Genomic DNA, 144,179 nt, shown 5'->3' with positions numbered 1-144,179 from the left:
TTTGTCGAGAAGAAAATTTTCAATGGATCACACTCAATAAAATCAATGATCAGTATCATCTCTAAGGTTATTAGTAGGTGGGTCACACATGATCACAAGTTTTGATCGACCCTTAGATTATTTAGATTGAGAGATCCAATAAGCCTCATGATAGTTGTGGCCAATATAGATAAGTTTAGGGTGGGATGTTTGAACTGCAGTCCCTATTCACAGTTATTAAGATAGATATAGAAAACGTAAGGTGTGGAGACTTTAGAAAGGATAAATGTGATGAGTAAGCTTCTCCACCCCTCCTTTTCATAAGTACATGTCTTGATCCATTCACCAACACAATCAAATTAAAATAATAAAAAAAAAAATCCTAATTTCATTTTGAGCAAAATCAATGATCATAATCATCCTCTTAGCACCATTATCTATCTTAATAAGGTGCAAAACAAAATTTCCAATAAATCACACTCAACAATTTCATTTTAAGGTGTTCTTAAAGGTGTAAGGTGCAGAACAAAATTTCCAATAAATCACACTCAACAAAATCAATGATCATAATCATCCTCTTAGCACCATTATTGAGCCATGATTAATTAAAAATGGCACCAAGAGGATGGAAATTTCTTATCATCTGACCATTGCAGCATGTGGGCCCCATCGAGAACCTAAAACCATAGGTTGTGCTTAGCGAGGATTTCCCCCAGCCCAGTTCGAACCTAAACTGGGCCAATTTTTGTAGGCCTTCTCCACCCATTAATTTTTATTTATTATTAATTTTTTTTTTTTTGGGGACACAGGAGCATTGTCCAATGTGTAACTTCTGTGGATGATGTATAGTAATGATATGCAATCCCATGTTTTATCAGAACTTCCCTGGGTTGGCCCAACTTGACCTGACGAGTTTGGCCTATGATCCATCCTCAATGTGGCGTCCAACTGATGGTCAGGATCCAATCAGTCTCATCTACAAGCTACAAAATATACATTAATTCCATCATTTATCAATGCTATTTGACAGATGGAGGAGTAGAAAAGGATAATGCCTTGTACATGTTGCTATCAATGGGTTGGTCCAGGTCTTGAATTTAATCATACTTTCTGTCGAGAGCCAGATCATGGACCGTTTACGTCTACCATTAGCCAGGCATTGGCCTTACTTGAGGCCAGTGGGTCAGGGTCGACACTAAAGTGGAGGCCCAAAACATAAAAAAGGCTGGGCTAGAGCCGACCCTAACCATGCAAGTTGTGGGCCCCTCTTATCATCTATACAGGCTTGAACACATCTATTGAACTGCATACACAGATTTCCTACTTTATGGGTGTAACTGGGTTTTATTTCAATACCCAAATTGCAAAAATGATTGGGGTAGTGGATGAAAATAGTGGGTCCCAGAAAATAAAAGGGATGATGGTGCTTGTAGTTGTGATGTAATGAAATACGGATCTTGCTTGGGAGGAGGTTAGGCTACTATAGTGAGAGAGAGAAGTTGCAAAATAAAGGAAAAGAGAACTGACCCTGAAATGGGATATTGGATGGTTGAGTAGACCAGAAGAAGTAAATTCAAACACAAATGCTAATGCAGGAGAGAGAGAGAGAGAGAGCACTTTGGAGTTGTGTTGGAGGGGAAAGTCAATACTTTTTCATGATAGCTTCCAACAGCTAAAAAGCACTATCACCTTTTTCCATCATTCCCCATGCTCCATACATGCATTTTAATCAATGACCACTAATCACATACGGCTTTGAATATTTTCCACCGACACTTCTATCTGTAAAAAAAAAAAAAATTGATAGTATATGCATGTGGATATTTAGATTGACTCATATGTGACTAATATTCATCAATTAAAATCTTAGTCTATTTCTTTCTTAGTGAGATGCACATATATATTAGATATACCTCTGCCTTAATTTATATGTTGATTAATAAGAAATTTAAAATAGATGACCCGATCGACTCTGTACGCAATTAGAACATGTAAGCTTATATGTTACAGTGGAGATGAATTATTGGATGGTTGGATGAATTTATATATTATAGCCGGGATGGATCATTCCAATGAATCCCACTCATCCAAAGTGGTTTAATGGCTAAAGGAGATGGCCTGGGTCCCACCATGTTGAATGTATTTTATTCATGCCGTACATCCATTTTGCCATCTCTAAAATTTTTGGAAAATGAGCTAAAAAATGAGGCAGGTTCACACCATAGGAAAATTAAAAACTTCTTAGGAGCCCACCGCAATGTTTATTTGCCATCCAACCTATTCATAAAGTCAGATAACTCTGGATGAAGGGAAAACACAAATATCATATTGATCCAAAACTTCCGTGTCCCCCAAATTTCAACGGTAGGTATTCAATCCCCACTGTTTCCTGTGGCGTGGTCCACTTGAGCTTTTGATCTGCCTCATTTTTGAGCTAATGTCCTAAAATGATCCTGGGAAAAACGGATGGACAGTGTGGATAAAACAAATACATTATGATGTGGATAAAGCACATACAACATGATGGGGTCCACAGCTTTTCCATCTGCGACAGAAAGGATGAGGTGGCCTGATATTTGGACCTGCACCCATTTGTTTTGGGCCTCAAAAATAAATATCATACAATGGCTGCAAATGCATATGGGCCATATATGGAGTTGAGGCCAAGCGGGGTCCACTTTGTGTAGGGCTAGCATCTGATGGAACGTAGAGACGGTGGAGCCCATCACGTAACTTCAACTCATTGGACAGAAGTGGGAGTCACGGTGAGAATAGAGGTGTTGGTGAATTTTGTCTATAGTCCGGTCGAGATGTGTACACGGCATGCATGCAGTGACGTCTTCTCACTCACTTCTTGTGTGTGGTCTTTTACGGCAGATGTGTCCTATGACAACAATACAAAGTGGACCCCACTTCGCCGTCAACGTTCTAGATGGACCCACTAAATGGATATTCCATTCCACTGGGAGGTAGATAAGATTTCCTTCCAGCTAAAGGCTTTCGCATGAAGTTCCTGCAATGGAAACCCAGGTGGGGCCCACTTTGATGTTTGTGAGAAATCCACCCCGTCCATGGTTTTGTGAGATTATTTTAGGACTTGAGATCAAAATATTGATTAGGATCCAAGATTCAAGTGGGCCGCACTAAAGGAAAACGTGGATAAGGAAATTCCTACCATTGAAACCTCCCTCGGGACTTGGGGTCGACATTGATGTTTACATGCCATCTATACCGTTCATAACGTCATTCCTACTGGGATGAATTGAAAACAGATATTAGCCTGATTCAAAACTTCTGTGGCCCCACTGATATTTCAACTGTGGACATTTGATCCTCATGTTTTCGGCCCACTTGAGTACTGAATATGGCTAATTTATTGACCCATGTCCTAAAATGAGCTCACAAACTGATGGACGGAGTGAATTTCTCACACATATCATAGTGGGTCCCACCTAGGTTAAGGCTTCCGCAAGAAATCCGCGTGCATTCCACCATGTCAAGCGGATTGGCTGGTGTACCACGCAGCAGATATTGGCTGGTGTACCATATTGCAGCTATATAGCTGCTGTAGGCACGTGTCGTGCAAAGACGATCACGGAGGCTCCTCGAGCTCCAAGTTGTACGAACAGTTCAAAGGAGATCAAAGTTACATGGGCTCCACAGTGATGTATTTATTATATTTACGCTGTTCATTGATTTTTACGGTTCATTTTAGATTATCCAAAAAATGAACCCTATTCAAAGATCATTTGGACCACACCGCAAAGTGGAGATAATATTTTCACCGTTAAAAAATTTGTAGGGCCCATCATAAAGTTTATTTTACATCTACCTCTCAAACCTTAAGACAAGCTAGCCAAATAAAAATTTCATACTGATCCAAAACTTTCATGACCCCAAAAAGAATTTCAATGGTAGACGTTCAATCCCCCACTGGCTTTTGCAGTGTGGTCCACTTGATAGTTAGATCTGTCTTATTTTTCCTAACAAATCTTAAGACAAGTTCGCCAAATGAATGGACGGTTTGGATATAACACATACCTCATGATCAGACTCACAAAATTTGCTGACGTCAATACAGCTAGCTGATGTGCGGTACACTAGCCAATCCGCTTCCGTCCGTGGTCACGACAACGATATCACGGGCAATTTCAACGGGAGCCGACTAGGTGTTATCCGGGTAACACCTAGGTGGGTGTTTCTCTGACCAGTGGGTCCCACCTTGATATATGTATTGTATATCCACGCCGTCCATCATTTTTTCAGATCATTTCTCTGGCAGGTGTGACCATTTGGCCCACCTATGCACATGTGCACCTTTGCACATGTGTCATGGGCGCCTGATCCGAACGGTCCAAGTGATGCGGAATCCCACAAATTTTCACCTGAAATAAAATTCTGGTGGTCTATAGCAAAGAGAAATGCAAATCAAGGGAGGAAATTGTTTTTATTTCCAATGGCTTAAAAAAGTTTTGGATCAAAGTAAATATTGGGTCAGGGGTTTCATGAGGTGTTGCTTCACGTGGACCGTTCAGATTTTTGATTCACATCACTTATGATGAGTTCTCAAATAAGTTCAGTGCAAACAGGTGCGAGGTGAAGCATTCGTGCATGTGTGTGGAAAAGGTTCAATGCATGGGTCCCACAACATATATGTGTGTGTGGAAAAAGTTATATGCATGAACCCCACCATGATGCATGCGGAATATATATATATATATATATATAAGAGGTTCTATGTGGTCAAAGTTAATGGGAACTTTCCATGAGGTCGAGCTGTGTGGGCCCCACCAAGATGCGTGTCGAACATCTACCCTATCAGTCAGATGCCTCATTCCATGGTTGGCCTAGGTTTTAAAAATCAAGTCAATCCATAATTTTTGTGGGCCACACCACATACAAAAGTTGAGAGGGGTTACCCTCCATTAAAATATTCGTAATCATTTGTTAGGTCCTCCGAGATATGGTTCACAAATCCATCCCATCCATTATGTGTGTCCCACTTGGATGAGGGGTCAAACTAAGTTTTAGATGCATCCAAATTTGAGGTGGGCCCCACCAAGTACTTTTATATGTTTTAGGCATGTCTTCATATGATTTTAGATGGTACGACCCACTTGAGTTCCATATACCGCTGCCTCTCTCTCTCTCTCTCTCTCTCTCTCTCTCTCTCTATATATATATATATATATATATAGGGAAAAGGTACTATGCGCTCGACCTCACGATAAGCTCCCGTGAGGTTGAGCTGTGTGGGCCCCACTATGATGCCTGTCGATCATCAACACCGTGCATTTGATGGGTCCCCTCTAAATTATGGGATATCCTAAAAATCAGCCGTATACAGAACTCAGGTGGGCCATACCATCTAAAATCATGTGAAGACATGCCAAAAACATATACAAGCACTTGGTGAGGCCCACTTGAGTTTTGAATGCTACTAAAACTTGGTCTGAACCCTCATCCAAGTGGGACACACATAATGGATGGGCTGGATTTGCAAACTACATCTCGGTGGGCCCAAAAAATGATTATGAATGTTTTAATGGTAAATGGCCCCTCCCTACTTCTGTATGTGGTGTGGCCCACACAAGTCACGGATTGACTTGATTTTTGAGACCTATGCCCGCGATGGAATGCTGCATCTGACTGATAGGGTAGATGTTCGAAACACATCACGGTGGGGCCCACACAACTCGACCTCATGGGATGATCTTGTGAGGTCGAGCGCATAGTACCTTCCCCCCCACCCACACACACACACACACACACACACACACACATATATATGGAAGTTCATGGGAACTTCCCATGAGGTCAAGCTGCGTGGGCCCCACCATAATGCGTGTCGAACATCTACCCCATCAGTCAGATGCACCATTCCATGGTTGGCCTAGGTTTTAAAAATCAAGTCAATCCGTATTTTTCGTGGGCCACACCACATACAAAAGTTGAGAGGGGTTACCCTCCATTAAAACATTCGTAATCATTTGTTAGGCCCTCCGAGATATGGTTCACAAATCCATCCCATCCATTATATGTGTCCCACTTGGATGAGGGGTCAGACCAAGTTTCAGATGCATCCAAATTTGAGGTGGGCCCCACCAAGTGCTTTTATATGTTTTAGGCATGTCTTCATATGATTTTAGATGGTATGGCCCACCTGAGTTCCATATACGGCTGATTTTTGGGATATCCCATAATTTAAATGGGCCCATCAAATGCACGATGTAGATGTTCGACACACATTATGGTGGGGCCCACACAACTCGACCTGATGGCAAGTTCCCATGTGGGGGGGGGGGGGGGTTGCTCATGGGAACTCCCCATGAGGTCGAGCTGTGTGGGCCTCACCATGATGTATGTTGAACATCAACACCGTGCATTTGATGGGTCCCTTTTAAATTATGGGATATCCCAAAAATCAGTCATATACGGAACTCAAGTGGGCCATACCATCTAAAATCATGTGAAGACATGCCTAAAACATATAAAAGCACTTGGTGGGGCCCACCTGAAATTTGGATGCGTTTGAAACTTAGTCCGACCCCTCACTCAAATGGGACACACATAATGGATGGGCTGGATTTGTGAACCACATCTCGGTGAGTCAAAAAAATAATTATGAATGTTTCAATGGAGGGTAACCCCTCTTAACTTTTGTATGTGGTGTGGCACACAAAAGTCCTGGATTAACTTGATTTTTAAGCCCTAGGTCCACTGTGGAATGGTGCATCTGACTAATGGGGTAGATGTTCGACATACATCATGGTGGGGCCCACATAGCTCGACCTCATGGGGAGTTCCCATGAGCTCGACCGTATAGAACCTTTTCCACACACACACACACACACACATGTATAAGTTCGCGCATCATTATGTGCGAATCTTTATATCAACCGTCGGATAAGGCAGACGGTCTGGATGAAGGCGCTCTTAGCCTTTTCACATGAAATTGGATGCTAGGTGGGTCCCACTAAGATGTTAGTAATAAATCCATGCCATCCATACATTTTTAAAAATAATTTTATGGTATGAACCCAAAACTGAGGTAGATCAAAATCTCAAGTGGGCCACATGTATGGGAGTGGATCAGGTGTTACTAGGGTAAGATGGCAGTGGGTGTTTATGAAATTGTGGTAATGACCGCTCTCGTAGAAGTAGGAATAGGTCAACGTGTCCTAGAGAGGGGGTGAATAGGACTTTATAAAATTTTATGACAGTTTAAAATCTTATCATCATTATCTTGATCTAATATAACAATTTATCAAGATATCTTTAACTTAACTCTAATGGCTTCCAAGCCAAATAGATGATCCAATCAAAAGACCATTCATAACAATATATAAATTTAGTCTATGATGAATTGAATGAGTGACTGTGTGTGAAATATGATACTTATCAGTTCTGAATAGTCATGTCATCATACATCACGTGAACATTCAAAGTAAACACAGAAAAGTAAAGTGTAAATAACAATCCCAAACATAGTTGTGTATAGTAGTTCAGCTACTTCCCTACTCCACTCCCGGTGGACGCACTCAACCCTTGAGTATACCGAATTTCACTAAGGAGGTTTCAAATCAGGTTTACCTCAAACCAGTACAACCTACACAAGGTACCTAATATGTCTTCACGAGACACAAGTTTATGCCCCACACAGGAACAAAGGTTAATACACAGCACCCAGGTTTTATGCCCTACACAAGAGTAAAGGATCCGCACATGGAACCTAGGTTTTAGGCCCACAAATGTAATAAACTTCAAAATTCACCAAAAATCCTGCAGTATTTATTACTCGGACCAGATGATATGATACCTGAATTAATCCAATCTTTCGTGTTGTTTTGATGGAATATGCATGGGACCAAATGCAATTCCAAACCACTTAATCTGAAGTTCCAAATAGGCATGTGTTGGCAAATTGATGCTTCATGTCTTGATTTCAATATAGCAGCCCATGGGCTTCAACAGAGTTACTGAAATATATACGAGACCACCAAAATGTTGGATTAAAGCTTCTTTTGTTTTAATATTAATATTTTAACCCGTTTAACCATATAGCGAATTAATTGATACTCTGGCAGGGCATGATGCTTGATACGCAGGTGCTGGCCAGACATTAACTAAAACTGCTAAATTGTGAGGACGACTGTCACTAAGTCGCAATCTCAAAATTAGCTTGATTGAACGATCTGAACACTGATTCATGGACGCTTCTTTAAATAAGACCATTGAATGGTAAATGGGGGAGCCGTTGCTTAATACTCCGCAATTCGATACGTGGCATTCTCCATATCCATCCCATCCATTGTCTTTCTAATTGGTGAGGCATATAGATGATTCAGATGGGATTCTCCAAATGATTTTTTTTAAACAAACGAATTGTGCATGGGATAAAAGGCCATTATATAAGTGTGACATCTAAAACTACTCATATGTTTATTGTGATTTTAGGTTATAAAAGTATGATATGCTATGGAATTACACTCAATAGTAAATGATGCGATATGGAGATGGATAAAATTCTTCAAAGGTAATAATTTTTATTTTACAGAAATATAGTATTAATTTTCTGCTAATTATTATTTTTTGACGTAACTATTTATTTGTCTGATTGATCAGTGCAAATTTACTTAATCGAGTTGGTATGTTGGAGAAAACCGAATATACAAGGTCACACACATGAGTCCAACTTACTGTACACATGCAACTGTGTAAAATAATCAGCATAACGCTCTAAACAATTGAGCTACTAGCTAATTACATATGTTAAAGAATTTTGTCTGGATATTCTTTGCCAAGGTACGAAAATGGGGCCGGCCACGCTCCACCGCCAAGGTACTGACCTTGGTAAATCCGACTCCACTGGGGGTGACTACACGTGCCGCTGCGAAGGCCCTGGCCATGGTAAATCCGACCCATGCGAATCGGGTGCTGCCGGAAGCTCCTCCACGAAATGTGCGGCGAAATTTGGACAATGGTCATGGTAAGCCTCACGAAGTGACTTCTTCTCTGGTTCTAATTCAGGGGCTAGAAAGAAGACACTTACGAAAAATGCTAATGATGATGGATTTCAATTCACGAGAAAGCTTCCCCTCACAATTTTAATTGAGAAAACAGATGATTAGGATGAGCTAAAGATCTTGGTTCTTTAGGATCTCTGTCTCTGATATGATTTCTGCCTTTCTTTTTCTTTTCTTTTTTCTTCTTTCTTCAGGCTGGTTGTATTTTTTATAATTTATAATTTTTTCTTTTTTCTTCAGACTTTACATAATGGAGACAGTTTTGGATTTCTTGGGCCTGTTTGGATGCTTGTGAGATACACACAAAAATACTCGCACACAAGTTGTGATGGCCCAGGTTAATTGGCACCCAGTTGGGTTTGACACATCAAAATTTTTAATTTTGTCAAGTTTTGGGCTGCCTAATTTCAGCTTTGTGTTGGTCTTGGGCTGATGCAGATCCCTCATAGGCCCAGCCCGTTTACATACTAAAGGTTCAAAGGCCATATGAGGCCCAATTCAAATCTAGAAGTTCTTTACTCTTGGGCCTCCAGGGTCAGTTTAGCCCAGCCCAAGAAAAAGCATTGCTCGTACTACGCCTAGACAAGGCCAAGCTCTGAAAGGGGAAGTGGGATTGCGTACTGAGTAACTGAGTAAACTCTTTTGGGCCCACTGTAATTTTTGTATTTTATCAACTCCGTGCATCCATTTTAACAGATAATTTTAGGGCTTGAAACCAACAACGAAGCATATAAAAAGCTCAACTGGACCACACCACAGGAAACAGTGTGAGTTGAATGTCTGCCGTTGAAAAATTCTTGGGGCAACAGAAGTTTTGGATCAAGATGATATTTGTGTTTTCCTTCATTCATATATGTGTGATCTTATAAACAGAGGGGATGACAAATAAACATCAATGTGAGCCGTAGGGTGGTTTCAATGGTAGAAATCATTATTCCCAGTGTTTCCTGTGGTGTGGTCCACTTGTAGTTTGGATACGATTCAATTTTGGGCTCAAACCCTATATTGATTTTAAAAAACGGATGGACGGCATGGATAAATCACATACATTCATGGTGGGCTCAACATAATTTACTCAGCAGCATAAAGGCATGCTGAACTACTCTGTGAGGTTAATACAAATAAACGACTTCTTGTTCGGCGTGTGCCGATGAAAATGGGAGCGGATTAGGTGTTATCGAGGCAACACCTTAGTGGATGTTAACCTTCCCATGGGGCCCACCTTGATGACGTTTTTATATCCATACCGTCCATCAGTTTATCCAGCTCATTTTATAACTTGGTTCCAAAATTTAAACAAATGAAATTCTCAGGTGGACCACACAACTGGAAACAGTGGTGATTGAGTGCCTCACCATTAAAAATTCCAAAGACACGTGGTAATGTTTTCATAATGTTTATTTACCATCCAACCTGTTAATGATGTCAATAGTACCTCGATGACGGGAACATACAATGATCATCTTGATTCAAAACTTTTGTGGCCCACAAAAAGTGTTTAGTGGTCATTCATGACTATTTCTAATGGTATAGTCCACTTGAGAATTGGCTCTTCTTAAGATTTGGGATCACATATTAAAAGGAAAAAAAAAACAGATGAACGGCGTGGATATACAATAAAATAAATCGGGTAACACCCGTGTAACAGCTAATCCGCCCCCTAAGAAAATACCCAAGTGGGCCTTTCTTAAGAAGGCCTCTAAATTAGGTGGACCAATCAACGCCTCCCGTCTCATCATTCAGTTACTGAACACAAAAATACTCACACACAATTTTATTCACTCGGTGCATCCATTTTTTCTGGTTGTATTTTCTTACCGTTGAACGCAGACAGACAGAAAGTTCTTGGGGGCAACAGAAGTTTTGGATCAAGATGATATTTGTGTTTTCCTTCGTTTATATATGTGTGATCTTATAAAGAGATGGGATGACAAATAAACATCAATGTGAGCCGTAGGATGGTTTCAATGGTAGAAATCATTATTCCCAGTGTTTCCTGTGGTGTGGTCCACTTGTAGTTTGGATACGATTCAATTTTATCCACTCCGTGCATCCATTTTTTCTGGTTGTATTTCTTTTTACCGTTGAATGCAGCCAGACATTTTTGGATTTCTTAGGGCATGTTTGGATGCTTGTAAGTTACACACAAAAATACTCGCACACAATTTATCTCACTTGAGAGAAATTAATGTTGTAAATGTACTCGAATGGGAAATTGCAACAGCATTAATGTGAAATCCACCCAACCATCAAGTTAGTCAACCCCCAGGGCCCGAAAATTAGCCTCATCAGTTGTTTAAGTGGACCACAAGATTGAAAATAGTGTTTATGGAAAGGTCACCCTCCAAACTGTTTCCCTTGGTGTGGCCTATTTAAATCACGTGTGGTCCTGATTTTTGGATTTCAGAACAATATTTTGGTCTGACACGTAATGGTTGGATTGGATTCACATAATCATCACAGTTGGCCCTATAAAAATAAAGGGTGGGCGTCTCTCCCAACTATTTTCATGAGTATGGCCTACTTGAATCACATATCAGCCTAAAGTTTTGGCTCCTGATCCAACAGGTGATTACACATCTATTAGACAGACTGGATCTCACGTATACATCATGATGGTCACTTTCAAAGAATAAAGATAGCGTCCATCCCACCGCGGGTAGTAGTTTCGAGAAAAGTGGGACGTTCCTGAGAATCGTAGAACCGTGGTGGTGGATAAGTGTCCTACATGGCTTAACCACTTTACTCTCCTAATTTTTTAAAACACTTTTCATGTTGGACACAATTCTTAAAGCTCAAAGGATGAATAGTAATAATCAAACTAAAACTTACTATAAATAGTAAAAACAGAAATAAAATGGATTTTTAACCATTCGGTGGAATCTCTCACATTCGACATGGGCAACCCTGCATAGCTGGGTTGGTAGTCTAAAGTAGCTTCTCCTACCCAAAAATCATATATGGTACATTGAGTAACTCATTGTGGTTTGCCAAATACACCTACTGTAGGGATCTGATGGTCTGGATCACCTCCGCCTCCAATTGGGATTTCTTTGGTCCATCTTGGAAATGAAAGTGTCCGCGACCCGTCTACAACACTTTCAAACGTGCTTTATCAAATCTCATCATGTTAGAGCCTCAACAAACAGCCTTTCCCCAGCCTCACTAAATCCGGTTCCATGGTTTGTCGAGAAGAAAATTTTCAATGGATCACACTCAATAAAATCAATGATCAATAAAATCAATGATCAGTATCATCTCTAAGGTTATTAGTAGGTGGGTCACACATGATCACAAGTTTTGATCAACCGTTAGATTATTTAGATTGAGCGATCCAATAGGCCTCATGATAGTTGTGGCCAATATAGATAAGTTTAGGGTGCGATGCTTGAGCTGCAGTCCCTATTCACAGTTATTAAGATTGATATAGAAAATGTAGGATGTGGAGACTTTAGAAAGGATAAATGTGATGAGTAAGCTTCTCCACCCCTCCTTTTCATAAGTACATGTCTTGATCGATTCACCAACACAATAAAAATAAAATAAAATTTTAAAATTAAAAAAAAAAATCTAATTTCATTTTAAGGTTTTCTTAAATGTGTAAGGTGCAAAACAAAATTTCCAATAAATCACAATCAACAAAATCAATGATCATAATCATCCTCTTAGCACCATTATTGAGCCATGATTAATTAAAAATGGCACCAAGAGGATGGAAATTTCTTATCATCTGACCATTGCAGCATGTGGGCCCCATCGAGAACCTAAAACCATAGGTTGTGCTTAGCGAGGATTTCCCCCAGCCCAGTTCGAACCTAAACTGGGCCAATTTTTGTAGGCCTTCTCCACCCATTAATTTTTATTTATTTATTTTTTATTTTTTGGGGACATATGAGCATTGTCCAATGTGTAACTTCTGTGGATGATATATAGTAATGATATGCAATCCCATGTTTTATCAGAACTTCCCTGGATTGGCCCAACTTGACCTAACGAGATGGGCCTATGATCCATCCTCAATGTGGCGCCCAACTGATGGTCAGGATCCAATCAGTCTCATCTACAAGCTACAAAATATACATTAATTCCATCATTTATCAATGCTATTTGACAGATGGAGGAGTAGAAAAGGATATGCCTTGTACATATTGCTATCAATGGGTTGGTCCAGGTCTTGAATTTAATCATACCTTCTGTCGAGAGCCAGATCATGGACCATTTATGTCTACCATTAGCCAGGCATCGGCCTTACCTGAGGCCAGTGGGTCAGGGCCAGGACTAAAGTGGAAGCCCAAGACATAAAAAAGGCTGGGCTAGAGCCGACCCTAACCATGCAAGTTGTGGGCCCCTCTTATCATCTATACAGGCTTGAACACACATTTATTGAACTGCATACACAGATTTCCTACTTTATGGGTGTAACTGGGTTTTATTTCAATACCCAAGATGCAAAAATGATTGGGGTAGTGGATGAAAATAGTGGGTCCCAGAAAATAAAAGGGATGATGGTGCTTGTAGTTGTGATGTAATGAAATACGGATCTTGCTTGGGAGGAGGCTAGGCTATTATAGTGAGAGAAGAAGTTGCAAAATAAAGGAAAAGAGAACTGACCCTGAAATGGGATATTGGATGGTTGAGTAGACAAGAAGAAGTAAATTCAAACACAAATGCGAATGCAGGAGAGAGAGAGAGAAAGAGAGAGAGAGAGAGAGAGAGAGAGAGAGAGCACTTTGGAGCTGTGTTGAAGGAGAAAGTCAATACTTTTTCATGATAGCTTCCAACAGCTAAAAGGCACTATCACCTTTTTCCATCATTCCCCATGCTCCATACATGCATTTTAATCAATGACCACTAATCACATACGGCTTTGAATATTTTCCACCGACACTTTTATCTGTAAAAGAAAATATAAATTGATAGTATATGCATATAGATATTTAGATTGACTCATATGTGACTAATATTCGTCAATTAAAATCTTAGTCTATTTCTTCCATATTGAGATGCACGTATACATTAGATATACCTCTGCCTTAATTTATATGTTGATCAATAGGAAATTTCAAATAGATGACACGATTGACTCTGTACGCAATTAGATCATGTAAGCTTATATGTTATAGTGGAGATGAATTATTGGATGTTTGGATGAATTTATATATTGTAGTCGGGATGGATCATTCCAATGAATCCCACTCATCCAAAGTGGGTTAATGGCTAAAGGAGATGGCCTGGGCCTCACCATGTTGAATGTATTTTATTCATGCTGTACATCCATTTTGTCATCTCTAAAATTTTTGGGAAATGAGCTATAAAATGAGGCAGGTTTACACCATAGGAAAATTAAAAACTTCTTAGGAGCCCACCGTAACAGCGTTTATTTGCCATCCAACCTATTCATAAAGTCAGATAACTCTGGATGAAGGGAAAACACAAATAAAATATCAGATTGATCCAAAACTTCTGTGTCCCCCAAATTTCAACGGTAGGTATTCAATCCCCACTGTTTCCTGTGGCGTGGTTCACTTGAGCTCTTGATCTGCCTCATTTTCGGGCTAATGTCCTAAAAGGAGCTGGGAAAAACGGATGGACAGTGTGGATAAAACAAATACATTATGATGTGGATAAAGCACATACAACATGATGGGGTCCACAGCTTTTCCATCAGCGACCGAAAGGAAGATGTGGCCTGATATTTGGACCTGCACCCATTTGTTTTGGGCCTCAAAAATAAATATCGCAAAATGGCTGCAAATGCATATGGGCCCATATATGGAGTCGAGGCCAAGTGGGGTCCACTTTGTGTAGGGCTAGCATCTGATGGAACGTAGAGATGGTGGAGCCCATCACGTAACTTCAATTCATTGGACAGAAGTGGGAGTCACGGTGAGAATAGAGGTGTTGGTGAATTTTGTCTATAGTCCGGTTGAGATGTGTACACGGCATGCATGCAGTGACGTCTTCTCACTCGCTTCTTGTGTGTGGTCTTTTACGGCAGATGTGTCCCATGACAACATTACAAAGTGGACCCCACTTGCCCAGTCAACGGTCTAGAGGGACCCAATAAATGGATATTCCATTCCACTGGGAGGTAGATAAGATTTCCTTCCAGCTAAAGGCTTTCGCAGGAAGTTCCTGCTGTGAAAACCTAGGTGGGCCCCATGATGTTTGTGAGAAATCCACCCCGTCCATCATTTTGTGAGATCATTTTAGGACTTGAGATCAAAAAATTGATTAGGATCCAAGATTCAAGTGGGCCGCACTAAAGGAAAAGGTGGATAGGGAAATTCCCACCGTTGAAACCTCCTTAGGGACATGGGGTCTACATTGATGTTTACATGCCATCCATACCGTTTATAACGTCATTCCTACTGGGATGAATTGAAAACAGATATTAGCCTGATTCAAAACTTCTATTGCCCCACTAATATTTCAACTATGGACATTTGATCCTCACGTTTTCGGCCCACTTGAGTATTGGATATGGTTAATTTATTGACCCATGTCCTAAAATGAGCTCACAAAACTGATGGACGGAGTGGATTTCTCACACATATCACAGTGGGTCCCACCTAGGTTAAGGCTTCAGTAGGAAATCTGCGTGCATTCCACCATGTCCGTGGGGGAAGCGGATTGGCTGGTGTACCTCACAGCAGCTATATAGCTGCTGTAGGTACGTGTCGTGCGAAGACGAGCACTGACGCTCCTCGAGCTCCAAGTTGTACGAACTGTTCAATGGAGATCAAAGTTATATGGGCTCCACAATGATGTATTTATTATATTTACACTGTTAATCTTCAAAGTTATATGGGCTCCACAATGATGTATTTATTATATTTACACTGTTAATCTATTTTTAGAGATCATTTTAAGGCATTATCCAAAAAATAAATCATATCCAAAGATCACCTCAACCACACCGCAAATAGCAGCGGAGATAACATTTTCACCGTTAAACAATTCATAAGGCCCACCATAACATTTATTTTCCATCCAATCTGTTCATAAGGTCACAAAGGGCTGAATTATAGGGAAAACAAATTTCATACTGATCCAAAACTTTCACGACCCCAAAAAGGATTTCAATGGTAGACGTTCAATCCCCCACTGCCTTTTGCAGTGTGATCCACTTGATAGTTAGATCTGTCTTATTTTTCGTATCAAACCTTAAGACAAGCTCGCTAAATGAATGGACTGTTTGGATATAACACATATCTCATGATCAGACCCACAAAATTTGCTGACGTCAATACAGCAGCCATATAGCCGGTGTGAGGTACACTAGCCATTCCGCTTCCGTCCGTGGGCACGACGACGACATCACGGGCAATTTCAACGGGAGCGGATTAGGTGTTATCCGGGTAACACCGTAGCGGGTGTTTCTCTGACCGGTGGGTCCCACCTTGATATATGTATTGTATATCCACGCCGTCCATCAATTTTTCAAATCATTTAGGTCATTTTTTCAAAAAATGAACCGGATCCAAATTTCAAGTGGACCACGTAGTATGGATTGAAGGTCCACCATTAAAAGCTTCTTGTGGCCACAAAAGATTTGTATCAAGCCAATATTTGTGTTTATCATTCATCCATAGGTTGGATGGTACATAAACATTACGGTGGGCTGAGGAAGATTTTAATGGTGGGCGTTCATTGACCACTGTTTCCTGTGATGTGGTCCACTTGAGATTCGGATCTTGCTTTATTTTTGGGCCGTGCCCTAAAATGTGCTGGAAAAATGAAGGACAGCATGGATATACAACACACGTCAAGGTGGGCCCATGGTCAGGGAAACACCCACTACCTCCCAGTTTGACTCGTACAAGTGGCCATACGGTGGCATGCACTGATTGATCCATCTCGTGACCGTTGTGGGGCTCACCGTGAACACCATGAGAGGTCACCAAACAGTACCGCGTGTGCATGTGTGCGTGGATCCTAATCTTAATAATCATAGAAATTATGTCATGATGATATCTTTTAGTGTCCATCTTGTTAGACTATGATCAACCAACATGCAATATCAACCATTGAATGAGATTGTTGATTGTTGTGCGGATGTCTTGGATTTTGTAAAATTTGAGTATCGAAACAGGGTTATGTAGGTCGGACCAAACCAAACTCGGTGTCGGTCTGACCTACAGAGTGCAAATTTTCTCATTAGCAAAATAGATTCTATTGGTTCCTGTCAATCCGACACATAATTATGCGGTTTTGCAAAAATTGGATTATTTAAGGCCTAATATAATTGGGACTTGGTAATATAAGTGTTTTCTCTCAAAATGTAAGGGTTTTGCAGAGTAAGAGGATTTTGGACACTTGTAAAGGCTCGGGAATAAATTTTTCTCAAGGGGCTAGGGTTTTTCCTAAGTTTTGCATTGCAAGGGGAGATCAGATTACTTTTGTAATTGGAGAAGGTGAGTGATGTAAGTCTAAAGTTTCGATTATAGTAGAGAATTTTGTCACTTTGTGTCTCAGTTTTTTCTCGCAAGGGTTTTTCCATGTAAGAATCGCGTGTTTGTGTTTGCTTCATTAGTTGGTTTTATTTGATTGTTATATCTTCATTGAAGATGCTTCCGCAAAGCGCATTGATTGATAATGGTATTAGATCCGAATTTCTAATACCTAGGGTTGATTCGGGTTTGTTGTTGGCTCGAAATTACAACAAAGTGGTATCAGAGTGTAAGGTTATGGATGTTCGGGGATTCAGCGAAGATGTCAGGGTCGAAAATCGATATATAAAAATTCGACGGGAAGAATAATTTCAGTTTGTGGCAGCGGAAAGTTAAAGATATTCTAGTGTCACAAGGATTGAGTAAGGCGTTGTTAGAGAATGAACCGAAAAAGATATCAGAAGACGATTGGTGCGAACTTGGGAAAAATGTCATGAGTGTTATTTATCTCTATCTATCGAATGAAGTCATGTACAACGTTCTGGACAAGGAATCTCCCCTGGATATGTGGAGGAAACCAAAAGATCTATACATGGCAAAGTTTCTCACCAATAAGTTGTTTATGAAGAAACAACTTTATAGGCTATGGATGAAGGAAGGATCAGATTTTGTGGAGCATATGAACTCATTTACGAAGATGTGTAGCGAGTTGTTAAGGTTCGGAGAGACAATCAATGATGAAGATAAAGTGTTAATACTTCTAGTATTGCTTACCACATTATACAACCATCTTCTTACTTCTCCACTATATGAGAAGAGTACTTTGAAGACAGAGTAAGTCATCATAGCTCTTGTGTCTAACAAGATGAGGGAGAAATCAGGGAATGAGGATTCTTAGGCGGAAGAATTAGTTACAAAAGGGAGTCGGGGACTTGGTTCTATACTTACAAGTCCCATGATGGCGAGAGTATTTTGATGGGGAACAATGCTATATATAAGGCCATCGAAATAGTGACCATCAAGGTAATGTTATTCGATGGAGTTGTACGAACTCTAGGTGATGTCAGGCATGTCACGAATTTGAAGAAGAACTTGATATCCTTGGGCGTTCTTCATACGAATGGGTGTATATTCACCGCATTTGGTAGTGTAATCAAGGTCACCAGAGGTGCAATGGTGTTAAGAAAGGGACATAAGACAATGAATTTGTACAAGTTGGTTGGGAGCACGATTATAGGTAGGGCAGCTATCACCTCACATGTAAAATCCGATACAAATGACACTAATCTGTGGCATATGTGGCTAAGGCATATGAGCGAGAGGGGCTTGTTGGAACTACATAAAAAAAAACTATTAAAGGGAGTTAAGGTGTGAAAGATGAATTTTTACAAGCGTTACATCTATGGGAAGTAATGCAAGGTAAGGTTTAAGTCTACTACATATACTAACAATAGGGTGTTCGATTATATACATTCCGATGTCTGAGGGCCAGTGACGGTACCATCTAAGGGAGGAGCACGATACTTCATGAGCTTTATAGATGATTACTCGATAAAAGTTTGAATCTACTTCTTAAAGTACTAGTCTGAGGTGTTCATTATGGCGTGCATGGGTGTGTGTGTCGGGTGGGTGTGTAATAAAAAAAAAAGTCTGAGGTGTTCACTGAGTTCAAGGAATGGAAAATAGAAGTAGATAAGCAAACTGGGAGACATGTTAAGTGTCTCAGGTCAGATAATGGTACGGAGTAAAGAGAAGTAAAATTCATAAAATTCTGAAAGGAACATGACATCACAAGGCACTTCTCAACTTCATGCACCCTACAACAGAATGTAGTGATAGAGATGATGAATATAACTCTATTTTATTCCACATGTAATTATTATACTTTTCATCGCGAGATGTGAGGTAAATATTGTCTTATAAAAATGAGATTTTCACTAATGATCCAATTAGAATTCATAAAACTAAAATCCATAATTCAATAGGCCATGAAATCCCTTGGAATTTATCGTTAGACAATCATTAACCTTTTCTTTTCTCTTCTCTTTTATTTTTCTTCGTATTTCCTGAATTAAAAAAATCTTGTGATTAGACATGCATATTAACCATGTAAATATGTTTCCCTTAGCAACTTCACATCATTTCGTCTCGTCAGCTATAAGGTGGAAAATGCTTGCATAACTTGCTAGGTATCCAGCAGGTTTAGGATTACTTCTCTAACATGGGAGAAACCATTCAAGGCACATGAAATCTACAAATGTAGATTCAATGAGGCGCATCTATCCATTTTGCCAACTCATTTTAAGGCATGGGCCAAAAAATGAAGTAGAACCAAATCTCATGTGGACCATCATAGGAAATAGTTGTGATTGAATGCCCACTGTTAAAAACTTCCAAAGGCCCACCATAATATTTATTTTCCATCCAACATGTTGATAAGGTCACATAAACCTAGATGATAGGAAAACACAATTATCAATTTGCCCCAAAACTTTTATGGCCCACAAGAAGTTTTTAATGATGGGCATTCAATCACCATTGTTTCTTATGGTGTGGCCCACTTGATATTCGTATCTGCTTCATTTTTTGAGTCCATGCCCTAAAATGAGTTGGCAAAATAGATGGATGGTGTGGATATACAACACATATCAAGGTGGGCCTCACAGTCATGACCTCATCTAAGTTGGTGTTTCCCTGGCCTCATCGAATCCGAGATCGAAATCCACCCTGCCCATCAGCTATGTGACCCTTATTTGGCCTTGATTCCAAAATTCAAGCCGATTCAACATTCAAGTGGGCTACTCCATAAAAATGCACCTAAAACCTCTAATTTACATTGTATGGAGTCCACTTAGTTCTGGAATACTATAATTTTTATGTAACTCTTTCATCGCAAATATGCATGTTAAGGACCCACTTGTTCCGCGGACTTCTTAAGTAAACCAACGTAAATAGGACATCATTACTATTTCTCATTGTTTATTCCACCTATTTTTATAGTAAAAATCATTAATATTTCACCTCCTATATTTAAACATACATCAAAGTACATATTTTGAAGAGAGACATGTAAAAAAGTTTGTAATATTTACAAACTAACACAGTATTGCACTTAAAAACTAACACGGTATTGCACTTGAAACCCTAGTCCAAGCGACTACATCAATTTTTAATTAATTAATTAATTAATTAATTAATTATTATTTCTATTAGCTTGTTAGTACACCCACTGTCAGTTCACACTTCACTGTTAGCCACCCTTACTAGGGAATTGATACCAAGGGCTCAGTGTTGAAACGAGGTATCTTTCACTCAGTCTACCACTTGAGCTATGGTTCAGGGTGTTACTACATCAAATTATTTTGACATTGATTTGATAATGAAGTAATATAAAATCACCATCATTACAATTTTACCACGATAAACTAAATAATGCAATATAATGTAGCGGTGTCACCGTACAAGTAATTTATAATCATTGTCTAGATCTTTTACTTTAATACTATAATTAATAAAACAACCAAGGCTCAAATAAATGCATATTATGCAATAAAACATTATTAATGTGGACCACCATAGTATGCATGCATATGTCATAAGTTTGTGGAGCACCATAATATTTTGAGTTGAATTTCCACAATAGCGCATGCCAATCCAAAGAAATAAAAGGAAAATGAAAAAAAAAAAAAAAAAAAACATTTCACAACAAATTTACACGAACCAGACAGGTAGAAAGAAACAAAAATCTAATAGTTTTAACTGAGTGATCCATGATCTTAGCTTTACATTCCCTTTCCATTTCAACATTGTGTTTTGTTTGAGAAAACAAAAACAAAAATTCCACTACTTAATGCATGTGAGAGAGATGAGTGTTGTGCACTTGTCAATTCTTAGTTATTTTTGGCCACATACTGTTACAAAATGCACAAATATACCTCGTGGCATCACCCTAGTCAAACCCATTTAAGAAGGGGCCATGAATCGATCATGGGGTCGATGATCCACACATGTGAAAGGTAGAACACATGTCAGAGATTATGGCCATTCATCACGTAGGACACATGATGAAATATGCCATTTTGTCAAGTGAACCACACAAGCAACATCATGAATTTGGACTAATATATATATAATATTTTTTTCTTTTCTAACAGCCCATTTTTCACATACAAGTTTGATTTACCTTATCAGCGGACAAATACTATTCTCGTCCATGACATGTTATAAACACTGCACCCTTCTTGATGGATAGCCAGGATCTCTCACGTGTGCCATCCACCCGAATCTCTGACACGTACCATCCACCCTTCACTCGATGTGTCCTCTTTGAATCACGACCCTTCAAAAAAAGAAAAGAAAATCTTCTGTAAGAAAATAAGCATTGAGTACTCACCCTCCAACTTGCACCACCATCTCAAATTTACATCTCTCTCTCTCTCAACAGAGAAAAGGAAAACATAAAACAAACTCTCTCTCTCTCTCTCTCTCTCTCTCTCTCTCTCTCTGTGTATGTTTTTACCTGCTGTTGGAATTGATAGGTCTCCATGCAGAAGCAGTGAGCAAGCACAGATCTTTCCACCCAAGTTTCAAAGTTCCCTTCTCTTCCACAAGTGTATAGCCATCACAAGGGAACATCCCAAGCAGCAGTGTTGCCTGTGTAGCAGCATTCCCAGCCAATGATATCCCTCTAAAACCTGACTGCTCCATCTTCTCCCTCCAATTCTCAAACTTCACCTCACCACTCCTAGCAGGACCTCCCACAGCAAGAACATTCCTAATCTCCCTCGACAACAGCTGCTGCTCCACCACATGCCTCTCATGACTATCCTCTCCATAGCTCGCCCCCAATGAATCGAACAGCGCTGAGTAGTAGTGTATTGCTTCAACAAACCTAGCCAAGAACGACCCAGCATGGCTCAAGTCCTGCTCCACCATTGTCACTACCTTAGGCGCCAACCTGACCATTTCCATCATTTCATTCCATCTCATCAACATAACATTTTCCATGCATCATCTTCTACTAATAACAAGCTATAGCTGGTTTTATTTTCATTTTCACCACCATTTCCTAAGTTGGGGCAAATGGGGCCCACTATCTATGGACCATAGACCAAGTTTCAATCTCATCCAACCATATCGTCCATCTGGTTTCACTCAGATCAATTTAGACGCTTGGATGTTTTTATCTTAGTCTATACTCCAATGCAATGGGCCCCATGATAAATGCCACATGTACGGTGGATGAAACTTCACATTCAGCTTATAATAACTTCTAAATGGTGGTGGACATCCATGGAAGTATATATCTTGGTCAGTTCACATTATTCAATTAATAGCAAAATGAAAACCTTCCCATGCACATGGTTGCATTTATATCTGTGGGTATTCACATGACCCATATCGACCGTCCACAAGGTCTGGTCCACCCCTTTTTTTTTCCACCACCATGCAGCAAATCTCAGATGACAGTCCCATCTTGTACGGACGATCTAATGGGCCTATGAAATAATGTGCATGGAAAGATTTCCGTACACTAAAAAAAATGATGATTTATTAGTGGGCTAAGATTCAAGTATCATATATACAGTTTTCAAAATAGTTAATAACAAGATTGCATGCAAATGCCATGCTCCCCTCCTCGTCTATCATCATCGACCATTAATCTAGTGGGCCACCACAATAAGCAATGGCCAGAAAATCACATTCAAAATCGTACATTTCCATCACTAACCCACAAAATGGTCAGTTTGGAAAGGAAGAACAAAAGCAAAAGAGAGTTCAGAAAAAAAAAAAGGTGGAACAGCAGTCTGAGATGAACCATCATCCAACCTTTTAAAAGTCCATCAAAGGAATGGCCCACGAGATCAAGACCGTAGACATTACTGAGACAAACATAAGGTGGAGATGGTACGTAAAGCTAGAATAATTTGAGTTATGGTGGAATGACATTGAAAGAGAAAGAAGGTGGTGTTGCATACATACTTCTGCAAGAGCCATAGAGTATTTGCATCAGAACCAGTAACATCATAGAGAGAATGGTGCAACCAATGCACTGCAACAGCTTCCCTTTTACTAATATTCAGTCTCTCTGGATCCAAATTCCCCACCTTCTCAGCGACTGGGAAGAATTCGAACGGCAGCCCAAGCGTCTCAGCAAAGTCCGACAGTCGTTTCCCTGTCGCTTCCAGCGATTCCATCGACGTCCCTAGTCCTGTGAGCCGAACATAAGGAGGCCCACCTGGCCTCGATGCTAGTATGTGGAATAATCCTGGCCATTGGAGTCCCTGCATTATATCGAGATCGATGATATGGACTCTCTCTTCTCGCTCGAACGCTTCTTGGATGGCTTGGTTCGCTGTGAAGTGAGAGAATTTCACGAAAGGGCTGATGCCGTTGAAGTACTGGAATGCCGACACCATTTTCTGGCTGTGTGGAGGTCCGCCAGGGAGCGGCGCGTAGATGCCGAGACACGAACTCACCAGACGGGCTGACATGGCTTCTGAGAAGTAGGCCGCGACGCGCTGAGCTGATGTCCCGAAGGGTGTTGATAGTTCTGAGATTTCTAACAGTATCTTGTTTGCTTCTTCTAAGTTATCGGCGGAGACTGCTTCAGCGCATTGGAGGAGGAGAGTGAGGAGGTGAAGACCTTCTTCATCTCTTTTCTGTTGCCGCATCTCGTCCTTTTTATCTCTGGGTGTAGTTGTAGTTGCTGCTGTGGGCGCATTCGCCACTACTTGTTGGGGTGGAGAGTTCTGTTGTTGTTGTTGTTGTTGCTGGTGCTGCTGTTGTTGGGTCTTGTTTTGCTGTTGCTGCTGTTGTGGCTGCTGAGATTGGTTTAGAGAATGAAGTGATGAAGCAGTGGCGGCAACCGGAGTGGTTGATGTAGCAGCGGAGTTATTGGGGCGATAGAGATGGTGTTGGCGATTTTCTTCTTGATTGGTTTCTCCCCAATTCAAGAATCGGTTCATGGAATTCATGGAATAGGAATTTTCAAGAGTCGAGTCGAGATAGAGCTTCAAACCAGAAGTAGTAGTCTGTACTACCTGCTGCTGTTGCCGGTGTAGATCTGCCATTTCTTTCCTTCTTTCATCTGAAGAAGGTTCGATGGGTGGTTCTGCTGTCAATGATCTGAGCCTGTATTCGAGGAGAGTGGCGAGGTTGGGGTTGCAGGGATGGATGATTTCCCTCACGTTTTGGACTAGCTGAGGAATCGAAACGTTGGTGCTGCTGCTGATAAGATCTCTGATGATGCCGTCGATCCATGCCGTAGCTGTGCTATCGTCGGAGACGGAGATGACGGGCTCTGCAGCTCTTTCGGAAGGGAAGAGCGGCATGCCAGAGAACCCACATACAGCTGGGGGTAGCGGTAGTGGTGGGGGTAATTGAAGATGAGTTGGGGTGGAATCGATGTAAGGGAAATCGGCAGCAGTAGCTGCAGTAGTAGCAGCAGCATTAGAAAAGGAAGAACCCCCAGAAGTGAGACTTGAATTAGGAGAAGGAAGGAAAGAGGAGTGTTGGTTGTGGTTGTCTTGAGAGAAAAGCAGAGAAGGATGATGGTGATGATGATGATGATGATGATGTCCAATTTCATGAAATGGGTGTTGATTATTTTCTGCAGCAGTAGTTCGGCGTGGAAATCTTTGATGGGTATTGGGTTGGAGATCGATTTCAGAAGCAGTTCTTTTCCTCACCATCCTACCACTTCCTTCAGAAGATAATAAATGATGCTGCTGCTGTTGTTGTAGTTGTTGGTGAACTCTGCTACTGCTGCTGTTGTTGTTGCTGCTGCTGTTGCTGTTAGTATTACTATTGCTGGCATTGTCGAGAAGAAGACAAGCAGCCATGAAAGAGAAGAAGAGAGGAGAGACAAGAAAAAGAAAGGAAGAGATGGAGAGAGTTGGAGAGGGAAGAGGTGTTATGTATGGATGAGATTGGCATCGGAAATGAAGGGGCTTCCAAGCAGATAACGGTGGGGGGATTTGGACATGGACGGTCGGATTCCCTTTTCCTCTCTGGCACCAAACACGATCTCCCACACCCCCTCAGATTTCGATACGGATTTTATTTTTTGGGTTTTCCAATTTCCCGGATTTTCAAATCAAAAAAAAAAAAAAAAAAAACGAGAAGGGGCAGTAGAACGGTAGGATTTCAAACATATAGTAGAGAGAGAGAGAGATGGGTGGGTTTTTAATGTGTTTGGTTGTGGTCCGTCGCAGCGTGTTTGACGTGTTTTAAGAGATAGAGAGGGGTTGGAAGGCTCGAGGGGTTGTCGGGGATGCTGTTGTCTTCTCTCTCTCACCTTCCGCCTCCGTTTTATTATCATATCTCCCGACTCGGACTCACCTCCGAGTTTTTATTCTCGACTCGTTTTGTGACTCAGTCTCTTTCTCGGCTCTCTGTCCCAAGCCCTGAAAAGTTAGAAGACTTGCTTTGTTGGTATACCTGGCAGAGATAGGGGTTTCATCTGTACGGTTACCAAATTAAAGAAAAAAAAGATGAAGTTATACGATGATACTCTGGCTATGTATGACACTTGATACTCATGCGCTTGGAACTTGTACACGTCGCATATATTAACTGAAAGAAAACTGACTAGATTGTGAAGCTCACTTTCGCAAACTCACCTTCCAAAGATCAGATCTGTGGAAATAGGAGTATTGGAATTTTTTTTCACTTTTGGCCGTCCAATAAATATCTACCAATCCAATATTCAGATAAACAAAAAAGTTTTATTTTTCGTGTGATTATAAGTCTACCCCGCGTTACACAATTTGAACGGTTTAATTTGACTATGTATGGAATTTCTAAGTGCCTGCATATCAACCATCACTTTCTGGCAGAGTATCAAAGTTTTTACTAAAAAAACAAAAAAAACTACATTTTCTAGCCAAGGTACTGTGATTGAGACTATTCGTCGCTACTGTAGACTCCACCATGTTTGATGATGAAACGCGAGCTTTATCCAATGGGCCACTCCCAATGGACGGTCGATATGAGAGAAGCGGAAGTTTGAAATTATGAATGGGCCATCCATGAATAGAGCGACTGATGAATATTTACCCACCATTAATGTGGGCCATATATGGTGGATATCTACTTTTGGCACTTTTTAGAACCCAGATTTAATGAGAAGTTTCTCATAAAAGTAGTAATTATTAGCTGCCAGGTCTTGTAATGCTCAGCTCCAGAATATATACGGTACTATGCACAGGTTTCAGCGATCCATATCTTTCAGTGATGGGCCCCACTTAGGAAGACCCACACACACCATTCAAATTAAAGGGCAAAAAAAATCTTTTTGGAAAATCCAGGACGAACAAGAAAGACGAATAAGACTGTTCAGTCATGGTGGATGCAGATTCGGTTGATGATAGAAACCATTGAGGTAGGTGGATTCATGAAACTGGGGCCTACAGTGATGGGTATGTTTTACATCCATGCTGTCAATCTATTTTCTCCACTAATTTCAAGTCATGATACAAAAAATGAAGCAGACCCAAATATCAGGTGCACCACACTATAGGAAACAATTAGTATACTCAAATATAAGGTGGACCACACCATAGGAAATAATTGTGATTGATGTCCATCATTAAAAACTTTCTAAGGTCCTCCTTTAATGTTTATTTTTCCATCCAACCCCTTGCTAAAGTCACAAAGACCTAGATGCAAGGAAAACACAAATATTAGCTTGACCCAAAACTTTTGTGGCCCCAAGTAGTTTTTAATGATGGACGATCAATCACCATTATTTCCTGTGTTGTGATCCATTCAAGCTTTTGATCTGGATCACTTTTTGACTCATGACCTAAAATAAGCTGAAAAACCAGATGGCCCACTTAAGAGTATGCATATCTTTCAATGATCCATATCTTTCAGTGATGGGCCCCACTTAGGAAGACCCACACACCCCATTCAAATTAAAAGGATTAAAAAAAAAAAAAAATCATTTTGGAAAATCCTACCGTGACGGACAAGATAGAAGAATAAGACTGTTCAGTCATGGTGGATGCAGATTCGGTTGATGATAGAAACCATTGAGGTAGGTGGATTCATGAATGTGGGACCTACCGTGATGGGTATGTTTTGTGTTTTCACTTCATCCACGTCTACATGACCTGATGAATAGGTTGGACGGTAAAAAAACATCACATTGGCCCTTAGAAAGGTTTCAACGGTGGTTGTCATTATCACTGCAGCTTCCTTTGGTGTGGTCCACTGGAGCTGTGGATCTGCCTCATTTTTTAAAATAATATCTTAAAATGAATCGAGAAAAACGATGAACGGCGTGGATAAAACACTTACATTACGGTGGGTCCCACAGAGCCCTGCCCGGACGGATTTACGCCCCGGCGGGGACAGGACGCAATCCTCGTCCCTCCAACACCATCTAGATGGACACGGATTAGCTACTGACAGGTTGAGTAGCTAGATTAGCTACTGAAGTGACGTCAACAAGTTTGTGGGCCCACGATGATGTATGTGTTATATCCATACCGTCCATCATTTTGGGGAGATTATTTTAGGGTATGATTTAAAAAATGAAGAAGATCCAAAGCTCGAGTAGGCCCCACCATAGAAAACAGTGGGAACAGTGACGAACACCGTTGAAACAATCCTAGGGCCATCATAATGTTTATTTGAAACCCAACCTGTTAATCACAGACATGGACGAAGGGAAAAACAAATATCAGCTTATGGAAAACTTCTATAACCCCTATTAAGTTTTTAATGGCAGCCGTTCTATCCCCACTTTTCTATAGTGGGGTCCATTTGAGCTTTGGAACTACCTCATTCTTTTAATCATACCCTAAAATGATCTTTCCAAAATGATGGACGGTGTAGATACAACACATACATCATTGAGGGGCTCACCGAACTTGGTGACGTCACTTCAGTAGCCAATCTCGCTACTCAGGCTGTCAGTAGCTAATCCGGGTCCCAGTGGAGTTGGGGTCACCACCCAATCCGCCAACTGAAAACCGTGTCGGTTGTTTAGGTGGGAGTTATCGATACTACTGCAGTGGTGTGATAGTTCATACACAGGCAACTACTGATTGTACACGTGTCATCTGTTGACTCAAAGTAAACCGTATAAATTGTGGGACCCGTTGTCGATATCGGACAACTTCAACCTCAGATTGGTTAACCTAGATTTTGTGGACACTTGATTGCTGATTAGATCATTAGCTGTTTTCATTTTCAACCGTCCATTAAACATCAATCAATCAGCTAATTAGAAAACCAAATAAGTGTGTTTTTGGAATATAAATTCATCTAATCTCGGAATCACAATTTGAACGGTTCATTTGAGTTTATTTTACTCCAAATCTATAATTTCTTAGTGCCTAAGCATCAACAATCGCACTCAGCAAGAGTATCAATGTTTTTCTCATCTATCGAGTTCTGGTTACAGCATCTGGTTAACTCGGGCGATTCTTCGAGTCAACCAGGCCATGTCTCGTAGCGCATGAGAATGCCAAGCATGGAACTTGTGTCGTGACACACATGTAGCGTGTCACAGCATGTGAGATCCCAGCCATTCATCAGCTAGGTGGGCTTTCATTTTCTCTTCCAAAATCAAGCCGGTCCATTCATTGCACACGTGGACTTCTGGTCATGTTTTGACCGTCAACATTCCTCATACACCTGTAACCCTCATAATCAGCGAACCAATCTAATTTTTGGGCCAGTATGTTATTACAGCTGACCCAATCTGATGAATGGCCCCGATCTTGCACGCCGGTGCCATGTAAGCACGTGTGTGGCTGAGGACTCCTCTCATCCAACACAAGCGATTAAATAAGCATGATTTGAACAAAGCACATGGATCAGAACTTTTAAGCGTCTAGAGACCTACAAATAGGCGATTATTTGGCTTTTATTTCTTCGGTGGAGATTAGCTGGTCACAGTCCCTCGTACGCATCACCTCCTCGGCCAAAACACCCCTAAACATACGGTGATGAAACACGTGAAAACCGTCCCACATAAAAAAACAAGGACCCTTTTTATTTACCCTTTTAAAATTTCCAAACATTCATGTGGCCCATCTATGTTAGTTCACATGTGGGCCCATTATTGGATTATCCAAACCATTGATCTAATGGCCCCCATCATGGATGAACCATGGTGAAAATTTCTCCCACATTGGAAGATCCTAGCCGTCAATCTTGAGCCTTTCTTTTTCAATTGAATGTAGACCTTGGGTGTATTTCTTCTATCCCATCTTTTGGGGTGGTCCATCTAACTTGGGACTATAGGCTAAATGGTTTGGAGTACCAAACCATGGACCCCACATCTAGAACCTCCTTGTACATAGTTAATTTTATCTATACAGAGTTATTTTATACTCTAGCTGTGTATGATACACATGCACTTAGAAATGGTATGCGTTTAAGCCGGTTAAATTGTTGAAACTACGGGTGTTGAGTTACGGCCCAAAACTAAGATTGCTTAAACATTTTTAACTCTTTTTCGAGGACACTTAATGGTAGAAATAAGACCATTGGATTTTTTTTTTCATTTTTAGCCGTCCAATAAATGTCTACCAATCTGATAGATAAACAATTAAATAAGTCCTAATATTTGGGCCATGATGCATCTATTCTGGTGGATATAATTTGCACGGTTGAATTTGAATTACTTATAGGACACGTTTACAATTTTTAAGTGCCTGCATATCATTCATCATAGTCCGCAAGAGTATCCAAAATTTTCTCTTTATATTTTGAGAGATGCTCCTCTTATAGCACTACAGGTCAAGGTGATCCAATTGCACTGTGAAACTCTAGACAATCCACACCATCCATTGGATCTAACATAATTTTCATGTTCTACCATGCAAACATTACGGCATTTTCTCCTTCAATATGGACGGCCAAGATCATTTACACAAAAACAGGTCCAATCAATAATTTGATCCATCTATTTCTTGGGGCCCATCATAGATTGCTTATGATTCTAAATAATGACTTTTATTCACCCATCATATCCAATCCATCCATGGCTAATAAAAAAGATGGTAACGAAATTAAGAACAAACAAGGGACAGTTTTTTTTTTTTTTGCATGGTAACCAATAAAATGTACTGCAGACCCAATAGACGGTTCAGATTGAATGATCAGACTGTCCAAGTAACCAAATGCAACTAAGGAGCATCTCTATTGTGTAAGTAGTCATCCAAATCCTAATTCAAATGTGCATCTTGTTCTCTCATTGACTAATGTACTCCTACAAGTCTCCTACTAGATGTAGGAATGTTTTTCAATACCATTTCTCTTCCATCTTACTCTAAAATCGAGACAAGACCATGTTCATGTTGGAGACATGGCCCTCTCCCTTTCTATCATTTACAACTTTTAAAATTAAGAAAAATACTATAATATAAATAAATACTTGGTTGGGGTCAAACCTGAGGTGCCCAACAAGGACCCAATGTTGGGCAAAAGAACTTAAAACATGGGTCCATGCATTGATTCCATCACTCCTCCAATTTACTATAATGCCCCTCTCATTTGTGCATTCATGGTACAGCTTGCATGTATGAGAGGGCTGTGACCATGCTTTTATATCCCTACACGTGTCCTGCACATCTTAGATCTGGAACGTTGATCTATTGGACCCTACCATGGATGGGGGCATGCACCAAAAATCACCCTGGATGGATGAATCTGGCCATTTATATATTGGAGAGATTCTTGCACGTGAGCGTTGATCATCCCATTCGGGTCATCTAACTGGTTTGATTGTTGGTGTGGCCCATTCATTGTAGGATACAATAGATAAACATCTGGGATATCATACAGTTCGGCCAAATGTTGGTGTGGCCCATTCATTGAGATTTCTACTCTCAATAGGAATCATTTTAAGGTCAGGAAATAATTTGTGATACTGTAGGGTGTGTTTGGTTGCACCACTTTAGATTGGGTACTCATGAAATTTTGTGATACTTGGTGCAACCAAACGTACCCTAAATCTCTACCCATAATAAAATTTTCAAAATTCATGAAATGGGGTTCTTTAGGGCACTTTGGGCCAAAAATAATGATGGCAGATGCTTGATTTTTGTGGTAATTAACCCGTCATCACCTGGCATTTCCATCATGATCGTGTGAACACATGTGAATGAATCCGAATACTTTAAGAGATTTGAAGATATTAGTTACAATAATTGAAAATGACCCCAAAATCTTAGTGTTTACACTTGATTTGGTGGTATTAGATCCAACGATTCAGATAATACAATGTGACAGTGACATCTTATGTTAAGATAATTAGAAGATCTCCTTGGCTGCTTTTGTGACCTACTTCGATCAAAGTTTTGAGAATCATAATTAGCTAGAGAAAGGTAAGTCTAGCTGGCTATTGTCATAAAACATGTGTCACACAAGCAAGATTGACGGTGGAATCCTAAAAGACCACATCAAGCATATGGTTGATAGCTGATAATGGCTACAATGATGTCCATGGCAAAACGTAAAAATCGTTGTATTCTTGAAAGTTCCTTAAGCATTCTGGGCATAAGCCATTTGTACTGTTATTAATTTGATAAATATCCTACCTTCCTCTGTATTGTTTGGACATCCCTCTTCATTCGTAAAATTGTTCTCTCAAACTCCTGTTTATTCTATTTTTCGTGTGTTTAGGTGCACAATTGTTTGTCGAGACAAACTGTTTACTGAAACAGTAAAGAGTTGTTGTTTGGGTTATCCGATCAATCGAAAAAGGTAATAATGCTACGATCCAATAACCAAAATACTTTATATTTCATGACATGTTGACTTTTTTGAATATCACCCTTTCATTCACACAATGAAACCAGCTCTTCCACAAATCTCTCGTTTCTTGTTTCTTTTGAAGATTCCTCTTCTACTTACGATATCTTGTGCAGTTCCTTCAGATATCCATCAATAAAAGCTTCAACTATTGTCCCTGTCCTGGTTACGTTATCTTGTGCAGGTCCTTCAGATATTCATCAATAAAAGCTTCAACTATTGTCCTTGTCCTGCATACAGCTTCTAAACCTGTTGATTATGCATCTTCTGTTGGGGGATAATTGTGAAAACACATAGAGATGAACCAAGGATGGCAACCAAAAGCACCAAGCAAAAGAGAGAAGTACACAGCGATTTAATGCGGAATCAGTAACAACTCTTACTGCATGTAAAATGTCCAGTCTAGTACAGACCATGACATACATCAACCTGCAACCACACTTGAATAAGGCACACAAGACATATCTTGCTTTTCTTCATCAAACATCTTGATGTGCATCGATCCAACACCCATCACACTACATGCATTGTCATTGCCCATAATACCTAGCCAATATCGCACTCTCTATAACTAGCGAACCAACTCCGATGAGGAGTCTTGCAATATAATGCCCTAATATCCAAACTTCATTTATCCTTACAATCATCGTATAAGTGTCCGATCATGGACACTGACAACACATCATAAGTACTCATACCTTCATCAGACTCAGCCGTGTTGGCCTCCTTCAAAGAAGCCTCTGAATTCTCTTTTTTTGCCCTAGGATTTTGACAATCCTTCTTCATATTCCCAGATATCTCATAGTTTCCAGCACTTTAACTTTCCTTTGCCCTTATCCTTGAATTTGGACATCGATTGAGAAGATCTATTGTTCCGCTCAAAATTCTGCCCTCTCATAACTAGTGCATCAGTAGAAGCGCCTACGTCACCATTTTTCTTTCTTATCATCTTTCCATGAAAGGTAAAGATAATGGTATCGACGCAAATGGTCAATCTACCGGTGCATAACGAGTCCTTGAATAACTCATATGAAGCTGTGCATACTTGAACCTCATATTTTATCGTTTCCTCCACATCCAGCAATTTGTAAATTATCTGGTTGAAGTTACTAATGTGAGCCTCAACATCAATCACCTCTGCTGTCTTTAGATTTAACAACTGAAGCTTCAAGTACAGACGATTCTCAAAAGATTTTTTTGCGTAGATGTCTTTTAATTTCACTATGTACTTGTTACAATTTTCTCTCTCATGATATCATAGAGGACCTAATCTATTATGCATAATTGGATATAAGTTCTTACTTCTTGTTTTCTTATCCATCTTGTTCTATTCTCCATAAGTTATAGTTTCCGATCACTTCTCAAGGAGTGCATTATCCAATCCCTGTCGAACTAGGAGATCGGTTATCTTAACCTTCTAGAGTTCAAAATTATTTTTTCCAAAATATTTTTCAATATCGAACTTAGGATTAGAAGCCATTAATACTATACTTTCAGATTCAATATGCATTCCAACGTTATTCTTAGATACCACTTGTTGGGGAACCGTGGAAGTGCACAAAGATGAATCAAGCATAGTATTCTAATCGTACAATTAAGTTCAATCACAAACACTCCAAATTTAATGTAAAAAAAATCTTACAGAAAAAAATCACGGCATAAAGTGACAATACTGTACTATGAAAGTAAAAAATTACAAGATATAGAGATTACCAGATTCGAATAAGCCTCGAATCTCCCCAAGCTATGCCCTTAAAACCCTAAAACGAATTAGAAAGCTCTCTTTATATACTCAAATCCCGATTACACCCATATATATAGCCTATACGAGAATCACAATTGAAATCGGAAACAGATCCCGCACTTACGCAGTTCTGCATATACGCTCAATGACACTTTCGATGGCACTTTGATGGTATCAACAGAGTCTTGATAGCATTAAATGGCTTCGATGGAATAAAGAATATTTCAAAATTGTCCAATAATAGAACATGAATTTCTTGAATTTTTTCGATGGCATCTTCAATGGGAGTTTGATGTCATTGAAGATCTATTGATAGCATCGAACCCATTCAATGACATCGAGTAGGACACCACAAAGTTTCCAACAACCAATATGAGATTTTTAAATTTTCTCGATGGTATTGAGCAGTTGTCAATGGCATTGAACAACTGTTGATGGAATCGAATGGTTCGTCGATGGCATTGACAGACCCTCACGGTGAAAGATTTGACACATCAACAACATTTCTCTAATCTTTTAAATCTTCTATTTTTATTGTATTGCTGCTGAAAGGCCATTGCTAAGACGTTTGTAATGAACCCTCCCTTTTGCAGATCCCCAGCTGAATAGATGACTAACTCCTTAAGGTTCTTGGTCTTATGGTCATTATTAACACTTGGGGTTAAAGGCATTTGGTTTGAATTGAGCCGCACCCGGCTCTAGCACACCTGGCAAAACACACACATGTATAACTGAATGAGTCAAACACTTGGATTTTAAAAGATAAAAGTCTCCCTGGGAATTGAAGAAGGGTGACAATGCTGTATTTTGAATCACACTTTAAATGAAATATAGGATTTTCAAGGGTGCTTAACGACCTTACCTCTACAAATTCTAAATTTCAATTCCCAACCGCCCAAAATTTTCAGGATTTTGATGTTGTATTGTATTGGGAATAAAGAGCTCTTTAGTGTCTATGTTAATAAAATCTCATGATTTTGAAAATTCTAATAGGAATAATAGGAGTAGAAATCTCGAAAACTAGTAAATTATCACATCACAACCTTAGATATATTCACCCAACTTCCTAACCTCACTTGTAAGTTATGATATCATCTCATTAGAAGAGGGAAAAAGATGGGAGACAAGAATCCTGATGTTGGCCCCACTGTTTAGGTTGGTAGCTGTTCATTAATCAATCTTAAAACAAAATTTTCATAATATCTCTATTTCTTCTTTTATCAATTGAGTAGATACTTGTACTTTACTCTCTTCTAATAAAAGAAAACTCAGTGAAGATTAGCATCTAGACAAGACTTTATTTTGCTTTTTGGCCACCTTGTTAGGTAAGCAATAGTCTTTAGAAATCTCAAAGTGATCTAAATAACCTTTTGTGGAAAAACATTAAAAGTGAGAAGAATAATTGTAGGAGAAAAGCCTTGATACTTTGGCATAATGTGATGGATGATATGCAGGCACTCACAACTTGTACATGTGTTGTATAGGTAAAAATAAAACTAAACCAACCATATGGTGGGACCCACTTTAGATGTTCTAAAAACGAATTAGGATTATACTAAAATGATGCACTACTTGGTCAATTAGTTGATATTTAATAGATGGGCCATATGGAAAATAATCAATGGTTCTAATTTAACAAACCAATTTTATAGACCTGGCTTAAAATCATAGGTATGGTATTAGCTTAGGTTTATAATCTATCTACGGTGGGTCTATGATTATGTACAAATGCAAGTGTTTGTCAACTTTGGCTATGTTGCTTATCTGCCAGTTCAGATTTTTTGCTTGCCACAAGCAGGGATTTCCTTCTTGTTGCAATGTGATTAGGCCACATCATCACCAACCGCATTTAATGCAGCAGTGCTGACAACATCAATAATGAAGTTAACTAATCACATTGTAACAAGGAGAAAATCTCTGCTTGTAGCAAACAGAGTATCCGAATTCCTGCCCAAGAAGTGAAACTTACTATAATACTATGTTTGGATGTACACAAAATAATAAGATTTTCATCTTCTTCTACTAGGAATTTGGCCTATACTAAAATGACTACTTTGAGCAAGGGAATAACCTCTGTCAATGAAACTTTTTTTTTTTTTTTTTTTAAATAAAAAATAAATTTTTTTTACACATACCCACCCCACACGGGCACTCGATCCCATGATCTCAAAGTTGAAATAAAGTTTGTCTACCACTAAGCCATGTAGGCAGACCCACCAATAAAACTTCATATTAAGAAAATTATTGTCAAAGGGGATGTCATATCAATGATTGAATCTTTGAACAATGTGTATGCTTTTAGGCTAGAAAGTAGTGCATTTAAGTATTTTTGTATGATATTTTATTGGAAGACTCTTCTTGTTTTTCCTCCTATTAATGGAGTTTAATGAACTCTTGTTTTGGTGAAAATGGATGGATGGGCCATTAGTCTCAAATGGCATTGGCGACCATCTCTCTCTCTCTCTCTCTCTCTCTCTCTCTCTCTCTCTCTCTCGTACACGCACCCTACATGGGCACTCAAACCCATGTTTTGAAATGCACTTGTTTATCCATGTGATTACCCACTAAAATAACTGGCCAACTACCAAATGTACGCAGTAAGCATTCCTTTTAAGACCCTAAATGATTTTTTTTTTTAGGGCATGCATGAGCAATTTGCGATCAAGAACTCCATAAAATTATTTACTAAAGATTGCTTGTGTGAAAAGAAGCATGTTTGGTAGATATATGTGAAGGATCCACGGTTACCAAATAATTTCAGTTCACAACTAAAGTTTATTATTACCAATCTAGAACTTTAATTTTCAAGGCAACAGTTTTGTGGAGCATTATATAAAGGGTATGAATAATTGACTATGACCTTTATCCAACCGCTCTAGTCTCTACATTTTAGAGATGTCTGCATACGACACATATCCTTGATCCACACCATTCATTAGGCGGTGTTTCCTTGACCATTGGATCCACCTTGATGTATTCATTGTATATCCATGCTGACCATCTGTTCTGCAACTCATTTTAGAGCATGAGCCAAAAAATGAGGTTGATCCAAATCTTAGTGGATCACACCACATGAAATAGTGGTTATTGAATGCCCACCATTAAAAACTTCCTAGGGCCCACATTAATGTTTATTTTCCATTCATCATGTTGAAAAGGTCACATAGACTTGGATGAATGGGAAAAAACAAATATAAACTCGATTTTTATATCTCACAATGAATTTTTAATCATCAATCACCAGTGTTTCATGTGGTGTGATCGACGTGCGACTTAGATCTGCTTTATTTTCAGGCTCATGCACTAACACAAGCTAACAAAACGGTAACATGGTTATACAATATATACATCAAGGTGGGCCCCATGTTCAGGGCCTCATCATGTTAGGTGAGGCCGAGGTTGCACCTAATCCACTTCCAGGAAGAGTTACAACATGGAAGCAGTAGAAAGTATTTTTAAAAAATCATTAAATGGAGAAGGCAAGAAGAGGGGTGGGTGAACCTCATGGTGAAATCAAACTGGAAGGAAATAATAGACTACTTGAAGTATCCCTAATTAATCTTGCATTAGAAGATTTAGTACATGGTCAAAGAGAATATCACCCACATTTGTAGAACATGTAACATAGTGGTGGATGAGTTAACCCTGATAGGAAGCAATGGTGAAGCTAAAAAGGGTGCAATGTAGCCAATTCAATCCTCTTAAGGAAATGAGGAGATGTATATACATGTACAAGGCGAGCATATGATCTATCCTATCGAAGTAGCATGCAATGCAACTCAATCCTCCCTTTTTTTTTCGAGTGTTGTGAATCTTTGAATGTCATTTCATGGATAGCACTTTGATAAGCGTTGGACCCCTTGTGAGCGTACGGCTTTATTTTTCATATGATAAAATTACAAGGGGTGTGCTCTCAACTTTCTAAGAAAAAAAAAAAAAAAAACAAAGGCTAGTTTGCACACTTACTTTCTCTAGGCATGACTTGTGATTACAAGGAAAGGTAGCCTGGAATCAAAGGCTACACCACTTTGGGTTGGTTGGACCGGACCTTAATTGTACCGCATCGGATTGGTTCAGGTTTGAGTTGCGTTGGGACCATCCTCAGCACATTACTCAAAAGCCAACTTAACTGATGGTTAGATTAGGCATGGCTCACCCAGGGTGTGACCCTAGACCCACTTTTTATGGCCCCAATGCATGTCTCCGCTCAAAAGCAAGAGGGGTCGATTTAATCTATAGTACTACCAGCATATGGATGCAGGACCCGAGTAGAATCGTAACATTTAAGTTGAATTAGTCAAAAGGACAAGTCCTCTGTCTGTCATTGGCTTTAAGGAGTGGGGTCCACTTTCTTTTACTGCATTCATTTGCTAGTTGTAAAGATTGCATAGTCCAAAGCTGTTAGGATATTTCCAAGCGTTAAACTCGATGAGGGAACCATCCAAATCGTCCGTCCATAAATCAAACTCATCAGACAATCTTAACCGTTTATTTTTTTAACGGCCCCTTTGATGATACAAACAAACTTCAGGACGACCAACTGTTAAATCTGATTTTTCCCTCGTCAGGACATGGTTTGGAGTCTGGACATCCAAGGCTGCCACCACGTGTACGGTCTATGAGTTTCCCTCGTAGTTTCTCCATTAAATCGTACGGTTAGATAGGGAAGGGACGTGGATTGCGTACTGTCCCCTGCCCATCCCGAGATCGGCACGGACAGAAGCTTTGAGTGGTTACTGTAATGTATGGGTTTTATCCACACCGTCCATCAATTTTTCCATATAATTTTAGTATGTCAGCTCAAAAATGAGACATATCCAATGTTCAAGTGGACCACAAAGTGGGATTAAATTTCGATCAATGAAAAAATCTTGAGAGCCACAGAAGTTTTGGATCAAGCTGATATTTGTGTTTCCCCGTCATCCATCTCCGTGTAACGTTATGAACGGTTCGGATGACCAAAAAACATCACCATGGGCCCTAGAAATGTTTCAACGTCGGGTACCATTATCCCCACTGGAAAATCAGATGGACGGTGTGGATAAGACACATACATCATGATTGTCCCAAGGAGTTTCATCATTATGAAATAGGGGTAATTTAGTAATTAGGGCAAGAGCTCCGTATGGGCGTGTATGGGAAAATCACGTCCATGCATTTCTCCGCATCGATCCCATCATCATACCTGCTCCCCTTCAGTACTCCTGACCGACCCTTCTCTCTCTCTCTCTCTCTCTTCTCTTCCCTTCTCTTCTCTCTCTCTTTCTCTCTGCGTCTCCGGTCCTGTCAATCCCACTTCCCCATACATGATAACGTAGCGTTTGACATTTTGCTTTCAACTGCATTACCTTTTCTCCTTTTTATTTTTCCTCTCCTTTTTGTCTCCGCCCCTACTTCCCTTCCCCTCTCTACTCTCCTCTCCCCTCTCCCTTCAACCACTACCGTCCAACCCACCTGCTACACGTGCCCCACATCCATACCATTCACCAAAAACCAATCATGTTGTTTTAATTCCCCAAGTGGTCCATACTTTCATAACACTCATATATATGCATCATTTCTTCTGAATGGATCCTTCTTATGCATTTTTATGATGGGACCAAACCTATGAATGGACTCGATCTCTTACAAGTACGTCCAATTATCGTACATTCCGCGATCCCTTTCGTGAATCTCACGCGCGCGATGCTGATTTGGAATGCGGTTGTATTTATTAAAAATTATAGCTCGGAACCGCAACGGGACCCGAGAAGAAATATTAAGAAAAGCGGTGGGTAGGTTACTTATCGGAGGAAATCTTTGATACTCTGGCGGAGTACGATGGATGATACACAGTCAGCCATAAAACTGGCTAATTTTAAGTCCCAGCTTCGATGTATCATAAAGAAAATTACTCTTATTTGATTATTATGGTATTGGATTAATGGACATTCTTGTAACGATTAATAACTCAAAAATCTAATGATGTTATTTCAACGGATGAGGTTTGAGGAACCGTATGTTAGGTTTTCTCAAATGATACGATTTTGGGAGTGTGAGATGGAGAAAGCAGATTCGACGAGTTACTAGATTTGAGTTAATAAATGACAGATATAGAGTTTCTGAGAGCCTGAGTATCAAGTGTCATAGTCTGGCAGAGTATAAAAAGACTCTCCCACTTTTAGTTGGCGTGTAAAGTGGAATGTCTTTTGCATCGCCTCTCATCTGCACGTGACGCTCCGTGGGGACACATGGTCCCCCCACCTTGAGAGCTCAGATCTTAAAATACGCCTTTCCCCATTGGAAATGGAGTTTGTGAAATTACTATAATAACCTTTGCTTTTTTATTTTTCTTTTTTTTTAAATTTTTATTTTTACAATGTCAGCAGACAACTCATCTTGTAATCATGTGATGAAAAAGGTTGTTATGATGAGAGTCAGGGGGCCCACCTTGTAAGTAGGGCCAAACATGAAAATCCTAAGATTGGAAGATCCTGGCCATCATGTAATTGGGACTTTTGTTATTGAGTGGTAATGTCTGTGTTAGTTTTGCACCACTTTAAAGATTGCTGCCACTCAATCCAGACTGTCCGAATCACTACCAAACTAGAGGTGGATTGGGTGGTGACCACAGCACCGGTCAGCGGACGTGGATTGAACCCCACCCCCGCTCGTCTCTAGCCACGAGCGGACAGATCTGTGTGGGGGTTACTGTGATGTATCACTTCATCTACGCCGCCTATCCCTTTTCTCGTATCATTTTAAGGAATGGTCCAAAATATTAGGCAGATCCACCACTCAAGTGAACCACACCAAATAACTGCAAGAGTCATCTTGGAGATGGTCCACTTGAGCGTCGGAACTGCCTATGTTTTAAGTCATCCCTTAAAATGATACGAGAAAAAGGATAGACGGCATGGATAAACAAATTCATTATGGTGAGCCGTCACACAGATCCGACCGTTCATGGCTAGAGACAACGTGGGAAGATGCAAGCCCGTCCCCGCCCAACTAGATGGTGTTGGACAGATAAACTGTGATGCGTGTATTCTGTCCCCATTCACCTGTTTTGTCAGCTCATTACGGTATAAAAATGAAGCAGAACAAAAGCTGAAGTGGAACACACCGTGAGAAATGGTGGTAATTGAACACCCATGACTAACAACTTTACAAGGCTACAAAAGTTTTGTATCAAGTTGTTATTTGTATTTTCCCATTATCTAGGTCGGCCTGCTTCATTAATAGATTGGATGGTAAATAAATACTGTGGTAGGCCTACTGGAAAGTTTCATAGATGAGTTTGCATGGATGTTGCTTAACAGAATAACGAGATGCTTACAACATCTTTCCTATACACGTGGTATGCTACAATTAGCTATTCTTGTGTGGAGAATTAAAGAGATTTAAAATTTCTTATGATACAAAAATTACAGCACGACCAGTGCCTCTTCAATATATATATATATATAAACAACACCTTAGGAAGAACTCAACGGGCTAATCAAACCATCAAACACAACCTCTCACAACACAATTGTCTTATCTTAGTTATACTTTTAAATCTTTTCACTTTTGTCTAAGCATCACTACAGAAAGTCTAGAGTTTAGCATAATTTTAATTATTATTGTTCAAGGAGCTTCTCTGGACTCCTCACAGAGACTTCTCGAATCCACGAGGAAAGAAAGCAGAAAATAGAAATAAATTCTAATAAATTCGAAATTGATTAATTGATGAATAAAAACGAGTTCACAGCCCTTTAAATAGGGTACCAAGCAATGGGAAAGAAATTAGAATCAAACTACAACTCAAACTCTTAGAATCTGCGACTTACTATAAATAGTAAACTTACTATTTATAGACGGTCGTGTGTCTACTAGTGCGCAAGGTTTTCGGCCAAAAATAGTAAGTGTCATATTTGGCTTCACCAAACCATTCTCCTAATTATTCTAAGCTCTTTTCACGTTGGGCGCAACTCCTAAAACCCGACGGATGAAGAGTTATTATCAAACTAAAACTTACTATTTATAATAAAAACGAAATTAAAACGGGGAAACAACCATCGATCCAGGGGTTTTTCGCAATTCCGGGCTGCGCAACCCGGCATAGCAGGTTGGTGCCTCTTCAAAGATATATATATATAAACAACACCCTAGGAAGAACTCAATCAAACCATCAAACACAACCTCTCACAACACAATTGTCTTATCTTAGTTATACTTTTAAATCTTTACACTTTTGTCTAAGCATCACTACAAAAAGTTTAGAGTTTAGCATAATTTTAATTATTATTGTTCAATACTATTGTTACAGTACATTTAAGAGTAGTGTAAATATCTATAACCTTTTTGTCGTTGAATCTCAATTAACTGAGTTTATATTTGGAAGATTACACTAATAAATTTTTTTGCGGGCCATCCACCTCGATTGTTTGTCCAAACATGCGATCACAAATATATATATATATATATATATGCTTATTTTATATATATATATATATGTGCTTATTTTATATATATATATATATATGTTCACTTCAGTCTTTCGCTTGTGCATTTCATCTGTCCCTGGATTGCGATTACTGTTGAAAAATAAAAAAGTCTTTAGTTCAAGGCAAACATATCACATTCAGAAAGATTAACCCTCCCCACCCTCTCCTTCTAAATCACTTGATTATTGTACATTATTGGTTGGACAATCATGTCAACCTTCACAGGTCTGATTCTATAGTTGATTTAACACCCAAGCTCTTGTAAGTGTTCAATCAAACTCGAGTAGAATACGACTTCGACACACTCAACACTATCTTAATTGCACATGCTTGACTGAATAATACACAGGCTGTTCGTTAACACGGTCTCATGTTTGATTGAACTGCAATAGCTTGTTAGTGTGAATTTAGAGACATGTTCAATCAACAATATGACCCATAATTTGGATTGTTTGGATTTGTATGTGTCACTAGAGTTGGACATTGAACCAAACCGAGTCGAGCTTGGCACAATTGGGCTCAGTTCGGCCAACAGCCTACCTCAACTCGAATTCGGCTTGACTTGGTCCTCAGCCGTATTGGCTAGTTTGACTCGGTTCGGTCAACAGCTTGGACCTGCTTGAACTGTGTTCGAATTGTCGAATCAAGTTCGAGTTTGTACATAAAATACAATCCATCATATATGTAGAAATGAAAATTAAAGATGACTTACAAACGAAAGAGTGAAAGTATTACAAACTTCTAATATTCACAACATCAAGTTAATATGTTTCATAAGATGAGTGCCTTCTTAACAAATAACCATAGTCATGTCCATGATAGTTAGCTCCTGCATCTGAGCCATATCCATCACTTTCGTAGTTTGATCCATCCATAAATGTGCTTTTGTCTTCTTTTTTTACTTTTTTTTTAAAATTTTATTTTTTAGAAGAGTTCATTTGCCGTGCTCAAATTGTTAACTAAATCTTCATATAGGTACTCTCGTTCATCTCTCCTGAGTCAAAAGGTGAAAAGAGTTATTTATTATGTTTTTATATAGTTAGATCTAGATTTTTTTAACTTTTTTAGTAAATAGGTTTATATGAAGTATCAAACTCATGTTAAAATGAATCAAGATTGGAGAGAAAGTTGAATAGTTTATTACTCTTTTTCTTTTTGCTCATCTTTGATCCCACTTCACCTCATATAATTTTAAAAATATCATTAATGTCTAAAAAACTCTTCTATGTTTTAAGGTGAGTTATAATTAATTTTCTTTCAATACCAATAACCTGATTTCCTTATCCTCTTTTCTAATATTTCTCTATGTACTCTTCAAATATCAGATCTTTGACCTGATAGGATCTAATTTCAAGCCTTAGTCGAGTCGGGCATGCTAACCAATCTGGTTGGGTTCGTGTCCAGGTGCAGCGTTACTAGCAAACGCGAAGAGGACGGGTCACCACCGCATGGAAGATAATCATCTATTTGCTGGATACCAACTAAAGGGTTAAGATTTTTCCATCTGGCACGTGGGGATATCCACGGTGGATGATGCGCTAGTTAGGTCATGGTTACGGATGATCTGAACAGTTTGTCCAGGAGTAGGTGCAGCCATGATCAGGTCGTACAAAAGTTTGAGCTAAACGATCCTGACCATCCAATGTACGCAGAAATAAAATCATAGAACATTCAACGGTGGATTCAAACATTTAGGTGACAATAGGGTGGAGCCCGAGGAACCGGAACATGGTAGGCCTGTCTCTTGGCAGCACACGTGGCAGGGAAGTATATCAATCAGATCCGTCCATCTAGTTCTCTCTGCTATGGATTGAAAGTTCTTGAAAATATACATGCATCAGATGATCCATCCATCTGATCAATGGCACTCAAAGAGACGGTAGAAAATAGAAAAGACTAATAGTCATATAATCGGAGCTGGAAATTAAAGGAAAGTGATGGATAGGATAATCCAACAGGTGAATTTTTTAAAAGGTCCCAGCATATGGATGGATCAGATTGATTGATAGTACTGCCAGGTATGCGCCGGAGCGATGACACTTACCATGTCCCAGAGACCACTACATCATCTCGCGATTGAAAGGACGTCTGGAGTTCGTTCTAACCTCTAGACTCTTGTAAGCATTTTCCACCATTCAAAAAATTAGTGGTGAGTAATCCCCCACCCATGCATATATTTCTGAAAAAAATCTAGAACATCCAAATCGTCAAAACCATGCCGGGAGCATAATCCCAAAACCAAAAGCGCGCACTCTTAGAATATAAACCCTAAACCCTTGGAAAATCCATAGCCACGCTGGTCGGATGTATATATGTAGGACCGGTCGGTTGAAAGTGGATTGCCTTGTGATGGGTTCACTGCAAATATATATCCTGGTCACCTGACTTGGTGAGGTTTGATTAAGCCACATGCACTGTCAGAAATAGGCTCAGTGTACTTTGAATTTGGACCACTCGTTAACTTTTAAACATACAATCCATAACCATATGGATGGATAGGACTGCTGGGTCCTAAGTGGATTGCTTGTTTATGGGGTGAACTTAAATATCCTTATGACCCATATGATGGAATTTGACTGGGCCATATACCAATGTCAGAAATGTGCTAATTATTATTGAATTTGGACAACTCAATTTTTAAACATATATTCCATAGGTGCCATCCCAATCTGATAGCTCGGGTTACTCAGTGGAAAATGGATTGTCTCACTATAAATATCCCCATGACCCGACCCCACCTAGTGGGAGGGATTTGATTAGGTCACGTGCTGCCGTTGAAAATGGGCTACTATACTTTGAATTTGGACAACTCATTATACTTTTAAACATACAATCCATAGACACTCGAGTAAGATGGATATGATTGCTCGGTCTAGAGTGGATTGCGTCACAATAGGGTCGGTGCAAATATCCTCACTACTCGACTCAGTGGGATTTGATTAAGCCACATGCCACTGTTAAGTTGGGTTTGGTCTGGTACCTACTCAACAACTTTTAATTAAGTGTGAATTGTTTAGTGGAAAAGGTGAAGAAGAGAGAGGTGGTGAAGGACAGGACAGGTGGTGAAGAAGATGGGTTTAGTCTGATAACGACTCAACAACTATGATATACGTCTTTCATCCTGTGGTAGACATACCTAGGGGTCTCTATGGATGGCTCAAGGGTAGACCACTTGCATTTCAACAATGTTTTATATCTATTTATCCATCCATTTTGCCTCTTCATTTTAGGGCATCAACCCAAAAACGACCATTAAAAATTTCTTGGGGACCATAGACCAGACTTGTATTCATGTTTGCCCTTTGTATATCCACGTCCAAGTGACCTTACTAATAAGTTGGATGACAGATGACAGATAAATATTATAACTAGAAAGGTAATTTCTAGGGTGGGTGTCATTGTACCCACTGTTTCCTGTAGTGTGGTTCACTTGAGCTTGGAACCAGCTTCATTTTGGGTTTATGCTCTAAAATGAGCTGCAAATATAGACGGACTGCGTGGATATAAAACAAAGACATCACATTGGTAGCTCAATCAAATCCTGCCAGGTTGGTCACTAAGGACCAACAATCCGATGTCCAAAGGACAGCTAACATGATATTTGAGTTATGCTGGATCCTATGGTTGGAAGATAGGTAGGCCCACAGCGATGTTGATAACAAATTTACCTGTCCATCTGTTTTAATAGCTTATATTTATAATATGATCCCAAAAATGAGGCAGATACAAACTCAAGTGGGCCACGAGGGCAATGGCTAAGTTTGAATTAATCCTTTCTAGGTCCACGATAATGTTTATATGCCATCCAAAATCATTTATAAGGTCATTTTCAATAAGATGAACTGAAACTATAAAAATATTATTAGACCCATGCGAAACTTCTTTACTCCACGAGTGTTTTAACGGTGGACATTTAATCCTCACTTTTTCCTCTCGTATGACCCACTTGAGTTTTTAATCTAATCATTTTTGAGTCATGTTGGCAAAATGAATGGATGGGATAGATTTCTCACAAACATCAACATGGACCCCATCTAGCTTCCGACTGGAGGAAGTTCCTGCGGCCGGGGTGGCAGGCAATCCCCATTCATGCTGCATCGATCTCAAATGTCCCAACAACTTAGATGGTCTGGATCACCAGAAACATATGACACTTGCAATGAGGATGAGTCACCACAAGTTAAGTAACTCACATTTAGTACCTACTGTTTTGACTGAGTTGTTATCTACAATTGAATCAACGGTGTGATGGTAATCCACCCCATGAAATCCTTAGCATCACATCCGTTTGTTACTCTACTACCACGCCATCCAAATAGTGGGCCACCCCTCCTGTCGGTTAAGCAAAGTACACCTTCACATTGATTGAATAATGAAAACAGATGGTTGAGATCCTCCTCTCAATGTGACCCCTTTGGGACACATGGACGACCCACCATGATGTATGTGTTTTATCCCTGCTGTATATCTATTTTTCCATGAGCCCAAAAATAAAGCAGATCTAAAGCTCAAGTGGACCACACCATAGGAAAAGTAAGCAGGGATTGAAGGCTTATTGTTGAAATTTTCTCGATGGATGATAAATAAACATCAGTGGGCCATAAAAAGGTTTCAATGGTGGATGTCATTCTCCCTATTACTTTCTATAGTATGTCTACTTGAGCTTTGGATATGCTTTGAATTTCGGCTCATATCCAAAATAAGCCGGCAAAATGGAGTGACAGTATGGATAAAACACATACATCATGGCGGGGCCACAGAGCTTTGACACCAGCTAGCTGTCTGGTGTTGGGGTCACCAACCAAACCGTCTCCCATCCACAATGGCACCACAGTTCGACCTGGCCAAAGTCCCTGAGCTGACTTAAGTGACCACCCGTTAACTAACCCATGTCGAACTCATAGCTTAGCTTAGACAGGCAAAGGGGTCCATGTAGGTCCACGACATGACTAGTTTCCCAATCCATTAATAAATCAATGCAAGGTACGCGCCGTATGCGTCCACAATCTTAAACAGTTCACTAGGTGGACCCCACCACCATGAATGGACCATACCCCCCCTAAGGAATTGCATCTAAGTAGATAAATCTAAGTGATTTTTTTGAGGCCGACGAATGTGGACCATTGGTCTTTTTGTTTTTATGTGTTTCATTTGCCAATCTTTGGGCCCACCATCTCTAATTCCAAGAGCTACAAAACAACCATAACTCAACTCTTTCAAAAAAACCACTTGTTCCAATATTGTGTAGACTCATCTACACCCATAACATGCAACCAGCTCATTGTAGGTTTGAGCTTACATTGAAGAGGCCGGTTCTTCTATCACTCTTACATTTGGAGCCACTCAAGTGTTTGCATAGAATCCAATCCGTCCATCAGGGTTGCCCCATTATAAAAATGGGATGCCCAAAAAATCAGGTCAAAACCATTATGTGGACCACCATTTGAGTTTGGAGGTTTTTGGGCCGTTGTGCATTTTTTTTCTATGCTGTGGTCTGCCTGATGATTAGAATAGCTTAATTTGAATTGTCTGATTTTCATGGGGGGAGGACTCTTCTCGATGGGTTAGATGCATTACACACACACCTCTTGATGTGCCCCCACACACAAAAGTTACATTTATTTCTCCTTTTACCATGAAATAGACAGAGGGAAATTTTTTTTTACACGGAACACCCACTTGGGCCACATGTAACTGGAAAAATATTGGCTGAGAGTACGAAGTACTAAAAACCAAAGTATCAGAAAAAAGCCAAAAACATAAAAACAAAAAGAAAAACATACATATCAACATACAACTACATGATAAAGAGAACTTTAGAGACAAACAAATCTTTTTTTTTTTTTAATTTAAAAAAATGAAGAATACCATACAATGAAATTAAAAATACACTAGGTCCTATTTAGATTGAGGATGCTACGATGTAATAAAAATGTGAAATGATTATAAATTTCTTTATATGTTTCTGAAAACATTTGAATTTGACCGATGATTACTGTATTTAGTTTCACGGTGGTCAAATAATAATATTAGCATTTTTCCATTACACTATTGTAGTAATTTTCAATTAAAACACACACCCTTAGTATATTTCTAAATAAGAGGAACATTGAAAAAAAGGATAATTATTATTTTCATCAACTCTTTCGAAGAAATGAAATTCATTTTAGGGGTGTTTAGATACCAAGTTAAAATCTTATAATCATCAGATAGGAGTAGTTTTAGATCCTAATCTAAAAAATCTTGATCTTAGATAAGCTTAATAATTATTTTGTGGAATCCAACGTTTTCTTTATAATTTAAATAATGCAAAATATCAAATTGAGAGAAGATATTTTCATTTTCCATAAATTCCACATATCTAAACATGACCAAGGAAAATTCCTTATCGCTTATTCTCTACTTGGATATCATAATAAAAAGTTTGTCAAAAGGTTGTGGAGAGAGGGAATCTCTAAACCACATATTCTCTTTCACCTTTTATTTTGTATCCTTGGAAACATGAAACATGAAATTGTTGGAGGCCAAATGACCATTTTACCCTAAGAAAATAGACCTTACCTTGAACAAATGTAATAAGACAAAATGTTCAATTATCCAACCCCATTAGCTCATGATCCAAATTTGTGGTTCTAACCACTCTATGATAGGGGAAAAGTTACATGATAAGGATTCCTAGCCAAATGAACAGTTGTTTGAAACATTTTCTCCTTTCGATGGATATTGGATTTACTACAATGAATTACAATATATATGTATGTATGTATGTATATGTGTGTGGGAAGAAGTAAAAATGGTGGGTCCAATACAAATTATGGAAAAAAAAAAAAAAGGTTTGGTGATCCACATTTAATGGGCAAATTACTCTTATCTAGGTGGCTAAGCTGATGGATTCACCATGATATTTAGGCTATGACTAGTCCACATGGTAAACCTCCTAATCGGCATGTGCCACAAATGGAAGATGTACTGTTCATCCAGTTAGCTCTTTCTTATAGGAGAATTTTGTAATTTCACATAAAATTTTATGTAAATCTTAATTCGCTTGGTATAATATATATTCTAATGTGAGAGAGAAATCCATTAGATTATTTGAGATGTATTATTCATCTAGTCAACTCTTTCTTAAAGGGTAATTTTATAATTTCATACGAAGTTTTTTTTATAAACCCTAGTTCGCTTAGAATAATATTTATATTTTGTCATGAGAGAGAGTTATCAGTGTATTGAAAGCTGCTTGTTCGTTTTTTTTTTTGTCTTTGAGCATAATAGATCAATGTAAATTCGTAGAGTATTGAAAAGGAACTACATAGATTTCTGTGTTATGGTTTGCATTTTTTTCTTTTTTCCTTTTTTCCTTTTAATTTCAATATTGTTGTGTGCATGATCAAGAAGGGATCCTTGTCCTAATATTGGTAGAGATGGCGAATATATGCAACCCTCTTTCCAAGCACTGATTTATAAACTCTAGCATAGCATGCATGATTCCCTTTGCTACACAATCTCGTGCCTGTGAAGAAGATTGAAGAGTGAGATTTACCAACTTTCGTTTAGTGGTGTTCGATTTTTTAGTTACTCAATAAATACCAGTAAATGCCGGTAAATAGCTAATTGTTGTTATTTACTTCCACTTAAAAGCCATGGGTATTTCCACCTTGGAACTTTGCCCATAAAAGATTGATTTAAATCTATGGGGTCCACCTTGATGTATGTGACATATCCATGCCATCCATCCATTTTACATGAACATTTTAGGGCATGAGCCCAAAGATGAGGCATATCCAAAGCTCAAGTGGCCCACACCATAGAAAACCATGGTCATAAAAGGTTTTTAATGGTAAGTATTGTTCAATCCCTTGTTTTGTGTGGCGTAGCCCACCTGAACTTCAGATCTACCTCAATTTTGGGTTGATGCCCTAAAATAGGCCCTCAAAATGGATGGACGGCATGGATAAGCCACATATATCATAGTGGACCCCACATGAAATTTGCACCCTCATCAATTTTAGTGTAAAATGTATATAATCTCCTTCTCAAATCCTATTGAGTTAGCTTTCACTTGTTAAGTAAGAAATATTATTGAGTTTCAGTAATGTCTGAATGAATTAAGGCCGAGTTTCAGAAGATATGTAGAGTAATATTAAGTAATATTTCCATAGTTTTGAATGACAACATTGGTCATGAAATTTCGGCTAGCTTAAACCTCATAGATAGTCTGGAGTGACTGTCGAGCTGCCCAGGTTTGTGAATACAGCTTCTCAAAACTAAAAGACAAACTGCAATTTGATGAGCTTGTTTGAAAGGCAATATAATAAAAAGTTTGAAAGCCTATATAGTGGTGCCATCATGTAGCATTGCCAATGTTGCAGTAAACTCAAACCATCCTTAAACAATCAAAGGTGATCAATCGGTCCTATTTATATTTCTATTAAATGGGCGTGTTATTCATTGATTCTGTCGAGCCAGACTCGGAAATTCAAAGACCCGTCTGTTTCCAAGGTAATTTGGATTTTTGTCTCTATTATATATAATGCAGGTAACTTTGAGGCAATTGGTCTTAACAGCATTGGTTGAAAGAGTATAAATTCAATATAAAAATGCTGATGCTTGGCAAGGAATGGTTTAGATTACAACTGCTTTCCCTTCTTTTAGTACATGTAGCTATGGCATAATCTTTTACGTGTAATCCACACCGGTGCGTATGAAACATCTAAATCCGTGGGATCATATGACAAAAGTCATGTGGGGTTATTCCGATGACTTTGTGACATTTACTCCGTACAACTGTTAAGTCGGCTGATGTTAAGATATGTGCTCAAAAATTCGATGTATATTAGAGAGTTCAAAAACAGTGAGATGGGTTGCCCAGCAATCCCTTCACTCCATGTAGTGTGGTACACATATGAGTGTGGCTCCCACCTTTCTTTCTACTTTTCTCTCCTTTTCTTTCAATCTTTACTCATTTTCTCTCTCCCTAACTTTAATAGCATGGCAATGTGATGCCCATTAAATATAAGCTCTTCAAATTTTGAGAGGGAACCACATAATCTATTACAGTTTTATCTCTTAATTTTGATATTGATGCGGATGTGTGGTCAAGAAAAGATCCTTCTAACAAGATCTAGCTGATTTTAAGTCATAAGGGCTAAAATTCTAATAAATGAACTAGATTTTAAATATACAATATGATGGGCCCCACACACTTGGGTGTTGTAGTCACTTAGTAAAACAAGTGTTGCTGAGGATATTCTAGCGGCTGTGCAGTCGTATGGTACATGTGCACACCAACTCGTACCATCTACGTTGAAAACTTAACCTGCACGCCATGGACAGATCTTACCCTGCCCATCATCATAGCAACTGCACGTTCTTAACCATCTGTCCTGCTGAAAGTGGATGCTGACATTTCCATTTTCAACACTGACTGCCAGGATCATCTCATCAATCTGATCCTGAAGCAGCTCATCCTTCAAGTTGGGGCCTAACATGTGATAAGAAACAGTGGGATGTAAATCTAACCATTGAAACTTTCTTGGGGCCCACTTATATGTCATCTAATCCGTTCATAATCCAAGAATACACAGGAAAATATCATCATAATCCATATTTCAGTAGCCTCACTTGACTTTTAAACCTGGGTTTTTTTTTTTTCCTAATATCTTAATTATGAACATGGAAAATTGATGGATGGAGTAGACATCACACAAACATGGTAGTGGACCCTACGTAACATTGGGTTAGATGGGCTCAAGGAATCATTCTATTGGGCCATTACATTGATATTTATGAGGTGGTGTCATTTGGAGCTTGAGAGCGACAGTCACAATACCCCTGACTAGGGAACACGTGCTATCTTCTCCATAACCGCTGAGAAAAAGAGAGAGAAAAAAAGAAAAGAAAAAAAAGACAGGCTTTCTAACATCAATGGTGCGTACTTTCATTAGAAAATGGGAGATTATTGGGTGGGCCCGAAATACGCTCTAGAGTCATCTCTCCAAAGTTGTAAGTGGTCCACCTAGTAATATCTCCGGACCGCCCATTTAGTGGGACCTATCATTGGATGGCTCATGTTGTAAAAATCAGACTCATTAGACAATCCTAGTCATAATTTTCCTTCACCTTTCCCCTGAACAGTAGCATTATCCATTTTTTGTTCTTTGAATAAGCTTTTAAGGCCACTAATTAGTGGACCATTGATATATAGACTAGAATTGTGGAATATAATTCATGTAGAGGACCTCAATGGTGATGATGATTAGTGGACCGTGATTGTCAGTAGGGTCCCAAGATGATGTAGAATATGTCACAGAGATATATTCTAGCATAATTGGACCAAAAGAATGTGGACCATAAATTGATCATGACTTTTGATTTGGGTATCATTACGGGGTGCACCTAATCAAGAGGCGCACCTAACCAAGTATCATGAATAGAATCAGCACAAAAATTCGAGGACGAGTTCTTTTGAAGTAGAGAGGACTGATGTAGAACAGGTCGCGAACACTTTCATGTCCAAGATAGACTAGAGAAGGCCTGATTAGAGGTAGAAGTCATTAAGACTGTCAGATCCTTAATATAGACATAACTAACAATTTCAAATGAGTTACTGGATGTACCATATATGATTTTGAGGTAGTATGAGCTACTTTAGCCAACTCCATATGGCTGGTTTGCCCACACTAAATTTGCGAGATTCCATCATATCCACGATCGAAAATCAATTTCATTTTCATTTTTATTATTTATAGTGAGTTTTAGCTTGATTATAACTTATTTTATGTATTGAGTTATGAGAGTTGTGTCCAACATGAAAAATGTTTAGAAAAATTAGGAGAATTGTGCCGTTGAGTCATGCAGGACAATTATTATAAATAGTAAATTTATTAATTATAGTAAGTTACAAATATGAGGATTCAAGAAGTGTCTTTGAGGAGTTCACGGAAGCTACGTGGATTCGAGGTAGTTATCCTTGTAGAATGTGGGGATCGACCTCATCACGTTACGGTCATCTCTGCGTCACAAGATGGGTGGTCCTGAATTGTAATTTATTCTGCCCAACATGCACAGTGACGGAGATGGCTCTACCTGTCGGATTAATTAATATATCTTAAGCCCTGAGCAAGACCCAAACACCTTTTAAAAGTTAAAATACAGAAGTTGTTTTCCCCCTGTCGCGGCACATAATCCAGCGTGTATTGCGGCCCAATAGGGCCAACATGTGAGTGATCCTTCCATTGGAACCGTTGATATTGTTGACCCTTAATATATACGGCCCACCCTAAGAAATGAATACGTACTGGATATGATTGTGACTATTACTAGAAAGAAAATTTCCAACGGCTGGCATTCAACTTTAAAATCAGAGGTTCGTAACCTCACTGAATTGTGATAATGGACCAATGGCTTCTATATAGTAGAAAGTAGAATATTTACGTTCCACAATCAGTGGACCATCTTATCATGGGGGCGCCACTGCATGGCGAGACACGCTGGATCTTGAACCACAACAGAGGCTAAAAACGAACTCTAAACAGGAGAAGGTGGATGTGGGTGCAATCAAGAAAGAAAAAAATAAAAATAAAAATTAGAGATTGGACAACTCCACACATGTGCTCCATGCATCAGATCTAAGCCGATTATTTGTGGGCCCCACTTTGTAGATTTCCTGTCCCCAATAATCAGGCCAGTCAGCCATAGATCTATATTCAATCTGGACGCTTGGTTCACTTGCTTTCCTAAACATCCAGTCCACCCAATGAGCTGTCTCATGCGAATTTTGTACCAGATAAACCACATGATGGGGCCCGCCTGATGAACGGCATGGATCTGGCACATTTTGGAATTTACTTAAACTGGGATGGAGTGTGCATGAATAGCATTCATGCATCTGGTTCTCAAGGAATGGAATGAGAACGTTACAAAGTCCAACTGCTCAGCTCTATTTGGATTGAAATTCCAAGCTTACACATGCATATGTCGCCATAGCTTACATATATGTATTGAAACTTGAAATTCCAGCTTTTAAAATCTAGTGAGCTTTTTATTTTTTTAGTGTGTCTTTGGAAGGTAATCTGGTGTCCTTTTCTTACCCACAATCTCCACTATTACATTCCTTATCTCATTTAAATAAGGAGTTATTTGATACTCTGTCATACTATAATGGATGGCTCCAACTCACTTTCATTTCGACACGTACCACACGTGTAACTTAATATAAACTGTCCAAATCGTGGAGCCCACTGTAGATACGTTGTGAACTGAAAATAATATTAATTGAATGATTGGAACGTTTGATTTATGAATTTTTCTTTGTTGAAATCAAACCGTTCATTATTTCTCATGTTAAAATCAAAACTGGCTGAAATTGTCTTATCCATCCAACTGTTTTTTAATATTTTAGCCTACCTGAAGAATGAAAACATTCCTTTTCAGAGGAGAATAATAGGTAAGAATATGCATTTGTGTATATATTACTATACCAGGGACAAAGACTTGGGGGCATTTTTGTCTTTCTTGGTAGGTGAGATATATCTTGCACATGTATCTGATATATATATATATATATATATATATATATATATATATATATATATATATATATATATATATATATATATATATATATATATAGATATATATAGTTGTAACCCTAATGGGAATAAAGTAGATTTTTCTCAATTAATATGTCAGAGCCAGTGTATTTTTTCAGCATCGGCTCAATCTACCATCTACTCAGATATAAGATGATGTGTGTTGCCTTGTACATACACATGAGCTTTAGCAGAGCTAAGAGGACATAGCAGTCAATAATAATATCTTGGGTGTGTTTGGATGTAAAAATGAAATGACTTGTAAACATTCGGTTTAAATCACGAGATAATAGACTATATTTCCTAGCACTCAAAATAAGAAAGTAGCACTCAAATTGTAGTTACACTTCTTTCACATCCAACTTAGAAACTTGAAAGTAACATGATTTTCAGTTTGAAGTCTAGTCCTTCCATGTGGATTACTCAGTAAGGCAATTATACAATTCCGATGTATCCACCTTTTGAACTAATTTATTGCAATTCAATCTTAGTAGTGGATCCAAACGAAGCCTTGAACAATGGTTTTGTCATAAAACGCCAGAAAGAGAGCTGAAAGGTTTTGTTAGGTAATCGTAAGTAGGAAACAGGGCCACATGAGAGCGAAAAATTACAAAAACAAGGCCACAACAGAAATGACCATCTTTGCTATGATCGAACAGAACATGAATGTTACGCTCTTTGTTCGGCTCATTTGTCACTGCCTCCATGATTGAAAATGTATTGCCTAATTGAAGAACATCGACAAACGACTCAGCATCTCATTGTGTTTGTCATATCTTATCTTCTTGGCCAATTACATCCACAAAACATAACACATTCACATCACATGATGGGCATGTATGTGAACCATCTTGCATTCTTCATGAGTCATTGACACATGATCATGACAGTAAGCAAGCATTTTTAAGTGTTCTCGCATTTTTCGTTAAGTCAACTGATACATGACAATACATGTTAAACGACATACCGGTTTTTCAGATTTTTTTTTTTTAATAATAATAATTTTTATAGTCTATATAGCCGGTTCGGGTTTGACCCGGTTGAGTTGCCGATCCGGCCCGGGTTAATGAATGCATGATTGAATACATTAGGGATGTGATTAGAGAAGACGTGTGTTATTTTGGATTATGTCTTCAACTGTACCCACTTTCTTGTTTGTTATTTATCAGGAAGCTAATGTCTCATCTCCTCCTCTACGTCTGTTGATATGAGTTCTTCTGTCCTTTTCTTTCCAATGCTTATTATCATTCCAGCGTGAAATTTCAATGCATCTCTTCTATCTCTTACCTGCCCCATGTGACTTGTCCATGACAGCCCACACCATATTCCAAACTTCTCAATATTCCTACTAAATGGCAGCCTCCCATTTGTCAATTCCACGTTGGATGGGCCCATTCGATGAGGAGGGCCATGACCCAACAAATTAAGCTTTTGGTCTGGATCAGACATGAGTCGGCTTTCGAATCCGTGAATCAGACCCCTATTCAAATAAGTGAAATATTGATCACCCAAACCCTAATCCAACCCTAGCAACTACTCTATTGGGTTGATCTTTAGGTGATCTAGACGGTTGAATTTGTGCACCCCATGCCGCGGCCGTTTGAAAGTGAATGGCCAAAAGTAAAAAAGGATTCAAGATCCACATTTATCAAAGATTACCCACCATTTCTACTATTAGGGACATTTGCTTTGGTTTTGTAATGTCTGACCATCCATGATGAAGGTAGAACATTTTAGGCCATTCAGGTAATCACGTTGGTATGTGCGCTTAGATATGTACACAAGCTGAGCTGAACCAATTGTTTGACCCAAGTTTAGTTTAGCTTGTTTATGTGACGCCCCTGTCCGAGATTTACACCAGTCGAGCTTCGAGCTTATCCCTACTATTTGAGCTCGGTTTGGTCCAAATATTTGAGCCGAGCCAAACCGATACATGTCAGGAACTTTCGTCTCCTATGTGTTGTAGTCTATCAGGGGTTTGGATCTTCCTTATTTTTTGTCAAGCTAAAATTTTGATAGGCAGCTGAATAAAATACATATACCATGATGGGGCCTATAGAGCTTTGACAACAGCTATGTGGCGGGGGTGTTGATGTCACCAGCTCATGCCAATCCCACTTTAGTGTACTGAGTAAACTTTGTGGGCCCACCATCATGTATATGTTTTATCGATGCCGTCTATCCTTTTTTACATATCATTTTAGGTCATGATTCAAAATCAAATCATATCCAAAGCTCAATTGGACTAAACCACAGGAAATAGTGTGCATTCATGTATATATATTATATATTATCAACATTATCATGTATATGTATTATCCATGCCATCCATCCATTTTTACATATCATTTTAGGATGTGATCCTAAAATTGAATCATATCAAAAACTCAAATGGATCACACCACAGGAAACAGTGTGCATACAATCTACGAGCTGAATCAGGCCAAACCAAACTGAACTGAATCAAGCCGAGCCGAGCTGGTACTGCCTCGTTTGAGCTTAGTTCATTTTTTAAAACGAGCTTGATGCCAAGGCTTAGTTTGGTTTGAACTCCTACTCAAACCAATCCAAGCTGACCTTTTTCAAACCAATCCGAGGGGAGCTTTCAAGCTAGCTTGGTTTGTGCCCAGCTATGCTTTTATTTAGTACTTAAGTTCTCAAGTGCTATTCTTTATTTATTAACCACACATTGTTTAACCAAATTAAATTATTTCTCAATATGTTCTTTTTAAAAAATGACAGAAAAGAGAAATCCAATTTATGCTAATTCTTCTCTCATCTGGCAAAGGACCTCAGCTGGCTTCACACGAAATTATATGATTTTGGGTGCATGGGAGAGATTAGGGTTTCCCTCTCTTCTCTTTTATTTATATGAATAAAATATAAAGAAAATATATGGTAGTCTATGAGACTACCCAAGATATATATCACCTCTTCCATTTTTCTTGAATTCCATAGTTTCCCCCGTATATATCCAAACAAGGTCTTAGGGAGCATCCCAATGTGAATGGTTAATAAAACATCCATGATGCCCCCAAGGCCTTGTTTGGCTAAGGGAAATGAGAATATTAATTTAGTAAATTCATGAACACGTCGAATTCATGAATTTGCATTGGATGTGGATTTGGCAAATTCCAAAGTTCATTGTTTGGAAATCAAGCTACAAATCCACGGATCAAGAGAATTTATAGCAATAGAATAACCTTTAGTGCTTTTAAGAAATCTCTCAATATATGTATTTGCAACTGTTTTGGGAAATTGAATTTTATAAATCAATAGATTTACGAGGCTGTGGATTTGAGAAATCCAAGGATTTAGCAAAGACCCTACAAAAAATAAACAAGAGAAATTAGAAATCCATGGATTTCACAAATCCTTACCCAAATACCTTACCCCAAACAACCCATAAGTGCTCTATATATTCTTTTCATAGGAATTTTCATAAGAACATGATACCTACAACCACCCTTATTAATTTGCATACACCTGTTTTACATTATGGAAATTAAAATAAAACAATATGACGATGAAGAAAATTCCGTCCTCCCGATATTGATTTTGAGTTCTTCATGTTTAGTGATCCAAACTGTCCAAATGACGGGCCTTGCGATTGATGGCCCATGTGCTGAAAATTTCCCAAGATTTGCAGTATTCACCTTCTTTTAGCTGAATGCCAACCATTTTGGTTGTCCACATAGTGAAACTTAATGTTCATCCAATCTTGGGAATTTTTGTTAGGTGGGGTACACAACATCATATGAATTACCATGGACCCACTTGCTCTACTTGTACAAATGGATGTAAAATCTTTTGCCTGAGGATTGTATAATACATCATAAGCTATGCTTATCAATCACCAGTTGATAGTGATGATGAGTGGGTCCCACTAAAGCTTCAATAAATAGCGATGTTGGACAATCATCAATGGTGGTTTTTCTTCAACCCTTATTAACACCGTTTGATTGTGGTCGGGGTTATCAGATGGTGGACACTAGCATCTAGTATACAATATATGCATCCTTAATAGAATTGCCAGAAGGAATGGTTTCTTTGGTGGGCCCCATCCCATGAATGGCTTTGATGACTGCATTTATGCTTGACCGCACATCACTTAAATGGTCGTCTTACCTCAGGGGCCAATCAAGGGGCCTGGTTGGCATGTTGGGTGACGCAGGGAAGGACGTGTTGAGGTCGAGCACCGTCTTCCTCGGGGCAGAGCTTTTCAACACATACTTCGAATCCACGAGAAAAATAAGAAAATAGAATAATTTATAAAAATTCATAATAAATTAATTGATGATGAAAAACAAGCTCATAGCCTGTTAAATAGTAAGATAAACCTTAGTAAGAAGTTCCGGAATCATACTATAACTAAAACTCCTAAAAATAGTGACTTCGACTTACTATTTATAGACTATCATGATCTCCACTAGTGACTTCCTATAAATAGTAAACTTATTATTTATAGGCTATCATGATTTCCACTAGACCTCATGGTTTTTTGCTAAAAATAGTAAGTGTCCTATTTGGCTCAACCATGCTATTCTCTTCATTATTTTAAGCACTTTCATGTTGGACGCAACTTATAAAGCCCAACGGATGAAGAGTTATAATTAAACTAAAACTTACTACAAATAATAAAAACGAAAATAAAATGGAAATTCAACCATCGATCTGATTGAAACTCACAAATTTGGCGTGCCCAACCCTGTATAGTGAGTTGGGTGGCTAAAGTAGCTCGTCCTACCCCAAAATCAATTATGACACATCGGACAACTCATTTCAGTTTGCGAGATATGCCCATTTTAAGGTTCTGACAGTCCGGATCACTTCCGCCTCCAATCGGGCCTTTTCTGGTCCATCTTGGCCATGAAATTGTATGCAACCTGCTCTACATCATTGGATCCGTGAGCCAAACCAGCCAACTGGCTTGGGCTGTACTTAATTTCCCAGACCCAAGTCTTTTGCAGGTCCAGAACACTGTTGAGGCCCAGCACAAGACCAGTTCCACCCATGTTTATGACACTCCTGGCCTTTGCTCGAGCCTAGCCTACGGACCAACGATCTGGGCCCCAAATAAATAAAAGGCCCATAAATGAAGAGTCTGGGCTTGAAGAAACCAAAACCAATCTGGCCCTAGCCCAGCCCATCAACCCTACCTTGCGAGTCCAAGAAAAATACCTGTCTATGTGCCTAGCAAATGAAAATGAGAAATACTTTAATACTCTGACAGACCATGATGGATGATACGCAAGCAGTTAGAAATTACTGAAAATTTGCATACATAGCATACAAGTAATTCAAACCAAACTGTTCAACTATAGGTACCAGTTTAGATGTATCATGAACCTGAATTTGCTTCTGTTTGGTGATTCAACTATGAGATTGGTAGATATTTATTAGACAGTTGAAAATGAAAATTATCTAATGGTTTACAAGTGCCCACATCTCAACGGTTCGGATTGTTCAATCAATCTGATTTTTGGAATGCAACTTAGTTACAGTGGGGACCACAATTTAGTCGGTTTTGATTTGAGTTAATTTATGCCAGGTGTACCATTTTTACGTGCCTGCATATCAAGTGTCCTCCACATGTATCGCACGTGCTAGCTAAGATAACATGTAGTTATTCAAAACTGGAACTTTGTTGGAAACGGATTGGCTACTCCCCAGCCACCAGCCAATAGCTGGTGGTCGGTGCTCTGTGGGCCCCACCATATTGTATGTGTTTCATCCATGCCGTCCATCTATTTTTCTAGGTCATTTTAGTGGATGAGACCAAAAATGAGTATATCCCAATCTCAATTGGACCACATTACATGAAACAGTGTTGAATGAACGTCGACCATTAAAAACTTTTTGGGAGCCATAAATGTTTTGGATCAAGCTGATCTTTGTTTTCTCCCTTCATCTGGGTCTGTATGACCTAATCAACAGATTGGATGTCAAATAAACAGTACAGTGGGCCTTAGGAGGATTTTAATGGTGGATATCCAATCACTATTGTTTTCCTGCGGTGTGGTCCAACTGAGATTTATATCCTTCTAATTTTGGGGATCAGAACTAAAATGATCTGTAAAAATGGATGAACGGAATGGATGAAACACATACATCATGGTGGGGCCCACAGTGCACCGATCATCAGCCACCAGGCTGGTGGCAGGGGGAGTAGCCAATCCGTTTCCAACTTGGCTTGGGGCAGTGAAATATCTAATATGTTTGTAGTTATTCAAGAGCTGGGCTTCTCCAACTCAAAATCCACATCTCTATGTTGGTATTTTCTCAACCAAAGTATCTCTTTCTTACAACTTCGGTTTGCTGGTCAGGACCCAAATGATGTGTGGTTGTATGATCTGAACCGTCCATGTTTTGGATTCTATGTTGTATGGGCCACCCTAAAAAAATTAGGCTGAACGGATGATCGTGATCATCACTGTCTGTAGATGAATTTAAAACAATAAAAAGAAAAATTTTCAATCCCTGGCATTCAACTCTCAAAATCAAAGTTTCAGATCATAACCATGATTATGAGATAATAGCTTATTTATGACAGTAAGGATGATATAAACGGTTCAAATCATTGGAGTATCTCAGCATATGGGGCCAATGGTTGGGGACTGACACTGGATACTGAATCAAAGGGAGTGGATTACGGAGGCCTCACCTTACTGATGCTGTGAGATTTGATTGGTCCAGCCCTGGGTGACCATCTCTAAATGCCCAATCAAATCTAACCACGTCTGGTCCTTAACAAAGTTTAGTAAAGCATGTAAGACTCTTGTTTGGTGTGGCACACATGATTATAGGTTTTGATCTGACCATCGAATTTTTCAAATTGACCGATTTGGTGAACTCCATTGTATTTGTAGTTGTGATCATGGGACGATTGAACCCTGGTTCATATATGCAGTTATTAAGATAGGTATAGAAATCTTTAGTATGTAGATCCTATTGGAGAGAAGTGTGATGGGTATACTTCACCAGCTCCTTTTTTTTATTATCGTTATTTTTTTTTTTTATGCATGTTTTAATTCCTTCATCTACATGATTAGAAAAATCTTCTAGCTAAGAAGTTTTCCTAAGAGAATAAGGTGTGGAAGACCAAGATCCATCCTGACGGCATCATGGCCAAGATGGATCAAAAAAGGCCCGGTCGCCGACCGACGTGAGCCGGACCATCGGACCTGAGATCGGGCGTATCTCGCAATCCGGAAGGAGTTAGCTGACGTAAAATATATGATTTTGGGGTAGAACGAGCTACTTTAGCCAACCAACCCAGCTACGCCGGGTTGCGCCGCCCGGAATTGCGAAAAACCCCTTGATTGACGGTCGTTTTCCAATTTTAATTCTGTTTTTACTATAAATAGTAAGTTTTAATTTGATTATAACTCTTCATCCGTTGGGCTTTAGGAGTTGCGCCCAACGCGAAAAGAGCTTTGGTGAAGCCAAATAGGATACTTACTATTTTTGGCCAAAAACCTTGTGCACTAGTAGACATCACGACCGCCTATAAATAGTAAGTTTACTATTTATAGTAAGTCGCGGATTCTAGGAGTTTGAGTTGTAGTTTGATTATGATTTCTTTCCCATTGCTTGATACCCTTATTTAAAGGGTTGTAAACTCGATTTTAATCATTCATCAATCAATTTCGAATTTATTAGAATTTACTTCTATTTTCTGCTTTCTTTCCTCGTTGATTAGAGAAGTCTTTGTGAGGAGTTCAGAGAAGTTCCGTGGATTCGGAATAGTTATCCTCTTGAGGAAGACGGTGCTCGACCTCACGTCCTCCCCTGCGTCAGTTTGGTATCAAAGCGAGGTTTCTCCTCGGATTGATGGCTTCTAACGACGGGTCGGGCAACAATCCCATGGGCGGTGCTCCAGGGAATTTACCTTTAACGGCGGCAGCTTTCGAAGTAGCGCAACGAGAGAATCGGCAAGCCATGCAAGGGCTGCAGGCTTCCATCGACCGCATAGCGGATCTCTTGGCGGAAAACCTAAGGCAACTCCGTGTTCCTGGTGTCAATCCTCCACCCCAAATTAATCGCCCTGATCGCAGGATAGTACCGACAGTGCATCCAAGGGTCATTCCTGAGGAAGGGGGCTCCAGTGAGGAGGAAATCGACGATATACTCTTCCAACACCCCAGACATGGCGGCGATCGAGTAGATCGAACGGATCGAGAATTCAAGATGAGGGTTGATATTCCTAGCTTCAATGGCCAATTACACATTGAGGATTTCCTCGATTGGCTTTCTGAAGTTGAGCGATTTTTTGACTACATGGACATCCCTGAAGTAAAGAAGGTCAAGCTTGTGGCCTACAAGTTGAAAGGAGGAGCTTCGGCTTGGTGGGAACAACTGCAACTCGCGCGAACCAGGCAGACGAAAGCACCAATCCGCACTAGCAACGGATGAAGCAGCTACTACGTGCCCGATTCCTCCCTAGCGATTACGATCAGGTATTATTCCAACAATACCAAAATTGTCGACAGGGTAGTCGGTCGGTGAGAGAATACGCAGAAGAATTTTACCGCTTGGCGGCGCGTAACGATTTGGTCGAGACTGAATCGCAGCAAGTCGCCCGATTCAACGGTGGATTGCGTATGGCTATCCAGGATCGGGTCCAGATGCAGTCCGTCTGGACGATGAATGATGCGATCAAGTTGGCTACTCGTGCAGAAGTGCAACTTGAACGTCCTAACACACGGACCTATCCTACTGCAAGGATTCCTGTGGCAGGTCAGGGAACTGCACCGCCTAAGGGGAAGGAGCCCGTAGGAGCACGCACTCAACCTCCTACGTTTGAGAACCGAGATCGGGGAAGTGGGCAAGCTAGACCCCAAAGGGGCGTATCGGGCTGGTCCAAGTAGAATCCCGAACCCCTATGCTCGGCCAAGGCCCGATAACTGCTATCGTTGTGGCCAACCGGGCCACCTATCAAATACTTGTCCCCAGCGAAAAGTGGCAAACCTTGCCATCAATGATGGTAGTGCTGATAACGCTTATGAAGATCCGGATATTGAAGAACAGGAGCATACCACCGAGGACGAGGCAGATGATTCAGGTTGGATTCAGCAAGATCACGGCGAGTCGCTTGTCGTGAGGTGACAATTATATGCGCCAAGAAAAGAAGTGCATCCACCGCGGCATAACATCTTCCGCACTAGGTGTACGGTGAATCGAAAGGTTTGCGACGTGATCATTGATAGTGGGAGTAGCGAGAACATCGTCTCCAAGGTCATGGTGAAAAAAATGCAATTGAAAACGGAGTGTCATCCCTCTCCATATACAATCGGTTGGATCAAGAAGGTCATCAAAACAAAGGTAACTGAACGGTGCACCATATGCTTTTTAATTGACAAACATTATAAGGATGAAGTAGTATGCGATGTGGTCGACATGGAAGCATGTCACATACTACTAGGTCGGCCCTGGCAATCTGACCGTGATGCCACTCATAAAGGGCGAGATAATATATATATCTTCGTCAAGGACGGCCGAAAGACCATATTGGCCCCTATGGATCCAGAGGGACCACCTGAAACTTCTAAAGTGGAGGGCCGTTTTCTCTTAACCATATGGGACTTCGTGGAAGAATCCAAAGAAATAGGACAGACTTATGCATTAATTGTAAAAGGGGAAGAACTCGAGCCTACCAACATCCCTGAAATACTAAGGCCCCTGCTACATGAATTCAAAGAAATCTGGCCCGATGACCTTCCCGATGGGTTACCCCCCATGCGGGATATCCAACACCATATCGACTTTGTCCCTGGGTCCAGTTTACCGAATCGTCCCCATTATCGAATGAGTCCGAATGAGTGCGAGATTCTGCAGGGACAAGTAGAGGAGTTGATCCGTAAGGGTCTTATTCGGGAGAGCATGAGTCCATGTGCTGTACCAGCTCTATTAACTCCAAAGAAAGATGGGAGTTGGCGCATGTGTGTTGACAGCAGAGCCATCAACAAAATCACCATAAAATACAGGTTTCCTATACCACGGTTGGACGATATGTTGGACATGCTAGAGGGTGCAAAAATATTCTCTAAATTGGACCTAAGGAGCGGCTACCATCAGATTCGAATACGGTCGGGTGATGAGTGGAAAACAGCCTTTAAAACCAAGGAAGGATTATACGAATGGATGGTCATGCCCTTCGGGCTTTCGAATGCGCCTAGCACATTTATGAGATTGATGAACCAAGTTCTGAAACCTTTCATTGGGCGGTTCGTTGTGGTTTACTTCGATGATATTTTGATATACAGTCAAGACGAAACCACCCATATGGAACACCTCAAGAAGGTCCTTCAAGTGCTCACTAATTATAAACTGTATCTCAATTTATAAAAGTTCAGCTTTTTGACTGATAGCCTATTGTTTCTTGGTTTTGTTGTCAAATCCACGGGCATTCGGGTGGATGAGGAAAAGGTGAAGGCAATCAGAGAATGGCCGGTTCCTACAAATATTCACGAAGTGCGAAGTTTTCATGGACTGGCGACATTCTATCGTCGATTCGTGAAAATTTTCAGTACCATTGTGTCACCAATCACAGATTGAATGAAGAAAGGGCAGTTTCAGTAGACTGACGAAGCCGTCAGGAGCTTTGCCGAAATCAAGCACAGATTATCCACGACCCCGGTTCTTATACTTCCCAACTTCGACAAACTTTTTGAAGTCGAATGTAATGCCTCATATGTCGGAATTGGGGGAGTTTTGTCTCAAGAAGGTAGGCCGGTATCCTTTTACAGCGAGAAACTTAGCGATGCACGTAAGAAGTGGCCTACATATGAGATCGAGTTATACGCGGTGGTCCAGGCACTGAGGCACTGGCGACATTATTTGATTCAAAGGGAATTCATACTTTACACGGACCATCAAGCTCTCAAATTCATTAATAGTCAAGCTAACATTAACCGTGTGCATGCTAGATGGATCTCGTTTTTGCAGGAATTCACGTTCGTACTAAAACATAAGTCAGGGCAACAGAACAAGGTAGCTGATGCACTGAGTCGCCGCGCAACTTTGTTAGTCACCATGAGCAATGAGGTTGTCGGGTTCGAGCGCCTCAAAGACATATATGCCGATGACGACGACTTCAAGGACGCATGGGTTAGATGCCAAGAAGGTCACCCCGATGACTTACATATGCAAGACGGGTTCCTTGTCACGGGAAATCGATTGTGCTTCGCAAACAATTCGCTAAGGGAACAGATAATCCAAGAGCTACATGGAGGTGGCCTCAGTGGACACCTTGGGCGAGACAAGACGCGAGCTCTTGTGGAAGAACAGTATCCGGCCGCAATTGGTACGTGATGTGGGAAAGGCAGTCCATCGTTGTTATATTTGTCAGACCTCTAAGTTGCACTCTCATAATACATGCCTGGACACTCCGTTACCCGTGCCCGACGGCCCTTGGGAGGATTTATCTATGGACTTCGTGCTTGGTCTCCCACGAACACAACGTGGCATGGATTCGGTGTTCGTGGTAGTAGATCGTTTCTCCAAGATGGCGCACTTTATTCCATGCAAGAAGACTCTCGATGCAACACACGTGGCGAATCTATTCTTCAGAGAACTTGTGCGGCTACATGGGGTTCACAGGACTATTACTTTCGACCGTGACACGAAGTTCATAAGCCACTTTTGGCGGACTTTGTGGACTCGATTCGATACACGACTTCAGTTCAGGCGCCTACCACCCACAGACTGACGGGCAAACCGAGGTTGTGAATCGCACGTTGGGAAACCTCCTTCGATGTATTTCAGGAGAAAACGAAGCAGTGGGATTTGGCTTTGTCTCAAGCGGAGTTTGCATTCAACAACATGGTGAACCGCTCGACAGGAAAATCCCCGTTCCAAGTTATTTATGGACGAGTCCCTCGCCACACACTAGACTTGGTCCCTCTGCCCAAGCTCCCAAGCATGAGCATTGCAGCGGAACATATGGCTGACAAGATCATGGGCATTCATGCGGAAGTACAAACCAAGTTACATGCCTCGAACGAAAAATACAAGGAGCAAGCCGACAAGCATCGGCGACAAAAAGTGTTCGAAGTGGGTGACCAAGTAATGGTCCATCTGCGCAAAGAACGATTTCCGACCGGAACGGAACGTACAACAAGTTGAAGAATAAAAAGATTGGACCGGTACCAATCATCCGAAAGATCAATGACAACGCTTATGTTGTTGATCTTCCAGATGACATGGTGATCTCACGGACTTTTAACGTCGCGGACTTGTTCGAGTATCATGAACCAGCGCATGATGAGAACTCGAGGACGAGTTCTTTTGAAGTGGAGGGGACTGATGTAGAGCGGGTCGCGGACAGTTTCATGGCCAAGATGGATCAGAAAAGGCCCCGACGACAGAAGTGATCCGGACCATCGGACCTTAGATCGGGCGTATCTCGCAATCCGGAAGGAGTTAGTGACGTAAAATATATGATTTTGGGGTAGACCGAGCTACTTTAGCCAACCAACACAGCTACGCCGGGTGGCGCCGCCCGGGATTGCGAAAATACCTCTGGATCGACGGTCGTTTCCTGTTTTAATTTCGTTTTTACTATAAATAGTAAGTTTTAGTTTGATTGTAACTCTTCATCCGTTGGGCTTTAGGAGTTGCGCCCAACGTGAAAAGAGCTTAGAATAATTAGGGAACGGTTTGGTGAAGCCAAATAGGACACTTACTATTTTTGGCCGAAAACCTTGCGCACTAGTAGACATCACGACCGCTATAAATAGTAAGTTTACTATTTATAGTAAATCGGATTCTAGGAGTTTGAGTTGTAGTTTGATTATGATTTCTTTCCCATTGCTTGATACCCTTATTTAAAGGGTTGTAAACTCGATTTTAATCATTCATCAATCAATTTCGAATTTATTAGAATTTACTTCTATTTTCTTCTTTCTTTACTCGTGGATTCTAGAAGTCTCTGTGAGGAGTCCGGAGAAGTTCCGTGGATTCGGAATAGTTATCCTCTTGAGGAAGACGGTGCTCGACCTCACGTCCTCCCTGCATCAAAGACCAAGATCCATCCTGACGGCATCACAAGAAGTTTTCCTAAGAAGATAAGGTGTGGAAGACCAAGATCCATCCTGGATTGGAAGTGTTTTCCCTACAAGTTAGGTCTTTAAGGGCGTGTTTGGACAGGCCCATCCCACGGGATTAGATTGTAATAGGGTGGATTGCATTCAATGATGGCTGTGTCAGTGAATTGCAGGCAATCTGATGGGATTGCTAAATCCAGGGAATCTACCAGCAAGTATGTTTGGCCTGCCTGGTCAATCCCGGGATTATGCCCAGCCAATCCCTTCCAATTTGTTCATCCAAACATGTCCAGGCAAAAATCATGGGATTCGGTGGGATTAGGAGGGATAGGGTGGATTTCAAGGTAATGACGGTGATGTCAGTGGATTGCTGGCAATCCCATGGGATTGCTCCAATCCAGGTAGAATTTCATCCAGCTTGTTTGGGATTATGCCCAGCCAATCCCTTCCAATTTGTTCATCCAAACATGTCCAGGCAAAAATCATGGGATTCGGTGGGATTAGGAGGGATAGGGTGGATTTCAAGGTAATGACGGTGATGTCAGTGGATTGCTGGCAATCCCATGGGATTGCTCCAATCCGGGTAGAATTTCATCCAGCTTGTTTGGCACGCCCGGCCAATCCCGGGATTACTCCTTCCAATCCCTTCTAATACAATCTAATCCAATCCAGCCTGCCCGGCCAAACAGGCCCTAAGATTATAGTTGAAATCTCATTTTTGATGTATAGACAATTCATTTACTCCGTGATCCATCCAGAATACAAGACAAGGTTGCAAAAAGAATACGTGATTGTACAATAGAATAATGAGAAGTGGACTGTAGACTCAATCTTGGCAGAGGCTTTATAGAGCCCACTGTGATGTATGTGTTTTATCCACACTGTCTATTCATATTTCCAGTTCATTTCGAAGTATGAGAAAAAAAAAATGAGATAGATCTAACGCTCAAGTGGATCATTTCTGAAAGATTCGTGGAAGATCCTATCCATGGATGTTGGGAAATACCATTTTGTCCCAGCGGTTCCTGATATTCCTCCGTTGGCTTGGCAAATGAGGAATGATATGAAATGCCATTTTATCAACATACTTATGGCTCACACGCATAAGATCTAAACCGTTCGGATACTTGGGCCTTAATATGGTAGACCATAGAATAATAATAATAAGGTGCGGCCTGCCCCACCCAAGATCAGGCGGCCCTTACACTGGAGCCGCTTTGATATATGTATTTTATATGCACGCTGTTCATCTATTTTGCCTGGTCATTTCAAAGAGTGAACCCAAAAAGGAAGAAGATCCAAATCTCAGGTGGGCCATATTATATGAAACAAAGGTAATTATTAAACACCCTACTATTAAAAACTTACCAGGACCCACTGGAAAGTTTCGATAAAACATATATCAGCTTGATCTAAAATTCCTGTGGCCCATTAATGGTCAATCACCATTGCTTCCCATGGTATGGTCCACCTGAGAATTGGATGTGCTTCATTTTTAGGCTCATGCCTTAAAATTATATAGAAAAATAGATGGACGCCATTGCGGATATAGAATACATCAATCAAGGTGGCCCCAGGATAAGGGCCACACCTAATTCTCTCCCGGTTACATGATACATCTTCTGTTGTTGGTCATTGGTATTAAAGAGTCATATCCAGAAAATCAACTTAAAAAACTAAACAATATATATATATATATATATATATATATATATATATATATATATATATATATATATATATATATATATATATACGGATTTCCTGTGAAAGACTTTCGTTGGAAGTTCCTGCAAAAGGATGCAGGGTAGGGCCCACAGTGATATTTCTTTGAAATTTATCACGTCCATCTATTTTTCACGATTATTTCAGGACATGCGACCAAAAATGAAATGGATCCAAAACTAAAATGGTCACACGAGAGGGATAATTGGGGAAAGAAATTCCTACCGTTGAAATCTTCTTGGGCTCCACCTTGGATGTTTATATGCCATCCAAACTGTTTATAAGGTCAATCCCACTGGGATGTAGTGAAAACACAAAAAATAAAGCCTGATAAAAATAAAATAAATAAATAAAACTTTTATAACCATAATATTATTTCAACAGTCATCACTGAATCCAACTCTTTCCTTTCGTGTGGCCCACTTGATCTTTGGATCCACCTCGTTTTTGCTCTCATATCCTAAAATGAGTTCTAAAAAAGGATTGACGGATGGATTTCTCAGAAACATCACGATGGGCCCCTCCCCGCATCCTTTGGCAGGAAATCCGCGTCCTATTGAAACAAGCTCTTAAGATATCAATAAATGTTTTTATTTCCCACAAAATCCATCCTCATCTCTTAATTAATTAAAATTTAAACAAATTAGTGAGTATGATCCAACTAGTAAATGCATGCATGATAACCCATCAGATCAATGGTGCAATTGACCATACATGTTTCACAACACGTACAGATGCTCTGAGAATGAACTCCATATAATATCTTTCTCACAAACAACGTATAAAACTCACTTCTCTGTATATATGAATTATACACCAACATTTAAACAATTTTAAAAAAAAAAGAAAGATTAAACACAAGGTGAAAGAACAAGTGAAAACACTAATTAAGGATCGACTGTACTAGAACTCCATGCAGGCCCACTACCATAGGCTCCACTAACACTAGACACCTTAAAATCATTCATCTGTATGTTATCCAACAGCTGTTCTCTCTGCAGCATCGGACTATCTGGTGTCTCCACCCTCTCCTCCTTCACTTCCCCCACATACTGCTGCACCACCAACACCGACACAGTCGCTGCAAAATCCGACGATGCCAGCATATCTCCTATCACCCCAAGCTCCGGACAATCGCTCCAATCCGTCAGTCCTACTGTAAGCTGAGTCATCATCCCTTGTCCACGTCCAACTATATAAAGATCAAGACTATTATCGATCCCACTTACCACAGACACCATTTCCTCCACATTCTTCACCACCCTCTCTGTATATAACACAGCTTCATCATCCACTTTCTTCTGTCTAAACTCATTAATAAATTCATCATCAATCTGCCTTTCTCCATTATCAGTAATCACTGTCAATATACTCTCATCTTCACATGGATTTGTCATCAGCTCACCCTCCAAGAGCCTCACTACAGTCAGATGTATGCCTGGATGTTCCACCATCCTCATTGCATAAGATAAAGCCTCTCGATCATCTGGCCCACCGAAAAAAAGCACAGCTATATGGTAATCTAAACGGTTAATCCCACCAGGACCACGGTCTATAAGAATCCCTACTGAACAAGGAGCACTAGCCAAGACATTTTGATTGATGGTACGGAAAGCTGGATGCTCAGTCTCCATCCCTCCATCAACCTTCTGTTGTTTGTGAAATGGAATGATGATGAATGCCACACACTTATCTAAAGCTACATCACATATATCTTCATGCATGGTTGAGTAGGGTGATATAGCCGTTAGAGTTTGAACTGATACACCTTCCACCTTCTTCTCATAGTTCTTAAATGCATTAATAATCTGAGAAGAACTGCCCATGTTGTGGTTCTCAATCCATCTATGGCCTTTATGCATGTTGTGGACAGTCACCATATCTGATGATCGGCCGGTGAGCTCGACAAGATGGAGTGCGTAAATGGAAATCGGAGATTTCTTAGTTGCATAGGATGCTTCGAGGAGTTTGATGATGGTACGGACATTACGAGGAGTATGTATACATGCTAGTATACGTAGTTCCATGTTGAGCTTGCTGTCTATAAATCGACGTTTGTATGATATGTTTGTTCGGGCTCTACGGTGGGCCATTAAGACCACAGGTGTGATGATGCTCGTCGCTAGAACTCCCGTTATCACCATGATCGCGAAAGCCTTCTCGTCCAGCACCTACGTGCATGCATGCAAATCTTTCAACATGCGTTGCATGCTTATACCATTAATACCCGACAGACATGTATCCTCTTCAGCACCTGATGAAGTAGCGGACGCACCTTGTTGTCTTTATGGCATCCACCCCATCCATCCTGCGTGCCCTCTACATGTTAGGCCCTTGGAGAGGGAATACTAACCATAGGTTTGTTTGTGTGTTTGTGTGTGTGTTACTAGCCATGGTGTTTATATTCCATCAAAGCCGTTAATCAGATGCATTGCACCAGGATTAAGGGATGGTTTAAAAATCAGACTGACCCAAATCTTTGGCGAGCGTGATTTTATATTTTTCCCTGTGGTGTGGTCCACCCGAGTTTTATAGCAGGCTAATTTTTAAAATGCACAGTGGAATTATGAGTGCTCACCTGATGGACGGAGTGGATTATCTCAGGTGTTATATAAACATTGTACAAAAGGTGATTCAAGGATTCCAGTCCATTTGTTAGTCTCCCTTGGGACGTTGGACCAGGTTCTTCCGAATTGCATCTGGTACAATGTAAATTATACTTAAGATTAGGGATTTTGACCAAAGTATTATTGTGGTATTGCCAAACGCTCTAAAAATTGAAAGATTTAAACAAATGTCCTAGTTAGCCCCCAACACCCTTTACTTTTTAGGGGGATGAAATTACCCTTGGTTGGAGGCTAGTGCTCATATCAACCTTTTCCTTGGTTCGTTGTTTTCCTGGGAATCTTTGTACGGCCTAAAAATGAATATTATTTTTGCTCCGACGACTACATTTCTTAGAGATGTAAGCCAATGATAGATGAGATGTATTTTGAATGATTTTTTTTTTTTACAAAATAATATTTTCTTAAATATAGAAGCCATTTTTTGTTGTAAATAGAGAGGGATGGCCATGATTGTTATCGTGAGGAGAAGTAATTGTCGGAAGAAATTTGAGGTGGAGATGGATGGTTTTGGTTATCATGGGAAAGACGATGAAGGGATAGAATTTATATTTTATAATGCATTGCCTTAGAAGATAATGAACATATATCATTGATTAAGGATTAAGGTTGTGTGTTAAGCGTCTAGGTCATAGTTGTCATTAAGAGTCCATGTTATCATGTGTTAAGCGTCTAGGTCATGGTTGTCATGTGTTAAGTGTCGAGGATGTCAAGGTTTGGGTCATGGTTGTCATGTTATGAGAGTCGAGGTTGTCATGTAATAAGGGTCAAGGTTGTCATGTGATAAGGTCTCGATCATGGTTGGTATATTTTAAGGGTTGAGGTTATCATCTGTTGAGGGTCTTAAGTTGTCATGTGTTAAAGGTTTTGGGGCCACTTTGGGATATGTGTCGAAGCCACTCAATCCATTGGATTCAGAATTTAATTTAACATCATAGGTTAAAAAATAAGTTACATCTAATAATTCTATGGCCCCCAGGAAACTTTCAATGGTATGTTTTCAATCTCACTACTTTTTATAGTGTGGTCCACTTGAGCCTTTGATACGCCTCATTTTTCAGCTCATTCCTTAAAATGATCTTTCAAATTGAATGGACGACATGGATAAAATATATACATTATGGTAGGCTCTACAAGACTATTCATATCTAGCTAGGTCATGCTACCCAATCCGTGTAACATCTTTCATGCGAAAAGCTTTTTGCTGGTAGCTATGTTGGGCTCACTATGATGTTTGTGGGAAATCCACTCCATCTATCCATTTTGGAAGATCATGTTAAGACATGAGATAAAAAAGTTACATTTGAAACTCAAGAGGGCCATATGACTGGAAATAGTGGAAAGCGAGTACCTACCTTTCAAACTTTACTACGCTCCACTATGATGTTTATATGCAATCCAAACCATTCATAAAGTGGCCCAAACACTTATAAAAGCCTTACCATGGGGATGGATTGAAAGAATAAAAATATTAGATTAATTCAAAGCTTCTGCTGCCCCATGAATGTTTCAACTGAATCTCCAACAATTTTCTATTGTGTGGCTCTCTTGAGCTTATCTCATTTTTGGGCTCCTGTCATAAAATGATTTTGCAATACATGCGAGGTATGGATGTCTCACAAACACCATGGTGGGCTCCATAATGTTTATCTCATCCGTCTCGCCGTCTCACAAGCTCGGCTTAAGGCAAAAGGTAGTTGGGTACAATTTCATCCTAAATTTTTTTAAAGGCATTAGGAGGTTAGTTAGGGCATTTGTTTAAATCTTCTAATATTTGTGGCGTTTGGCAATGCCATAATGTTACTTTGGTCAAAATCCCAAAGAAAAACTATAGCAATGGTCCGTACTCAACTAAAGATACGCCATGGAACGGATATGAAAGATTCATCTGATCACAACGCTGGTTCATATAGCAGTGGGCCATCAGCGATGTGACCCACAATTCAAAGAGATGGAGACGGCCATGGTCATGACCCAAGGGCTTACTGCAGGCCACACGCACACACACACACACACACACACACACACAGAGAGAGAGAGAGAGAGAGAGAAGGTACCTGCTTATCTCTTTCGATGTTGATTACGATCAGTTCGAGTAGCCCTTTGGTGTTCATGAACATCCCAAGCGAAAATCCTTCACGCAGTGGCATCCCATAACAGATGGCGACTATCAAAGTGCTGATGGCCTTGCCAATGCAGGCCGCTAGAATTATTCCCATTAGAACCAACCCCTCCTCTGTCTCTACATATGACAAATTCGTCTTTAGTCCGCTGATGGTGAAGAAGAGTGGCAGCATCAGTCCCGACACAAAATCCTCCAGCTTCTCGGCTAATGCAGCCCCCAACGGCCCATTCGGTATCACAAGCCCAAACACAAAAGACCCAAATATGAAATGTATTCCAATCACATCTGCAATCAATCCACACACCATAACGCCGCAGAGGATCATGGATATGTGTAGGTCATCGAATGACTCCCCATCAGGTGTTTGTTGTATTACCCGAATGATGGCAGGCCTCACCATGAAGATACAAATGAAAACATAGGCAGCTGCGGAGAGGACAGCCCAAAGGGAAGCAACAGGGGAATTTTCGTTCCGAGCAAGGGCGACTGCAATGGTGAACATCACCCATCCGATGATGCTATTGATGAGAGCAGCGGACATGGCGATCCTCCCAAGGTTGGTGTTGAAGAGCTTGAGGTCGGTGAGGATGCGAGAGAGGACGGGGAAAGCAGTTACAGAGAGGATGACACCGAAGAAGAGAAGGAAGGCGCTGTTTTGAATGTCATTTGTGACGTAAGAGCGGACGAAGAAAGATGTAGAAGTTCCAATTGCAATAGGGATAATCATGCCGGAGATGGCAATGACTAAGGCCTTATGCTTTGTACGTTTGAGAACTTCAATGTCCATCTCTACACCAACGAGAAAGAGGAAGAAGATGAGACCCATATTAGCAGTGGTCTCAAGCATTTTAATGCTTCTCAACGGAAATAAAATCTCTGCGAAATGGGGCACCTTTCCCATAACCGACGGTCCAAGAATCACCCCACCCTACAATACCCAAAACCCCACCATCTTTCTTTATTAAAACAAATGAAGATGAATGAGATGAGATGAGAATTTAAAATAAAATAAAATAAAAGTAGTTGGGAAGCTCTTCTTACTTACAATGATTTCGGAGACAACACGAGGTTGGCGAAGGGGTTTAAGTATGTAGAATAATGCACGGTTGGTGAGGGCGATGATGATGAGTTGAAACATGAAAAGAGGGAGGGAATAATTCAGTGGATTTTCTCCTTGCCATATCCCATTCGTCATTATCATTGGCGTGTAACATACTATGCTCCTGTTTTCAATTTCCTTCTCCATTGTATTGTATGTAGTGGCTCTTTCAATTTGGTTGTTCTAAGAATAAGAACAAATGATGAAGAGAAAGAAGAATATGATGATGATGAAATAAAAGAAGAAAAAGATAGCGGGAATGACGAAAGAAGAATAAAATGATGATGATGATGAATGAAGAAAAAAGAAAGAAGAAAGAAGAGGAGAAAAACAAAGGTTGGAAAATGTATTCAATCTCTCTCTCAATAGGATTGGAAAGATAATAGCCACAAAGAGGTTGCTAATTCTACGAACATAAGGTGGGGTTACTAGTCAAAGTCAAAAAGTCATGGTCAACCATGTTTGAAACATGAAGAGAAAACGAGCGCGTGGGTGGATCCCTGACTGTGGGGCCATCTTGATGTTGTTTACTTAAATCCATGCCGTCCATTCATTTTGAAAGCTCATTAATATGAGGCCTTATATCCAAAAATGAAGGAGATTCAAACCATAGGTGGACCACACTACAGGAAACGGCAGTGAATATATAACCATTAAAAACTTCTTGGGTACCACAAAAGTTTTTGACTAAGTTGGTATTTGTGTGGTCCCTTCGTCCAGCTCTTCGTCACCTTATCAATAGGTTGGCTGGCTAATAAGCATGGCCCAGGAAGTTTTTAATGGTGGGTATTCAATCCCACTGTTTCCTACGGTGTGATTCGCCTAAGATTCGGATCTCTTTACTTTTGGGATCATGCACTAAAATGAGCTGTTGAAACGGCTGGACGGTGTGGATTTAAGACATATGCATCATGGTGAGACCCACAGTCAGGGATCCACCGAAGCCGCGTAGAGAGAAAATCGACACGGATTGCGAGATGGCCTGTTGTCCTGCCAAAGTTTCGTGGACCCATCCATTTTTTTCACGTCATTTTACGTTAAAGCCCAAAAATAAAGTAGATCCAAAGTTCCAGCGAACCATACAAAAGGACGTCTACCGTTGAAACCTTCTCTCGGGTTACCGAAGTTTTGAATTAAGCTGATATTTGTATTTTCCCTTCGTACAGGTCTGTGTGACGTTATCAACACGTCGTTGGATGGAAAATAAATATCACAGTGGGCCTAGGAAGGTTTCAACTGTAGCATTATTGTCCCAACAACTTTCCTTGGTGTGGTACACTTGAGCTTTCCATCTACCTAATTTTTTGTATCATGCCGTGAAAAAATCTGGTAAATTATATGGACGGTGTCGATATAACACATACATCATGGCGGGGCCCACATAACTTTGCAACGTCAACGTACCACAAACGTCCGTGACGTGTGGTTCACTACGCAATCCGAGTCCGGAGAAAATGGAGGTGGACTTACCATTTGCAATTTCCACACCCTTCACACAAGCACACGTGTATAAGATCCTGTTCATCTTTTCATCAACACTGAAAATGATCTTTTCATCTTTTTCTTTGAAAAAATAAAAAATGAAATAGGATACAACCAATCAACGGTTGGAAAGTATTTTTCCTGGCCATTTATTAGGCCCACTTGAGATGTGGAATGGTCTTGTTTTCACGGTAGATTTTCTATATAGCGTAGCTCAGAAAGTTCATTTCTCACATACGTGTCAATGTGTACGGCTCCCTCACGCGCGTGCGTTGAATTAGCATACCTCCATATGGCCACTCAGGATCCAGCGTGTGTCGCTGCTCCTATCTGGTCCACATGCTCAGTGGTCTGATCATCAAATCCACAGTGAATTTATATCCCATCTTATCCGTTAATCAGGTGATACTACTTGTTATAAATATAAATTTCAAAAATCATTATAATAAGGACATTATGGAGGCCACAGATAGTGAATTAACTGATTTTAGTTGTGATTTTAAAATTCTAGTGGTATGGCCCACTGGAGTTTTCCATCAAGCTTATTGTTTATTTATATGGTGAAAATATTGTGGAATTATTAAGTAACGATGTAGATTTTACACACACATCATGTGGGCCCCATAGTTCTCAGGTGGTGCACGCACTTTTGCACCTGTGGAAAAGGGTTCCAGTCCTACGTTTACCGCCTGGTAACGCCATCGGACGAGTTCGCTTCCGTTGCAATGCACGTGGATTAGCATATATTTGAAATGTGTGGGGCTAACTCATGACGTGGTAGTCGAATCCAAACCGTCTATCCGCTTAAGCTCCTCATGCTCACCGTACTTACGAAGAATCATACAGATTTAAAACTGTGGTGCGGCACAATTCAGGGAGCAATGTCCATTCATGACTAAAACTAATATGTTCCACATCCCATCTAGAAGTTCTGTGCTGGGTGTGTCGCCCTCTCCAATGGAAGCGGATTGCGTCCGATCCCTGCCCGGACGTAGCAAGGACCGGCCAGATCTATGTGGGGCCCACCATGATGTATCTGTTTATCCACACCGTCTATCCCTTTTCTTGGATCATGTCACGGGATGATCCCAAAAATGAGACAGATCCAAGGCTCTGATGGACCGTACCAGAGATGAATCTTGCATTTAATGCAACCAAGCTTACTATTTTCTGTGGTCCACTCGAGCGTTGGATCTACCTCATTTTTGGGCTCATGAGTTAACATCATATGAGAAAAGAGATGGACCGTATGGATAAATAGATATATCATGGTGACCCCCACACAGATCTGGCGGGTCCTTGCTACCTTCGGGTTGGTTCGGACGCAGTCCGCATCCGACTCCAATATCTGAAATAGGAATGCGTACTGAGTTACTCAGTACGCTTGTACTGAGTAAACTCAGTTGGGCCACCTTGAATGTATGCGGTTTATCCAATCCGTCCATACGCTGTTTCAGCTAATTTTATATATTGAGCCTAAAATTGAAGCATATACAAAGCTCAAGTGAACCATACCACTGAAAACGGTGGGAATAATGATTTCGACCATTGAAATATTTCTAGTGCCCACGATGATTTTTATTTGTCATCCAACATGTTCATAAGATAAAATTTAAAATATATATATATAAATAAATAGGCTCAATATATAAAATTAGCTTTGTATATGCTTGATCCAAAACTTCAGTGGCCTCCAAAAATTTTCAATGGTAGGCACTCAATTCACACTACTTCCTATGGTATAGTCTATTTGATCTTTTGATATACTTCAGTTTTGATATATGGAAATGATATTAACTTTTAAAATGGATGGGCAGTGGAGATCAAACAGATAAACCACGGTGGATCCCTCAGAGTTTACTTGAGCCTACTGAGTTACTCAGTACGCAATCCGCTTCCCCAATATCCGCCGTTGAATCTTTAGTATGTCCCACGTCCGTCGCTCAACAATCTTCATTTTTATTTGTAACCCAAAATTGGTACACGTATCCAATAAACGGTGTTGTTGGATGTCACTAAAACATCACAGTGGGCCCCACAGTTCAAACGCTTGCACCTAAGCATTAAATAATAATAATAATACCTAGATTACGTTTCCCACGGGCAAGAAACTTCGATACTCTTGCAGAGTGTGATAGATGACACACAGTCACTTAACAATTACTTAAAAATTTGCATACTTAGCATGCATTTAATTCAAATTAAACTGTCTAAATTATGGTTCCACTGTTTAGATGTATCATTAATAAAAATAAATAAACTTATTTGATTATTTGATTCCCAGATTAGCCCGACTCATCTACACCGTCAGACTTACCCGATGGACTCTTATTTTTGCAGTTATGTAATATTAAGTCTTCTCATTTTGCAGTTTTGTATATATTTATAATTTGATCAACCTTATTGTTTGTTTTATATGGTTACATCTAATGTACAGTTAGAAATGAAAAAATAAAAATAAAAATCCATTGGTATACTATTTCAACAAACAAGTGTCCACTAACCAATGGTTTGATTTGCTCAACCAATCTAATTTTAGGACTTCAACTTAGAGATAGTGAGTTTCACCATTTAATTAATTTAGCTTGAGTTAATGTGTTGAGTTTCACAATTTAATTGATTTAATTTGAGTTAATGTGTGTTGCTTTTGTAATTTCTAAGTACATGTGTATCAAGCATCATAATTTTATAAAGTATCAAATTATTATGTGAAAAGTATAGGGAGCATGCTTTCCGCGAGGAAATACATGATACACTGTCTAAGCCTTTGCGCGCTATATGCGGGTTTTTTAAGGACATGGATTAGGTGGTATTGCCAACACCATAGGTGGTGGTGTGTTGATGTGTTGAGTATTGCAGGGCCAACAAGTCATTATATCCAAGTCATTCATCCATTTTTACATCTCATTGTAGAGAACAATTCTAAAATTGAAGTAGATCTAAAGCTCAAGTGGACCACACCATAAGAAACTGGGATAACAACACCCACCATTGGAACCTTTCTAGGGTTTATTGTAATGTTTATTTTTCATTTAACTTGTTGATGAGGTGACTCTAGCATGAATGAAGGGAAAGCACAAATATCAGCCCAATCTAAAACTTTTGTTGCTGCCGAAAAGTTTTCAATGGCGGGCATTCAATATTGGTGGTCATCTTGAGCTTAGGAGGTGCTTCATTTGTAGAGTTAGCCAACTTATATTTTGAGTTAACCCAAAACTAACTTTAACAATTGCTTGAATTACACTTTGGAGGTATACTACCTTGCTATCTTCTTAAGGGGAGAGTGGACACCATATTTTATCGTGGAGAGGTATGCATTTTCATTGTTAATGCTTTGAGCCCTCAAGAGACCTATATCAACCCTAGGTATTATATAAATTCGGATCTAATATCACCATTAATCTTTGAGCTTCGTAGAAGAATACTTAACAAAAATAAAACAATGGAATAAAGTATAATAACCCGACAATAAAGCTAGCAAACATAGAACACAAGATATTCTACGTGGAAAATCCTTGCAAGAAAAAACCACAGCACAAAGCGACAATAATCTACTATAATTAAAGTATTAGAGTTAACATAACTCACCTTATTTGATTACAGACAAAACTGATCTCCATTTGTGATGCGCAACTAAGCAAAGCCATATTCCCTTCCGAAAATCAATTTCCAAGCCTTTAAAAGTGTTTAGAACCCCTCTCACCTCATAAATCCTTAACCTTATACAAGAGAAAACACTCGCATTAACAAGCCTTAATCATGATCCATTCATTCAGTGTGGTTTACCTGAGATTTGGATATGCATAATTTTTTGGATTACGTAAAATAGACTAGAGAAACAAATGGATGGCATGGAAATACAACACATCATCAAGGTGGGCCCCACATTAAGGGTGATGCCTAGGTTGTCAAGGGTACATCTTGGCCTGGATTTTGAACTATTTTAGGCTAGTCCTAATCAAAATTCTGATTTTTCAGGCTTCATTGACACCCCTAGTAACACCCACTATGATGTTACCCGAGCCATACCTGATTGGACATCAAGTTGATAGAGTCAAAAGTGAGTTCTTTTTTTTTTCACATGCACACACACCCCCACACACTCACGCTAGTAGAATTTCACCACATGTGGATACTGAAACCCTTGACCGGGTGTTGAAATCCCTGAGAGTCTACCACCCGAGCAAGAGTCATCTATCAAGTCTTTGGAAAGCTGAGTTTAAGGACAACTCAGCCTAGACTTTAGCCGAGTCAAAGTTATCAAGTTTTTGGAACTATGTACTTGCGTCCTTTCCCTACTTGGACAGACATGTGGTGACCCTAACACCTTCGGGATGGACTTATAATGGGTAGTAATCTCGACGGGCCCTAGCCTGATGTATGTGTTTTATCTGCTGGGCATCCATTTTTTATTTTATTTTTTTCATTTCATTTTAGGGCATGAACCCAAAAATGAGAAAGATCCAAAGCTAAGTAGACCATACCATTAAAAAACAATGGAGATTGAATGGCAGTGGTTGAAATTTTTTTAGGGGTGCCATAAATGTTTTAGATCAAGTTAGTATTTTTGTTTTACTCTATCATCAAGTTGGATGGCAAACAAGTATTGCAGCAAGCCCTCAAGAAGTTTTCAATCATAAGCATTCAATCACCACTAATTTTGTGGTGTGGATCACTTGATCTTTCGATCTACCTTATTTTTGGCCTCATACCCTAAAATGAGCTGGCAAAATGGTGGATAATATAGATAAAATACATACATTATGATTAGAACTTTTTCACCGCTGATTTGGGTAGTGGAGGGGTGGTTACCAGATTTAAGAACAGATTAGGGGCGGCCCTGCACACCTAAGACAGTGCAGCCCTTACTGCGTGCGCCCCACCTTGATGTATGTATGCTATATTCATATTATCTATCTGTTTTGCCAAAAATTTTAGGGCATGAGTCTAAAAATGAAGCAAATCTAATTACGTGGAGATTGACCATAGGCCATAAAAGTTTTGGATGATATTTGCTTTTACCCTTCATCTAAGTTTATGAGACCTTATCAGCATATTGGATGGCAAATAAACATTACAGCGGGCCTTAGAAAGTTTTTAATAGTAGGCATTCTACCACCAATGTTTCCCGTATTATGGTCCACCCGAGATTTGGATCTTCTTTGTTTTTGGGCTCATACCTTAAAATGATATGGAAATGAAGATTGACCATGGATACGGAATAAATACATTAATGTGTGTCATGGGCGGCACCATCTTGAGTGAGACCAAGGCCACACCTAATCCGCTCCCAGCAAGTGCAAATGACTGTTAGGTGATAGGAGTACTTGATTGGCATCCGTTGGTGACAGGCATACCTAACAACTTTCAAACATAAGAGTGCATTAGGTGCATCTGGGCCTCACCCAAGATGGTGCAGCCCTTAATATGGGGCCCACTTTAATATATTTCTTCCGTATCTAGACCGTTTGTCCATTTTTTTCAGATCATGTTACTTCATGTGCCTAAAAACGAAATAGATTCAAATCTAAGTGGATTACACCATAAGAAATAGTGGTGATTAACCTTTAAAAACTTTTTGTAGGCCACAAAAGTTTTGGATCAAGCTACTATTTATTTATTTATCTTCGAAAACTTTCGTGTGACATTATCAACAGATTGGTTGGCAAACAAATATTAACAAAACATCATAGTGAGTCACAGGAAAATTTTAATGGTGTGGAGTTCAATCACTATTGTTTCCATAGTATGGTTCACATGAATTTGGATATGCTCGATTTTATTAGCTTATACTCTAAAACGATCCTGCAAAACAGCTGGTCAGCGGATGCGGATTTCCTGCAAAAGCCTTTCGCATGAAGTTTTGTGCTGGAAACCTAAGTGGCCCTACCTTGATGTTTGTGAGAAATCTACCCCTTTCATCTGTTTCGTGAGCTTAAATTTAGGGCTTGAGACAAAAAGCGAGTAGGATGTGGACTGCATTAAAGGCAAAGGTGGGTAGGGAAATTCCAACAAGTTAAAACTTCCGTAGGGTCGACGGTTATGTTTACATGTCATTCATACCATTCATAATGTCTCATATTATCCTGATTCAACACTTTTGTGGCCCTATAAATATTTCAATTGTGAATGTTCAATCCTCACATTTGAGTCTTAGATCTGGTTCGTTTTTGGTTTCACACCCTAAAATGAGCTCAAAAAGTGGATGGACGGGGTTGATTTCTCACAAACATCACGGTGGGCCCTACCTACGTTTCGAGCGCAGGAACTTCCTGCGTAGGGGTGTACATCGAGTTGAACTGAGTCAAGCTAGCCTCAGCTCGACTCGGCTCGGCCACTAGCTGACCTTAGCTCGAAGTCAGCTCGGCTTGGTCCTCGAGCCTGACTGGCCAGCTCGGCTCGGCTCGGTTCGGTCAACAGCTCGAGTCAGTTCAAGCTGAGTTTGAGCCAAGATTGAGCACAGTTTGCCATTATAACATTTTCACAAACACCTAGAATGCACCTTCAAAATCTCACTGTATTTGAGACAGTAGCAATAGTTTTACAGGAATTTTATCAAACACTTTCTAAGCAACATAAAAATAAAAAAAAATAAACAATAATGTTGGTTTCATATACATACCTTCCTTACCACCGGCCACACTTCTTTGAGTTATTTCATCACTTGGTGAGCAACATCAATTTCAAAGTAAACGAGTCATTGAACTCATTTGATCTGAGTTGAGTCAAGCTCGAACTCATTTTTGAGCTCAAAAAACCAGCTCAACACTGCTTGAACTCAACTTCGAACCGGTTCGAATGAAGCTTTTTCGAGCCGAATCGAGCTAGCTCGGTTCATGTACACCTCTATAAATCCTGGGGAAGGCTTTCCCAGGAAATCCGCATCCCTGGTCAGCATACATACATTAAGGTCGGGCCCACACGGTAATGGCTGCACGTGATCCGTTCCCTGCGGACGCGGGCCTTTTGCAGGAAGTTCGTGCGGTGGGATGTTATGTGGGGCTTAGCGTGATGTTTGTAAGAGATCGACCCCGTTCATCGGTTTTGTGAGATCATTTAGGACATAAGTTAGAAAAATAAGACGGATACAAATTTCAGGTGGGCCACAGGAGAGGAAACACTGGGGATTTAATAACCACCGTTGAAACATTTACATGGCCACGGTTTGGAGGCCAGGAAGTTTTAACGGTAGGAATTTCTTTTCCTAATTACCCTTCTCTTGTGGCCCACATGAGTCTTGGATCCACCTCATTATTCTATGTCACGTATACTAAAATGTGCTCGCAGAACGGATGGACGGGTTGGATTTCTCCCAAACATCATGGTGGGCCCCATCTAGCATCCCCAGTGCAAGAACTTAAACACGCGTCCCTACTTTGCCGGCCGTGGCCACATGCTCGAATCAAATCCCGCCACGTGTCAAAAGTACGGAGTACGTGGTACGCGTCGTAGTTGGACCTCCACCCAAATATGGGGTTGGGTCGTGTTTCTCGACGTAGACTTCCACCTTCAAAGCTCTTCTTTCTTCTACAACAGGAAATGCTAATTGCACTTCTCACGCGCGGAGAGAAGAGGCACACGTGTCAGATCGCCTTTGTAGGTCTTCTTTCTACTCTTAAAATCAATGAAATATGATCATCAGGTGGGCCATGCGCATATAAAAAAATTTGAATCACTAGGATATTATTTTAACCGTTGATTTATTATCTTATAATTACGAGCCATCTGATGAGAATATTGATTATAGTATTCAGATATGGCATCTAAGCTTTTAGGAGAACCTTAATAGCGGCTCTGATCATTCACACGTGTCTCATACAACAGTATTTGAAAGAAGCGAGTGTAGTTTCAAAAAATTGCCGAGGAGCTAGTTCAATTTCCCTGTGTCCGCTTTCTTATATCCTTTTTCCCCAACCGGTAAAAGCTGGTGGGCGCATAGCAGAGCTGTTGCCTCTCTCTCTCTACCGAATTCTCTCTTTTCTGCATCTCTCTCTCTCTCTACTGAATTCTCTCTTTTCTGCATCTCTCTCTCTGCTGAATTCTCTCTCTCTCTCTCTCTCTCTCTCTCTCTCTCTCTCTCTCTCTACTGAGTTCTCTCTTTTCTGCATCTCTCTACTGAATTCTCTCTTTTCTACATATCTCTCTCTCTCTCTCTCTCTCTCTCTCTCTCTCTACTGAATTCTCTCTTTTCTGCATCTCTCTCTCTTCTGAATCTCTCTCTCTCTCTCTCTCTCTCTCTCTCTCTCTCTCTCTCTCTCTCTCTCTCTCTCTCTCTCTCTCTCTCTCTCTCTCTCTCTCCGTCTATTAGAGAAGCAGCAAAGATGCTAAAGAGAATTTTCCACAGCAAGGCCAAGAAGCCACCTTCAGCTCTCCCTACTTTGGAAAAACTCAACGAGGTGCTTCTCCTCCTCCTCCTCCTCATGCATTTCATGCCACATGTCTACGTTCTGGCTTTAGACTTTTTCCATTGTTTTCTCTGGTGTGTGGCCCACCTGATCATTGGATTGTCCTGATTTTGTTGGGGCGTCTGATCTTCATGATGGAGTGCACCTATCCTACAGGTTTAATGTTCTTCCCATATGAGGTGCACCCCATAGCAGTTCCACTACACAGGATAATGATCACATACAATCCTATAGTCGAGCTGTGTGGGGCCCACCTTCGCCATCCAACCCATCCAACAGGGAGATCCAATCAACAGGTGGGGCTGCTCCAAATATCAGGCAAACCCAATTATCAGGTGGGCCACACCATATATGACAATGGACGACAATCCAAAAACTCGAAATTCAGCTTGGGGCCCACACTGTTGTGTGTATGACTTCCAACCCGTCCAATAGGCCCGCCTGATGATTGGGTTTGCCTGATTTCAGATACACCCCACATCATGATGTGGTGCACCTGATGGACGGATTGTATGTCACCTAAATCAGTAACTCCCCTAAATTTTCTGTTCCAAACTGCACAATCCGAATCATGGGTCATTTGTGATCCGGATTGCTATTTTTACCGACATGAAATTAAGTTTTTGTACCCTATATTGTCGATTAAGAGCTAAAACAAATTTATATTGTAAAATTTAGAGATTTAGGGGTCATTTGGATGCCTGTAAATTGGGCTAGTGGTAAATGATTTACAGGTAGTGTTTGGATGCTGAAAAATGCATATAAATGATTTGCAGGCTGTAAAATGAAAACCTGCTGAAAAGCTCTGATTCGGTTTACCTGCAAATGAAATTCAGCATAACTGCTAGAATTTTGAAATTTGGCAATAAACAGATTACGGGTTAAACAATTTACAGGTTATCCAAACACAGCTATTTACCTATAAACAGATTACAGCTTAAAGCCAAACAGGACAGGCTGTAAATAATTTACACCTATAATTTGATTACCTAGGCTGCAATCCATTTACCACTTAACAAGATTTACAGGCATCTAAACGACCCTTATACTTTGATTTATGCAATCGTATGCAGGATGTATAATTGTAAGGTCCATCACTTCACACATAAATTGCATTATCAGCTATAAGATTATAGGATCCACCACCCGAGGCGTTACATAGAATACTCATTTTAAAGTTTTGATAAATGGGGCCCATGGTTGAGCCATCCAGACCATTGGTCTGTTGCATAACACCATGGACGGACTATGCACCGAAAATCTCCTCAACTTGACAATCCTAACCCTTCAATTTGTAGCCTAGAAATAGATGGTCAAAAACAAAATTATGAAACTGTCCACATTCGACTGAAAGAAGGCCCAAGATTATGGCTAGCATTTTCTAATCGTGGAGAGTTTTGGGGGCATGGGCCATCCACAGTGATACACAACAGACCAGTGGTCCACTATTGAAGCCTGACCCCACTCAAACTTGAGTACAATGTGTAAACCTTCAATGGATTTTTGACCTCTTATCAGTTGAAAAAAAAAAAAAAAAGAAAGAAAAAGGAATTTGGTTTTGTATGCAAGAAGATCTTGATTCCACTGTATTCATGCATTGCATGTTAGACAACCCTCTTCCTCTCTTAGTTACAATTACCATTTTATGCCTTCCAGACACTGGAAATGTTGGAAAAGAAAGAACATGTTCTTCAGAAGAAAATTTCCATAGAAATTCAGAAAGCCAAGGACTATACGAAGTCAAAAAATAAAAGAGGTATGCATTTGTTTCGGTTCTACTCATCATGATTTTGTTATACATTACCTCATAACCAAATTAATATAGTATCCTATTGGTGTTTATTCTCTTACTGATCCACTGGATTTGAAAGAAACTCAATTTCCAATTGCACTCTCTCCATGAGGTTGTTTTAACACTTACAAACTGACAAGTGGTTTTAGGGTGTGTTTGGATGCTCAATTGAACGGAATTGCAATTGCCCAATTCAATATTAGGATAGACAAAGTGACCAAATTATAGGTGCACCAATTTTAGTTCACAATTCTACATAAACCAATGTTTTGATTTCTTGCAGCTGCAATTCAATGTCTGAAGAGAAAAAAGTTATATGAATCACAGGTGGAGCAGCTTGGGAACTTCCAATTGCGAGTTCACGACCAGGTCATCCACTATTTCGATCAATATGGTTTAGTTGCAGACTGTTCTGGTGCTTCAACAGACAAATAAAATAAAAAAGAAAACTAGAAAATGTTGGTTAATTTATACCCATCCTGTATGTAGATGATTTTGCTTGAAGGTGCAAAGGCAACAACAGAAACTGTAGATGCTCTGAGGACAGGAGCATCAGCAATGAAGTCTATCCAGATCTCTTTGTAAGTTAAATCCTCACCATCAAAATTCTCAACACCCATATCACAAATAGTAACTGGCTGTGGCATCTGATCTGAATTCTCTCCGTTATTTGTTCTTATCGCACCAAATTCATCAAATCGTTTCTCGTTGAGTTTCCATGCCAACAACAAAGTCATTCAGATTTGAAATATTTGAAATTTGTATCTGACCTTTTCATTCATGCTCCTATAATGTTCATTAAGCCTCAAGGTATATATGCCTCAGGTCATTTTGGATACCCTTGCCTTGAGCTGATCATCAAGGAGTAAGCCTCTTATAACTTTTGAAATATTGATTTGAACTTACTGAGCATTCGGGACAGTATGCAAAATGAAACTAGAATGGTGCATGTCGCTTTTTCACTCTTTACCCCCAAAATTATATTTGTTTGTATAAAGTAACATTTTAAATGTACGGAATGTTATTTTCAAGGAATAACATTGCCTCCTGCCCAATTCACCGAGATACTTCCAACTGTACCCTAAACTACATGATGAACCTACATCATCATCATCAAAGCCTTAGCCCAACTAATTGGAGTCAGCTACACAAATCTAGTTACACCATTCCAAGTTTGAAATGTCATATCATCAAGGTTCATGGTAAAAGTTGTGACAAAAGTTTCATGCCAGCTGCCACACTGACGCAACCCTCCTTTATCTGGCTTGGGACCAGCAAGGAGAGCACAAAACTTCCACAGGCGACGTGTAATGATCTAAACCTACATGGGAAAGTAAATATTATCTAGCTCCGTGTCATATCCAACATTCCAATGCTTCACATATTCAACACTCACATCATAAATTCCTCAACCTCTTCATAATGTTTAATTTGACATTCAACCCTTTCACATTTGCATCAATGAATATTACAACACCTCCAAAAGAATCTGAGCTATTGATGACATACAAAATAAGCATTCTTTATCCTTGCAAACAAATAAATTCCATCTATGTGAAGAGCATAAACACGGAGACCCGTGGCTTTTATTGTATCAGAATGGTACCAAATCAGTACAAATTTCGCAAAGATAGTAAGATTGGTTGAAATTGTGTCAGCATCTTTCTCTTTGTTACTGATCTTCATTTTATGGATATTTCTATTTCGTTGCCTTTCTTTGGCTATACATTGTGATGGTGTCGCGTAGCGGGTGTGTGGATTGAGGAAGAAGACTAGCGTCTTCTTCTCAAGAATAGTCCTTGAATTCACAAGGTGAGAGAATCTCTTAAACAATAATAAAAATTATATTATTGAATGAAGCGCTCTCTACAACTTACTTAATGACCTTATATAAGTAAAAGAGGCCCTAGACTCCTAATTCAACTAAAACTAGAAAACTTTCTTGATATAGTTAAAGTTACTAAAAATAGTGAAAATATGCCTAATGTTGGAGTTAGTGCCCTTGAAAATCATCCGTGCCCTAATCCACTAGCAATGTGGATGTGATCGGGCGGATCTCAACTGTTAATCATGGTGACCATGGGTCCTAGATTGGACATGCGATGTGCCTTAGACAAATTTAGTGTTACTCTCATGTCATCTTATGTTCACTGGATTTGTTGATGAGTGATTCCTCTGGTAGTACTTGGGAACTTGAGATTGGACATGACGGTCATTGACCTGGGAAGTCGTGGTCCATGGATCTCAGTACCCGGTTACACCATGAGCATCACAAGTGCACGGGACACCCGTGGACATCAATTCATGAGATATATGGTCAATCTTGTGTGAGGGAACTAACTTGGGTCAGGATGAACAGTCTCCACCAATGGGAGCCAACTTGGTGTTGGTTTATGCCTTGCCCTTATCCTGCACAAGAGTGTGAGTGTGTTATGAACAAATGATTCAGGTTCGGACCTTTGGTCACTTACATTGGTGGATCGAAATCAAGTCAACGGTCTAGGGCCCATTAGCTTGGACTGTGATCGTGAGATTATGACTTGATGATGCTTAAAAGATGGTTTGGTCTTTAGACCTAAGGACGTGTAAGGGTCGTAATCTTGACTGGTCACCTTTGACTCTTCCTACGATGTCCATGTAGGGGCCAATAAAGTGGACGTGGCTAGGCACTTCCATCAGGAGGCATTAATCTTTCACAAGCCAACAAGGGATTCACCAGCTTGCCTAGGAACATGTTTATGGCTTTGTTCTGGATGGATTAGGAACTCATCAAGTGGTTTTTCTACTGGACCTAATACTCTGAATGTTTTAATCGGTTTTCAAAGATTTTAAACAGTTGTAGTTTTATTTTTAACTATTAAAATTGCTTTAATCACATTCGATGATAACCTAATGGCCTAGATCTGATGGTCCACTTCTAATTGGCATAAGATATAATAATTAGTAATTACGTCGTGGTTGTGGAGGGATTGAATCATGAGTATATGCATGGATGATGCGGATTGATAGGCTTCCTTTACAGTAGGTTACACCGAAGTCCGTAGGGTGGCGAAGCACCATACCGGGTGCACCCCTGAAACCCTAACCCTTCCTTATTTATATGATCCTATTCCAGAGGAGAGGAACAACTATCCATATATGTCCCCACCCCATGAGACGTGTGAGTGTGAGGAAAAAGAGAAAAAGTTTGAGAGAGCGGAGATCCACTTCACCCTTTTCTATTATCCTTACTTGCAGTCCACTTTTGTGGACAATATACATCTTCCTCGACACCTAGCAGAGGATTAGACTTTAGGCTATCTTGAATCTCCAGTACTGGGATAGATTAGGGAGAGACTCCTTAGTTTAGGAGGTTAGTATCGAAAAATCAACATCGCAAACATCTCCTTTGTGCACATTGCGTGCAAGTATGATCTCCACTATTTTTATTTTTATTTTTAAGATGAGAAATTTATTACGAAAAAGAAGAGCTACAAACACTAAAACACAAACACAAGAAACAAGAAAAGACAGAAAACAAAACAGAACAGAAAGAATACAACTACAACCCCAAGGTTGTGAGAAAGAGAAAAGCCCAACACCCGAAAGAAACCAAACTACGGAGACAGGACTGCGAGACCAACCCTAATCCCAATTAAGGAGCCCAATCCCTAAATAAAGAAAGAACTTTGGAAAGCACCCCCGAGACTGAAGAGGATTGATTTCTGAAACAAAGGTTGTTTCTCTCTGCCCACACAGCCCAAAAACTGCCAGAAAGATAATACTCCCCTTCTCGCTAGAGCTCCACTGTGATCATTGTACTAAAGGCAGAAATGATCAGCAATATCTCTAGACATGGCCCAGGATTACCCTGTCATTCTCAAGATGCTCCACCAAATATCCATAGTGAAGGAACCGTGAATAAAAAGATGATTCACTGTCTCGTTAGCCTTGAAACAGAGAAGGCATATATTTGGCAGCTGCAATCCTCCTTTCTTCAAGTTGTTATATTGTAGAAATTTGATGTTGTTACAAATGGGAATTCTTGGGATGGGTCCCATGATCAAATTGTATTGTACTGATAGGGACCCAACACCTAATCATACTCAAAACTCGTAAACTATTCTTAAATGACTAAAAGAAAGACTTTGGTCCACAACTGGACTCATAAAACCCTAAAATAGCAAAAATGGAACTTAGTAGAAATAATAAGTTTTGACTTAAAACCCAAATTTGACCCCTAAAATGATTGAATTTTGGGAAGCCGCTTTTGGGCCAATGAACCTTCGGTGATGATCGGCCAAGACGTAGGGCTTGTCAATAGCTTTCCAAAATTATACACTCGCCAATGAACCTTCGGTGATGATCGGCCAAGACGTAGGGCTTGTCAATAGCTTTCCAAAATTATACACTCGAAACAGAACCAGTCTCAAGGTTATGGTCCACTTTTTCTCTAGATTGAACTTTCCGGTCTAATTTCTTTCTATCACAACTGTCAATGAAGTTGTTTGTCACCCATTCTACATCATGATGGATCTCCAGGGACCTGTATACAAATGGTATTTAAAACATATCATATTCAAGCGGTTTAACTTCATTGGAATCTACACTAGTAATTGTACTGGCAGAAACTCCAAGCTCCAAAATATTTCTGTTGCTTGGTTCAAAATTCAAACACAAATTTATAAACATGGAAGAGTACAAGAATTACAAACAGAATCAATCCAAAACAAGAAAAAAAGAAAAGAAGAGAGGAGGTATGAACTGAATTCCTTATCTTCTTCTCTTTGTTCCTTTCATTGGGTCCTCGTCCAAAGAAATATGTTAGTTTCAGCCATATGAATTCCCTCCTCTTCATCATTTTTTATCAAACAGCACACCAAAAAACTGATTATTATTATTATTATGGTGCCAATGCAGGAATGTCGATGATATTGATAAGACCATGGACGAAGTGAATGAGCATAGAGAAAATATGAAGCAGATACAGGAAGCACTTGCAACTCCAGTAGGTGCTGCCGCTGACTTTGATGAGGTAAGATATTATTCCTCTTCTACAACTCAAGCCAATTTGATGGTTTTTGAACATCAGGAAATCTTTGATACTCTGGCGGAGTGTGATGGATGATATGCAAGCACTTAGAAATTACTCATTAATGGCATATGTTGCATATAACTAATTCAACTTAAACTAGTTTAGATGTATCATGAACCAGAACTTATGATTATTTGATTATCTGACTATTAGATTTTGGAACATTTATTGGAAGGTTAAAATGAAAATATACAATGGTCTTATTCCAACAAAAAAGTTTCCACTAAACAGAGGCTGGGATTGTTCAAGCAACCTTTTTTTGGATTATAACATAGCAGCATTGGTTTTCACATTTTAGTCTGTTTAACTTTAATTTTAGTTAGTACATGCCACGCATACCATTTCCAGGTGCCTGTGTATCAAGCGTCGTACACAGCCTGAGTTTCAAATAACTGCCCTTGAACACTGTGTAGAACTATTTCAATTTGTTACTAAAGGCAGAACATTTGCAACAGGATGAGCTAGAAGCAGAGCTTGAAGAACTTGAAGAAGCAGAACTGGAAGAACAGCTGCTGCAGCCACCTGAAAGAGGACCCGAAACATCGTTGCCCTCCACCAACGTTCCCACAACAGGAAAGCTGCAACCCACCAGTGATGTTGATGAATTAGTTGCACTTCAAGCTGAGATGGCAATTTAGATGCAGGTTTCAGTGCATTTGTAAATCTCAATCTGGATTGTACTTTCACATGCCGGAAAGTTCAACTCATGATCATGTGAATATAAAAGAATTGGCATTAACTTCTTGAACCACGTGTAGTACTTTGTAAGCAATAGTGTATAAAAGCATGCGAATTTTCCATTTTACTTTCACCATTTGTTCATCGTGTTTATAGTGATTATAGTTAATGTTGTCTTGATGAACTGACATGATCGTAGCCAAGTTATCCAAGAAGCATTGCTACTACCAGCACCAACATCTTGTTTTCATCTTCATCTTTTATAGTAGAACCCTTTTGAGTGAATTTGTTTCAATCAAGCCCAGTGTTTCAAATCGCGCCCGTAGCGTAGCATGGCTGTAGCGTTACATAGCGTCTCAAATAGCGTAAATCCCCTATAGCGTACGCTACAGGGATCGTAGTGTACGCTACTGCTACGTAGCGCGTAGCATCTGTAGCGTAAGCTACAATGTATTTTTTTTACTATTTTAGTTTTTTATTATTTTTTCAGGTTTTCTTTGTTTCTAATGTTGAGAAATGTGACACTTGTATTGTACTTGATACTTTTAACCTATGGGATTTTTATTTCTTTTCATAATTGTGACTTGTGGTTTTAATTAGACATTATTAATTAAAGTGGTTTGCTTATAAAGTTGTCAATGTGATAATTATTTGATTTGGCTTATATATGTGGATTGGCTTTTGATAAATGATAACTAATAACTTTTTTGAACATGCTTATAATTGATAAAATGAATCATCTTTTAGGCATTTTTATATATTTTTTTCTTTTTTAATTCACTATTTATTATATTTGTCCTATTTTTAAATTTAAAAAAATAGAGTATCGTGTAGCTTATGCTATACACTGTATTTACGCTACACGCTATAGAGGGCTGAGCGCTACGCATCACGCTTCTGTTATTTAAAACACTGGTCAACCCTTCTGGTTCTTGTTCTCATTGTAGGATTTGATGCTCCTAAATATCATTAAAAAAAAGGTGTGAAAATTATCAAAACCAAAGAGAATTTACAAAACTTACATGCATTGGGATCCAAAAGTTGTTTAAAGGATAGGAACAAAAGGAGTAGCAGGAATCTAATGATCGTTCTAACAAAATGCAACAAGTTAAACACAAGTTGCCATTGTCAAGCCTTCCATGGAGCTGTCAGCAATTAGCAGGTGGTGGTTGTATTGACTCGACCTATGATCAAGATTTGGAAAAATGTTGACAACTTCGTCTTGCGCCGATATGGTTGAATGCAATTTTTTCTGCAATGCATGTCACCTATGACAAAAGATTGTTATTTAGGATTCATAGTGCTGAGGCTTGTATCCGGATTTTTGTGAGGTCTTCAAGCTTTCAACATCCCTAAGCTTATATATAGAGGCCAAAAGTTTTCAACCTTCTTAAGCTTGAGAACTTTACCTTCTATGTAATTGGTTTTCATGCGTGAAATCTATGCTACAGGAGCAGAGTTCTAGTGAAGTAAAATTTAGAAATTTGTTTTGTTCTCTCTAGCGGTTCAATTTAGTGATTGGATTAGGGACACTCATTCTGTTTGTTTTTTTCTTTCTTCCAAATAGTCTTTATGGTTACAATTATGGGTAATTATTTAGGATATTTTGCATGTATTTATAGTGTTGTTTTTTTTTAGATCGATTCAGTTCATCACATTTCCTTTTATCATCTTGATCAAGAATTTGAAGTTTCTTGAGGAAACCCTTGTGGTTAAGAAATGCTCTCAAGCATAAATTGTTATTAGAATAAGTTTGTGGATTGTATCTTGTTTGAAGATTCTGTTTGCTTAAGAAATGCATGCTGTGTGTGGTGACCCATGGATGATTGCATGACTGCGCACAGATGAATCAGGACATCTAGATAACCAGGTAAAAGCTGGAAGAGCAGTTGAATAAGCTAGCTGAAGATAGGCGAAGAACGTTAATGTGACAAAGTCAGCCAAAATCAGATGGAAGTCTGTAACAATGACTTTCAGAGGTTACATTGCTGAAACAACGAAAACCATCCCAAGTTTTGATGTCCAAACGTACTACAGAGCATTGAACAACCGTGTAAACACATATCAACTTTGGTCTCAGTGATTTCTTTGAACGGTTCGATTAAGAAGATAAGATAACAATTTGATTAAAGCAATAACAGGTTGATCCACACCATACTCTATTTTCGTAAGATGATACACACTAACTAAAAATCCACCTGGCGCTACATCATAGTCACACTGGGAATGTAGATAATTGTAACCATTCAGATAGCCAGAAACAATGTCTTCCAACCAAAAGAGTGAGCTCACTAAGAATTATAACAAAGACATCCCAGCCTAGGATATGAATGAGATTGTTGAGATCGCAAAGGATTTTAGTTGACTGGTGAATATCCAATGCAAAACTGATTGAACATTCTTTGAATATAGTCAACAGGAGTTGCATTTTGGTCAAGTTATTTTTCATTTTGCATCATTCACAAAGATTAAATTTTAGTGATAGAATTACAAAGGTTAAATTTTAGTGATAGAATTAGAGACAATTGTCAATTTCTTCATTATAATCCAACTAGGAATTCTCTTAGTTAGAGCAAGTTTCTAATTGTATTTAGAGTTAGTTTCATTGTTTTAGCTGGTTTCATAATTTTGTTAGGAGCATGGAATTGATTTCTATGCAGCATAAAATTGCACCTTTTCATTATTTTAGCAGAGAGACTCCCGGATTTAGTTTGGTAAAAGTTGCCATTGAAATCTCTCATGTGGATGGTGCGGATGTGCCTTGGATTTTTAGGTGATTGACGCATACAAATCCATCAAATTGAATAGGATGGCTATAAGATCAGCCAACGCTTTATGGTACAGCATGTTGTGTAGTTAAGGAACAAGTTTATAGGATGTGTAGCTGAAATGGGGATGTAAAGATGGATGAGTGGCAAGACAAGGATGGAATTAGAAATGAATGCATTTGAAAGAACTTAGGAGTATCACCAATAGGCATGAGTTTAGGTATATTTAAATGGTTTGGCTATGTGCAATAGAGACCAAGAATCACACCAATTAAAAGTGAGTCAGTTCATGTTGGAAGCTCTAAAAGGGCAAGGGGAAGACCAAAAAGGATGCCAATGAATGTAGTAAGAAAAGACTTGGACTTGTGATCGAATTGATAATATAGTCCTTAATAGAGTGGAATGGTAGAAATGATGACGATGATAATGCAAATGGTAGTTTGGTAGAAAGAATGCCATGGGAACCTATGGCATGCTCTCTACCAAACCCTCCTTTAATTAAAACTCCCTTGGGATGCTTTCTACCAAACCCATCTTTAATTAAAACTTCTCATGGCGTGCTTTCCACCAAATCCTTTAATTAAAACTTTTGAATCCAGCAACTAAGCGAGCCAGATGAGTGGAAATTGAAATTGTCTCAGCATCATCTAAGCCTTATCCTAACTACTTGGATAGAAAGATTTGGCATTGTCTATCCTACCTAAACCAGATGCAGTTGTTGGATGGTTACAGCAGACTATTCTCCATCTTACATCACTCCAGTGGTGCAACTTCTCACTTGCCAACATCTGATTTATGTGTTGGGAAGCAACAGAATCGGTGGATGATATCTTTCTGCAATGCAATTGGTGGGTATTTTACTAACTAAAATCATTTCATATATGCTAAGGACTCCCATAGTCTGTTGTACAATCTCATTGCAGGTTAGTCATTAGGGCCCTCTGAGCGCCCTTTCAGCCTCGAGGTAATTTTCTAAGGAATTGCTATCTTGTGGGGCACTTAGAAAGAGCACAACAGGAACACAGCATTTCATGACCCTCTTTCCCTGCAGAAGTAGCAGCCACTTGTTTGAAGCACTTCTCGAAGTTAATAAAACTGTTCGGAAGCTTCAAGCTTCTCCTTTTCTTTCTTCTGTTGAAAAGGAAATGAGATCTAATGCTTAGTGTATTCATCCGGCAAGGGGGAGGACCGGTCGGCTTTTATCTCATATCTGACAATTTATCAACAAAACAGGAAGAGAAGAGAGGAGAATTTCGGCATCCTCGTGCTTTTATCAATGGCTAGAGAAAAAGAAGGCATTACACAGATTAGAAACAACATAAAATAGGCCCCACAAATAACAATAGATTCCACTGATCGTCGTTCACAGCTAGGAATACAGATTACAGATTGTGTTGCGCATCTGCAGCAATAGCAATAACAGCCCCTAGGATTGACCGGTATAGTCCACCAGTCAATCCCAAGGACTTGAGCAATGGCACACCAGAATGGTCGGCATTGAGAAACACTCAGAGGACAAACCAAATCCTTTTTGCCACCCAAGGTGGACCCCCTTTTATCCTTCAAGCTTCAGCCTGCAGTTTGCGGAGTTTCTGCAACAGGAGGTATACAGTCCACTTTGTAACGCAAGTTCTGACAAGGAAAACAACAAAGAAGTCAGCTGAGAAGTTTTCCATCTCCCTAAACTCATAAAAGTAAGTGATTTCTTCTGCTAAACAAAGATCTACTTGAGAGCTTGGTTTTATTTTTTAAACACCCTTTTTAAGGATCTATACAAGACAAGACAATTATCCGCGCACTATTTCCATGTCATCTAGTTGAAGGCATCTCTATTCATTATCTGAATTATCAGGTCTTTGGCCTCAGCGAATGTATAACTTGTTTCCTTTTCTTTTTTTTCTTTTCTTTTTTTTTGAAATGGTGATAAAATTTATTTCAAAGAGACCAAAGGCCTAGAGAATTACAAGAGCAAAAACAAAAGATTTGTAGTTTTAGTTTTTTTTTTTTTTTTTTTTTCGCAAATGTATAACTTGTTGAGGAGCAGAATTCTGCACATAAGGGCCCTTGATGCAGTGAAACAGACCATCGACCTAGTGGGCCCACCATGGATGCTGGATTCCCAAGTGCTAGTGGAGATCCTAACCCTTTGTCAGTTGCTCCTGTACACACGGATGAGAAGAGGAAATATATGGGAAAGGTCCAAATTTGAACGAAAATAGGCCAGAGATCAAACGGTTAGGATCTACCAATTAATAGTGGGAACCATCAAATTGACGAAGTCGATCAACAAACATGGCCCCCACATGTGCGGAAGCCTGCTCTCAGAATATCAATTGTTGAGGCTCAGGATCCTTTTAACTGATTAGCACTTCACACTAGACCAACACAGGATGACCATTTACTTTTGGGCAGTCATGGATCTGAGACATCTTCTCAGACCCAGCAATGTTTCCAGTCTTGCACCTTCAGCCATAGATCACCGAAAGAAGGGGGAAACACAGCAGTTTTGTAGTCTTCCTTCCTCTTTTTTTCTTTTGGAAGGTAGCTTTGGAGTCTATTGGCATCAAGGCGCAATGAAAGTAGTGCACACAAGCAATTACTTGACATTTTTGACTCTGGACTGACCTTCTTGAAAAAGGTTGAATAGGAATTGTCCCATATGAGTTTGTAGCAACCAGTCATACATGCAGAGAAGTTGCCCTGGAAGGAAATCCATGGACCCAACAAGGATTTAAAAACCAACATCACCGAGCAAAATTGCAGTTTAAATAACCAGAGGAATGTATTAGCTTACTTGGTCAGACTCGTAACGCCGGTAGGGTAAAATCATCTGCAGTATAATGTCCAGCAAGTTGTCCATGGAAAGAGAGTAACAATCACAAAAGGTTATAGTTTTCTCAATAATAGGTTGATAGCTTAAGTCTGGCAGATTCCTTTGTCAACAAAATAAAATTACAACATTTGGCTGAAAAAAATATGGACTGAAGGAAATGTGGAATTTTCAGAAACACAGCGAATAACTAAGAGCAAATGTGCGCAGCAAGACTTACTGTAATTTGCCCAGAAGGGCTAACATACTCCACGCTAAATCCAATGTCCTGTCCATAAAAGCATGATATTCTTATCGAGAAAATTTACCTTTTAACAGCTCACAGATTTCTGAGCAGAGAGAAAAATTATAGTAAAAGGGAAGAAGCTAATTCAAGAAAGTAACTGCTCTCATGTATGCAATCAAGACAAGCTCTTACCATCATCTAGAAGACATGCATGTGTTTTAAGGCAATGGAAACGTTATCCATTGCCTCCTTTTATTTTATCACTAGAGCTTACCCAGATTACAAGCATAAATGCAATTAATATAATATCATCTGATCTTAGTTGTGGACAACAAAGACATGGTTTTGAAGTCTCAACAGAGACAGAGAGCTTCAAAGGCAGAAAAAGTCAAAATTTGAAGGTCCGATGAGAAGCAACATGCATCCAATGCCATGCGCCAACCCCTATGCACTCCTAGATGCTACACATGTGCCAACGTGGCACACAAATTGGACATCTGAGCATACATAAGGTGGACCTCACATGCAGATGATCTGGTGCAAAGATCAGGCCATTCCACACATCAGGCATCTGGCACCTATTTGAAAACAATGGATGGTTTCAAAAACTTGGCAACTGTCACATTCAATAGTGCATGTGTAGACGGCATAATGATTGGTCTGGCCTGATATTTGCACCAGAAAATCTTTGCAGTGACATTCATATGACTCACAGATCCACGTCCCCCACAAACCATGTCAACACATGCATCACATGTAAGTAGGGTGTGTAAAGTGGCTAGCAAACCTCCGAAAAGGATGTGCTTTTTTTTCTGAATCAGTGAGATCATCTCAAGCACGCTTCCCAAAATGACAAATACCCTTCGAAATGTCCATATTATCTCTTAGAATCCTCTCATATCAGTTCTCAGGAGGGTTTATGATATTTGATTATGGGAAACTTTTTACCCCTACTGCATAGATTTAAAAAATTAAAGAATAAAAAAGAGGTGCATTGGTTTAGATGGCATGCATTAACACCACATAGGTAGTCCAAGATATTTGATAACCGTTGCACAATGGTGATTAAGAAATAAAATAATATAACCAAAGATGTGTATTTCAAGTCAAATACAACAAAGAATTTCAATCCAAACTACGAAACGAAACTTGGACATGGAAATTAGGAACATGTGAGCATTACAAGAATACATTGCTTGATTCCAGAAAATTTCACCACATTAGCAAACACATAGCAAATTCACTCCATTTTAGTAAAGCATAGCCATGTTGGAATCAGCACTGGAACCCATGAACATGGCTATACTTGATCTGCAAGGCCATTAAGAGCTTTTTTTGGCAGCATGGATTTTAAATCCTATGGAACCCAGTGAATTTTGCAACCTGTGGAATTGAGTGGTGGACTTTGCAAATCAGCTTTGAGGTGGCAATGCAAAAATGGCTCTTTGAGGGATTTTTTTTTTTTTTTTTTGAAAGATGATAATTTCATTAAAAGGCCAAAGCCAATATGTACAATAGAATGGTAGAAACAAAAGAGCAAAATACTACTTCCAACCCGACGGAAATTGAAACAAACTATTCGACCCTGCCACCCATTCTATTACAAAAGATTTAGCCCTCCTGAAAACATGTATCGCTTTCTCTTTCTTGTTTTTGAAACACCAGCCGTTTCTTTCTAGCCATAGTGCCCAAAAACCTGCTAGACAACTCAGTCTCCATATCTTTTTCTCTGATTTCCCTATACCCTCTCCATGCCAAGATAGAAGAAAATTATCTATTGAGCCCGGGAGCACCCAAAGTACCCTGAAAAGTTGAAAGCAAAGGTCCCAGACCTCCCTTGTGAAAGGACAGTGAAGGAACAAGCGATACCCTGAAAAGTTGAAAGCAAAGGTCCCAGACCTCCCTTGTGAAAGGACAGTGAAGGAACAAGCGATTCACTGATTCCGCATCTTGGAAACAAAGAAGGCATATCAACCGAAGATTTTGCACTTTCAACTCATCTCCCTTACAAAACAGAAGCGTATCGTCCGTGTATTGTAAATGCGAAATCTGAAATTTTGATCTGTCCACCCCAAATCTTTCCACCAAGCCTATCTCTTCTCCTTTCTCATTAAAGGATTTTGATTCCTCTGAAATCCAAAACCCTCAAAATCCTTGCTACCTAAGGACCAACAAAAAAATTGAAATCTCCATGAATCCCTCTAAATCCACATTGCCAAACGAGCCCTAAGAATAAGTAAAATTTTGTCATGATGTATTGACTAGGATTATCTTTGATTCCCATGGTGTGGCATTGATACAGTCACCTTCATTTCAGAAATGCCCCATCAAAGATGGACTGAAAATATTCAAACCTTTCAGAAGAGCCTTGGCTTCATTTGAATACTTGATATTGATCGAAGTGGAGAGAGCCACTCAATATTCCCCCTCTGTTCTCCAAAAGCATATGCTATATTAGGCAGTCCCTGTTTGCCAACCAAATTATTTCCCAACTTTAATTTCAGTGATTTTCCTCTCTCTGTCTTGTTATGGCTCCTCCATTCAAGTTTCTAGTTTATAACACCACCATCAGCTGCCCTTGACTGCTTGCAGTTGAAATCTAAAAAGTGCGCTACCAAAATCCCTATTTAAGAAACCCAACAGATAAGTAGTCATCTTTTGGGCTCAGGCAAATTAAAGAGTATCCGGCTATATTTTCTTGGCTATCGAACATCATTTCCATTTGACCAGTATTCCACATGTGTATTCATGTGAAAAGCCCATCTAATTAACAAAATTTTACATAAGAAAATTGATTAGATGCATCAAACTTTGTGGGATTTAGAAAAAAAAGGTTCAAATGTAGGTCAAATATCTAGCTATTCTCTTTCGAAAAGTTGATGTTAAGAGTAGCTTGAGACTTTTTTTTCCAGCTGAAAATGACAGGCATATCACTTACCCAAGTCACCTATGGTAGATACAAAGTGATGGTATTCCCGGAGCATAAAAATGCATCAAGAGACTTTGATGATGTACAATGCTGAATGTGAAAGGGCCACACAAGACTGTAAGGTTGGTTGATTTGTTCAGAGTGGTACAGAAGTCTGCTAGTGTTGTTGCATGGTCATGACATTGGATTTGTGATAGGTTCCTTTCCAGTCTGACAGATGCTCCACCAGAATCAGCAGTGCACTCGCATGAAAATTTTTGGGAGGGAGCCCAGGTTTGACAGATGTATGCAAACAACCTTGAAACGTATTCATTTGAGATCTTATTGATTACAAAGTTGAGCAGTTTACTGCCAATCGATAACAAACAGAAAACAATGAAAGAACTTGGCAATCGTGACGCCACTGGATGAATTGTGGCAGAAGCATTAAAACTGAAAAAGAACAAAAACCACATCCATGTGGCTGTGCATAAAGAATTATGAAAAGCTTGCGATATATATTAAGACACTGTGTAAAGGTTTCCATGACAATACCATGCTCATTTTCCCTTGGGCTAATGAGAAATCCCATGCAATGTACGAGTTTACAGATTCCACAGTCAGCGAGACCTGGAAAAGCAAAGGTGATTGACAGATGTGATGAAGGTGAACAAAAAAAATTAAATCCAATTAGACACATGAAATATCATATTCTAGACTATAAGATGAAAAATGAAAAGCGAGCAAAATAGCAAAAAATTCCCAAGCAACTTATGGCGACTAATAAATAAAATAAAATAAAATTACGAAAAATTGATGACATGGCACGAATAAAGAAGTGACTTATTTTCTTGACAATAAAATCAGTGTAAATTAAAAGAATTAGAACATTCTGTTGTAGTTGTTCATCTCCTATGGATGGGGAATCTCTTTCAAAGAAGAATGACAAACTATGAACAAAACTCAATACCACCTCTTAGTTCCACATTGAGATATTTCATTATCAGCAAGGCCACAACATAGAAGCCATTGGAATATGAATGGGAGTGATGGAGCAATCCAAGTTGGAGCAGATAATAGGAAAGTAAATAAATTTTGATAGATAAGTGGAGTGACACCACATGAAACATGGAGTCTCACCAAAGGGTTCCTATCAGAGATGCAAGGAAGGGTGTGAAGAGATTGAGGAAAAGCACCATCTTCCTCGAGTGATAAAAACCTTGAATCCATGAGGGTATTTTCTTGAATCCACAAGAAAAAAGAGATAAAACTCAAATAATTTTTTATTCAAATAATGTTTAATTGTCTTTGATTACTCCATGAACATGATGACCACGAGCTTCATCGTTGACCTCAAGTTGCTCATTATTATGAACAAGGGTCCATTCAAAGTCTTCCATCATGCGGTCAATCACTGCCTACAGTCTTTTCATGGCTCGTAGATTCTCTCATTGCATCGCCTCAAACATTGTTGTCAAAGGATAAACCCTGGAGCACCGTCCATGGGATTGGTGTCTGAACCTTGGTTAGATGCCATTGAACCGAGGAAAAGCCTTGCTCTGATACCAACTGACGTAGGGAAGAGCGTGAAGGGATAAAAAGAAAGATCTGTCTACCTCAAGTGAATAAGGCCTTGAATCCACGAGGCATAATGGTTCTCGAATCCACAAGAAAAAAGAGAGAAAACTCAAATAATTTTTTATTCAAATACTGTGTAATTGTCTTTGATTGCTCTATTACATCACTAATAGATAAGAAAAAATAAAGCATAATTTGTAATTACCAAAAATAGCAAATTCCCAACCCTAATTAAGAGTCCTAATTCAACTAAAATAAAATTTGCACAAAATAGTAAATTTGGCCAAAATAGAAAATCTAGATAAAGCTTACTAAAGGAGCAATTTCTAAAAATAAAAAATCTTAAAACTCTAAAAATAAGGAAACATGACAAAAATCAGAATGACTAAAAATAGTAAATTTTCCTAAAATCTCGTTTTGAATTGGTAGCGCGCGTTTTCTTGTGAAATGGACTGACACGCGGGTCAATTCACTCCGGATGGCCTGTTACAGTAAAGATTGATAGGTTGTGCATCCTGTAACGATACTCGGATCAAAAGTCATGGCCAATTTACGGTTCACCTTCTTTTGGTCCAACCATGCTAGGAATGTACCTATGCCATGTCCTACATCAATTACAATCCTAAGGCTAAAATCTCGATTGACACTACCAAAACCATAGGTTAATGGCCTATCTTTTTTGTCCAGACCATTCATCAAGACCATTGATAGGATCCAAATATTTAATCAGCTCAAATTGGGCCCCTAGTATGGCCCAAATCTTCAATCTGGATGGTTGGATCCAGAACTTCAAACTAGACAAGTCAATAAGATGGATTTTTAATTAGAGCTCTTGTATGTGCCTAATCTTAACTCGACCAACAATGGGGCCACTCCTGTTATCCTTGCATCAAGGAGGAATTAGTCAACACCTATCAATAAATTGGAGGACAACTTGTGAAATCTGAAATGAGTTTATTGCCATGTGAAATCTGGAATTAGTCAACACATCTCACAAGCATCACCTCGTGGGCCACCCCACCCCTAGTGTGATGATAGGGTGCATCCTTGGAGTCATACCAAGATGCTCCCACATCATCCACCCACACCGGTGAGGAGACTCAATCCCTGGGCTCCCACTTTGATAGCGAACAACCGGCCAACACACCAAAAGCTCCGGAGCTGTTGGGGGAGTACTGATTTACCCCTATATTCTGGCTCTCCCAGGCAAACCCAAGAGAGTCCTCCCCGTGGGCAACCCCCCGCATCGCAAGGTCCCACAATGAGTCCTACCTCGTGGCCATCCTGCATCTCACAAGTCCCACCCTGTGGGCCAACCCACCCCCAAGCATGGAGATACGGTGCATCCTTGGTGTCACACCTAGATGCCCTCGCATCAGTACTACAAGAGCATGTTCATGGCTTGGGAATTCCTCTTAGTGTAATCTTCCAAACTTATTAACAAATTCCTTTTTCTTTTTCTTTTTTTTGAAGGGCTGTCTTGTGATTTGTGTGAGGCTGTTTTGGCCATTTCTATTTGGTAGAATTATTAACAAATTCCGTTATTCATCAAAACGGGCAGGCGGAGATCTTTACATCATCTTCATCTGGGAACATAGTGGTGCAAGGAGACCCCCAAAATGCTATTAAATGGCAAGTTCTGCAAGTTCTGAACTGTGGAAATTGCCTTCTATTTTTGGTGAAGTTCATGATTTAGCTTCTAACCTTGGCAGATGCACAGGAAACATAGCAACAGTGTTCATCTAAGCCTGGTAGATGCACAGGAAACCAGTTATTGAAGCCAGTCTTTTTATTTGTTTATGGCATGGATTCATCAATTGTCATATACTTTTGCTCATCTAAGAAGCCATGATGCTCCCATCAACAAGCACACATCACAATCTTCTGGCATGAAACATAAATCTTAATATAAAACACACCTCATAATTTTTTCCTGCAGGAACAATTGCCTCCTTGTAATCATCCTTTTTCCTGTAAGAAAGATCACAGGAAGCAATGTTCAGTTGAAGTGCAATGTCTAATGCCTCAAACCACATGCTAATACAAAATAAGCCAAACCATAAACACTACAAATGAGTGAAAATCTACCTTGATTCTACTGCACCAGCATCCTCTGCTGAAATAAAGAAGGGGGCATTTGCAAAGACCTCACTGTAGGGCATAAGCTTATCAGTCAAAATATCTTAATTGAGAAAAATGGCAAACAGTTGTAGAAAAAAGAAAGATAAAAGTATTTCCGTTTCAAGTATGTTCATACCCGAATTACATTAATTCTTGTATGTTATGAACACGTAATGATGTCAAACAAGGTAAACCATTAAATTAATTAAATATATTTGAGGCCAAAAAAAGAGAAGGCGATTCTCAGTTTCATGGGTTCAAGGACCATTGACGATCAGCGATGATCAAGAAACTGCTTGAAGAAGCAGACGAGCTGAAACCATGGGTGTTGTTATGCAGTTGACACCACCACCAAAAAGACTCAAAAGAATCAGAATAAGGGTATTTTTAAAAAATATTTAAAAATACATAAAAAGATGCGAATCGTTTTTTCACTGATATTGCTAGAATAAATGAGATCCGCGAGTTGCGTGCATCTTCAGATAAGTCAATTCCAAAGCAGATACCAAATCTAAAGATGGAGGTCAGTAGTCAGTAGGCCCTTCTTTGCGATTTGGGGACAGCATCCCCTTGTTGTAGCATTATTGCATTTCTTATTAACTCTTCTTAATTTGTGATGCACACTTCCTATAACCACAATGCAACATATGCCATGTGTCCATATATAAACGAGACTCTTCAAGGGTTTCTTGAAGATGGAAGTGTGCATTTTATAATAACATCAAAAATTGTAAGAAGTTCAACTATTAACTCAACACAAAATCTGGTGGGCAGCTGATCTTAAAACTGTCGCCAATCTAACCGTTACAAGCCAGCCCCAAGTTGCCCAGAAAAGGCGAAGGCCCTGTCTGGTAGATGCCTAAAAATGACTTCATCTCATTTTATTGAACAATGATTATATATTAGAGACACTAATCTCTGTAAAGAAATAAGTTGAATTTTGTTTGTGAGTGATAGGAAACAAAATTATTAATAGGATGAGAAGTATAAACCCTACTAGCCTAACAAAGAGCAATAGAAAGGTCCAAAAGCAACAGAATCGTGGGCGTTGGACCTGTAGAGTTGGGAATAGAAGGGCGGAGGTCACTAACTGTTGTTTCCATAGCAAAGATTCATCTTCTTTCTCCTAATGTAGACCTGCAGCTTTTTGGGCTCATCCTTTGGTTGCTCAAATTGGAAGAAATGGGGATCAACAATCATTGGAAGAGCAAATGACTCATTTTGACGCGGGGGGAGTGACATTTCTCAAAACATGTTTTCTAAACACAGGACAGTAGCATTTCTAATCTTTCTCCCAATGAGCATATCCCAAGAATGACACTTGGTAAAATGAGAACCCAACTTGGTTCTAGATTTTCATTAGATATGTGAAAAACACATGCATCTAAACGCTCGAGGGGATAAGGAGAATAAAGGAAGGTCTAGTTACAAGACTTCTAATGGATATTGTTCATCTAATACTAGCATAGACCTGATGTGTATCATATAGGCAGCAGTTAAGACTTCTTCATTGCACAAGAGTTTAGGAACCTTCATTTCCAACATAATAAATCTAGTGACCTCCAAAAGATGACGATTTTTCTCTTGGCTACCCCCATTCTATTGAGGTGAATATGAACACGATGTCTGAGTTCCATAACATACAAAATATTTTTGTAGATCATGAGATAGATACCATTGAGCATTGCCGAAGCAAAACACTATAATATTTTTTTCTCGAACTGGTTAAAGATCATCTTATGAAACATCATTATAATAGACGGCATTTCATCCCATAAAGTAAATTTATGTCACGTGAGAGTGATCATCAATGGAAGATATGAAGTATCTATAACCAAATACTGAATCAACCAGGGCTGGTCCCCACTCATCATAATAAACAATACAGAAACAATCTAAACATTTTAGTACTTGAGTAATACTCAAAAGGAAATGAGGTTCGAGTATGCTTAAACAATTGGCATGATTCGCATTGAAAATCTAAATTTTTTCTAACTTATTCGGGAAAAATAACTGAAGACACTTAATAACCTCCAAAAGATGACAGTTCTTTCTCTCGGCAACCCCATTCTATTGAAGTGCACCTAATCACTTGAGTGTTCATCAAGAAAATCAGTGAGATTACTACAATGATTGTAATTTATGTTGATGACATTGCGTTGACGAGAAATAGTGATGAGAACATTTGGAAAGTCAAAAGATACTTAAAATAGACATTCAAGATTAAAGATATGGGTCCTCTCAAATCTTTCCTTGAGATAGAAGTCGCTCGATCTAAATGAGGCATATTTATCTCTCAAAGCAAATGTCTTCAACCTTCTTGATGAATCTGGCATGTTAGGAGCCTGTCCAGCGGTTCCTCCAATTGAAGTGAATCCTCAAATACATGATCCTCATCCAGGTTTGTATCAATGTGTTGTAAGACAGTTGATTTACTTGACTATCACATGGCTCGATATTTCTTGTGCGGTTAGTGTGCCAATCAATTCATGTATGCTCCTTGCAGCCCATCGTCTTGAGGCTACTTGTCAGGGGTGTCAACAGGTCAGGTTTGGGCCAGGTCCTATAGTACCCATACCCAGGCTACCAGGTTCGGGCCTTGCCGGGTCCAGGTCTTGTTCTTGAAGACCTAGACCCAAATTCGGTCAAGTTCAGGAACTGGCTAGGTACTGGTCAGCTCTTTGGATCCAAGTTTCAAGTTGAGTTTGGCAAAAAATAAGAGCATTTACAACGCTCAATCTTCAGTTCAAGCTGTAGGATCTCGGGCTAAAAAACTTCTCATTGAATGGGTGGCTAATGTTTCTAGTCTTAAGGGCTGTAATCTTTTGTTTTTAGGCATGTAATGTTGGTTCTGCCATCTCAGCAGAACCTTTTTGTTTATTTTTCTCTTTAATAAATCGTTACTTCTAAAAAAAATAAAATAAAATAAAAAATAAGAGCATTTACATGGTTAGGCCACCTGATGAAGAGCTAGATGGCACACATGTGCTGCTTTAACACATGCATGGTGTGCAAGGTATTCCATAATGATAACGGTGGCCATAACAACCACCACCATTACTGTTACAACATAGGCCACAATGGCCATTACTACTTTTAAAAAATCAAAATAATAACATAGCATAAAACGATTTCAGCCCTGTCACGGACCATTACGGGTCAATTTTTTTTTTCCATAACGGTCGTTTCAGCCGTTAACACATAACAGTTACCACCGTTACCATTACATAATGGCCATTACATAACTGTTTTGGAATACCTTGATGGTGTGTAAATGTGATCTCTTAGATTTGTGTGGCTTCAAAAACCTCATTTCTTTCACTAGAATAATCAATATATATTAAATTCATATAACTTTACTAATTAACTGGACCCCTCTAGAGCTGACACAACCCAACTTTAACTAGGTTCATCACATGAACTCGACCCAAAACCCAACTTGACTTGATTTGAACCGAGTCTAAAAGGTGAGGCCCGAACCTGACCCAGGACCTGGACCCATTAAAATCGGGCTGGGTCTGTTGGGTACTTGTGGGTCCATGTACCCTTTGACAACCCTACTGCTTACAATATTCTGCATTGCCTGAAATTTGCACTAGCAAGTGTCGTCTGCAATCCAATAACGGTCACTCAAATCTTAATGGGTATTGTGATGCTGACTGGGCCAAATCATCTGATGGTAGGAAGGTCACGACTAGATATTGTGCCTTTATTGGTGAGAATCTGATCACTTAAAAGAGCAAGATACAAAGAGTTGTTGCTCCATCTACCGAGGCTGAATATCAAGCAATGGCAAACAGAATCTTTGAGCTTTTATGGTTGAAGATGCTTCAATGCAAATTAGGATTTCCTCTTTCCACACCCATTCCTCATCATTGTGATAATCAGGAGGCTATCAATATTGCCAACAATCTAGTCTCCTATGAGCACAAAACACGTTGAAGTGGACTATAATTTCGTTTGAGAAAGTTGATTCTAATGATTTCATCTTGCCCTTTGTTAGATCTACTGATCAACTGGCATATATGTTTACCAAAGCTTCGAACTGCACTCGACTTCATACTATTTTGATCAAACTAGGCATAACATTTATGCTCCAGCTTGAGGGGGAGCTCGGAGAAATAAGTGAAATTAGTACATTTGTGTGCATAGTTAGTATGGTGGAGCACCAGATGTATTTATTTGCTTTAGCCTTGATAAAAGAACAGAGAGGGGTGTGCCTCCAACCCTAACTCTATTTTCTCTCAATTTCTTCCATCTCTTCTTCTGTCTTCTTTTCTTCTCTTTTTACAATCTCCTACATTCTTCAATCTCTAATATATAATTACTCTTAACTAATACATAATTACTGTTAACTAAAATCAGATTACTTCATTTTCAGGCGTCTACCAAACAAGGCCTAAGATGACAAACATTGGTGATGATGAATTAAACCCAAAATACAAGAAAAAGAGAGAATGTAGAACCATGAGGTATTGAAGGACTAAATCAACAAAAGATGATACCATACCACACTAGAGCAAGATGTCATCAAGCTATACTTGAACAACGTCAACATGTGTACAATTCTCAACTATAGTACTTGTAAGCCCTAAACTTATTTAATCAAGGAATATTCTCATTTGTGGAATAAAAGAACAGAGAAACCATATATGAAATAAACAACCTTTGCAAAAAATAGTCTGAAACATCATGCTATGGTTGGCTTGTGGGACCAAATCCTCTGAACACTGATTGTAGAAGGGCATACAACAGACAAGCTCCATGGGCCCACCATGACGCGTGTTCAACATCAAATTCATCCATCACTTGTGATACCTCATGTTAGGACCTGAGCCTGAAAATCAAGCTGATCCAAAACTCATCTAGCCATACCACAAGGAACGCTGGGGATCGAGACGCCCAGCACAGAAATCTTCTCAGCAACCATGTTGCTCATCCAACCCATTCATCTAGCAAGCCCCACCAGGATGAAGAGAAAACCCAAAAATCAGCCTGACCCAAAACTCAGGTGGAGACATTGCACGAATTTAGAGGTTTTAGGGGTGATTTTTCACTGTTCCAAAATGGTGTGGCCCACCTGAGTTTTGTACAGAGCTGTTCTTTGTTATCTACGGTCAGCATGAAGTGACACAACGGATTGACGGAGTGGTGTGACATACATTATGTAGGGCCTAGCAGAGCTCAGGTGTTGCAGGTTTTTCCTACAACAGCTGTTGCAGAGGATTCCGGTCCATGCTTGTGTTATATAAACAGACAACACAGTAGACACAACTGACTGTGCATTGCACAAAGAAAGAATTAAAGCAGAAGAGGCAAGCATTAAAGCTATTAGAGAACTCAGAGCGATGGCAGAATACCTGATGAATGTAAGAAATCTTTCGAACTCAGATGTGTAGACATCCACTGCTTGTTCCAGGAGGGCAACCTTCTCCTTCTGCCTGTACAACAGGAACATGAAAGAAAGAAGCACTGAGCCGGATAAACACACAAAAGAAGGCTGGCACAAATAAAAAATTGGGACCAATTTCAATGATAACATACAACATAACAAACTGAATAGTCATGTGAAGCAAGGTATCTCACAGTTTTCTTTCGTCAAAACGGCCCCAGGAAAGTAGAAGAAAGAATCGAATTGAGAGCACCATGTTTGTAAGGCTGTACAAAGATGGTCCATAGCGATGTCGTTGTTCTTCCATGGGCCTAAAGTACAACAGAATTGGCAGTGTCACACAAATACAGTGTATATGTAGTCTAAGCACATTTTCCATAAATAAATAATAAAAATAAGCACAAGCAACACATCTATGAGAATTTGAACAACTGATTAAAAGAAAGGCAAAGAGGGAGCATACCCCTGATCATCATTTATCTTTCTTACAAATTCTAGCAAAACCTACATGAAACACAACAAAATGGCAACAGAGTGATATGTTTGTTGTTAAAAAATAAAGTAAATAAAAAAAGAAACAACAAGTAGAGTCAAGTTTTTGTAAGTTTGTAACAAATGCCTGCTACGCTAACTAGGGGATTTTGTCTGCTATTAGATAGAAGCATGCAACCCTACAAGTGCAAAAGTTAATTAATGTCTACAACTGCTAATAGTCAAATGTCTGAGATTGTGATTAAATCATTTCAGAAATAAATTTATACCTTTGGTGGAACATCAACTCTTCGGTTTAACCTCACCCAAAAAACTTGTGCTTAAGTCAGCCTATATTCTGCTCCAATGCTTAAAGTAAAAAAGATATTCTACCCAAGTGTTTCTCAAATTTCATCAATGCAGCCAGACATGCTCAAAGAGGCAAGCAGTGTTGAAAGTATCAGTATCACTACAAGTTTCGCTGAATGGGGATAGGGAAACAATATTGCTATCGCCAGTAACCGGAAATTCAGGGAAACATAGAGAAAACGGTGGAATTTTACAATGAAACTTCAGGAGATACCTTATATATAATAAGTTTTCATTTAATGGGGGCCTAAAAGCATGTGTTGTCATAAGAAACCAGTCCAACCATCCCATTCATCCCATATATCCATCCAACCATCCATCAACCATCCAAACATCCATCAATATTATAGAATATCAACAATCACAATATTTTGCTGAGAAATCGTTGACAGCTGGAAAGGAAATGAAAGGCCATGGTCTCAATTTCGCCAATGTTGTGTAATGATAATATCGCGATATGATCAATATTATCATCAACAATTTGAACACCACCATGCACCCATTAAAAAAATGAAATTGAAATTTTTTAAGCAAACAGATTTTTGGCAATATCGAAACATTGGCGATATTATCGAAGTATTGCTGAGACACTGGCAAGAAAAGCGACACCTAGAATTTACATAGTCGAAAATATTGGTGATATCAATACATTAGCGATACAAGTGACGTTAATACATTAGCGATACAAGTGATGCCTAGAATTTACACAGTGATATTAGCAATACTGAGTGATACATCCCGATACCTAGAATTTTTTATGTTATTGGTATCTCTACTAGTGTTATCGGTGTTGCCGAGCTGGAGATATGGATGAGATCGTGGATATTTTGATAATATTGGGGATACTGTGAACAGTGGAGCCAAGTTTAAAGATGATCTACGTAAGACCTTGGCCCTTATCACTGTGGCAATCAAGAGTTTCTCATGCTACAAATGCTCAACGAGCCAACAAAAATGTGCCAAACACAGAATCTCTTCAAAACTTTGAATTTTATAACATGACATCCACAAGAGATGCAAATTGGTGGCCATGCCCAATGCTCAAATCAACAGAAATTAATTGGTATATCTGAGCTCTTTGTACAATTACATAGCAGTCATAGCAGTAATGGTGGTACCAATACACGTTACGGAAAAATGGCCCATGACAGCCTCATTATGGCCTGCGACCCAAAAAAAAAGGGCCATAACAGCCATTAAGGTCTGTATTGTAATGGCAACAGCAGTGGCCATTACTATTATGGAATACCTTGCTTTGTACCAAGTAAATTATGATTTGTTTAAGAAAATCAGTTACTTCTATAGAATTGACGATTTCTTCATTTGCCAGGCCAAGTTGAATTCAGAAGTCAAAAAACCCACTTCCCACTCGAGTGCAACATTTTGAACATTGGTTACTGCTAGTAGATGAACATTATGCAGTATGCATCCTAAATTCTTAAGGCAAGAGAAACCAGAATAATAATGCAGTATAGGCAGTTATGTAAATGCATGGCATACCTCTGGTACTCCAACCAAGTATTTCACAAGTGTTTTATAGACGCCTGCCGCAGCACCAAGCTGGGCTAATTGTCTCCGCCTGGAGGAGGACACTCGTCATGAGCATTTGAGGTTTACAATGTAATATGCCCATATTAAAAAGCTGATCTGAATGAAACAGAAGAAACCCCACCTTTCCATTTGCTGATACCAGAGTAAAGCATATCGATCACGTATGCTTCCACCAGAACTAACCAAAGTGTCAACCTCAGCTTGTCTATTCCTTTCTGAACGCTCCCGTTGCTGTCTAATAAGCGTACCTCGAAAATCCTGAGGCATATAGGTCATAACTGCAAATATATTTACAGATTCCCTGATCAATTGTCAAGAAAATATCTTAGCAATGTCCTGGAGCACTGAATTGATTGTCCACGTACCTACCATACCCCAAATAAAAATAAAAAATAGATTAATCGGTTGTAAAGCATTAGATAAATGCCCATTAAGAAACAATTTATCTGCTTTAGCAATAAGCAGCATATTTCCAACAGCCATATGCATATATCATAGCAGCTTCCCATCATCATCATCATCTAAGCTAACGCAGGGGCATTTTCATACTAGGCTCGAGTGGGGTGGTCTGTGAGATGTAGGGTCACACCTGGGGTGGGAGGCTTGTGTGAGGCGGGTCGCTCGTGTGAGGCGGAACCCATGTGATGTAGGGCCCAAGAGGGGGTTCGGCTGAGGACCTAACCCATGGGATGTGAGGCCTTGGCTATGAGATAAAGGGATGATTCGCCACGCTCTATCAGTTAGAGCTTTTAGAGTAAGTGGTTAGTTGTCCTGCATCATGAGCCCTTTTCCAACTAATTGGGGTCGGCTGCACGAGTCATGTTCCACCATTCCACCAAGCCAAAAAAATAATAGCAACTTGAACTGAGGAAACAACATGTGTACCAAGCAACCCAATGTGGTCTAGGGCATGCATCCATCAAGTCCATCGTGTACACTCATGACAGTCTGCTATATTAAATGGATCAGTGATGCCAAAATTGGCATGCGATTCAAATATGCCATTGAACCAAATTTCATGACCAGTAGAGATGCATTGTTGAGCAAAAACCCATTGAGAGAAAATCAGTACCAGATCTTTTTCATTTTATTTTTTCTTTTTTCTTTTTCTTTTTTTCTTTTTTGAGTTCATTTTCTGGGAGACTTTGACTGACCACAATAGTACGACTTGGGCTGGCTTTTCAACTACAATTTCTTCCACTTCAGTTTGTTTTGCACTTCAATAGCTATGACTCGGGGATTTAAAAGCTTCTTAGCTCCTCCAGTTGGCAGTTGTGATGATGGGAGTGGGATTAGAATTACATTGGAACTTTAAATTATTCAACAGTGACTTCCAAGTTTTTTTTTTTTTTAAAAATAAAAAAATAAAAATAAATAAAAAAACAGTGACTTTCAAGTAAAAGATGAAAAAATTTCTGAGAACCAACCTGTGTTAAATATTCTATCAGCTTGCTGGGATTGGAATAACTCTAATGTCTTCAATGTGTTACGTAATTTAACTAGGAGCTCTCTGATAGCAGCAGCAATTTCAATGTCTTCAGCTGTGGATTGTTGTTTAAGCTGCACCAATGAGGAAAATGAATAACAAAGAGGTGTCTTGCGAACTGAATTCATTTGCAAGAGCTGACGACAAAGGTCATCGTAATGGTGGAGAAAACCAGAATGCAAAACAAATGACTCCCTTGAGATAAAGTTTGGAAACAGCCTCCACTGACTGTGTGTGTGTGTGTTTAGAGAGAGAGAGAGAGAGAGAATAATGACTTCGCAAGAGAAAAATGAAAATAATTAAATCTCAAACACATGGTAAGGAATTGATAATTGATTATGTACCGAACTCGGCCAATGATGCTTGTCTAGTAAAAATAGTATTTCTTCTATATGTTCCCTATTCTTCCAGAAATTCTCATCAAGTTTATGGGGAGCAGGCAAATCTACTTCACGCACTAAGAGTTCCTCACCTTCAAAAATCAAGAAAAATCATGTGTCAAATTGCAACCAAAAAAAAAAAAAACCAAAATATGTAAGTAGCAACAACTGAACTTTTACCTTTAAAATGCATATTTGTTTCCATGAAAGGAATAGCTGTTCTCAGTACTTAACCAAAATTATCATATTGTAAAGCGAACACCCAGAGAAATAAATGGTCATTCTTGATGTTTAATGAAAATTATCATACTAAAAGGTATTTGAGCAAGGTATTCAATAACGATAATAGTGGCTGTAACAGCCAGCCCTATGGCTGTTACAATATGGGCCGTAACAGTCGTTATGGCCTTCTAATAGTTGCTTCTTTTAAGGAAAAATTGTATGGGCCCCATATCAGCATGTTATGGGGCCGTATTGGTCTGCTTGGTCCCGCATCTGCCCATTACAGGCCTTCTTTTTTCTTACATCAGGCGTTATGGCCCGTGTCATGTAACGGGCACCACCATTACCGTTATTTAATAGCTGTTATGGCTATAACATAACCGTTTTAATACGATGTATTTGAGACAAAAAATGCACGAAGCCAACGCAAAGTAAATTGTCATCATCTGAGGGGGTTGGACTGTGAACCAGCCCTGCATGAGGCTATCGTATAAGGCTGCTCGCAGCTAGTCAACAGTCACAATAATGCAGACTCAGGGACCAAGATGCAGATAACTCAAGCATCCTCAGAGCTTGATGCCCACGAAAGTTTGGAGCCAAAGCTCATTGTCAAAGCAATCTGTGTCTAGAAGTTTAGAGTTGAGACCCCTACGAGTCAGAAGCATCCGTCCTCACTAAATGTTAACAACCATGGCTAGCACGATTTGCGAGATTCAATTTAACACATTAAAGACGTACCACAATGCATTCGCATGAGCCGTGATTTATTAAATGCTTAAACAGCAGAGTATAAGTATCAGGTCATCATCTCATTATTATTAGCAAGCTATTCCAAAACAGTCATGTAACAGTGATGATGGTAACCATAACAGCCATTGCAGAAAAAGTGATTTGTGGCGGCCATAATACCTTTGCTCAGAGAGTGTGGGAGTTCTTCCTAGCAGATGCTCACACAGCCTGGGTTATGCAGGAGTCAGTTGAGAACCTCATATGGGCGTGGGATAGAGGGGTAAGCAGAAAGGCATCTAAAATTGTCTGGAGGCTGCTTCTTTTGGCTATTTTCTGGGCTCTTTGGAAAGAAAGAAACGAGCGGCACTTTAGAAATCGGGAAGCCTCAGTGGATGGGGTAGTCAAGAGGATTATGGGGCTTGCTCAGGAATGGGCCCCTTATGTATCTGCAGCTAGAGCTACCTCTTCTTTTTCATTTCTCTCTCTAGCTGGGTTTTGTATTCTTTTCCTGCTTTTTGGCGGGCTTCTTAATCAAATTGTTATATTTCAAAAGAAAAAAATAAAATAAAATCGTAAACACCGTTACGGGCCCATATCATAATGGTAATTGTGATGGCCATTACAACAACTGTTATCATTATGGAATACCTTGATCATTAGACCACCATTTCATTAAGGAAGCCAAGGGACTGTAACAAATACTGATCGTCAACAAACCATGTGTCAGGCACTCATTTCAATTTCAAAATCATACAAGGAATATCTGCAGAAGCTTGCGTACATAAAGGCATATTCACTACCCTTCACAAATCTTCTAACTTCTTCAAACTCATCCATTACTACTAAGAGAGCATTAACTAAGTCTAAAGGCAAGAGAGGACCATCCAAGATGCTTGCCTACAGAGCACTTTTGCCCAAGGGACTTCATCAGCACACCTACCCTTGGGCTTGAAGCCGAGACAAATATCTATCCTTGCTTCTGATAAAGCAGTAGAAACAGTCAGTCCCTATGTCTGTATAAAAAACCATCTCCAGATTAAGTGTTCATGAGCTTATGATTATAGAATGTTTTACTGCATCTACTCGCTTGACTTGGTGATTTTATCTCATATCCTAGTAGTCTGACCAAGCACCCGGACACCGAGCCCAATCCCCAAAAAACCTAGCACGCTCATACTCGAGTATGTGCCAAACTCCCAGATAGTGGATGCAATGAACAAAGGAAATACCATAGGCAATCACATAGAATAATCCACCATTGCATATGATGGAAGTCCAGGAAAAATCAGGAAAACTCAAACATTGCTTTTTTAAGAAATCTTACAGTTATAGGCAATCAGTGATGGATCTTGTGGATGAAATAATCTCCCTATCCCATACATAAAGCCTGTACCAATTTAGTAATTTTTTTCTCGGCCCATGCACACCTCGACGCACATGATGGACATCCAACTCATGCATAAAGAGACAACTCATGTAGATCACCTAGCCCAAAACTCAGTCTGCTCCACTCATCAAATGGGCAACACATGCACATTGAATGTGGACCATTAGAAACTTTGTTAAACCAAACGCTGATTTAGAACACATGTGACCCACCTGATGAGTGAATCAACATGATTTTGGCGAGGGCATCTACACGGGATCCTGCTAATGCACGGCTTAAATGTCACATGTGCTACTTGGCACCTATGGCACATGTAGAGGTGCATGTGGCTTATCAAAAGTCCAGTTTCACCCTGTCATATTGACAAAAGGGATACGGCAGGGGGGGGTGCGGGGAATCTAAATGGGGAGCCCAGCTGATGCATTGTTTGGATGTCTGTAACATGTGAGAGATTAGGAGCTATGGCAGAGGTGCGGGTAGGCTTACCAAAGCTTCAATGTAACTTGTTGATATTGACAAGGGAAATTTTAAATACATGGAATTAAAGAAAACAGCAATCAACGCATGATCATGGCATAACAAAAAAGAATGCAAGATACTGAATTGAATTCCTAAAACCATATGATCCTTTTGCAATTCTCAAAGCAATCAACATGGACGACGACAGCAATAAGAAACATGATGAGCCATTTAGAGATCAGCAAATGCATGAAATGCCATTTTTATATAAGGAACTAGGATAATGTGAGAACTTTCTACCATTTCCTATAGAGTTTTTTGCACACAACCGCCTACCTCTTGGGCTATTGACAAATTAGAGCCTGCTTTTAAAATAGTCCCAAACACCAACCTAACATTTCCATATACAGTTGGATTACCACCTCTGTTGACATTAACTCATGGTTGCCTAATGAAATGTTAACTTCGAAAAGTCATTCTTACCCCTGCTATTTATTGATTTCTATGGTTTTCCCCTATTTCTTCATGTTGTGGAAGATTCTTTGGCACGTAAGGATGGCTGAGGTCTACTGATACTGTTGCTGATATCCATGTTGTCCATCATTTTCGGTAGTCCAAGGTAGGCCATGAGGCCAAAATCCAAGACGATTCAAAATTCAGATGGGCCCCAAAAGCTGAAGAAAAATAGTTTTAAACAATGGTTGGCATTTTTGCCACCCACTTGCTTTGGTGTGGCCCACACGAGGGTACATTTTGAATGGTTTTGGAGCACTTGCCCTTTTGCAACTTGGCAAAACTGACAGACCAAGTGGATGTTAGAAAGAACATTATGGTGAGCCCCAAAAAGGTACCAATAGTGGGGATTGAACACCCACCACTAAAACACTCGAGGGCAACCGTGATGTTTTTTGAGAAATCCACCCCGTCCACTAGTTTGACCAAATAATTTTAGGAGGTGGGCCCAAAAATGATTTAGATCCAAAACTCAAGTGGGCCTCAACAGTGGACATTTCCAAAATAGTAGACACATCCATTGTAGCATAGCATCCCAATGTATTGATTTCAAGACCGTTCATTTTTTGGGTGGAATTTTAAGACCGTTCATTGTTTTCTTTCATGCATGGCCTACTGTAATCACTGACAGGCCCGATTATTTTGCCAGATGATCTAAATGATGTGTATCAACCGATACACTGGTCTTGTATCATTAACATATGCAAGGTTCTCACGAATAAAAGCAAGTAGAGGTGTATATGTGCATGTCATGGTTCCATAATCCATATCATTCCACTACAAGGTCAACATCCATATGCTACAATTGTGTTTGACGAAAAATCCTTCACAGGAGCTCTTTTGTTCCAAAAAAAAAAAAAAAAGGGCTACCTGAAATATGCAACTCATAGTAGCCTCTTTTTCTTTTTCTTTTTTGCTTTGTCATTTCCCCTCCAAAACCCTGGAACAGTATCACCCATCATACCATGGCTGATGCATCGACATCCACTAACACCACACTCAAGGAGACCCCAATATGAGCGGTTGTTGTTTTTTGTGCTGTCTTGATCATCCTCTCCATCCTCATAGAATCTGACCTCCACCACCATACCATGGTATGTTTGTATGTATGTATACATATATGCATCGCCATGTTTGTTCACATGCATGCTTTATGCGTCTATTCTAACATGTTGGTGCACACCTCAGTTTCTTAGGAGGTGAAAGTTTCTCAATCAGGCTATTCACAAGATGAGGGAGAGAGGAAGGGAGCAGTGTTTGAAATATCAGTAGCATGTTACGTATCGCACCCTTGGGATATGGATATGTATTGGTTATCACATGGGATATATTGGTTGTATCGTGCAATGTATCGTTGTTGTTGGAAACATGGGGAAACATTGGGAAAATGGGTCAAATTTTTCAATGAAACTTCAATGATTGTTACAAATGACATCAATACACACTTAGAAATCAAAACATTACCCAAAAAAAAAAAAAACAATTGCACATAATAGGTTTTCTTTGTATGGGGTCTTAATCTATGCATTGTCTAACTAAATTGATGCAAATATATTCGAAGTTTATTCATATAATTTATAAATGTAAGAAGACGTGTGGAAACACAAGCAATACATTCAAAAGCAAAAGAAGAATCACTAGATCAACTTACATACATGTTTGATTTTATGTTTGGACACAAAGATTGCAACCGATTTGTGAGAAATTGAAAAAAATTTATTTTTTTCAATTTTCCACAACTCGGCCCATCTCCTCCAAATCTTGAATCAAAGCTCCCATTCTATGATTTTTCATTCATGGATTTGTAACAATTTGACATTGATTTAACATGATTTACAGGGGGGAAAAAAGATCGAAAATAAAAAATGCTTACCAGATCGAACATGTAGGATATGTCTCACTACTTATGCATTTCGTATTGCACAGGTGGGATACAAGATATATCGTGGGATATATCGTCCAATATCATTGATACTTAAAACACTGGGAGGGAGGGAGGGTGGAGGAGAGAGAGAGAGAGAGAGAGAGAGAGAGAGAGAGAGTTGTATGATTTGATTTGGGTGTATTTGGTTGCACCAAATTTCATGAAATATCAAGAAAATTTACACCAAATTAGACTGATTAATCATTGTCAAATAACCACTTTCCCTAAAAGCTCAAGCCATTAGAGGATGGTGTATCAATGTATATCAAAGGACTTTAACACTCCCCCGCACATGTGGGGTGGAACTCCGCACGCAAACATACTAGGCAAGGGTGGAGGGACACTCACTCAAACCATCTCAAACAACCACTTTCTCTAAAAGCTCGAGTTGTCAAAGGATGGCATATTAATGTATATCAAGGGACTTTAACAATGAGATATCATGATATTTGGTGCAACCATACACACCGTTAATAATAAATGATTTGTATCATTATAAATGATTTTTCCTTCTTTCTTCTGAATTAGAGTTGATGGTTTTGGGGTTCAAATCTCTATTGTTCACAATCACAAAACAACCTATTTCGAAGATATTTGTCCCGAAGAGCATAGGTGATCAGTTCCTTCCAAAAACACAAAATTCCCAAGCAATGTTGTGGAGGAAGCTATTTGCCAAGAGAGGGTGAGAGTTACAAGAGAAGGAGAGAAAAGCAAGAGAAGCGAGATGGAGAGAGAAACGAGAGGGAGAGCGAAGCGATTGAGAGAATGGAGAAGGGAGATGGCTGGTTGCATTTACCATGGTTTTAACTATGGTAAATGCAACCTAACACCGGTAGGTGAGAGCATGAAATTAGGCCATTTTTGTTATTTTGAAGATACAGTTGTTGCAATTCAATCAAACACGAGACCACACGTGTTAATGAATAGCTCGCATTCGGTTAAACATGTGCGATTAAGATAGTATCGGGCATGACAGAGTCGTAATCGATTGGATTTGATTGAACACTTGTGACCCCAAGCACCAAATCAGTCATAGGATCAAACCTATGAAGGTTGATCTAACTGTCCAGCCACCAATGTGCAACGATCAGGCGATTTGCAAGGAGAGGGTTAGTCCTTCCGAATGAGATCTTTTTGCTTTGAGCTAAGGACTTTTATTTCAACGGTGATCGCGGTTCTCAGGTTTCTCAATAATGCAATAATGGACGATTAAAAGAATTAAAAATAAAGGATGGATTGCGGATTTTATCAAGACAAATAGTCGTCGCGATGTGACCAATGTGATCTTCTAAGTATGGAATCAACTTATTGGGGATCCAATGATGAAGGTCGTGGATATTTACGCTACTCCTAGGCGTACTGCAAAAATGGTCAGACAGTAGCAAATTTAAGCTATGTTAATCTCTGTACTTTCTACAACTTGGCTAGAAAGTAGAGGACCTAAGCTAAAACTAAGATAAGATAGGTGGTAGACTCACAAGAGTTTCAACACAAGGTCAGGGGTTCGAGTACCCATTGTGGTGAAATCCCACTAGATGAGTGACAACCATTTTTTTTTTCAAAATGGAGCAACAGGCACATGGTAGTCTGGCCCTCATGTTGGGTTATGCCTGGAGTTTGAGGCCTGAGGGTCAACCAAACCCCACCCAAACCCTGAGAGGACCCAACCCTTAACCTGACCCGACCCGAATACCAACCTGACCAGAATGTGCTCAACCGAACCCAACCCTAATCAAATTGGTTTGGCGTTTTCCAACCCGAGGACCTTGGCAACCTGACTCAAAATCGGGTTGGGTCAATCAACCCGAACCCAAGTTGCAGCCATAGTTATGCCAGACTGAAACTTCCCAATGCTACAATGCCTACTAATACGTTACAAACACTCAAAATTTAAAAAATAAAAAATAAAAAATAAAAAACAGAACACACCGATTCATCTGACCCATATCATCACAATTACAAGAAGGAATCAAAATCAGACAAAAGCGCGAACTATGCAATCAAATCAAACCAATTTCGATGCATTGCCGTTCATGGCAGTATAAAATCAAACTAATCAAATGCCACTTGAGATTATTTATAATAAAAAAATCAGAAAAAACATGCAATTTTTAAAATAAAGAAAGAAAATGAGAAAGAAGTAAGTTACTAGGAGTGGCGGGAAATTCCTTCAGCAAACCGTTGGACGAGGATCTAAGCTGGGCGGAGAGGTGGGAAACGTCATCGGATAGAGGAGGAAAGGGGTATTTATCGTAAAATCGAGCAAGAAATGCCCTCGTTATCGGCACCAAGCCTTCGGTGGAAGAAGACGCCATTGGAGAGGAAGAGAAGGAGAAGAACCGATCACAGTCAGTCTCGATGGATGGAAGGAGTTTTAAGAAACGGATAGGTTGTGGAAAGGGGAAGGTGGATCGAGCAGGACCGTCCGATGCTTATACGACGCATTCTAGAAGTGGGCCATGTCGATCGGTAAAACGTACGGCGCGGAAGGTAGAGAGAGAGGGAGAGCGTGTGTAGATAGAAGAAAATAGAAGCAAAGAGGAAGAAAGATCTACACCTGACTACCTGTCATCACGGTCAAAAAGTCAACACACGTGGTTTGTGAATTCCACGTCCCTTGGATAAGGTGTCTGGGGCACACGGGTGCGGTATCCAAGCCGTAAATCAAATTAGACTCACATTCAATGGCCTGGACCAGACCTTATGAGAACAAATGGACGGCTATAAATGAGTTAGTCAATTTGTTTCGTCCGGCTCAGAGACCGAATGATAAGTTGACCAGCCTGATTTCTGTGCCGTCGCATCGGACGCGGTTTGCCTGGTGACCAATATCTGCCAGCTACCTGGAAAGCTCTGCCGGCCCACAATGATATATGTGTCCATTTTCTCATTTTAATGCATGACCCCTAGAAAGAAACTGTAACGTCCTGAAATTCGGGGGTCGAGCATAACTCAGCTCCCGAGTTCCAAAACATCACTTATGCAACATATTTAATGATGAATGTATGTTGATTGTATTAGTGCATAAAACATGAAATAGATTAAGCCAAAACACAAATATGATTCAGGGATAAGTGAATAAAGCAAGCGGAAGACTTATAGCAAAATATGTGTACAAGTGTAAATCCCTGAATTACATATACAAGCCAGATCGTATGAAAGTGTTTGGTAACAAAATTATAAGTATCCATTACATCATTTCAGTTCCCAAAATAATCCCAGAGATCCCGCGCAACAGACCCAGGCTCGCTAGAACCCGTCTGAAAACTGCATATAGGAGAAGGCAGCCTCGTCGTCATCCAGCTCCCGCTCTGCCTCAGACGTCGCATCCACATCTGCAACATCAGGGCCTAAGACAGAGTCTGGTGGGTGTTTAACACCGTCCCAGAAACGTGGGAGTGAATGATCAACTCAGTGGAACAATAAGGTATTGGTTAACATGTTATCAGTTCAATCAAACAGTAATGATAAAGCAGGACAATTAAATAAATCCTAAGTACTCTTGTTAATGCAAGTATGAATGCGGTATGATACGTGCCCTCACGCGTACACCCTCAGCGTCTTCATCTTACGTTACGCATGACATCGCCTTAAAGTGCGCCACATCTACAAAGCACATGCAAATGCGGTGCATGGATATGATTACCAAGTTGTTATTAGTCCGTTTCACACAACAGGATTGGGAAGCTAAGATACCTTCCTCATATCACCATCCAAACAGTGATCCATACTAGGGTCGTCAATCCTAGACATCTCATACGATCATATATTTGAGGTCGTAACAAAGGGTTCGTCACCAATCAATGCACGCCTTTCATGCCTTTACTACCACAGATCGGCTCGTCACCTCCTTGCGGTATCCACGTATACTCGAGGTCACTACAAAGGGCTCGTCACCAATCAATGTAGGCCGACAGCACGAATATAGTGTCCCATACCACCATAATCGGCTCACGAGTTTAGTTGCTCACTGGTCACTACGGGGAGGCTTGTCACCCCAGCGTAGGCCGACAGCTCGACCACGGTGTCCCATACCACCATGTCCGGCTCATGAGTCTTAGCGGATCAAGTACCATAGTTAATAGGATGTCACTGGTAAGTTCGGTACCCTAGATTCAAGTAGTAGCGTCCATACATGGTTAACATACATCGGACAATCGGATTATTTGACGAACTCGACTAGCACGAGCGCACGTTGAGTTGAGCGACATAGAGTGCGCAAACACTCCGCGTGGCCAAACCACTGCCGACAACTCTAATATGACTCGGGTTCGTCTAAACTCGTCCTCTGTGGCGAAAGCAGCCTCAGCCACAATCTCAAGGCCGATTACCAATTTCCTGGATTATTCATAGTCCCAAACACTTTACACTACTACAGATATTCATATGAAATGTAAGACAGTAATGGAATAACAACTCAAATCATGGTACACCAGCACTTGAAGAACATCAACTTAACATAAATGAGAGCATAGGTAATGCTTGAATTTAAATAACTTGGAATGTAACTGCATAAAGGAAATTATGCGCATCAATAAGAGTATTGAGAATCACTTCTCAACGCCCACAATTAGTGTAATCAGTTACACTTAGATCATTCATGCATTTCTACAAATACTTAGCATACATGGAACAACATACATGACGTATGTTGAAATACATGCACTTAGCCAATTCCTTTTACTAAGGAGTTGTCATACATACATCTAGCATACATACATGACAAATAATCATGACAAACACAAGTGCATATTTTATACGTATACAGTACTTTATAAATACACATAGAATACACAAATCTCACCATAGCACATGCATATCAGGAAAGCAATGTAAACATAACATTTGACATGTGAAATCTCATCCATAACAAGAATAAATCACGAACTGGTGTTAAAAGCCTTGAAAACCATAACCTATACACTTAAAGTCCTCACCTTAAGCGAAGAAAGAACCACCGAACTGATTTAGACGAGTTGTCTTCGTCAATGACATTAGAATACCCTAGAACAAAGATGGAAATGAGATACAACAACACCAAGTCTAATCTAAGCTCTAACACAAGTTAGGGTTAGATCAACCTTCGAAAAGTACTATGCCCCCTTCAACTGATCAAACAGATCATCAATCCTAGGCAAGGGGTACTTATTCTTCACAGTTACCAGATTCAGCCTGCGATAATCAATACACAATCGCAAGGAACCATCCTTCTTCTTCACAAACAAAACAGGTACTCCCCAAGGAGACACACTGGGCCGAATAAAACCCAATTCCAGCAAACCATCTATCTGCTTCCTCAACTCCTCCATTTCACTCGGAGGCATCCGATAGGTGGGTAAAAAAATGGGCACCGCACCAGGCATAAGATCGATAGCAAAATCAATCTCACGCTGAGGAGGTAATCCAGGAATCGACTCAAACATATCTTCAAACTCCTGAACTACCGGCGTACTAACCAACGCCGATTCGGCCGAACTCTCCAACAGAGAAGAATAAAAATCAATACGAAGAGGGTAACTGACCTGAACTGGAAAAGTAACAGTCTCGCCCTCAGGTCCATAGATCGTCACTGATCTCGCTTTACAATCAATCTCAGCTCGCATCCTCGTGAGCCAATCCATACCCATACTAACATCGTAGTGATAAAGCGGTGCGACTAGCAAATCAACACAGATCGATCCACTTTCCAGATCGACCAAACAATCCATACAACGCTTGCCCAAGGCAGAGGACATCCCCGTAGCGGTAGTAAGCGTCACTCCTTGCATAGGAACAGATCTCAAACCCAAACGCCTAACTGTCGCATAAGAAATAAGAGAAGTAGTGGACCCTGTATCCACTAACACAGAAACGGGAATACCTTCCATATGAGCTGTCACCTCAAAGGACCTCGGCACCAAGTCAGACATAGGCGCTTCAGCTGAAAGCGTATGAACACGAGCCTGTTGCTGACGATTCGGCGGAGGAACCATGGGCCGCTGAGGTGGCCGGAAACCAGGAACTGCAGGTCTGAAGGATGGATGAGCTGGGGCTGATCGAAGAAGAGGAGGAGAAATAACCTGAGGCATCGGACGGCTAACCCTCTGCGGTGGAGTAAAACCACCTGCTCGCATACGGGAGAAGCAGAAACGATCCAAGTGCCCCACTTTCCCACAATAAGAACACCTCAGATCAGCTCTTATCTGCTGAGCGGGCGGCGCTGAATGCCTAGGAGGAGAATAAATACGCGGCCTCTTGCCGAGGAAAGGTGCACCCTGAAAGTCCGGTCGCGGCCTAGGAGCCATCGGTGCTCGCATGCGGGAAGCTCTATCTCCGTCCTGCTCTGCTCGCAAGGACATGCTCACCAGCTCCGCATATGAAGAAATGCTAGCACAGCAAATCTTCGCTGGGATCTCAGGTCGCAGTCCCTCAGAAAAACGCTGCATCCTCATCGGCTGATCACCCAGGATCAAAGGAACATACCGCCCCAACTCAGTAAACCGGTTCTCATACTCCGTAACCGACAACCCTCCTTGACGGAGGCGAAGGAACTCACTCTCCTTCTCATGTCGGTACGTCACCGGGAAATACTTCTCGTGGAAGCGCGCCTCAAACGCCTGCCACGACCACACGAAGTCCTCCTCGACAGTGCGAAGCACACTGTCCCACCACAAACTGGCCTCCTTCTCAAACATGAAGGTGGCAAGCTCAACCTGCTCGACCTCAGAGCAGTGCAACGGTCTGAGCATCTTAGAGATGCGGTCAATCCAATACTCGGCCTCCTTGGGTCTATGAGAACCCGCAAAAGTAGGAGGTTGCAAGCGCTGGAATCGCTCGAATGTGCCGCTGGCACTGACACTGGCACTGGCACTCCCAGATGAAGGCATAGGTGAAACAGGTGGAGTCGCCCCTACTGACTGAGCAAAGATGCCAGCTATGGAGGAGAGGAACTCCTGCTGCTGGTGCTGCTGCTGCTGCTGCTGAATCTGCTGCTGCTGCATCAACAACATCATCTGCTCAAACCTATCAACAGGTGGAGTAGATGAAGGTGCACGGCTTGGCCCAGGAACCAAGGGCGTGACTGGAGGAGCCATCGGTGTCGACCCAACACCGGCCCGAGATGGACCCGCCTGCGGATCTGACTGGAGTCCTTGCAATTCCTATTTGGCTAATAGTTGTGTGGAAGCTTCACCATCTTCCTATTTCTCCCTTTTTCTCATTTCTCATGGCCCTCTTTGAGATTGTGACGGCCATCTTTTCCATTTCTTCCCTTCTTTCCTTGATGGGGAAGAAGAGAGCGCCCGTGGATGAAGCCGGGCCGAGCCGCCCAACCCGTGCACGGAGGCCAAGAGGAGCCGCCGCGAGCACGTCCGCCACGCGTGAATTCCAGATGAAGCGGGACCTGGATCCTCGAGCTCCCGTTAGTAGGACCTTGTTGGCGGAATTGTCGCATGGAGTTTATGAAGGGCGTAGAGTCCTTTTTGAGGCTCATGTTGACCCGCGGCTCTTTGGTGAGTTCTTCTTGTTGGAGCGCCTAGAAGGGGCTGGTTGGGGTCCCTTGTTTGAAGGCGAGTATCGCGCGAATGCTAGCACTGTTCGGGCCTTCTATGCCAACATTCTGGAGCCTTCGCTGGATCCTCTGCAGTTTAAGATTTCCTGTGGTAGCGGTCGAGTTGGTATTGTCAATGTTGCTTTGATATCCCAACTCTTGAAGGTGCCACTTGGGGAAGTGCATGCCAGCGAGAAGAATGTGGACAGTGTGCGCGAGAGGGATCGTCGCACCCGATCCTTGTGTGGTCGTCTGGTCGAATGACAGCCGAATAGGAGTCTTCTAGCTCCTTCATGACGGACGACTTCCGTTTGCTTCACCACATCTTTACGTTCAATGTATATCCAAGGTGGAGCAACCGCAACGAGTGTACGCGCCTGATGGTGGATTTTCTATATCAGGTGGGGCAGGAAGCGAAGTTGTGTGTGCCGACGTACGTCCTGCGCCAGATTATTCTCATCGCTCGTTTGAGTAGAAGGACCGAGTCGTTTCCCTTTGGCCGCCTCATTTGCAAGATCGCACATGAGTTTGGCTATAAGCTTAGAGCTGAGAAGCCGGTTCATGTTCGTCATATCAATCTGAGGACTCTCAAGCTGATGGAGGTTGGTTCTGGTCGGCTTGCCTCAAAGGGTGAGGCTGAGTCTGAGAGCGGTGATGATAAGAGTTTTGCTGAAGGTGGTGCGGAGTCTGAGGAAGAAACAGAGCAAGACGAGGAGGGAGATGAGGCACAGGATTCGAGTGATAGCTTTCCTCCTGTGGCCCCAGAGCAGGGTGCAGAGCAGATTGCCAGAGATGCCCGTCTTACACGGCTTGAAGAAGGGCAAGCTGCTTTACGCCAGGATATGGTTGATCTTCGAGGCCTTGTTAAACATAAGTTTTAGAAGGTGTCTCGGACTCTGAAGTCTATCCTGTATTGCTTACAGGATAAGGGTGCTCCGCCTCCATCTCCTGATTCCGACGAGTAGCTGTCGTCGTGGCCGTCTTTTACTTTGTTTATGTTTTCTTTCTGTGTGTAGCCGTTGTTGGCTTGTAGTTGGAGTGTTGTAGTTGTATAGTTGTTGTAGTTGTTTGTGGTGGTTGTAGTTGCTGTGGTTGTTGAAGTGTTAGATGTTGTTGTTTTCATGCTTTCCTAGTCGTGATTCATGTATTGCTGCACTACTTGTATTGCGACGATTTTGATTAGTGGAATGCATGTTGTTTGCCTTTGGAGTTGTGCTGTGTTGTTGTGTGGATGGATTATGTGACTTAGAATCTAACAGGTTGCATCCTCTGTTGAATGTAGGGATGCCTCCTAAGGGTTCGAAGACTTCGGCCCGTCTCTCTCTGATTGAGTCGCTTGTTGGGGTTCCTCCCTTGAGCGAAATAACTTGGAATGTAACTGCATAAAGGAAATCATGCGCATCAATAGGAGTATTGAGAATCACTTCTCAACGCCCACAATTAGTGTAATCAGTTACACTTAGATCATTCATGCATTTCTACAAACACTTAGCATACATGGAACAACATACATGACGTATGTTGAAATACATGCACTTAGGCAATTCCTTTTACTAAGGAGTTGTCATACATGCATTTAGCATACATACATGACAAATAATCATGACAAACACAAGTGCATATTTTATATGTATACGGTACTTTATAAATACACATAGAATACACAAATCTCACCATAGCACATGCATATCAGGAAAGCAATGTAAACATAACATTTGACATGTGAAATCTCATCCATAACAAGAATAAATCACTAACTGGTGTTGAAAGCCTTGAAAACCATAACCTATACACTTAAAGTCCTCACCTTAAGCGAAGAAAGAACCACCGAACTGATTTAGACGAGTTGTCTTCGTCAACGGCGTTAGAATACCCTAGAACAAAGATGGAAATGAGATACAACAATACCAAGTCTAATCTAAGCTCTAACACAGGTTAGGGTTAGGTTAACTTACCCCAAAAGAACTCAAAACCGTCAGAAGAACGATTCAAAGTGAAGGTTCAAAGATAAAGAAGAACAAGGAGGAATCCAAGGTGATTCACCAACTTATCTCTCTCACTTTCTCTCTCTTTTCCACTCTCTTTCCAAGCTAGGGTTAGAGAAAATCGTATGGATGGAAAAGAGAGCTAGGGTTTAAGGACTATAAATAGGCCTATTCTTGATGAAAATAACCCTAGGGACAAGGTATACTTAGGTTATAACCAAAGTAAGCCTTTCTCGATCCAACGAAGCACTTCTGGTGGGCCTATAACCACGAAAGGTCGGATTTAAGCTCACTAACTATGGATCTAGGTCAGACTGAGTTTTCGTACCGACCGGCTCTTCAGATCAGCCGTGGCGGACCACACTCAATTCAATGGTCACGGAATCTCGATCAGGTCCACAAGCACTAGGATATGTCTGGGCCAACCATCATGATCAGAGGATGAAATTGGGTCAGAATCCAACGGTCAGATAGCTTAAAATCGTCACGCAAGCGACACGAATCAGATTTCATAAAAGCTTATTAAATTCCAACCGTTCTCACACTCTTCACTCCGAACACAAGCAAATCGACCCAGAACGTCACATGGACTTGATTTTCGAGATGATAGTCAAGCCCAACTCGGTGACCGCAACAGCCTAAGATCATCGCTATCGGACTTTCGACGCGCGGTCCAGGTCCGATCCAGATCTTCCAAAAATTCCCCAGAACAACTGGATTTAGCAATGGATCCCAGATTTCAGAGTAACGTAGCGCTCACTAATCTACACGCTTAGAGCCATGCAGATACAATTTAAAGTGATTGATGCGAATTTCACAAGCAATCGAGTAAAGCGCTAATTACCCCAAAAACAACTACTTAAGGAAAGATTAGCACAAAAATTCCAAGGTCGTTACAGAAACGGATCTAAATCTCAGTTGCTACACGCCACAGGAAATAGTGGTGATTAAACTCCCACTATAAAAACTTCCTACACAAATCAATTCCAACTGTTTCTTATAGTGTGTTCCACTTAGATTCCAATGTGCCTCAATTTTAGGTTCAATGAATAAATTGCCTTGATAAAACACATACATCATGGGAAGCCCACAGAAATTTGACACCTGGCAAACCGCATCACGTGGATCTACGCAATATATCAATATCCAAGTCATAGATGATTTGTTCTCATCTATGTGCTTATTATAGAGCCGTGCACAAGTTGAACCGCGTTTGAACTCGGCTCGGCTTGGCTCGGCTCAGTCCTCGAGCCTGACTGGGTTAGCAACTCAAGTCAATTTGAGCCAAGTTCGAGCCAAGACCGTGCCGAATTCACCTATATAGCATTTTCATAAACACATGGACTGTACCTTTAAATTCTCACTGAATGTAAAACACTAGCCGCGGTTTTACAGGTATTTCATCAAATACCTTATAGGCAACATCAAAATCAAGAAAAAAAATGGAATTTGTCTGATGAAACATACCTTCCTTGCCACCAACCGACACTTCGTTGAGTCATTTCATCAAACACTTGGTGAGCAACATCAATTTCAAAGAAACCGAGTCACCGAACTGGTTTGACCTGAGTTTGATTCAAGTCGAGTTTGAGTCGAGTCGAGCGAGCTAACCGAGCCAACTCAGTTCGTGTACAGTCCTAAAGTGCTATGACAATTTGTTCACATCTATGGGCCACATCGGCACATGCCGCAGCATAAGATGCGTAACCTCTTCGAGGGGGACTCAGGGGGACCTTGCACATAAGTTTTGTTGAGAGCCATGAAAGCAAATTTCAAATATAATTATATGAATAAAAGATAAACAAAACAAGTGTAAAGAATATATAATTTATATGAAATATTAGTGTGAGAAAAAACCACGGCATAATACGATAAACAATTCAATATAAAAATGAATTACAAAAGATGATATGAACTTATAGATGAGAAAACCTTCTCAAAATCTTAACTTTCCTTTGGACAAGTTTTTCGTACCTTAATTCCGTGTTACAAACCCTTATATAGAATTACACCTAAATTAGACAACAAATAACGCGATTAAATGACCGCGTGCATTGTCAATCTAACTACCGATCAATCGATGTTAATCGATCGAGCCTCCAATCGAACATGCTCAAAACTGTCCAAGGAGCTAACATGTTACTTTGAATTGATCTCGATCGATCGAGCCACCACGTTTGATCTACCGAACATGTCCAAAACTATCCGGAGAGTTAATTGAGAAAATTCAAGATTTTCTCAATTGACCGAGGCTAGAGTCGATCGATCGAACTCTCTTGTTTTATACCATATTGAAGGCACAAATTTCAATAATCTCCATCATGATTTCAATCTTCATACTCCATTGTTTTAAGTTACTTTCTCCATCACTGATTGACTATATCGTAGTTTAATCATCGCCTTTTGTGTTGAAACCATCTTCATTAAACCTTTGTTAGTCTTATAGAAGTATAACAAAATTTGAACTTCTATGCAAAAATCACATTTGTGAGCATATCCATCAGATTCATTCTCGTATGGATCTTCTCAAGAGTAACACTACCTTCCTCAACACCCGTCAAATAAAATAATGACGAACATCAATATGTTTAGTTTTAGAATGGTAAATCTAGTTCTTTGCCGAATTAATAGCGTTTTCGTTGTCACGATTCATAAGAACGACCTCCTACTGAAGACCCAACTCATTCATCATTCCTCTCAACCAAACACCTTCTTTGAATACATATTTCACTGCTATATACTCAACTTCAGTTGTGGAAAGAGCAACCATAGATTAAAACTTGAACATCCAACTGATCGCTCAACCCGCTAATACAAACGAGTAACCGAAAGTCAACCTTATATTTTTCATTATATAATCAAAATCTACACAGTTTATAAGTTTGTCTTCTGATTTTTCGAATGTCAAGACATAGTTATTCGTATCTCATAAAAATCAGAGTAGTCGTTTCAATGCCTTCCAATGTTGCCTGCTAGGGTTTGACATGTCTTTGCTCACAATACCCATTACATGCGAAATATTCTATCTCGTAAAGACCATGGCATACATCTAGCTGCCAACTACGCTTGAGTATGGCACATGAGATGTAAGCCATTTTTCTTCATCTATAGTAGGACATTACTTTAAAGAAAGCCAAAAGTTAGCAGCATGGGGCGTGCTAATTGATTTAGCCTTGTCCATCTTAAACTTGACCAATACCCTCTTAAGGTATTCTGGGTGAGAAAACTCTAACCTGCTCATTTTTCTATCTGTGTGTATATCAATGCCATGAATCCTCTTTGTAGCTCTCAGATCTTTCATCTCGAATGTCCTAAATAATTGAGTCTTCAATATGTTGATCTCAGATATGTTATGATTGACAATAAACATATCATCAACATACGATACCAATATAATGAATTCTCCATCGCTCAATGATCTAAACTAGACACAATAATCAAATTCACTACTATTAAACCTGTCACGACCCAAACCCGAAAATCGGATTCACAGGAATCCCGATCGCCGAATCCGGTGCCGACAGCCTCCGTAGTACCCCATTCTCGGCTCCTAGCGTGCATATGCCAGATTCCGATCCTGGGATCCTACAAGGAGGATTTTTTTTTTTACATTTAACTCGTAATAAGCATAACCACAAGATTACCTAATTCACAAAGGCAACATCATCATCGCATAACCACTAATATAATCAGTTGAGTACAATGCTGGAAAGAAATACATAAATAAAAACCAAGCTCTAGAAGACTGCCGCACGCTCCAAGCTCAACATTGCTGCAACCTAACATCACCTGCACGCATCTATCGTGCATAAGCTTATAAAAAGCTTAGAGGGTGGTGTAAGTGTGTGCACAAGGTAAGTGCTAAGTATTCCATATCAGAGTAATCAAATTAAGCGGAAGTACTGACAAGTCGATAGATCATACAATATCAGGGTACACAACACAAATCAACTATGCAAATGAGGAGTCAAAGTAAGCCAAATATTACATGTCGAGGATACAATGTCATAAATCACACAATATCGAAAGTACTGGTAATCCATAAATTGTATAATGTCGAAATAAGCAGAAATACTGACAAGAACATGAATTATCATAGTAAACAGAATATTGACAAGATCATAAATCATACGATCACAGAGTAAACGAAAATACAGATAAGTCCATGAGTCAATCAATGTCAGAATATGCAATGTAGTACAACTATACAAATGAGGAATCATAGATAGCCAAATATCAGATGCAGAGGATGCAATACAATATACATTTCTGATGAGTAACACAAATAGCGTTAGCCGTACCTAGACCATATAAATGTAGGGACACAATAACCCAAAATGTCGTATGCCGCGAATGTCATACAATATGCGGTGCGAATGGAATGACCATACTAGAGTGTGAAGTCGGGATGGTAGTACGTAGTATCGCGGGCTATGGGGTCCAGCACAAGGGACTTCTATCCAAACCAGTCCCATACCTAAATTTGGATAGTCAGACTCAATGTGGTAAACTCCTGATCTCAGGTTAGTCGCGCGCCCCAACCGAAATCTTGGCCATTGCGAGGGCACACGTAACAAATAATTGCGCACCACCAAACCGAGTGGATAGTGAATGAATGAATGCATGAATGAGTATGCAACTCCTGCTCACTAAATCCACATATCAGTATAGTTCTTCTCTGGGATCATCACCGGAGTTTAGTACACTTCAAATGGCACTGTCTCTCTCCCAGCAGCACAGTCCAAGTGAGCGTAAGAAACCTCACTATCCGCCTGGCCAATAGTCTGTCAATACCTATCCGGTACGTCGATAGCAGACCCATTCACGAGCTAGTCAAACTCAGCCTAGTAATGCCCCCTACCCTCGGGCGGGTAAGGCCACACCCCCTCCCAACCGACCACGATACAGTGGGAGACACGGCCTCCTGGTATTCGGTACTCAGGCGCTCATGTATCCACTCGGTCTCGACGTTGGGGCGTCTCCTAGCCACGGAGGTTTAGGGATTTTCACCCAGGGACATCTATGGCGCCCGTATGCTAGAACCAACATTTTCGGTGTCCCATCTGGCCATCCACGATATGCCTGTGGAGGATACGACCCTAATGTCGCTCGGGCGTGCAGTAATCATGATGCAAGATGCATGATTCATACAATCCAGTCATGCATCAATCCTGCGCATACCGTGCACTCATGTGAGATAACATCCGCCTATCAGGAAGTCTCATAATAACCTGCCCAATGACATATGCAATGATCAACCACATCTCATAATAAACATGCAGATGATGCGTATGGGCATGTATCATGATGCAATGCTGTCACATACTCGTAATCAGTATCAATAACCAGCACCAATAATTGACATATATTATTAGGATCTGCCCCGAGGGAATGACCCACATAGAGCCTAATATATAGTGGCCCATGGCCTCACACGAGGGCTAAATATACCACTCAATGGGCCCCACTCAAGAGCTTAATATACACTACGATGGGTCTTTCACATGTGCCTAACATACATCACAATGGGCTCCATCGTCTGGCCCTTAAATGCATCACAATGGGCCTCATCACGTAGGCCTCATATACATCACACATTGGGCTGTAAACACGGGCTAAATACAGGTTACAGCAGGCCTCAAATGTGGGCCGCATTATATGGTCATAATACACGTCACGGTGGGCCACATCTCATGGGCCTACTACATATCACAATGGCCTTGCCCATAGGCCACGAATACACCACAATGGGCCTTGCCTATGGGCCATGAATACATCACAGCAGGCCTCAACTATGATTCGCATATACATCATATAGGTCTCGACAATCGGAATCGACACTTGGAATCGACCTCAACAATCGGGTTCGGCCTATACAATCGACCTCAACAATCGGAATCGATTGATAATCAGAATCGGTAAATCAGTCACGATAATCAGCCTCATTCGCTAATCGGAATCGGTAAATCGGTCACAACAATCGGATAGATCGATAATCATAATCGGTAAATCGATCATAATAACCGGGATCAATCGATAATCAAAGTTGGCAAATCAGTCACGACAATCGGATTGATCGATAATCAGAATCGGCAAATCGGTCACGACAATCGGATCAATCGATTGATAATCAAAATTGGCAAATTGGTCACGACAATCGGGATCAATTGATAATTCAAATCGGCAAATCGGTCACGACAATCGGATCAATCGATCGATAATCAGAATCGGCAAATCGGTCACGACAATCGGGATCGATCGCTAATCAGAGTTGGTGTAACATCCTAAATTTTTACTATTTTGGATTTCCAAAATTTCTTTAATTTTTTTTAAATTTAATTAACTTATAATATTACTTATTAACCATTAGCACTCAATGTTAGTGTATGTGGGGGTAGTACCAGTAAAGAACCACACCAATCCGATTAATCAGCCATAGGAATCCAATGAATCCGCCCGATCACTTGAACATCAGGTATAGTGTAACGTCCCGCCCAACCAGAACAGTGTCCTGGGGCGTCCACATAGGATTTGCCACAAGACCGTTTGTTTAAGCTACTCATAGTGAGGTATCACAAATAAATTAGACCAATATTTGCCCAATTGATAAGGCCAGACGGGTCCTGATAGAACCTGGTGCGGGCCTCCAAGCCAGATGACCGTTTACACCTAGCGACAGCTCGTATAGGCTACACCGCGACACAGGAAGGTCAGAAAATTCTAAAAATAAAGGGAACCATAAATCTCACTGGGCTTGTGGACCATCGCGGACCATGGACCCATTGGACACCTAGAAGTGGGATCTGGCACTGACTGAATGCACCCCACCAATGCCAGGACCGAAATCTGGCGCTTGCAAATGAAATCGAGATACCAGGCTATTCAACCATCGGATCTCTTCCACATTCACGGTGGAGGTCTAATGAATTTTTCTATGCCCGTCCACAAACTTTGGGACCAGATCGTGGAACGGTGACCGTTGATCACAAATCGGACCCGTGCGACCAAACCCCATATCCGATCGACCCCAAATTTTGCATGGCCCTTCAACGGGCCATGAAGCACCTATCCTATAAGTTTCATGGCCAGAGGGCCACCAGAAATGCCCCAATTTTCTAAACAAGATCTAGACCGCTCGTTGGTCGGCCACTAGTTCCAAAACTATAGAATAATGTCCGTCTCATTGGGCTTGATGTCCATCGTGGGAATAAGACTCGGGTAGTGTCCAGAGCCGCTCAACTTGAGCGAAGGATGAGTGCATGAGAAGCGCAAATACCCTAAAGAAAGGATCTGAAACTTAAGTGAATTGAGTCATCCACTCTTATGCAAAGTTGAGGATTTTGGACCGTCGGTTTGCGACCAAACTTCACACGTGGAGTAAGGATATTTCCCTGCTCATATCCGTATAGTCGTGGCCCCGATCGACCATCGGTGACCGTTGAACAGACTTCTAATCGTATCTGTCGATCGGTGCATCCAAATGGCGGGCCGATCATGTTCATACGTAGATCATCATTAGGGCTAACTATCCTACGGTGTATATCAATATGTATACCTATAGTGGGCCCTAGATCTTGAAAAGACCCTCCCATAGGTCTAGTATAGTAAAAACCTAACACTTGGGGCCATTTTCACCAAATCTGGTATTATAAAAGGGCCTCATTTGGGCACCCTCTCTCCCCATACGATTTTGCCCTAGAGAAGGAAAGAGAGAAGAGAGAAAAAGGAGAAGAGAAAGAGGAGAAAGGAGGAGAAAGAGAGAGGAATAAGAGAGTGAAGGAAGGTGTTGTTGATGGTGGGGCCCAAGGGAGCTCAACCTTTCAACTCTCCACCACTTCTCCAAGGAAATCCATACACTACAACCACAAGAATCGTCCGTTGGTCATCTAGGTAAAACCTCTCACCCATTTTTCTTGAAATCCATATATTGAGAAGGGATTTCATGGATTTCTAACATGCAAATAGTTGTTTTAGGGAATCCGACCGTCCGACCCCAAAAGCCTCATTCCTAGGTCATTTTTCAAGTCTCCAACGATCCATAGGTACGGACTATTGATCTTAGGTGGCCTAGCACCAATTCTAGTATGAGATTAATGATTTTGATTGCTTGGATACCATATTAGGAGAACTAGAGGAAGGAACCCTAGGAATTGTATGTTTGTTGCAATAGTATGGAATTGTAGGTTTGACTCTTATGATGATTGTTCTTGTCTCTCACATGATTTTGTTTATGGATTATTATATGTTCATGCCATGTTTGATTTTCCTATATGTTGTTGCTTCATAAGATGTATGATTCATTACCCTTATGCATGTGATTTCTTAAGTTGGAAGAAGTGTTAACTTCCTCATCAAATCACACCACACACATACACTTTATTCATGATGTTAATAGTTTACTTGTTAGAGAAATTTAAATTGTATGTTGAGCAACATGAGAACATGGTGTTGAATATACTTGATGTTACTTTGGTAGTTGGCATGCTATGAGTCCCTATTCCTATCCTTGGGTTGGTCAGGAATTTGAGAAGTGATGGTAGTCCCATCGGTTGGACTATGCTATGGCTAGACCCATGCGTTTGGGCGGGTGTGTTCGGGTGGCTGTAGTTCGACTACATGGGTCCTTTGTGCCCGATGTCACTCGCCTTATGCTCGCCCGACTCGGGTGGTCTAGCCTACTGTCTGACCAACCTTGATTGTTAACCCTACTTGTTCACACTTGTATGGAACCTGGAACACCTTACAACCGTTGTAGCCCATCAATAACCCACTTGAAATTTGGTCCACAGCCTCGTGAGCCGGGCATGGTAGAATGGGACACTGTGTCCGAGCTGTAGGCCTATGCTGGGGTACCGCGCCTCCCCGTAGTGACCGCGAGCGATTCCTTTCTCATGGCACTCCTCATGTGCTTGAAGTCGGGGATGAGGAACCCGACGGGATCACGGACCGCGGGGTCTCGGCCTCACGCATTGGGGGGTCTTGGCCTCGCAATCCGTTTAGGGCATTGATACGTGGGGTGTACCAGATTTCCCAACCTGCTGGATGAATGGACCTAACTAATCACATGGCTAACATGATCATTGCATCGCACTAGTTAGGGTGGCAACTAGACAGTCGAGGTCGCACTGAGGGAGTGTTGGCATTGGCGATCGTTAGATGTTGTCGCATGAGGGAGCATTGTGGTGAGGGCATGCATCATGTCATGCTGCATACATGCGCATTAATAAGATTACTTAGACGTATGTGATTGTTTGTTTTTCTTTAAGATCATATCAAAATTGATGCCTGTGATAACTTGAGATTAATAGCACCAACTGAGTTGATCACTCACTCCCACTCTGGGACGGTGTTTTAAAACACCAACCAGACCCATTCATAGATGCAGGTGACTCGGGACTGGAGGAGCCTGGTGATACGAGCTTCGAGGAGGAGGACGAGCTGTCCTACTTCCAGTTAATGGACGGTTCTTCGCCAGCTTGAGAGGCGGGATTGGATCGCTGAGCAGGGGCTCAGTTTTACTCTTTTTGGTTATATTATTCTTTTGTAATTTTGTTGGGTAGCATCTTATGCGACCCATGTATTCCTTTGAACATGTATATGTATATATATATATTTGTATTCAGTCTCTTTCATTTCAGTGGACTTGTGTGGATGTACTTCATGTTCCAGGAGATTCCAGGCTGCGCATTTAGATTGGATCGCATATTATTAAAAATTGGCTATAAGTGACCTCGGGAACTTGGGAGTCGAGTATATGCACGACCCCCGATTTTCAGGGCGTTACAGTTGGTAAATCGGTCACGACAATCGAATCAATCGATAATCAGAATCAGAAAATCGTTCACGACAATTGGATCAATCGATAGTCCGAATCGGCGAATCGGTCATGACAATTGGAATTAATCGATAATCAGAATCGGTAATCGGTCACGTTAATTGGAATCGGCAATCGGTCATAAAAATCGAGATCGATCGATAATCAGAATCGGCAAATCGGTCATGTCAATTAGAATCGGTAATCAGCCTCAATCAATAATCAACGCAAGGTGGGGTCCATAGATGGACGACCGATGATGGTCCAAACAATATTAATGGGGCCCATTCGTTTGGGTTAACCCAGTAGAGAATGATAAGAATGGGCCTAACCAGGCTTAAGGGAAGGTCACAATGTGGACATCCAACCATCATTGCCCATCAATGTGGACATCTAACCAACACTGCTCTCAATGAATAACTTAAATAGGGCCAAACATATGATGGGCCCATGGCCTCACATACCATCACGATGGGCCTCATTTACGTCACATCGGCCTCGTCATATGGGCCAACATACACCCCTTTGGGCCTCATACAAGGGCTACATACACATTACTATGGGCCGCATCACATGGGTCAAATGTACATTACAATGGGCCTCATATCTGGCTACATATACACCACAATGGGCCGTATCTCATGGGCCTAACATACGGTACGTGGGCCGCATCCACAGGTTGCACCAATGAGCCTCATATACATCAAGTGGGCTACATTAATGGGCCGCACTAATGGGCCTCATATACATCAAATGGGCCACAATATATGGGCCTCGCCAAATGGATCACGAATACACCATAATGGGCCTCAAATACAAAACAAGTGGGCGCCGTTCATGGGCCAAAAATACATCATGATGGGCCCCATGGATAGGCCGCACTAATGGGCCTCAAATGGGCTTGGACCACACTAAAAATCATTTCACTAGTTGCAGGTGCAACATGTGTATCACTATACACTATCAGTCCATGGGCACATGGCCCACTAATGATGATCAACACGGTCCAAATAGTGCCCAGGTAAATCAGCACCAACCAAACATTTTCCAAGTAAATCAGCACCACCCAAATGTTGTCCATGAAGCCCGGCACCATCCAAACATTGTCCAACAATGGCAGGACGGCTGGGGCGTACATGTACATCATGTGGGACCCACAGAACTTGCTGACATCAATGGGACAGATGGGCCCCACCATCAAAACAAAATGGATGGACAGCAGGATGAAACACGCCGGGGGAGGGACTGTGCATGGCATCCATGCCGCTGAGCAGATGGACGCTATGGATACTACACATGTATCATGGTGGGGATCCACAGATCTTGGTGATGTCACTGCATCCCACCGTCCAGATGGACGGTGGAGATGAAACACATATTCGGTGGGGTCCACAGAACTTGCTGACGACACCACGTCAGCTATATTGCTGGTGCAAGCGTACACCAGCCAATCTTATTTATATCAGGTGGGTCCCACGTAGGGGTGGCCCACCATAATAATATATATATTAAACAATATTAAAGTATTATATACTATATACTTAAATATAATATAATATTATATTATATTATATTATATTATATATATAAGTATATATATACTCTATATCCACCGTCCAGTTACATCTGGACAGTGCAAATTATGTAATTGAAAGTGGGTCCCACGTAGAAGTGGCCCACCATCTTCATTCATATATATAATATTAAAATAATATCAATATATATATCTACATATACAATATATATATTATATCATCCAGCCAGCGTCCAGCAACAGGGACGCTGGACGGACTGGATATAAAATAAGTACATCAAGGTGGAATACATATGCACGCTGTGGGTTACACACACGGCGTAGATTACACGTGTCAACGGGCTCCACCGTTCAGAAAATGCTGGACGGTGTGGATATATCACATGCCTTATGATCCGACCCACTTGTTATAGTCATAGCGGTAGCTATACAGCCGGTGGGACCTACACAGCTTACTGACGTACAGCAGTTATATAGCTGGCGTGAGGTATTCCAGCCAAACCACTTCCATTTCAGGTGGTTCCCACGTGTGGCCTACCAGAGGTTTGAATCAAACTGATAGTTGTATTTCCCTTCGTCAGGGTCCGTCTAAAACGGACGGCCAAGGTGGGCTGGTCCGTTGGACGTCGGCAAGGCGGGTCACACGGCGGCCGGCATGGATATAGAACACACACATCACATGGGTCCACAACATATGAGAAAGAGAGAGAGATAGAGAGAAAGAGAGCGATCGGTGGAGATGGGAGGAACTCCGCCACTATGAGCTCCTCCATATATGTGCATACATCAAGATGGGTCCCACTACAGGTGGGCCCTCAAATAGAGATTAATGATAGAAATTTCAAGATCACCCACCGATTCCGCTTCTTCAAGGCTTCATGGACTCCTTAGCTCATTGACTTCAACTTAAATGGAGGAAGATGAGGATTGGATGACTAAGATGGAAGATGGGGTAGTAGGGAGTGGGCCATACAAAGCTCTTCTCATGGGACTCTCTAGCTTGGACATTGGGTTTCTCTTGGGAGGAAAATGAGAAATGAGAGAGAAGGGAGTGGTGTAAGGGATATGGTATGGGAATGTATGGGTTGCCTTAACTTTTTGGTAAGAATGGGATGGGATAGGTATGGGTGTTGTTGACTTGTGGGTGAGAGAGGGATGGGTGTGATGGGATAGGTACTTGACTTGTACATTGATTGATTGATGTGACGCGTCGTAGAGATTCTCTCAAAATTTACAACGCGCGGCGTTTCCTCGAACTGAACGCGGGCCCACATCTCCTGGCTTGGGTATCGCCTCGGCGCGGGAGACGCGGCATCGGAACCGCAGCGACAGCGCGGTCGTACTGGTACAAGTCTCGGGTCGAACCGACTCTGGAATAAGGGATACGACTCGGGGTCGCGCGCAACTGCCGATAAAAGCTGGTGGGTTACCGAAATTTGACTGGGAGGATCGTGGAAGCCTACGGAACGGTACAGGCTAGGATTCGAGTCTTACAAAACCGATGACATACTATGAAAGAATTAAACTTTTTGTACCACTGCTTATGCAACTATTTTAGGTCGTATAATGACCTCATCAACCTGTAAATCTTATTCTTTAACCCATGTACCTCAAACTCCTCCGATTGCTTCATGTAAATCTGTTCTTCCAAATCTCCATGTAGAAAAGTAGTCTTCACATCCATTTGTTACAGTTCTAGATTGTATTGGGCAATCAACGCCAACAAAAATCTGATAGATACCTGCTTGATCACATATGTGAAAATCTTACTGAAGTTGACACCCTCTTTCTACGCATAACCCTTCACTATCGGTCTAACATTTTATCTATCATATTTCTTCTAATAAACCCACTTACATTCGATCGCTTTTCACCCAACTGGAAGCTTCACCAACTCCCACGTCTCATTCTTGTCGAAGAATCTGTCTCATTCTTATACAAATATTTCATCTCATATTGCATTATCGTCATCCGCTTCTAAGCATCCGTGTCTTCCAATGCTTTCTCGAAGGTAGATGGATCCTCATCATTTGTAATGAGAGAGAATATAACATTCGAATCATTTATGTATCTCGCTGCTAATATGTGATCCATAGGTGGATTTTTCCTCACGGGTGGTGGCTCCACTTGCTCCTGTATCTCTTTACGTGGCTCAGGTTCTACTTGTGTCTCACCCTGATCGATTTCAACATCATCTCACCCTGATCGATTTCAACATCAATTACCAATGACTTTTCTGTTTTCTTGTGTTCGTCCTTGCGAAACAAGAAATCCTCATCAACCTGACGTCATGGCTAATTGTGATTTTCCATATGATCTGATCATATAGCCCATATCATTTCACACCATAACCATAACCCACAAAAGTACACGTCTTCGTCATTTGTTTTAACTTATCTCAGCTGACGGTACATGGGAGTAATCATCATAATCAAATACTCATAACCCTGAGTAGTATACATCATGACTACTCCAAACTTCTTCTGAAATTTTATAATCTATGGCCATAAACAAGGGGACTCATTCATTAAGAAACAAGTTATATTATTGGCCACAGTCCATAATTCCTTGCCCAATACAACGTTGTTCACTATACTTTGAGTTCTCTTCAAGAGAATCTGGTTCATACGTTCTGCTACACCATTCTACTCTGGTATATGCATAATGTATTGTGCAACATTATCCCCTCATCTTTACAAAACTGACTGAATTCCTTAAAAGTGAATTCACCACTGTTGTTTGTCCTCAGTATTTTCAACTTCCGTCATGTCTGCTTTTCCACCACTGCCTTCCACATCTTGAAGGTGATAAAAACATTAGATTTATACTTCATGAAGTAAACCTAAACTTTTATATAGTAGTTATATATGAACGTGATAAAAAACGATGACCCTCCTCCATAAACAACAGGCGACAACTCTCATACATCCGAATACATATAATCAAACACATATTCACATGTTTTTCATACTTAAAAGA

The 144,179-nt window shown here is 40.2% G+C and overlaps 4 protein-coding genes across 6 annotated transcripts; 1 reads left to right on the top strand and 3 right to left on the bottom strand.

The window, feature by feature from the left end:
- Positions 1-21,503: 21,503 nt before the first annotated feature.
- LOC131253712 (protein SCARECROW) lies at positions 21,504-25,536 on the bottom strand. Its single transcript, XM_058254842.1, has 3 exons — positions 23,381-25,536; positions 21,918-22,355; positions 21,504-21,737 (listed from the first exon to the last, which is right to left on the bottom strand). The coding sequence occupies exons 1-3, from the start codon at positions 25,240-25,242 to the stop codon at positions 21,707-21,709; spliced, it is 2,331 nt and encodes a 776-aa protein (XP_058110825.1). The 5' UTR covers positions 25,243-25,536; the 3' UTR covers positions 21,504-21,706.
- A 45,097-nt stretch (positions 25,537-70,633) lies between these two features.
- LOC131254385 (cation/H(+) antiporter 15-like) lies at positions 70,634-75,741 on the bottom strand. Its single transcript, XM_058255372.1, has 3 exons — positions 75,541-75,741; positions 74,428-75,423; positions 70,634-71,917 (listed from the first exon to the last, which is right to left on the bottom strand). Exons 1-3 carry the CDS (start codon positions 75,739-75,741, stop codon positions 70,634-70,636), a joined length of 2,481 nt encoding a protein of 826 aa, XP_058111355.1.
- Positions 75,742-85,328: 9,587 nt separating this feature from the next.
- On the top strand, positions 85,329-93,158 carry LOC131253711 (vacuolar protein sorting-associated protein 32 homolog 2-like). The gene is made up of 6 exons (XM_058254841.1): positions 85,329-85,472; positions 87,138-87,237; positions 87,557-87,642; positions 87,763-87,854; positions 92,173-92,287; positions 92,803-93,158. The coding sequence occupies exons 1-6, from the start codon at positions 85,398-85,400 to the stop codon at positions 92,983-92,985; spliced, it is 651 nt and encodes a 216-aa protein (XP_058110824.1). The 5' UTR covers positions 85,329-85,397; the 3' UTR covers positions 92,986-93,158.
- A 3,882-nt stretch (positions 93,159-97,040) lies between these two features.
- Positions 97,041-122,833, bottom strand: LOC131253710 (uncharacterized). Of its 3 annotated transcripts, XM_058254838.1 has the most exons (15): positions 122,489-122,832; positions 115,070-115,197; positions 114,667-114,799; positions 113,361-113,517; positions 113,189-113,267; positions 111,312-111,352; positions 111,043-111,159; positions 110,817-110,897; positions 105,424-105,486; positions 105,255-105,306; positions 102,313-102,387; positions 98,844-98,891; positions 98,588-98,623; positions 98,419-98,493; positions 97,041-97,425 (listed from the first exon to the last, which is right to left on the bottom strand). In XM_058254838.1, exons 1-15 carry the CDS (start codon positions 122,652-122,654, stop codon positions 97,363-97,365), a joined length of 1,314 nt encoding a protein of 437 aa, XP_058110821.1. In that variant the 5' UTR covers positions 122,655-122,832; the 3' UTR covers positions 97,041-97,362. The 3 variants fall into 3 exon arrangements, with proteins under 3 accessions (XP_058110821.1, XP_058110822.1, XP_058110823.1); XM_058254839.1 differs by lacking the exon at positions 98,844-98,891 and having other exon boundaries at positions 122,489-122,833; XM_058254840.1 differs by lacking the exon at positions 102,313-102,387 and having other exon boundaries at positions 122,489-122,833.
- Between the last annotated feature and the right edge of the window lie 21,346 nt (positions 122,834-144,179).

This window comes from Magnolia sinica, chromosome 8 (assembly GCF_029962835.1).
Source record: "Magnolia sinica isolate HGM2019 chromosome 8, MsV1, whole genome shotgun sequence".
Lineage (NCBI taxonomy): Eukaryota > Viridiplantae > Streptophyta > Magnoliopsida > Magnoliales > Magnoliaceae > Magnolia > Magnolia sinica.
This window is presented reverse-complemented; position numbering and strand designations above follow the sequence as displayed.

Bases quoted from the DNA above. Each gene is read 5' to 3' on its own strand.
- LOC131253712 (XM_058254842.1), bottom strand. From the start codon at position 25,242: ATGGCTGCTTGTCTTCTTCTCGACAATGCCAGCAATAGTAATACTAAC. The intron at 22,356-23,380 runs GTATGTATGCAA...GGAAATGGTCAG, and splicing joins ACTCTATGGCTCTTGCAGAA to GTTGGCGCCTAAGGTAGTGA. The intron at 21,738-21,917 runs GTAAAAACATAC...CTTTTTTTGAAG, and splicing joins CCTATCAATTCCAACAGCAG to GGTCGTGATTCAAAGAGGAC.
- LOC131254385 (XM_058255372.1), bottom strand. From the start codon at position 75,741: ATGGAGAAGGAAATTGAAAACAGGAGCATAGTATGTTACACGCCAATG. The intron at 75,424-75,540 runs GTAAGTAAGAAG...TGGGTATTGTAG, and splicing joins GTGTTGTCTCCGAAATCATT to GGTGGGGTGATTCTTGGACC. The intron at 71,918-74,427 runs GTACCTTCTCTC...GCATGCACGTAG, and splicing joins ACATCGAAAGAGATAAGCAG to GTGCTGGACGAGAAGGCTTT.
- LOC131253711 (XM_058254841.1), top strand. From the start codon at position 85,398: ATGCTAAAGAGAATTTTCCACAGCAAGGCCAAGAAGCCACCTTCAGCT. The intron at 87,238-87,556 runs GTATGCATTTGT...GATTTCTTGCAG, and splicing joins GAAGTCAAAAAATAAAAGAG to CTGCAATTCAATGTCTGAAG. The intron at 87,643-87,762 runs GTCATCCACTAT...TCCTGTATGTAG, and splicing joins AATTGCGAGTTCACGACCAG to ATGATTTTGCTTGAAGGTGC.
- LOC131253710 (XM_058254838.1), bottom strand. From the start codon at position 122,654: ATGGCGTCTTCTTCCACCGAAGGCTTGGTGCCGATAACGAGGGCATTT. The intron at 111,353-113,188 runs GTATGCCATGCA...TGTTTCATGTAG, and splicing joins ACTTGGTTGGAGTACCAGAG to GTTTTGCTAGAATTTGTAAG. The intron at 102,388-105,254 runs GTGTGTTTTATA...TTGCTTTTCCAG, and splicing joins CTGCAGGAAAAAATTATGAG to GTCTCGCTGACTGTGGAATC.